This window comes from Parambassis ranga, chromosome 22 (genome assembly GCF_900634625.1).
Source record: "Parambassis ranga chromosome 22, fParRan2.1, whole genome shotgun sequence".
In the NCBI taxonomy this organism is placed as follows: domain Eukaryota; kingdom Metazoa; phylum Chordata; class Actinopteri; family Ambassidae; genus Parambassis; species Parambassis ranga.
Window position 1 is genome coordinate 11,669,412 of NC_041042.1, and position 144,179 is coordinate 11,813,590.

General features: G+C 40.9%; 5 protein-coding genes and 2 long non-coding RNA genes across 9 annotated transcripts; 6 read left to right on the forward strand and 1 right to left on the reverse strand.

Annotated features, from left to right (window-relative positions):
* Window positions 1-2,219: 2,219 nt before the first annotated feature.
* Window positions 2,220-55,048, forward strand: dph6 (diphthamine biosynthesis 6). Of its 2 annotated transcripts, XM_028396365.1 has the most exons (16): window positions 2,220-2,361; window positions 2,744-2,835; window positions 4,064-4,248; window positions 15,977-16,050; window positions 16,980-17,098; window positions 24,393-24,454; window positions 24,954-25,048; window positions 25,127-25,220; window positions 27,080-27,230; window positions 27,587-27,712; window positions 28,825-28,954; window positions 29,057-29,231; window positions 43,606-43,854; window positions 48,232-48,619; window positions 51,182-51,229; window positions 52,319-55,048. In XM_028396365.1, exons 1-16 carry the CDS (start codon window positions 2,339-2,341, stop codon window positions 52,435-52,437), a joined length of 2,130 nt encoding a protein of 709 aa, XP_028252166.1. In that variant the 5' UTR covers window positions 2,220-2,338; the 3' UTR covers window positions 52,438-55,048. The 2 variants fall into 2 exon arrangements, with proteins under 2 accessions (XP_028252166.1, XP_028252167.1); XM_028396366.1 differs by lacking the exon at window positions 51,182-51,229.
* A 178-nt stretch (window positions 55,049-55,226) lies between these two features.
* Window positions 55,227-58,746, forward strand: LOC114428154 (zinc finger protein 729-like). The gene is made up of 2 exons (XM_028396516.1): window positions 55,227-55,355; window positions 55,884-58,746. The coding sequence occupies exon 2, from the start codon at window positions 55,935-55,937 to the stop codon at window positions 58,617-58,619; it is 2,685 nt and encodes an 894-aa protein (XP_028252317.1). The 5' UTR covers window positions 55,227-55,355; window positions 55,884-55,934; the 3' UTR covers window positions 58,620-58,746.
* A 162-nt stretch (window positions 58,747-58,908) lies between these two features.
* On the forward strand, window positions 58,909-95,048 carry aqr (aquarius intron-binding spliceosomal factor). Of its 2 annotated transcripts, none has more exons than XM_028395660.1 (36): window positions 58,909-59,008; window positions 59,403-59,488; window positions 59,613-59,669; window positions 59,853-59,893; window positions 59,977-60,012; window positions 60,116-60,236; window positions 60,361-60,501; window positions 61,066-61,134; window positions 61,301-61,401; window positions 61,511-61,587; window positions 62,191-62,255; window positions 63,741-63,857; window positions 63,945-64,058; window positions 64,387-64,490; window positions 67,238-67,340; window positions 68,518-68,638; window positions 68,765-68,906; window positions 69,301-69,479; window positions 70,287-70,454; window positions 71,892-72,061; window positions 72,989-73,230; window positions 73,346-73,495; window positions 74,098-74,167; window positions 75,165-75,275; window positions 75,737-75,846; window positions 78,155-78,290; window positions 79,587-79,796; window positions 81,427-81,564; window positions 81,662-81,733; window positions 82,441-82,628; window positions 82,718-82,889; window positions 85,574-85,744; window positions 89,895-89,980; window positions 92,797-92,971; window positions 94,213-94,323; window positions 94,645-95,048. In XM_028395660.1, exons 2-36 carry the CDS (start codon window positions 59,405-59,407, stop codon window positions 94,888-94,890), a joined length of 4,398 nt encoding a protein of 1,465 aa, XP_028251461.1. In that variant the 5' UTR covers window positions 58,909-59,008; window positions 59,403-59,404; the 3' UTR covers window positions 94,891-95,048. The 2 variants fall into 2 exon arrangements, with proteins under 2 accessions (XP_028251461.1, XP_028251462.1); XM_028395661.1 differs by having other exon boundaries at window positions 58,915-59,008; window positions 59,387-59,488.
* On the reverse strand, window positions 85,568-96,062 carry LOC114427546 (uncharacterized). The gene is made up of 3 exons (XR_003669467.1): window positions 95,806-96,062; window positions 95,661-95,719; window positions 85,568-85,662 (listed from the first exon to the last, which is right to left on the reverse strand). It is a non-coding gene; the product is annotated as an uncharacterized LOC114427546 (long non-coding RNA).
* A 94-nt stretch (window positions 96,063-96,156) lies between these two features.
* LOC114427545 (uncharacterized) lies at window positions 96,157-98,331 on the forward strand. Its single transcript, XR_003669466.1, has 2 exons — window positions 96,157-96,397; window positions 97,681-98,331. It is a non-coding gene; the product is annotated as an uncharacterized LOC114427545 (long non-coding RNA).
* Window positions 98,332-105,012: 6,681 nt separating this feature from the next.
* LOC114427701 (actin, alpha cardiac muscle 2) lies at window positions 105,013-107,819 on the forward strand. Its single transcript, XM_028395893.1, has 7 exons — window positions 105,013-105,144; window positions 105,598-105,736; window positions 105,954-106,278; window positions 106,362-106,523; window positions 106,682-106,873; window positions 107,276-107,457; window positions 107,534-107,819. The coding sequence occupies exons 2-7, from the start codon at window positions 105,608-105,610 to the stop codon at window positions 107,675-107,677; spliced, it is 1,134 nt and encodes a 377-aa protein (XP_028251694.1). The 5' UTR covers window positions 105,013-105,144; window positions 105,598-105,607; the 3' UTR covers window positions 107,678-107,819.
* A 1,149-nt stretch (window positions 107,820-108,968) lies between these two features.
* Window positions 108,969-112,028, forward strand: LOC114427631 (gap junction delta-2 protein). The gene is made up of 2 exons (XM_028395799.1): window positions 108,969-109,412; window positions 110,229-112,028. The coding sequence occupies exons 1-2, from the start codon at window positions 109,342-109,344 to the stop codon at window positions 111,070-111,072; spliced, it is 915 nt and encodes a 304-aa protein (XP_028251600.1). The 5' UTR covers window positions 108,969-109,341; the 3' UTR covers window positions 111,073-112,028.
* Window positions 112,029-144,179: the final 32,151 nt, after the last annotated feature.

Here is a 144,179-nt window from a genome sequence, read left to right on the forward strand (position 1 = left end):
TCAGTAAATGGTGTCGCTCTGAACGTCTTTATTTGTATTATTATAAAGTTTAATATGTATTAAGAAGCAGGACACATGATGCACTATACAGCAATATCTATGTACTTGCTTTGTCATTTTGCTAAAGGGACTACAAGTGTGTACGTGTGTTTGTATTCTGGCCACTCTGCCTGCAACCTTGGCTGGCCTGCTCTGACACTCAATTTATTGTCTTGTGATTTGAGGCCTTAGTTTCTCATTACAGCCAAAGTTTTTGTGTCCTTGTGCGACAAAAATTAGTTTGTGTGTCTGTGTAAATCACCTGTCATATGCACATGCTCCTTTAAGAAAAGGCCAAGGGTGTCATTTGATTCCTGATGCCTTGCTTTCATATTTATGCGTCTCATATTCGCGTCCATTGGCTGTGTCTCAGTTGGGCTATCCATCACCACTTTTTATCCCCATCACAGCAACAATACGGACATAAAACGCTCTTTTACGTCAGCAAAATGCTGCCACAAATAAAACTTGAACAACACACTTCTTTATTTGTCTGAGGTAATAAACAACATAAATTAAAAGTGATAAGTGACAAAAAATTTGCATTAGTTATATTCTATGGGCTTGGGGCTTTAATGGAAATTACCAGAGGCAGAAAAAGTGTGATATAAAATGTATCCTACAAAATTGGAAAACATGGGTGATATATTAATGAGTTTACAAAACTGAAGGACAAGCAGACCCAGGGGGGATGTGTCCTGCTCACTCCCTGGACAAGGCCATTTTTCATACAAACATGTCAGAGGAGCATTTTGAAAACTATATCACTCATCCTGTCGAATGAAATTCCCAACATTGTGAAATCGCAAATTTATTTGTGGTTGTTTCTTGTCATAGCACATGTATTGCTTCACCCAGAGACTAAAGACGACTGCATACCTGACCAGTTATACTGTAGCTCCCTTACGGAACTTGCAATTTTTACTATAACTATATTAAATACCGTAGGAGAAACTTAATTAATAAATAAGAGAACAGTTAAACAAAGGTCAATAAATACCTATCTAATAAAAATGTAGCCTACTAAATCCAGTGCATATCACACTCTGAAATCTCTGTATTCATTCTGTGTGCATCACCACACAAATGATGCTCATCAACGCAGGTTGTGGATTTTGCCATTCTGTATATTCAGGATGAATGAAACAAAACAAAAAACAAAAAGGGAACCTAGTTAAAAGCAATGGGATGAAGAGACGTCTCACTCAATTTTGTACACTCAGACAGAATCAGTTGCCTTTGGCCTGCTTAGGGGTAGAAGGTGAGGGAAGCACACAAAAGCAGTGCAATTATTCTGCTCTGGCACAACAACAGAGAGCAAAGGGAGCATCAAAGGCTTTCCTCTGAGCAAAATAGGGCTCCCTCAGAGGAAAAGCACAGCCTGTGTGTGAATACCAGTGCATGGACTTTTGGTCCTCTCTTGAGACATAAGAGGCAAAGGATCTGTGTCAATAGAGTTGCAATGCCTATCCATTTAGATTACGTTACAGTACAACATACACCTGCGGTAGTGTTAATACATTTCCAGAGTTACCTAAAATCTGGTTAAATATGAAATTGTGGAAACATATTTTGTTTCATGTGTCAAATGTGGCATTTTATTTACAGTAACTAACACCTGAAATCTGTAAGCAAGACTAAATTGTTGCTCTCATAAAATGATTTAAACAAATTTTGCATGAGAAATATTATTTTTTTTCTCATACTAAATTAATGTATTTTTTAAACACATATACAGGGACAGACAACACTGGTCCTGCCTGAATTGTTATTGATATGTGTTGTGGTGTAAGCATTTTTGTGTTTATTTGTTTCATATTTAGATTTGCATTATCATTAGAACATGTTAATAGTTAACTCATCATTATTATTTAATGATGAATAAATTGTATTATTATTTATTAAAATATCAATTGCTGTCATAGTTTCTTTCTTTTTTAATAGAGCATTATAGAGCACCTATCATAAAGAGTCCATGTTCACTTTAGTTTTTCACTTTAGTTGTTGAAAAATACTGTTACTCTACTACTAATTCTATATTTATTTTTTTACATTGTTTGTACAGAGTAGTTTGAAGCAAACTAAGGTGTGAGTGCAGTAAAAGTGTTGCAGAAGTGATTTTCTGTCAGGCATCATACAGGACACCCTGAAATATAAACAAGGTCCTTCGACAACCCGGAAGCTTGGCTTCCACATGTTGTTGTGTACACTCGCCGGTCGCTAAACGCACTTATTACATTCTGCACCGTTATAGTTGCTTCTTAGGGTGTCGTTGGAGTCTTAAACAAAATATAAGAAGATGAAAGTGGTTGCGTTAATAAGGTAACCGCACCTCTTTACTTCAGCCATCCCACAGTTCTGTCACGGATATTTTGTGCTAGTAGATCTGTTGTTCTGCCTATGTTTAAAGCTAGAATATGCCATTTACAGAAGGACCAGTTATCGAGTATATGTATGTTGAAAACGGATACAAGAGTAGCATAATGAAGCTAACTTACTGTAGTTACTGAGGATAAAGACTCCTAGAATAGCCCTTCATCAGCCACTGCTACAGCTACAGACATGTTTTCCATCACTGAATAGTAATTCCACCGCACCACATCCCCAGATGACTAACTGTACACCGATCCTAATGTATATGTCTGCATCTTAATGACTCAAACACGGTTTTACCTCTGTGCCTATTGCTCATTTTATGTTCCAGTGGGGGCAAAGACAGCTGCTACAACATGATGCAGTGTGTCGCTGCTGGGCACCGGATTGTTGCTCTGGCCAACCTGCGCCCTGCTCACACAGGTGAGGGGAATGAGGGGTGATCTACAGGGGCTAGTTGTCCTATATGGGGCAGCCAGCTGCACTTCTGCAGACTAGCAATCTAAGAACTGTGCATAAACAAATTACAGCAAAACTTTACATGTAGACTGAATTAGTATGCAAACGCAGACAGGATACTTCTGCTGAGTTTAAACACTGATATGTGCAGCAAATAATGAACATAAAACGTTTTTATGACTCACATTTGTCTGGATGTTTAAAATGACAAATTATATTTTTTTCCCAGCTATGCCTTGGCTTGTTTCACACTTGAGATGCACCCATATGATTGTGTGTGTGTGTGTAACGCAATAATTGATAACTTAATTGTAACAATTTCACAAATGTAAACATGTGAGGAGGAAGGTTAGTATGTTGATTTTGGATTTATCTCTCCAATACATTCACTTTTAGTTTTATGTAGTGCAGTGTATAAAAATCATCGGAAATTTGAATCTGTGTATTTGCCTCATCTTGATTGACAAGCATTTAAATGCTCAGAAAAACTTTAGATACTGTCCTGGATGTCTTTTAAAATGATACCCCCTGAATGAAGAGCCACTCTGCTCTTTTAACACTTGGTCTGGTTGTTTTTTTATAACATTTTTTTTGGACAGGCAGAAACATAGACAACAGAATGGAGGAGATAGGAAAAACAGCCTTGCTCAGAATTCATTATTGAAATTACAATAATTACACTGAATTGTGTGTAGATCCCTAGTTCATGCTAATGCAGTAAAACACAGTCACACCTGGAAGCTGACTGTGCAGTACAACCATCAACCAGTGGCTCAGGATTATACTGGCCATGGAGGAGCTCCAGTGGAGCAGTTACAGTTTTAGGGCCTGTCAAGTGGTGTTAATGAGGAAGGAGCAAACGTTGTTCTTTCTGTCACAACGTTAGATTTTTTCAGCACTGCAGAAAATCTTCACATAAATCACATGAAACAATTGAACTGATTGTTAAACCACAAATGTAATTCCAAATATAACTCTTTACTTTTCAAGTTTAAGAACTGCCATTTCAGATATTTTCCTTCAATATAAAGTTTTTTTGTTCTATGTTTCGTGTCGGATATTATTATAATAATTTCACATGAAACGGAAGAACATACAATCCCTGTGCATTTCAGAGAACTCATTTTCTTTTATCAGACACCGAACTAATGGATTGTTGTAAGCCTCTAAAAAGTTGACCTTTTTGCCACAGATGAGTTGGACAGCTACATGTACCAGACTGTGGGCCACCAGGCTATAGAGCTGTACGCTGATGCCATGGAGTTGCCTCTATACAGACGCACCATCCAGGGTTCAAGCCTGGACACCAGCAGGAACTACAGTGAGACAGAGGGGGATGAGGTGGAGGACCTGTATCAGCTGCTGCACCTTGTCAAAGTAGGGCTCACATTAAAAGGATTGTGGTATTATTGTTGTTATTGTTTTTTTGTTTGTCAGAGATCAGAGATGCTGTCTGACATTTGGCTTTCAATCTATGTATTCTATGATATATGAAAATATTTTATTACGTGTATGTGGAGCTATACAACAAAAATATGTACTGACAAACATTCCCAAATGGCTTAGGTTCCTTAAATCATGCTCTATGTATACAGACCTACTTGTCAAGCTTAAGATGACCAGCTGTACACTAACACTTCTTAATGGCCTTTTGCACTGTGCAGGCATGCCGCTCGGGATATTTAAAAGTCATATTAGTGCTTTTAGCCTGTCTCATTTTGTATGTTTTAATTTTACTCACAAAGTGGAGTAACTTTTCTTTTTATCCTACTCTGGAAAAATGGTGTGCCTGTTGTATTATTTAATCAAAGTTTTATGTGCAAAGTTGGAGAGAGGTGCCCTTGAACAATGGCTTCACAGGAAAAATTCCATTCTTTTTTTATCTCACTTGACAGAAGATCAGATGCAAAAATTAATCACCGAATTAATATTTCATCAAATACCACTTTTGCCAGGACGCTGAGAAAATATTCATTTGATGCCAAATTATGTATGAGACCTCGGTGGTCCAGTGTGGTACAGGGTGCCTGACTGACAGGTCTGAGATAAATGCGTGTGTGTTCAATACACTGCTGGCACTGCCTGCCTACCTGACCGCCTGCAGCCATGAGGAAGCTACCTGGACACACACTTTAACAGCAGCAAAAGCTCTTCCTGCTGTCAGCACAAACAGGGTGTGGGAACCCCCCTCCCCCTTGCAGCCCCACATAAACTCTTAGCTGGCAGCATCAACATTTTAGCACTTCTTATGGGATGGTGAATAGGATTTTGTTGTTGAGTTGGGAGCTTGCTTGATGTGGTACAAATGAGAGAGGTGGGGTGGGCTGGGGTGGGGGTATTCATGGTTTTTACTGTTAGTCTGTGTGGAGACATGTTCATCTGAAGCATAGGACTGCTCCAGGGCCCCTGCATGTCCACACACCACTTCTGTGGCTAGGGCCAGTCAGCCTGCCTCAGGGCATTTCGCGCCCTCTGCCTGACTCTCTTTGCCATCTTCTGTTTAAGTCGCCGGCTTTACACATGCAGCAACATGAAAAAGCTCTTGATTTTGTGTTAACACACTTGCACAGTCCAGACACTGTTTTTTGGCCTCCTTGGAGTATTCATATTATAGTGGACATTGCTGTGTTATGTGATGCAATATACCATCTCTGCCTGTGGCCAGGGCTCTAATTGCAAAGGGCTGCTAATTTTCCCATTTCCAGGGCTTCTCTGGCCTGACCTCACCAGTCAGGCAGGCCATAGATCAGGGCAGTTGGGGTCCCATGGGGCACTCACAGCCCAACAGACTTCCAGTCATCTCCCCATTTACCCCTTTCCCCATCATCAACAGACCTGTACCATAAACAACAGGCTTCCCCTTTAGCTTAGTGAGTGATGGCAACCATAAGAATACAACATTTCCTCTCACATTTTAAGCAGCTCCTTTTTGAAGTATCTTTTTTGACATTTTCACTAACCAATAGATTGACTAACTTGTACCACTTGTTCCACATTATGTAAGGTCGGGGACTTGTGAATTTAGATACATTCTGTCACACCATCACATATTTACTTTCAAAAGCCTCAATCAAGTTCAAGGCTTATCACTTTATTTCCAAAGTAAACACTGTAAAGTTTATACTGCTGTTGATTAGTGAAGAAAATGATAGAGGTGGGAAAAGAGGGGAGAAAAAAACACGTCTTTTGATAATGAGCTGTTAAATTACCATTGCTGGGAAAGAACAGTTTTAGCATAAAAATGTGTTCTGTTTGGAAAGTGTGATATTTTGAAAGATTCTTTCTAGCAGTTTCAATTAATTAGAAGTTACAAGATTATATTTGGCAAATGACACTTGAGCATAGATGAAAGATTTTTTTTCTCAGATCCAAAGTTGATGAGTTTAAAGTGGAAATTCTTCCCTCCTCCTTTTCCTTGTGCAGTGTTTGCAGCTGTCTTGTAGCATGAGCCAACAGTGCCATCTATGGATCATTCCCATTAGTGGACAAACGAGACATACTCTCTACACTTTTGGCCTCCGAGAATGTTTGGAGCCATTCAAGGGACTCAAAGGGAGATCATATTATTCAGAACCATTGTTGATAGAAGGAAAAAAGCCTAATTATGACAGAAAAAAATGAGCTATCTATTCCCGGCAGTGCTGATAATGGCAGAATGACAATGTGGCCCTATCCTTGGCCCCTTTGCTCTCATCGCTGGCTGAGTATGGCAGTGTCTCTTTGAAGTGTGTAACCTGATAGAGCGCACCCTGTCCCATCCTGCTAGGTGCTGATCTTTGAACTTGCTCTTTGAAGGAGGGGAGAAATTATAGTTTTGTTTGGGCACTTTTAGGCTATATTCTCATAAAGAAGAGATGACATCCTATGCTAGGCTTCAGAGCAAAATAGAATATGATTATAACTGTAAAAGCTATTTATTTTTATCCTTATTTTTTATACTTTGTTTCTTCTTCCTCATTTCTTCATGAATATGTGCCCTTGTTTGTATAGATGTTAGGAATTTGGGATGTTGTGGGTTGTGTGTCCATACTTGACTGTGTGGTTGGTCTGCTCTCCTCTGTTGTGATCTGCTCTGATGTGTGATACAGATCAACAGTGTCAGTCGCCCCTGGCTGTAATGCCAGTCCCCCCGAAGGCCTGCAAAACCCTCATATTAGTCATATCACATCCCTCAAGTCCTTTATCCTTCTCTCTGTGCTCTGTGACCTGACACAGTGGCTTTTTATGCCCCGTGACCCTGCATGTGTGTGTGTGTGTGTGTATACGCGCACACTCATGTGTTCAAGGTCAGGTCAAATCGGGCCTCTGTTACATGATAACAGGTCTATCTCTGTTCTCCTTACACACCTCTGCCACTCTTCCCCCCCCTGAGTTTTCAACACTCTAGGGTAGACAGAGGTTCTCTCATTGCTCTCATCCTATGCACTCCTTTTTTCTCTACTATAAGTAATTCATGTTGCACATAAGTAAATCTTAGGAATTATTGGTAGTTAATTCCATCATTATGAAACACATTTTACAACACAAAGATGCCTGTTAAAGTAGCACAACCTATGTGGGAGTGACATTTGGAAAGATGCAGTCGTAGCTTTAATATTTCGATGTAGTAATAGATTTAAAAATAAAATGACTATTGCAGCAACGCTACAACCTTTGAGCTGATGAATAAAGACAAAGACATTTAAGCTCATTAGAGTGATGAGGAACAATAGATGATATCTATGCACATGTTCTATTCTGCCAGCTCTAATTAGCAGCGCTGTAACATCTCTGTCATATTGAGACCCAGCTTTGAGAACGATGGAAATGTTACTTTCAAATCTAATTTACCACCCCGTAATACCTTTGACTTTTCAAAAATGCTGGGATTTTGTTTTTGGGAAAGTTCTCTTATTTTTGAATAACTAAAATCACGGCTCACTTAACATGTAACTTCCCTGCTGTCTTTCTTTTCCCCTTATGTGGAAAGTCTTGGAGAGGCGCACTGAGACCTTTGACCTTGGTAGATTTACGCATTCCCTCCTATTGGTGTGTGTTAAAACATCTTGTGTTTAGTGAGATAATCCTTCTCTTAAACCTGCACACACTCTTCCCACATTCCCCATTTTTACTGACCTTTATTACATACACACTCCCCCTCATTCTCAGCCACTACCACCGCTCCATTATTGACATCAGCAGACAACAGTGGGGCCCTCTGAGATCACGGAGGCAGTCTGTCCACAAGTCCAAACATTCTTTTTCATTCTTCCCTCTCCCTCACTCCTCCTTTCTTTCTTCTACTGGCATCTTTGTTTCTATTGTATTGTCGTCGCACTTTCATCCGGACCCTTCAGAAGCCTGGCATTGCCTTGTTGCGAGTACCCTGATGGAAGTGTATCCTGCTGCGAGGAAAGAAGGGAGAAGGACCGAGGGAGAGGAGAAAGGTGCAGAGAGGAGAAGAAGGAGGAGGATGAGGGCTGGCTGGCTGGCTGACGGAGGAATCTCTAGTTGAACCAAGAGCTCTGTAGTATTGATTAGGCAGCTGAGGTGTTGCGAGACAAGATGCTGGGGAGGGGTGTGAACAATGAAAGGGGGGGTCAAAATCAAACACGCAGCCCTTCTCTGATTACCGGCATGGTGCCGCATTAGACGTACATCGGGGGCTCAGCAGGAAAATGGATTTCTTTAAAAAGCTGCTTAATACATAAATCATGACCTCTGGGGTCACAGCGAGGGTTTAGGAGATCAGATCAATAACAAAGCTAATGCAAGCTTGTTGTTGCTGGTTTGTGGTGCAGAGAGACCTCTAAATGGTGTTATTGGTAGTAGCTTACAAGCAGTCAAGGGTCCTCGGATAATCACTCTGTGGAAAGTTTGCGTTATTACATTTCAACAAAGTTTAGAGTGTCTTACTTAAGGATATATTACAGCGCGAGCAAGTATAGATTCTTCAAACAGCTGTCTCTGTGCTGCCTCTCTGTGATACCCATTGTTATCTTTTCCTTTGGTCTGAGATGCTTGTATTATGTTGGTTGACACAGTGGCAGTGGGGTTGAGATTGCAGGCTTGTTTTGCACATGAGGAAGGATAGCATTAGCGCTGAGATAATGGCACTGTGTATTGTTCGCTGGCCGTGTGGAAGTGGTGGGACAGGATCTATTAGATGCAGGCCCATTTCCCACCAACTGACGCTACCAGTCCCCACAAACATTAGATAAAAAGTCGAGCCTCAAGCCTTTGTAATTTGTTTGTATTTTTCTGCTTAATGTACTTTGCTCAATCTTGTTTAGTGATGATGGAAGCTGATAGCCTTATCTTGCCTTGCCAAGGGCATGAACCACTATACTGCTTGGTTGAACATTGTTCCAATGAAGAACGTGTGTGTAATGGTCTTTTTTTTCCAGGTTTTGTTTTGATGCTGGAAGAATTGTTGACGTTTCAAGAGGTTATTTGCATTTCAGCTATTGGCCAATATGTTCTCTTAGGGAAAGTATTTTGTTATAAATTTTCTCTTTTGCCTGATTGTTTATATTAAGGGAAATATGTGGTTATTTTCTATTTCTGGCTAAAGAAATTAAATGTTTTCTCCTTTTTGTCAGTTTGCATACTTTGTCATGTCGTCCTCAAAATGCCTTTGGATGTCTATTTCAAACCAGCTGCTACTCTTGATCCTCAGAGATCTATTACTACCTCTCATATGCTTTCTTCTTTCTTTTAAAAAGTCACTTTTCAGCTATGTCTGAAAATGTAAGGTTAGATTCGTATCACAGCTAATATGTTGCTCAAAAAAGTTATTTTTACTCTCCAGCCAACAAAAAATGGGAAAGATAATCCATCTGTGAAAGAAAAACACAAGTAATTGAGGAGATTGGACTTATAATAAAATATTTTAAGCTCACCAGTGTACAACAGCTAGCTAGTCAGGCCCAATACTGTCTGCCATGAAGAGACAGCAGAGGAATGGTGTTAAGTCTTTCAACTCCCTGCCATTCATCTGCTCAAAAATTAAGAGGGCTTTTATGTTTTGTTTTGTGAACCATTCCCCTCAAGAAATATTTGTGGCAGGCCCCATCACCTCCCGCAGCTAAAGTCATAACCAGCCGTAGAAAAACACTGTCTGGAGTCTGGAGAGTGGGTTAAACCAGCATCACGGCTATATTTTCCTCTAGTCTCTCTCTGGGGAATGAAGGGGGGGGGGGGGGGGGGGTGGAAGTCCATGATGTCTGTTGGAGCTTTAGAGGATGGAGGACAGGAGAGCCAAGATGCCAAGAGCCTGGAACCTGACCTCACCAGAAAAACATTTACATTTTGGAGTGTGTGTGTGTGTTTGTGTGTTCATAAGCCTCTGCATGACTGTGTGTATATATACATGGACATCAGTACATGTACGTTGTTCATACACCCTGTGGACTAGGTGCTTGTTCTGGACCATAAAAAGCAACTGACATAGTTTACCTCTCTGTGGCATGAGACTTGCTCTTTGATTCTGTCCCTCTCGCTTTCTGGAAGCAACTTCCTGTCTCTGACGCTCAAACACTCTTACTTCAGCCAAGTGGGAATGTTGCTATGACAGAGCTGGGATTATGACTTTGTTTTATGGCCCACAGAAAACTGTTGCTGATGCTTATTTGTTAGAACATCTTATCCTTTTAATGGTGAGCAGTGAGACCTTGAATGTTTGGAGGAAGTTAAAGAATTTCTTTTCATCTGAAAAATAACTAAATGTTTGATAAAGTGAAAGTAGAACCATACAGTGACAGTATGTTTAATGTAGAAAAAAAAACATTTTAAATTGCATTTTAAAACACAGTAATAAATAAAGTTGTTTGGTTGATTTGCAGGTATTCATGGACATTGATGAACAATCTTATGTCTGTCTGCCTCTTCCCTACATTTAGTTTTCCATGCATGTAGATATGGAAAGCCTCCTTGTCCTTGGCTTGCTGAAACCAGGGCTTTGTGCTTGCTTTGGCTAAGGCCCTCTCCCTCCCTGCCTGACGACTGGCTGGGCCTGTGTTTACGTAACCATATATATCTGAGAGGAAACTCGTGAAACGTTAATCTCTCTTCTTTTTAACCCTGATGAATTTCTACATTTTCCAGCTGCGCGGCATGGCATATTTATGCTCAGGCTCTATTGCTGAAAACAGCTCTGTCATTGTAAATGAATCACTACCCAAGACTAAAGTGTGTGTGTGTGTGTGTAAACTTCAGGCTAGGAAACTGTACACATACAGGTTTACCCATTAAAAAAAGCTGCAGCAGTGGATATTTGCAGCTTCGTTTTCATTCTTCTCTGGACCTTAATCAGTACACGCTGACCCGTCACTCGTCACATTTCTCTTGGCTGATAAGCGTCCTTCTGTCATCGTGTTGAAGAGACAATGCCTCGTGTCATATCCTCTGTTGGCTGGTCACACCTGCATCATGGCCTCGGTGGAGGATAAAACTATCCCCTTGTCTGTTTCCTTTCTCCCCTTCTTGTTGCAACTCTGACCTGTATCATCTGAAGAACTGGTGGGGTGTTTAGGTTTATGAACAGCTGGCTTTGTGAAAACTTTTTTTTTTTATTCCACTACTCTGTATGGTTGAGGACTGACACGTGGTGAGTCATCTCACCAGCCCATCCACAAGCACAAAGGAAGAGCCCGTCTTTCAACAGCTACTTCAAACACGCAGCCCCACCAATTTACCAAAGGGAACGTCTCTGAAAGCCTTTTAGAACAAGATTTTGGCTGATGTTTGTTTTACAAAGACGTTCTCTAAGCCTGTGTGTCCATGTGTTTCTTTGTTTTGATAGATCAGACACAGCTTGTGTTTTTTGGCCTCAGTATAAACAGAATCTTATTCTGTAACCAAAACATTAGAATTGTTCCAAACTATAACTTGGACGTAGTGCACACCTCTCCTTTCTTTATCAGCTCCACAAGTCACCTGGTTGTATAACCGTCTATACGGAATAATAATGAGGAATCTGATTTACAACAAATAAGCAGTGTCTCCTCCTACTAAGCTCACACTAAGCTTCCTGTCAGTTTGGCATGTCTGAGCTGTCAGGACAACCCAACACGCCCCAGGACTATGTCTGTATTACATTAAACACAATCGCTTGACCCTAGCAGGCCCTATTCCCTGTACCACATCTACTTAAAGTGCTACAACAAGGTCCAACCCCCCTCACTTTGTTCCCACCTTGTAGGCAAACAGGGGAGAACAATCCCATTACAACAGGCCCAGAGCTGATCTAATGCACAGAACATTAAAACCGTGTCTCATCCAGTCACTTACTTGATGGATCCAGGAAAAGAGGGATGAAGATGAGGAGAGGTGGAGGGAAGAAAGAATGTTGAAGAGAAAAGGGGAGGGGGGGGGATTGGAGGCCGAGGGGTCAGGCGCTGTGTAGATGTGACGAAGTGAATGCAGCAATGGAGAGTATGTGATGGTACCCCGGTGCCCTTGAGCAAACTGTCATTCAAACCACTTTAATTAATTTCCCCACCTTGTCCCCTTCCCTACCTCTTTTCTATCACAGACGAGCACGCTAGAAGAAGGCGGCACTGTGATAGAGTGTGCACGTCAACAACTCTGGACTTGATAAAAAAGAGGATTTTGTAATGGAAATTTCTGGCCTTGTAGTTAAGATCCGTGGAGTTGTCAGAACAGACTGAAGCAGGCATTTTAGAAACCTACCATTTTGCAAAATGGAGCTTTGTATTGTTAGGGTGTATAATTAAGACCTCATTGTGGCAGCCATTGAGAGAGAGTTAATGAGGGTTCTGATGTATTCCATATTAATATGAATATTGAATTTTTAATATTTTATGGCTTTCTAATTGCCTTGGTTGCTGTTAATGGCTTTGACTGTTGAATATTACCCTGACTGAATATGTGACATGGGTGAGTATCTTTAAAGCTGGGAGCTGATAAAACAGCTGCATTTTCAAGTTCATTTTTTTTTTTGCTTTATGATTTCTGCACATGTGTCTTTCAGGCAGTTACATATCTTGACTGAAGGCACGTCTGTGACTGTGAATACATTTGAAGCAGTGTTTTACTCCCTTACCAAGATGAATGTATATATAATTACAAAGTATATCACGCATACTACCTTGATATAGAGTTTAATGGCCGTATCGTTTCTTTGTGGAGCATGTCTGCTGGCCTTAATCTTCCACAGAGCTGACATCTTAATAACTCAGCCCTCTCCATCCATTTCCACAGGAGACATCCGGATGTGGGGGAAGGATTAGTTTAATGAATTTGACAATTAGTAACAGAAGTTAATGACTGCATGGGGCTAAGTACCCTGATGGACATGGCTGGGGGGACTAAGGACTTCCATTGCTCTGGGCCATAGATCCTCATTAATAGCTTTTCTGCCTGCCGGATAGGATAGGGGAAGCCAGGCTAGGCCTTTGTTTAGTCTGCCTCTGAAGGAGCTGCAAGGGGGTTGCACAATGCCAGAATTAGTCCTGCTCTGGGCATGAGTTAATGCAGGGCCTGAGGTCCTGGATCAGGTGAGGCTTCTGTTAATGAACTAGGATCATTAAATGTTGAAAAAGGAAAAGTGGCATAGAATAAGGGCAGGGAGGGTGCGATTTTTTCACATCTTGTGCCAACAGTCATGAAGAAAGAGAAGTGGTTTATGGGTCACAGGCCTCCTGATGACCTCTCCCTTGATTTATCATTATGCTATCCAGATACCACCTCTAATGCAGTCAAAACATCGTTTAGCCCAATAGCTCTCATAAAGATTTTATTATTATTTATTATTACACTGTGCTTCATGAGCTACCTAGTCGCTTTTTCAAATATTTCCACTATAAACCATTTTGATAAATTCTTCAGCTACTATAAAATCAAAGTTTGTATTTTTTACAGCATCATGAATACACATAGAACAATTCCCATAATATCCATCAATTTAGATTTATATGTACTTGTACCCCTTCATCACAATAATTTATCTTACCTTCTCCCACATAGGATGAGAAAGTATGGCCAGAATTTGTAAAATCACATCCAGAGCATTAGCTGCCCCCTCATTCCTGCCTGTCTCCTGGTGATAGCAATAATAGCGACAAAAACATAGCCACATCCAAAAATAATCATTTCCCAAAGCTGCTGCCAAATGGTCTAGTAGCTAGGGTCTCCACTGAAAACAAGCAGATGTGTGAGAAATTTGTGTTGTCATTAGTGCAAGTATGCCTGCGTATATGACTGTATGATGTGATGTAATGACGAGAGCCAGTAAAAACAGAAGCCATTTAATTAGTCGAGGCAGAGTTGAACTTCACAGGTCCAAGTACCTACAGGGATCTGCCTCCTGAAAGAAAGGAGATAGAGGGAGACAGAGAGACAGAAATGCAAGATGAAGCTGTTGTTTGTTGTTGCTCTGATGCTCTGATATTCTGTCAGGTCCTGCCAAGTTTAAAGCCACAGGACCAAATTGGTGTTGATGTAGCACACTCCTTCAACGCTCTCATTCATGTATCTTTCCCTCTTTCTCTCTGTCTGGCCTTATCCTGCTCTCTACCTGCTAATTTGCCTCTTTAGGGAGTGACAGTTGCATTTAGGGAAAAGGTTATCATTGTATTAGAATAGAGTGTTGGCCTTGAGGCTTACCTAGAATTACATGACACTGCCTCCAGCCCCCTTCGCTCTGTGCTGGGCTGAAATGTTATCAGTCTGACTTAATTACTGTCACTGGGCATTGGAATTAACCATAATGTACATTCCAGTGTTGGACACATTGGAGAGATATTAAAACTGGAGTATACTGAATCCCCTCTTAAGATCTCTTGGTGTTTAACTTTAGGTCAAAGAGTTAAATTCTAGCTGTGTATTTAAGTGTTTAGCTTCAGTTTTATACATCACATACTCTGCTCCACCTCCAACACCACACACACACAAGCCCTCAGCTGCACACACAGAACACATCTTTTATCTGATTAGCTGGCATGTCTATGCGAAGCTTCGTGTGTGTGCTTGCGTGTGTGAGGCACAGTGCATTGCAGCTCAGCATCAGGCCCCAGGCAGGGCATGGATTTCATTTAGGAAAGTATCAAAGGTTTACACGCTGTTCGCTTTAATCAGCATGTTTATCAGGCAGAGAAAAATTGCAGGAAGGGACCACAGGGAGAAGGAGGGGTGGGGGGATGAGGGGGGGGGGTTATCTTAAGGACCAGTAGCCAGGGAAATTGATAATGGCTACAAGGTAATTTACTGGAGACTTGTGCATCCCTCCACTGCCTCTACGCTTGCCTCTCATTCTAATTACAGCCCATGTAATGTTCTAATGAATCTGCAGGTGTGTGTCAGCAGGGGAGGGGTACAGAGGCTCTGCATTAATGTCTAAGCATGCACGTGCGTTGGCATGCGGCTCTTGCTTGCTTGCTTGCATGCACGCGTGTGTTTGTGTATGTCACTCTGGATCAAGCCTGTTTTCATGTAAGAAGATTGAATGCAACTCAAGGCTGTGTCAGTGTCTCTCGAGTGCATAGTCGTCTCGATGTTTCTGAAATATGAATATGATATGAAAAGCAATTAGATTAGCCCTCAGCAATATTAAAGATACATGCCACTCACAAACACAAAGTTCCGCTGATACTTCAAGTTGTCACTGCGGTTCCATCTTCCAGCTGGGTGTGTAGAGGATGGAAGCTACGGCCAGACACACTCATCTCGTGCCGATAAGGTCCAGCAACTGCCTTTTGGCATGGCTGGTGCCTGCAGTGACATGCACGCACGTACGCATAAACACACACGATCAGTCACAGTGCCATGTACTCAAATCTCCAGAGGATATGGGCTGGACTGTAGACGCCTTGATAGGACCGAGTGTAAACATCCCCACAGGATTGCGGTCCAATGAAAGGAATGAGCTGTCAGGAATCTGCTTTCTTTGTCTTCTTTATTCTCCTTGTGTGTATGTTTACATGTGTTTGTGTGGTTTTGTTCATATTACACTTTGGGATACCATTGTAGCTTGAGAAAGAAGTATTTGGCCCCGAGAGACTGTGACATCATATTGCAGTTACAATGCATGTTGTGCATGCTGTATAATGGAAAAAGGGCAAAAAATCTTTGTAGTTAAGTTTCCTCCTTGTTTTCCTCCCCACAGGAAAAGGAGGGTGTTGAGGCAGTATCTGTTGGGGCCATTCTCTCTGATTACCAGAGGGTCCGTGTGGAAAATGTGTAAGTCAAACACATACTGTCCAGAAAACACTTTGTATCTGAAGTACACACACACACACACACTGCATTCAGGCCTCTGAACTCAAATGACGCACACTCTGTGGTCCACTGAAGGAAAAAGAGTACATCCTCTGTAGTCTTTACCTCACTGCATGTTCCAAATTTGAGTGAGTTTTGTTTAAACAGATATATATATATATATATATATATATATATATACACACACACACACACACACACACACACACATCAGACCGTGTTTTGTTTATATTGTGTTATTTAGACTAGCTTTGATTTTATGTTGTGGTCCTGTTTTTATGGAGTAAGGATTACAAGAAGAGGGAAGACAGTTTGTTAATATAAAAAAATTCACTTCCCTGTTAGGGTTGAAAAACAAGCCTGATTCACAGAAAGATGAGATGGTTGCCGTGTGACACACATACCCATATGTCTTGTTCTTGTTTTTTTTTCTTGCTTTTCTCTCTTTGTTCTCTCGTCTTCTAGACTTTCACAGACTGGACACAGTGCAGCACAAAAGCTCTCCTATTATTAACAAATCCTGCTGTCAGTCAACTATCGTTTCCCCATTACTAGAGACACATATACACATAAACATCTCAGGCATTTTCTGAGCACCAGACATTTCAGTGCAGACAGTTTGGCTCCAGGTACCTGCTGTGGATATGTGTGTTTCACATAAATTTATGTGACAGACAAGCCACAGCTTAAGATTGAGTTTTTTGTGTTTATCTTCTCCTTGAATGAAGCCGCTGTCTGCGGTGGCAGGTGGGTGCATGTGCTGTGGGCTTTCAGGGTGGCGGCCTTCCCACAAACAGAGAAGGTGCCCAGCCAAGTTGGCTTTGAAGTTGTTCCGAAGTTGGCAAATATTCAATATTAACCGCTCTGCATCCCTTTCACCTGTTCCCCAGATGTTTGCGGCTTGGTTTGCAGCCCTTGGCCTACCTGTGGCGCCGAGACCAAGAGTCCCTGCTCACCGAGATGATATCATCTGACCTACATGCTATTCTCATCAAAGTTGCCGCCTTTGGTGAGTTTGCACCTCACTGTTTTGTGCCTTAGCCAGCTGGTAAGCCGCCTGATGTCCCCACACCTCTAGTGACTTTCTTTTTAGTTTCTCTTGTGTTGTTGTTTAAGTAGTCTTTAAGACAGAAATTGGATAAATGAGAGATAGGAGCGGGAAAAGGGAGGTGTAACCAGAGACAAAGACAGACAAGCAGAGTAATGCCCTAATCATTAATCTGTGGCTTAGCTGTGGTGTTGAGACTTGTGCCAGCGGCAAAGGTATTGAAGCAGCGAACAATATGAAAAGATAAGAAGCACAGGAGGAGGTGTGAGTGTAGTACGCAGTGGTATTGGGAGGGTGGGTGTTGAGAGGTTTGGCAGTTGAGAAATCAGAGCTGATTGCCCTGCACATTAATGCAACCTGTCAATAACCGACGCATGCTCTCATTGTGTGTGAGAAGCTCTGCATTCTCTGCTTATGCATAGCTCAGACTACATGGTCCGTGAAGCGAAGATTAAAATCTGGTATCTCTCATTTACGTTTTTAAACGTGCTTCTGCACTGAGAGAAGAGGTTAATGTGGTGTCACCTGCTCTCTAGCTGCCTGTTTTGGAGCCCGAGGACAGGAAGATCAGATTACTGAATAACAGGCGAGACTTGAAAAAGTTTTCTTTTTCTTTTCTCGGGTACATGATGTTAAGATCCCTACCTGTATCTACTTGACAGAGCAGCCGGATCCTCTTTGACGGTGTCTGTGATAAATGATAATTATGGCTACAAATGGTTCCTTTTACTCTCAAACTACTCATGGCGATAGATCATCATGTAGACACTGTTTACGTGCTGTTAAGTGCTTGTTGTCACCTTTGGTAGCAATCGGTCGAAAAGGGGTCCATGGCTGACTGATGACCCGCAGAGCTGAGCGGCGCGTTTAAGATATTCTGCATATCTTTCAACACGGCTCAAATAACCTCCGATGGAATGCACTAGTCATTTATCTTTGATGCTTTATTTGCTGGAAACAATTTTCAGTTTTAATAGCTTTGATAAAGGACTTTTGGGACATAAATAATACAGGGAGTCAGATGCCCGTCAGAAAAGAGATGATGTCAGAATCCATGTTTTTCCTATGATGTTATAATTATTGTTTACTATACTGTATTACATTTAAGGCCAGATAAGCCCATATTTAATATGAATGTATCAATTATTCTTAAAAACCCATCTGAAAACTCATAAAAGGGGTTTCACAAAATGACATATATGGCTGTTTGCCCGTAGCAGTCAAAAGATCAAACACTTATTTTTGATTATTTTCTGTGCCACCCCCACTTAATGAAGTTTAGGGTTATGATATGCCAAGCAGAAAGTTGGCCCCAGGTGGGTGTCTGGGCCCACAACATTTGTTCATGATTTGTACAGTCCTCAGTCTTTCTGTGATGAGACTGTTGCCGCCTGGTGCTATGGTGAGTTATTAACTTTCACACCGAATCAGAACTGACGTGCTACTTGGCTGATGGTTTTTGTCTTTTGCAAAGCGTTCAAGTGAAACTTTTTGACCCTGACACAGATAACGTTAGGAAACCACAACTGGTTTCTTGATGTTAGTTTGGTATGTCTGGATCTTTAGCCGACTGCTTGGTTGATTTGGTAGATTTAGAAAACGATCGTGATTTAGGCTAAAATCGACCATTGTATGGTGTTTTAAATAACATATTACAAGTCAAATTTCCCCACCTGCAACAAGCTCCTGTCATTCTTTTGGTCTCAATTCCCAATCATGATGCACTTATTCACACGTCAACTCAATGGCATAAAGCTATGTAAACACGTTTGTTTCAGTCACTTTACAAATTCGACCACCACTGTTTCTTTTCTGTCAACGATAGGCTGGAAATAATACACTTGCGAAGAAAAACCCTCCTCCTAAAGACCTCCGTCACCCCCTAACCCCATTAACGAGGAAGAGTTTTCTACTCTAAACTTTGTCTAAAAGCAAATTCTCAACATTTTTTGGAAGATTATAATTAGAAAGGAAAATCACCTCAGGTGCCTTTGAGTGTGTATCTTGGCCTCCCACTGTAGGTGTTTGTAGAAGTATGTGTGCATGTGTGTTTTGGCTACAGGTAAAAAAGAGAAAAGATCTTATCAGGCCTGACTTCTCACCTGTCCCAAGGCAGTGGTAATTAGAAAGGAGAGAACTGAATAGGGGTGCAAGCGCCCAAGGCATTTTAGGCAGCACTCATATAATTGCAGCTTTGGTGGGAGCAGGTCTGAGCAGTGAGGTGTGCTGTTTAGGGGGGATTGGGTGACAGATTGGCGTACCTGGTGGCCTTTGGTGTTTGTGTGTGTGTGTGTGTGTGTGAGGGAGAGAGCAAGAGAAAGAGATTTGGAGGGATTTACTTGTGCAGAGCCTGTGAGGAGGAGGAGAAAAAAAACAACTTTCACAGGGCAAAGGTTAAGTCTGCATCTGAAATGACAGGCAGAACAGCTTATGATATTCCGCAGTAGAATGAAATGGGTGTTGTTGCACTATTAATAATAGGAAGTCATTCAAGATTAATTCTCTGTCATTGCTTTCTCAAGAAGACAGGTAGAAATTAGTGGTGAATGGGGAAAGAAACATTTTTCTTTTTTCTTTGTTTCTTGCCGTCTTTCTTTTTTAAGGGTGGTTGTGTCCTTTAGTGACTAATCTCCATAATGAAAAGACAGCTGTCCAAATGCAGGATGATCCCCTAAATGAATTCTCTTCAAGTGTTCATTTATCTGCTGAGGGCAGCGCAAAACCACAAAAGACAGAAAAGAAGATTTTAGTCTTTGAAGATGCCAAATTGCATGTAGCATGTAGCTAAGTTCACTTACCTGAGTTTAAGCATGTGAGTGTCAGAAAATGCATTCCTCTCAAAGGAAAATGCTCATTTTTGTTGGGAAACTGTATCCTTAATATTGCAATATTTTTTGAGCTTACTGTGCTAATTGGCAATTTCCAGAGCTAGTATTAAATATTCATGTAATTAGTTAATTGATTGATTAGTGTAGGTGTGTATGAGGGCACAGGTTAGGCAGTTAATTGGTCCTCAGCTCCACAGATAATTGGCATGTGTGAAATCAGGCTCTGTCTGCTGGGAAGGCTTTTATCTCTGCGTGATCTTTTTTACCCTTCACATGAACATATAGCATTTGTGCTGTGAAGAAAGTAATTAGTCAGATATTGGCTTCTACTGATCATCACACATTTACATTTATTGTGATTTCATTTTAATTTTGTACTTGAGGGGGAGTTAATTGTCAAAGACATTAAAGAGAATTCTTGTCAGTGTGGAAGTCTGCGAAATATGAAGGAAATATATTGTACTTTTTTGTTAACAAAATTCTATAGAGCTTCATATATTGAGAAAGCAGAACATATTTTTATACAATCAGTCTTTGGACAAAATGTAATTTGTCTCTGGTATTAGGTGTGATGTCCTCTAACATTCTGCAAGTGTTCAATCAATTGATGTCAGCTATATTGGCATTCTCAGCCAGGCACTAATGCACTGCAGGGAATACACATGTGATTTCAAACTATTAAGGTATTATATAGGTACTATATAAGGTATTAGTTACTATTAACAAGGAAAGGCAGCCAGTCCTCAATTGAAGCTTTAAAAAAATACATATGATGTAATATTTGTCAATTATTTGTAAATAAATTCCAATAAACCTTTAATATATCAGCAGAACAACTTTTCTTTTCCTAGTTTTCACTCCACTTCAAACCTCTTTATTATTAATAAAAATGAACTATAACATTATTAAATGTCCCACAGCATGACAGTATACAAATGTCTATATAATATTTTAAAGGTGAAGTCATGTAGTTTCAGGTTTTATAAAAGGTGTAACTACATGGGGATTTACCTTTAGCAGCTATAAATATAGAAAAACGAAAAGCTATGGTTTTACTTTTGTACATTTTTGTAGTGTATTTGACCTTAGTTATGTGGAACAAGGATTGATGAATTTCTACAGGTTAATTTTACTTTAGAGTTTCCACAGTTTATGATTTGTTGGACTGAAAAGATTTCATCTTGATGTGATTGCTACACAATTCATGCTGCCTATTATTCTGCTCACACTGAATTTCAGATAAGGGCCTGACAAATTTCACATATAACCTTAATCTTATCATCCTTTGTACTGTGCCACTTCCCACCCATTCTTTCTTTCTTTTCTGTATCCCTCTGTCTGTCGTGCACAGATTAGGCGATAGCGAACACAGCTATTGTTTTGCCGAGGGTCTTTGAGAGCGTTGTTTAAAGGCTGATGCAGCTCACCTACTAGGGAGGAGATGCTTATTTCATCCATTTAAAGGCTAAAATGTTACACATCATGAATCCAATTTTCTCTGTCTTTTCTCTCTGAAGGTAAGGATTAAAGCCGAGCTGTCAGCTGGCACGCCAGATCTTAAGACAACCCGCGGATGCCTGCGATACTGCGCTCAGCTCAGACAGTATCTAGAATCTCCTGGTTTTTAATTTGGCATTAGGCTCAGTAACTAAAATCACAGGCAAATTCAATTAAAAAAGTAACTCAGTGCTTTGGGTTTACAAGTACCAAGGCCGATCACGATCGTTAAAAATAATTAGGACAAAATTATGTTGTGGGGACAATTGTCACTGACTTTCAGAAGGGTAAAAGTGCAGTTTTTCTTTATATTTCTATGTGAAAACTTGAAGTGAATTCTTAAGCACAATCAAAGGTTGCTGTGTTTTTTTATTCTTTGTGTCTTTTTCAAGATAAGTTTTTTACCATTGTTCTCACCTCAACATAAAACGAACTTGATTGTCTAAATATCTTGTAGTTTCCTGGTAAAATCTTTATTCCTCCTTAATTTCAGCCCCTTAAATGTCGACAGTGTGTTTAAAAAATGCTCTCCCTCATTACCGAACTCCCTGGTTTTAAAGTTCACTGAATTTAATTGGAGTTTTATAGGATAATACGAGGTAAAAAGCCCTTTTAAAGAAGAGCCATTTCTCTCAGTCTCTCTTAGGGAAGCTCCTCTATCTCCAAAGTGCAGTCTTGCTGTCTCTGGCGGCAGACTAATGGTGGCTTCTAGTGGGCTTATTTGGGTTTAATGTGGCATAATGAGGTTAGGTAATTGGGTTTAGGTCAAGTTGTAAAACAGGTTCAGAGGAGACAGAGATGTGAAGATCATGTAAATGAGTGGTGTTAGATCGCTGAAGGCTCACACCGATGGCTACTCAAAGACTTTCCAAAGCATGTATTATACAAGTGAATGCTCATTCCACCTCTTCTCATTTCCAAATGGTTTGAGTAACCTTAAGTCAGTCAGAAACATCAATTAGGAAAAACACTCCTACAAGTGCTAAATGGTCTTGGGAGGAATGCCTCTGCATTAAAGCCATCTTTGTGTCATTTTTTTCACTCTCTCCTGTCGTCTTAGGTTTCTGTCTTCATCTTCTCTCCTTGTAAATATCAGCTCATGTATCATATATTATTTAAAAGCAGGGAAGTTAATGAACATATTAAAAAAAGTGGCATCCCCTCAGCAATTTGAAGCCAATTATTAAAATTTGTTAAAAGGCATGACTAATTAAAGAGGATATTTAAATTGGATTGAATTTTAATGCTTTTTTCTCCCTCCTTATTACCTTTGTGGCAGGGTTAAGATGAGAGGATGTTGAGATTAGATATTCTCACACTAATTAAGACCACAGATCCCCTGGGAAGAGAATAAGAGCCCTTCTCATTCTCTCTCCACACTCTCTCTTCCCTCCCCTGTCTCCCTCCCTCCCACCAGTGTGGCCCTCTGTGTCTCCTCCCGTAGTGCTGGACCACCAGGGCCTGGAGGAGAGGCACAGCTGAGATTAAGATGAACCCGGGATGGGTTGTGACGTCCTTCCTTCACATCTCCACTCCCTTTTCTCTCGTCTTCCATCCATTGCACCCCATGGGGCCCACGGATGACACATTAACCTTTGAGGTTGTCAGGCCATGAGAGAAGAGAGATTCTCACATTACGATTAACTTTGTTCCTTTAATTAAACACATGAACGTGCCGATGAGCAGGACCACGTGATGTCTAGGAATAGAGGAGACAAATTGGATTTTCAGAGAAATTATTAGGACGATTCAGCAATTTTTTTTCTTATTGTGATGGCATTACTGTCACAACTGCACATCACTCCATATAGGTCATCAGTTACACGTTAATGATTATGTCAATCAATTAATAGGCAGCCCCAGAAAGAGCAAATGGAAGATGTTGAAGAATAAGGCTAGCCTTCACCAGCAGACCATCAGAAGTTTGGTTCCAGTCATTTTGCCTTCATATTTTAAACTCTCTTTCACATTAAACATGGTGACAACAGCATAAAACTACATGTTTTGGAATTTCCTAAAGTTAACCATTTTACACTCATGTCCTGTTATGTTTTTATTGTTCTATTCTTTGTGGAAAGCACCTGGTACTCAAGGCTTTGTTTTTTCATCAGAGCAGTAAAGAATGTGCAGTAGGAAAATGTTGGCAGTTGCTTCTTTGTGAAAGAATTTGTTTACAAAGCGAGAGGCAGTTCAATGTGTTGCCCTCAGTAACAGGCATCCATAAGACAAAGTTACTGACACAAAGGAGCAAAACCTCTCCTGCTCAACAAGCTGGATAAAGTGTTTATTTGCAAAATCCTGAAATTAGCCTGATCATTGTTTTTCAGTTTGGCTGGTGTCTAGATTTGGATATCTTATTAAAAGAGAAGGAGGATGTGATAAAAGATAAAAGTGGACTTGGCTGGTTGGCTTTACCTGTTTTTGTTTTCTTTAGTCTGAGCAGTGAGGACCAGTTAGAAGGAGCGTGGCACCACTATGCATACAAACCTCTCCACCATCCTTCTTTTCTCTCCCATGCCCGTGTGAGTCACTTCCATGCACTATTTCAGTGGAAAGGGAAGGAAAAGACAAATAAACAAGATCTCATTCCAGAGTTTATGTTCTCAAAGGGAACTAGATGTGGGGGGTGGATTGGCTGGCAAGAGGGTTTGTTGGTGGGGGGGACATGGGGTTCTGCGGCCAGCAATTGAAAACTGTTGCCCTTACCCGAAGAGATCTGTGTACACTACTTGCAAAGTCAAACAAATAGATCCAGGGTGCAGGTTTACGTGCGTGTTTGTGTGACTGCCCGTAAACCTCTCTGCTTGTCATCTTCAATCACTGTTCTCTGGTCCTGATCAGACCTCTCTCTCTTTCTCTCTCTATACATTTGTCTGTGTGCAATGGTGTTTGTGTGTGTGTCTGTATTTCTGTCTATGTGTGGTTGCCAGGTCTGGATCCAGAGAAGCACTTAGGAAAACCTCTGGCTGACATGGAACCCTATTTGAAACAGGTCAGACTGGTCACTATACTCAGATACAGTTACCTAGTACCAGGTATCAATATGGCAAATTATCCAAGGTTTGTCTAGCTTTGAGCTTTGAAAAGCTTTGTATATATTAGTTTGTATATAGTTATATTACTTCTACATTTTGTGTTATAGTGATTGAGACTCTCAATGCTCTGCTTTCCATAAATTATTGTGAAAAAAATAATCGCAGTCAGCCACTCTTGTACAGGCAACTTTGGCAACTCTTAAAAACACATTTACCCTTTCAGCATTGTGGCCTTGGTAATAATGGGTCCCTATCTGTTAATAGAATGCTAAATTCTAGCAATAATGCATATTTTTGTAACAAATTGGCCTTCACAGCTATGAAACAATTTTTAATTTTAGTATGTTTTATCTGTGTTAGTGGATGAAAACGAAATAAATGGAAATTATATTGTGTATAAGTTTGTGTATAAGTTTGTTTTTGTGTATAAGTTTGTTTTTTGTTTTTCCTGAGTAGCTCTCTCAGAAATATGGAGTCCATATTTGTGGAGAAGGAGGTGAATACGAAACCTTCACCCTTGATTGTCCTCTCTTCAAAAAGAAGATAGTTATGTGAGTAAAGCATTTGACTGCAGAAAGTTGGGCCAGATTTTTGTTATGCTATTGTTTGTTTTTTGTGCATTTGTGCAGTGATGCAGCAGAGACAGTGATCCACTCAGCAGATGCTTTTGCTCCAGTTGGCTACCTGCGCTTCACCAAAATGCACACAGAGAACAAAGACTGCGTGAGTCAAACTTCCATGAGTGTAACTTGTTTTACGAATAACTTCAATGCTGTTCGATGCTAAATGGATAATTTCACAATCAAAAGTTTGAGTTGCTTCAGGGTGATTACTTTAAAACTGCTCTCAGGGCAAAACAAATACAAGAACAAAACCCTCTGGTGTTTGATAACTTTGTCGAGAAGAAGAGGAACACAGCACTGCAGGGCAGGGTTCAGATCGAACTCCAGAGGGCCCCTCTCTCCCTCTCTCCCTCTCTCTTACACAGTCTTGCTCTCGGTCTTTCCCTTCATCCCTTGCTCTCTCTCCTCTAGCCCCACATGGCCTACTTTGACGTTTGCAATATTCACTGCAGCCTGAAACTAGGCCCAGCTTAATAAACATGTCTGCTCACATTAAGGCGCTTTGCATTCAGGTAGCTGGCTAAGCGGACACAAGCGAAGTTGTAGGGAGGGAGTAGGAATTGGCTTTTGGTAAATTAGAGGCTGAATGGGGCTTCACAGTGTGGCAAGCGTTTTACTTTCTGTGCAAGGACACACAACTTTGGAACCTAAGTTATTGTCAGAAAGCTGTAACAGACTTATGTTTACTTTTAATCACTCTGATTTTCTCTGACTCTCAAATTGGGGTGGTTTAATAAAAATCTACATGCAAATCAATTACTGCTGACAGCAAGTGCTACTTGTATACTGTCATATACGTTGCTGTGAGTTAGTGTGGGAGTGTTACATCGAGGGATTGACATGTCTCCAGGGTACAGAACAGATTTGCACGTTTCTTTACACATCACACAAAAATATGCACATGTGCTTTTGTCTACATGCATAAGAGTTTATGTGCCCATTTGTAGCCCTTTGCATGTATGTCTTCGTGTTAGATGGGGGATGGTACTGTTATGGACAGAAAACATACCCCCATCCCACAGCCTCCATGACCCTGCAGCCTCACTCCCTACAGCTATATGTTTTTTTTACTCCCCACTCTGCCGCTCCCGCCCCCTTCACACAAACATACACACACACACACTACCACAGCCCTTCTAGCCCTCCCTAGGTTGCTGGGGGAAGAGCAGGGAGAACCATGGCCTGCAAGAGGAGGGAGGCGGGGGAAGCAACCAGGGGAGAACCTGCCCTGGTTCAGCTTTCTGAAGCTCTTCTCATCAGGGTGACAGATCTGCGGTGACACCAGCACTAGAGGAAACGGCACTGAGCTCAGGGGGTGGGGATGGACCACCATCATTTGCCCTCCGTTAATGCTAGTCAAGCTATTTTTCATGCTGGCCAGGAGAGAGGGGCTGAAGTATAATTAATTTGATTATCATATGGCCTAATGTGGTTGACAGCAGATGAGGGGGTGAATGAGTGTTGGGCAGGGTGATGGGGGGGAGGGGGTGGGGGAGAGATATGAAATATGTATTTAAATGTGTGACATCCCAGTAGCATTTGGCAGGTAATATGTATGCCTGAGAGAATGGTAATGATTTGTTATTTAAAGAAATAGCAGCGGCAAAGTATAAGTAAACAGATGAATACAACTGGTGAAATCCAAAACATGTCTCACCCATCCAGTCATGACTTTTGACTGACAGCCAGTATGATTGAATCTACAATATCAGAAAACACCACTCCCTATTCCCCTGAACCACGAATATGTTAGCATGTTGTTTCATATTCATTCACCTTGAAGTTATGTGTGTCTGGGTCCTTGTCATGAAAAACTGACACACACACACACAGAGCCTGCGTGGTGGGGTATTTGAAAAGGTTGGCTAATTATACAGCGTTTTGTCTGTCTTTGCAAAAGGCTTTGTGCTCTTTGGTGGGCATTTGGCCTGATGTATTCCCTGTGGTGCTTTATTGCAGGATGTGGTGGCAAGAGCTTTGCCCCATGGTAGTTGTCCTTGCCAGAACGCCATTGACAAGATGACTGAGGAGGTGGAATATGCTGATCAAGCTGAAGACATCCAGCACAAATTTACATCAAATTGTGACCTTAGTTGTCACTGGGGCCACGGTGAGATTCATTTATTGTGAGACACGTGCATTCTGACATGCATGCATGAGTGTGTATTTATGTCTGTGTGTGTGTGTGTCTCAGATGATATCTTTGTGTGTTGTGTGCTCCTTGGATCTGTGTCATGCGGCCAGCATCATGATGCTAGCATTTTGAATGATTGTTTGACAAGAGCTGTCATTTTTGTAGCACATTTCTGACAGTCTCTGAATTAATTTCGCCTGTGACACAAACCATCCATGCATGGTCTACCTCTTAAACAGCACATGTCATGTAGATAAAATAAAATGTATACAAATTACTTATTATCTTGGGTGTTTGATCAAACACAATAAACATATAACTTCTTCCTGCAGACTGTCCTCCATCCTGGTCATCAAAGAGCTCCAGAGGCTACCAGTGGATCACTGGCATCTACGGCCTTCAGAGCCAAGACCCTGGGATCCAGGGCCAGGCACTGGCAGCATTCTCGCAGCTGCAAAGTAAGAGAAAGTGTTAGAAAAAGAAAGTGTTGAGAACACTTTTGAAGAACATGGTGTGCCAGAGCTGTGGACATGCTTTTAAGTATCTCTGCACTCAGGAAAAAATACAAGGGCCTACTAGAATATTCTTGTTTTCCCTCTCTGAAATCACAGAAGCAAACAGAACACAAAAACACACATAAAATAAACTATCCTTTAATAAGTCATGCTTTCTTCAATCAAATAAAAATTGCATCTTTGGTAGGATCAAGGGGAGACAATACATAATTCTAGTCCAGGGGTGATTTCAGCAGCTTAGTATAACAAGATTTGTGAGCTTATTGTACTTAAGAGATAAAAAAAAAAAACGACGACAATGGAGAGGATCACTTGGGGAAAACTTCTTTGTCCCTTGGGTGTCGTTCTTTCTCCTTGCTGTGTTAGCTAAACACACACGAGGAGGAGAAGCAGAGCTTGAGAAGTTGTTCCTTACTCAGAAGTGCTTGTCAACTTAGTAGGCAAACGCTGTGTGTCAAAGAATCTGTCACAAGGACAGGATTGCAAGCTGGCCACAAAACAAGGACAAGCACTTCAAATTAACCAAAACCAAGCTTTTTAAATACACGCCTTCTCACACACACAGTGCAGTCATGTTGGGTGGGTTATCGTTTTTTCTTTGCCCTGCAGAAGTTTAAAATGCATGCTTTTACAGTGTATCTCAGTCCTTTTTTCTCTTTCTCTTTTTTTGATGGAGATAGAGGAGCGAAAGATGAAAAGCATATTTAATGTTTATCGTAGTGCTTGGCTGAACAGCCTTCACAGTGCAGAGACAATATTAAACAAGTTAATATTTAATGAAGAACCTCTTTGTATGAGGGCGAAGTAGTCTGAGACGCTGGTGTTGGCAAAGGAAAAACAAACTTGAAGCTCTTTCAAATGATTGTAGGGAGAAAGGCTTTGCTTTGAGCCCTTGTGCCTGCGTTTGCATCCAAAGCCTTAAATGTGCACACATGCAGCGTTAGACTGCACTTTACAGAAGGGGACCACTATTACCACTTTAAAGCAATAGATTTCATTGTCAAACAAAAGTTTTAAATTTTTCTTGTAAAATGGTGATTCTGCCTTTTCTCCAGATGAGTTGGACCGCAGGGCCTGGACTATGAAGAACATTATCCTGGTTCACCTTTATTTGAGGAGCATGGAAGACTTTGTTCCACTCAATACAGTCTATAAGAAACACTTCAGCATAAACCCACCAGCCAGGTAAATGTGTAAACATGCATGCATGCCCCTTTTCCTCTTTAAAGAAACATTTTACTTTGTTTATTTTATAGCCTTTAATCACAATCTCTCATTTTAATACAGGGTGTGTGTCCAAGCACCTCTGCCTGCTGGTCAGCTGCTGCAGATAGACTGTCTGCTCCATGACTGGACTGAGCCGCTGGAGGAGGGCTGCTTCCACCAAAAGGAAGCTCTACATGTGCAGAGCATGTCCCACTGGGCTCCAGCTAACATTGGGCCCTACAGTCAGGCCCTCAGGGTAAGTACCAAGGGGGAAGTGCAGGGACCGGTTGCTGGTGGCGAACATTGCTGACAGGTTTAGTTAGTGGCAGCCCTAAAATTCTTTACTTCATATTTTCACCTATGTAATTATTACTATTTCTGTCTTGTCAAAGATTGCCCTTCATAGTGCAGCCTGTTATTTAAAGATTGCTCTGATTACTCATTATTTTCTATTTACATTTCATCCTTGTTTTCCACACGTAATTGGGTACTGATTGAAAACAACATTGCTAGTAATGTGATTATTTTCCAGTGGGAACAAAGAAAAAACATTGTGTCATTTCAAGGGAAGTACTGGATTAATGAAAGGTATTTATGGATTGAATGATGAGTCTTACAGTCAGTTGTCTCTAATGTTTTGTCACGCTTCAAGGGGGCTGAAAAGTTTCAGATTACCTGCAGCACTTGTTTGGCCATCTCTTTTGTCTCTGTTTACATGTAGATGCATCCGTGCAGATGCATGTGATTGTTGTTTTGTGCCTCACTTTCTTCTTATTACTACTTTTGTGTATACATGTAAATAAGTATCCCTTTTCATAGTGGGCATTGTGCCTCTACTTTTGCACTTGTTTGTAAAGCTACAAGTCAAACTTCTTTCATATTGTTTCAAACCCAGAAAGAATGTGGAATTCAAAGGCAGAGCAGAGGAAGTGTGGGCCGTGGTTGCACGCTTGGCTTGGTGTTGTGTTTACCCAGTGTGTATTATATAGGATTACACTTGTCAAGGTACTGTCAACAAGGATAGTGTCCATCTCCTCCACACTGTCCTTGATCCTGCAGCCAAATCCGTCTATGAGTGAGAACATGTGTGGATTAGCCATTCGTTCAGAGCTTGACGGCGTATCTCAGCACTGTGTCACTGAAGTTCAGTTTAGATTCCTGAGATGTAACCTACAGAGTCAGGTTTGCTTTTAACATGCCAGCAGTGTTTGATTTCCTCAATGGAGTCTCATTGAGACATGAAATTGAAGTCAGCTGTGTGCATGTGCTATTGCCTCTGGAAAGCAATCTAATCTCTCATTCCTCTAATGATCATTCGTATCTGAAGCAATTTGAAAAAACAATGAGAGGAGTTTGCTTGCTCAGAGCCGTGCGTGGAGCTTCATACGACCCCTGCGTGGTCTCTCAGTGTGTCTCCCCCTGCTCCTCCTCCACGCTACAATGACTTAATTTGATCAAAAATGTATTAACAACTCTTCAGTAGAGCTAGAGAGTTTTACATATTATTACAATTACCCCCTTGCTGTGAGGAAGCGTGGAGTCCCACCCCTCCTCTCACCAGTACCACGTTGACTTCATCCTAATGACAGTTTTCCTTGGTGACTGTTGCCGTGTGACACCATGGCGACAGGGTTCTGGCAACAATAGAGACAGAAAAGCTGTTGTCTGAGATGGAATAACCTGAAGCACTCCACATTCACTGTCTGCAAAAAGAAGTCAAAAGAGGGACCCAGCTAGACAAGAAAATTGGAACGGGGGGAGGGCTAAAACTGACATGATCCTAATTATGTCCAGAGAGTGCTTTCAGTTTTTGTGATATTTTTTGAAGAGGCAATTAAAAGAGCCTTAATAGAGGAGTAAAATTGAAATTCAGTAGCTTTTGTTGAACAATTCTACTTTATTGTTCACTTTATTGTTCAATATGCTGGAAAATGTCTGTTTAAATGTGGTATTGTGCAACTGTACAGTATTGGGCCAGGTTATTCTTTTGACAAGTGTCCACCAGTTTGAGAGACAGCACATGGCTACTGACAGTACATGACACTCTGGCCCTAAGTAGAGTAGGTTTCCATATTGAATGCTGGCTTTGGTGGAGTTGCAGAGGTACAGTGTAACAGATTGGCGTGTGATGGATGCTGGACCTTCAAACTCCATCCGTCTATTCATACATCTGCTTGGCTTGTCATGTCGCTCAGCCTCAGCTCTCGGAAATGGCAAGCTGACTGAATGTCGACTTGGCCTGGCAATCTGACAGATTCAGATCTGACTTGATTTAAAGAATTAGTTAACCTTTATAATGTCAAAGCTGGGGGCCTCTTGGTGTATTGTATGCTGATATATGTGGCATCAGTTTAGGATAAAGCTATAAAGACAAAAACAGTCATTTATATATTCTTTGTTTTTACACAGTTTTGTACCTGATTGACATGTGTTTAAAGGTTGCATACACAATAGTGTGTTGTAATTATATCAGTCAGAGAGTTGTAGTATCAAAGTTGTTGTCACTAATTGTTTTGTTTTGCTGTCTTTATCAGAGATCTAATGCAAATTTAGCTGTCATTTGTTTTAGGCGCAATTAGCATAATCTAATTAAGATATAAGAAATGTCACTTTTTTTTTATTCCAGCAGTCACTTTATTAAAACAAGGGCTGTTTTTGGACATCCATTTCGCGGCAGAATATCAAAACAAATTTTCTCGTTGCAACAAAAGCCAAGTAATGGCATGCTTTTAAAAGAAATAAAAGTTATTGCTGCCTTGTCTGTCAGTTGTTTCTATGGAAGAGCTTTTAAACAATTCTCCTGCATTAACATAAAAGCAATCTTCCGCATTTTTAAAAAGAAAGATTACTGTTATTAGTTGCTAGATGGATAAAATTGGTCTATCATCATCTATCATCACAAGTCAGAAAGGAGTCTTAGCTGCAGCATTTCTTCCACATATATATATTTGAATTAAAGCTGCCTATTCGGTCACATTCCCTTTGGAGCTGCATTTACAGAGACAAACACAATAGCCAAACCAGGTCTGAATAGAAGGACTATCAGTTGAATGGTTGTTAAACATCTCCTCTTTCCTGTTAAGGTAAGTGGCTCACCCCTGGGATATTTGCTGGGAAATTATACTCACTGATCAGATTCTGCAGGGCGTGTTTGGGGAGCCAACTGTGCTAGCCTCAGGTTGCTGGTGAGCACTAACCCCTTGCCTCATTCCTCTAATTGTGAGTGACAGTCAATATTGCGGAAGATTGTCTTGCATGAGCCCGCGATAGGATTTGCATTGGATTTTCAAAATTGTCAAAGTGGACTGTGAGGCATCAGGAGGAAAGTGGATCTGACGCTGCCAATTAGCGTCAAAGGGAGGAGTGTGCCGAGGGGGGCGGCAGAATTTGAATAATCTTCTTACAGGAATCTAAATGTCTAAAAACAATGAGCTGAACTTTGCATGGCCCTTTTGATGAGAAGTTAAGAGGTCAGACTGAGTCATAGTGAGGCTGGGCCACCCATGCTGAACCACAGAAAGAATGACTAAATGAAATGCAGGTAGTTCTTCCCTCTGCTGATGCTTCAGTTTCATTAGTCTGTATAGAATATACCAACAACAAATACCTAAAACTTTTTACATAACTGACTAGAGAGAGTGACAAAGATGAGAGAGATGAAAATACAATTTTCCCTGTGTGTTTTCAAGAAACATTGAGACAACAACAATTTCCATCAGAGGTTTAAGCAAGAAATAGTGATTAATAGCAGAAATTAAGGTACGTGCTCTAGTTGTATGTTTAGTTCTTAGAATCCTTCAGTACTGTAAAACAGCCAACATGCAAAATTCAAAGCACCCCCCCCTTCTCCTTTCTCCCCTCCCTCCCCCACAAACTTCCTCAGCCTACATCTAGAGACTACAGCTACCTCAATTACCACAGAAGAGTAATTAGCCAAAAAACAGTGCGTATGCATGCATCTGTGCTCAGGGAGGTATTCATGCAGCACGAACAGATTAATTAGGACATTTAACTTCATTTATAATACAACAAAATTAATCCCATAAAATATGAGGGATCTCGGAGGAGGTGCCTGTCAGCATCTGACGCCTCTCTCCTGTTTGCCATAATCTATTAAAACCTTGCTTTTATCTCACCTCTCTCCTGTCATACTTTATGGATTTTTTCATAAACATGGCCCATACTTCATAAATGTCTCAATTTTCTAGTCTATTAACATTACTTCAAAAGCGCTTGATAAAAGAGGAGGGCATGCGTGAAATAATGCACCAATAATATGAAACGCTGGAGGCTAGAACAGTAGGGGCGGCTCTCCAGCATGCACACTCAGACAATGCAGGGGATGTTATCAACTTAAATAAAAGAACAAATGATCACTTCCAACTAAGGAGGAGGGGAGATGAGGCAGGGAGGACGGGGAGGGGCCAAGAGGGGAACAGTTGTCGAGTAATTGAGTCGATGAAAAATGAGGTCTTGCGGGCTCAGTGGTTTGAGCAGCCATGAGATTGAAGGCTCCTCAAAGCAGCGGTGCTCTCCAGCACGTGTAGTTACTTGCTCCTAGTTGAAGCAGAGGATGTTAACACAGACTTGTTTTTCTTTTCATTTCACTGAAGGCACAAGCAGAATAGGCTGATTGTTTCCTTTCCTGAATGCCTGAATTGTGTGTAATGACTTGAACCTTTTGTCTGGAGAGAGTCAGGAAGGTTTTGACTGACAGTCAAGCTTCACCTCAGAGGCTCTCCCCATGCAAGCATTGATTCACTTCCTGTCTCTGTGCATCACCTGAGTCTGTCTCTGTAGGCTTTTACTCATCCTAGCCAAACAGCAGGGTCAACTGTCTTCACTTGAGTTGGACACACACGAAACACACTGATCAAACCCAGTAAGACCTTACCGCAGTGGCATGTCAGCTGTATGCCCCGAGGCCAAGTCTTACAAAGACACACACAGACACACACATACACCTGTGTGCTCTTTGTGATAGGCTCTGGCTGTGTGACAAGGAAAACTGGTTTGGTCATTAAAAAAGTCAGGTGACTGTACCCTGTAAAGCATTTATGACTGACAGTGTGGCATTCAAACCACTCTCTGTGACATGCAAATAGATAAAGATGTATGCAAAGACAAACAAACTAGGCAATTGAGCGCACACACATTATCTTAAACCATCAGTACACGCATATCTGAGTGTTTGTTGACTCATGTTGAATGTTTGCTTTTTATGGCTACTACATGTATTCATGCTCTGTTGTGTGCACCAATGAGAATAGGACTTTCTTCCCCCTCCTCTAATATAGCTCTGCATCCCAAGAAATATATCTGCCATGACACATGGTCATAGCTTCGTCTTGCGATGGTGCTTGGGCTACTGGACGGGGGGATGGGTACATGGGCCTCTAAATGTGTACACATATATGTGTGAGGTCAAATCACACCACCTTTTTTAATCTGATGAGGGGGCAGTTTTATGGGAAGTGGTAGACAGCAGCAAGGGTAATTACGTTCCTTCCACCCTGGTCCTCCTCCTCGCTTTAATCCCCCCTCCTTCTGTCCTGCCATGAGACTGACCTGCCTTGGCAGTAGTCATTTTCAAAAGGCAATGCGTTCTTCGCTACATTATCCTGTGCTGGCTGTTGTTACTGCTGCTGCTGCCGCACCACGTGGGCACAGGCTGGTATCAGCTTGTACCAGGCGAGGACAGGGGAAGGACTGGATCTGTCAGAATACATCGGCTCTCAGGCGGTCGCCTTCGCCGGCGCTGTGCCTCTGCCTCGGCCCCTGCCACACTCCCACTCATTAATGGGCCCGGCCCTGACAACTGATCCTAATTGCCTTTGAACAGCTCTTCATGTATTATTGGTGCCTGACTGCCTTGGTTCATGTCAACAAGCAATGGGAAGCAGGGACAGAATAGCCACGGCCTCTTTCTCTTTCACATACGTGCATGTAGTGTAAAGGCATGTGGACTCATGCATCTGAGTACATAAACAATATACACTAGATGGTATCAGAGAATCCCTCATTAAACCTAACTGAAAATAGTCAGATTTAGAAATGACTTAATGGACCTTGTCTAAAAAAAGCTTTGTGTTTTTATGTCTGTATATAGACATAGAATATCTAATGCTATGCAGAGGAATGTAATCTGTTATGGTGTATAAATATGATTTTATTTGATAAATGGTGGGCTGCTTTTTAATTTGAGGCTGCATGAGTTTGTATTTGGTTGTGTGTACATGTGCGCATCCTTGTTTGCTTCTCACTGTGTCACTGCTGATGAGCAGTGGAGGGGTGAATGGTTCAGAGACATCAAGAAGGCATCTGAAAAGCGTCATGTAAAGATCCCACCACCGCAGACATCTGCCAAGACACTTGCGCTATTACAATTGCAATCGCAAACACTCAGTCAAAACACATCAATTATTTGTAGTCCCATGTGTGAATTATTACCCCATATCCAACTATTTACTTCCCATTTCACCCCTCTATTTGAATACAGAAAGAGGAGAGGTGGGAAGGCTTGGCTTTTTATTTGTGGAATGAAATAACTGAATACCAAATGCATAGATAAAAAGCATAGCGGCGTGTCCTGTCCACTCCTATCACTGTCTGAGAGAGGAGAGACGTATGACCATCCCATTACTATGGTAACTAGCCACTATATTCAGAGCTGCCCGGGTGTGTTTCTTCCCCCTGCAGTGACGAGAGGGCATAGCTGACAGGGCCTACACACACACAACAGACACACAAATACGCAGATAGGGAGGGTCTGGAAGAGGTTTCTGAAATCTATACGTGTGGCAAATATAGACAGAACAATACCGAGACCAACACCCGCACAAGCTGGTGTGGTGACATACAGACACTAATAGGGAACAGTATTAGGAAATGTAACCCCCTACCCTGTCAACATTTTATTGTTACCCAAAATCTTTTATTCAGCAAAAGTAAGACACACAGAGAAATCTATACTGTAAATAAAATAAAATGCAGTTGTCCTAACTTTTTATAGAAGGTTTTGTTAATGTTGCATAAATGTACCAACAAAGTGAAACCATGATTTATAAGACAAAAGATTTATAACTAGCTGAGAGTGAGAGGCTGTTAGTAAAGGCTTGTTAGTGCAGCTCATTCACTTCTTGCACAGCATTTTGCTGCAGTTAGTGCATTTTATCAAACTGCTATCATTGATGATGTATATAATTATTGTGTTTCTGCAATTCCACAAGTTGCAGGCATTAAAGCAGCAGTCAGCAAAATGATTATTACAGCCACACGCGTGTGTAGGCATCGCCACCTTGTCTTCATTTATTAAGCTATTTTTTTAGTAGTGCTGCAGATGACTCAGAAAAGAGTTAGTGCATTCCATTTAGTTTTGGCCTCTTGCTTCATCATAAATTTCACATGGAACAATTCTTCTGAGTAGTAACTTTTAGCCTGGGTCATTCATTTTTCAAATGCCATTGTCATCAAAGCGGCTTTACTGAGGTAAAAACTGCTGCAGATGAATAATATACAGCCTCCTGATTTTTTCCTTTGGATATGTCTGCATGTTCACTATTAACATATATTTATTATTGATACTATAGATTTATTATGTAAGGGAATGTCAGGTCCTGTGAATATTGGTATGGATGTAATGAAGTTAAGATGTTCAGGATAAGAGTTCACTCAATATAATATAGACTACACAATATTTTCTCTTATGTCAAAATTGGCACAAATGTTAATATTTGTTTTATTTTTCACCAGGGACCCAGTACATTTGAAGAACTTCATATTTTATTAAGTTATTGGTGGTACTTATTTGTGTAGCAGGATATTTTTAGGAGGCTAGTATTTTGTCTGGGATTTGTTTTTTAATTTTGTTTTTAAAATCATTGTGCCCCTCATTTTTCTCCTAATCAGATCCACCAGTGGTTTTTAAGGCTTATCTATGTTGAATTGCATTTAGTAAAAAAAAAGAAAATCCAAGGAGTCTCCGATTCTGTCTAGCCAGGCTGTCCATGGTTTCAGCGGACTTCACATTTTCTGCTGCAGATGTTTCAGCGGCCTTTTTAATGCAGTCATACTGCCATCTGTTGAGACAAAGAGGAAGTGCAGTTGCTTTTCTCTCCTGCAATTTGCAGCCTGTCTGACATAGTTTTTTTGTTTGTCTGTTCTTTTTTGTGACTGCTGAACAACAAGTTGTGTCAATTACAAACAGAGTACAAAAGTGTATGAGCCAGTGTGTCTACCAGATGTGGACACAAAAGGAGTTGACCAGCTGCTTCATATTGCTGGGGCTGATTTGATACATATATTCTTATTGTCTGATGCAGAATAGATTTTTCTGATATTTGTGGTCCAATCCTGCACACATGTTCTTAAAAGTTAACCACTAATGTCAGTCACACTTTAATGCCCATGCCACAGGATTTTTATTTTGTGCCCAGGTTAAGTTGGTGTTTCTATCACCAGTCAGACTCAGAGATGAAGCTTCATAAAAAGGAAAAATATGAAAAGACAGAAGAGACGAGGTGGTCACAGCTGGAAATGGAGAAAAAACACAGGGATGAGGGTTGCAGTTTCAGCATCATTCAATCAGACATCATGCCCCTCAGCTGAAACCCTCCCCGATTCTCTCGAATTAGGGAGATTAGCAGGAAAGCACATAATGCAGGATGATGGAATTTGTCATAATTTGCATTGTCCTGGAAAGATTCAGCTTGATAGAGCGATGCATGGAGGGGCTTGTCATGTCCCACGGGCAGGTCATAGAGGAAGCTTGGCAGAAATGATTTTTGCGATATGTGCATCAGTCGTAAAAGCCTCACAACCAATTTGTCAAAAAATGGGAGGTTAGGACAGTTGAAGGCAGCAGGGCATTTTGCCTAACGCAATGAAAAACCATGCCCCTCCATCACTCTTCATTCACAGCCCAGCTCCGGAGTGGCACACTACTCCACAGCAGGAAACACTTTTATTGCTTTAGTTTGGGTATTTGTTATGTTTTATTTTTATCATATTTTCTTATTATTATAAAAACAGTCCATTTTCACAACAAAACACAAAAACATGCTATTAAAGTTTGAATTTAATTTTGTTTTGTAAGTAAACATTTATTTACTTATTTGTGCCTGTTGACGTGTGTGTGTCTCCCTAAGCATCCAGCAGTCAGGCTGCTCTGACCTTGGTTGCAATAGAGTGGCAGCTCTTGATCAGCATAATGTTGACCAGAGCTGACATGGCAGTGTTACTCTTCCACGTGGTTCTCTGTCTGTGGACTAGGCATTAGTAAGAAAGACATAAGAGGCAGAACTAAAATAAACTTAGAGAAGGTGGGTGTTGTGGAAAGGCTGGTGTCCCTGAGACTGACCACACATTGCCTCAACAATGGCTCATTATGATGTTGTAGTTTTGAATATTCCTCTAAATTTGTCATTGTAATAACATGACATGTGTTTTGACTATGCACTTATGGTTTGGTTCCTGAATAAATGTGAATTTTTAGACCTAGAGAATGCATTTAGAAATGCCTTAGACCTGTCTTTCTTTGTGCACTTCATACAGCTATTTATGTCGCCATTTAAGTAACACTGATGTTTTGTGACAGTTGAGCATACAAGGGTTAGGCTCAAACTGGAGCACAAACAGGAAGAAAAAAATAGAGATAGCAAGAAAACAGAGAAAGAAATTAAAAAAAAAAGGCAAATATCTTTTCTCCCTTCCCGTGATGCCTTAAATGAGAAGACTAACATGGTGAAAGATTCTGTAGAAGGCAGAAAGGTTGTGGTTCTCCTGAAAGGTTTGTATTTGTAGAAATGAGGTGTCAGAAGAGGCAGGATTTCCTCAGGGCGCGGCACAACATGAGCCCATTTCTTATCATTTCCCTCTCCCAGACGTGATCTGCTTTGAATTCTCTAATGCTGAAAGAACCCCACAGACTTGAAGCCAGTTCAAGATGAAATCACAGCACACAACCCTGACAAACTGCCATCCACCACACAAGGATTAAACGGTCGTTGCATATCAAATCCTCTGCAAAAAAGCAGAAATAATATATGCACTTAAATACATTTAACAAAACTTCAACCCCAGTTTTTTGATCCCCACATTTTGAACTATTTTGAGCTATTTGCAAACCCTAAAATATTCACGAAAAGAGGAAAAATGCTAGGAAAGGGAAAAGGGAGTCAGAAATCTAGAAATTCAAATGTCATATTTATTAAAAATGTTCCATAAGGGATTAAAAGTAAACGAAAGAATGTCCCATTCAGAGTAAATAATAGCTGATGTGTCAAATGGTTTTCAGATCTTTGAATCCTGGTTTGATTCCTGCTGTTCAAACTTTTTTTTAACATTTTATCATTTAATAAAGATGAACAACTTTCAGAAACCGTTGAAATTTGGCTGTGCAATGGAAAGCCTTACCCGGGAGCTCACTCTCAAAGTTTTAGATGTAATCAATACTCAGAAGTGTAGAAATATTTCAATGAATTGTGACATATCACAATATTAATTACACTTTGCATCTATTATCCACATTGTAGCAGACACTGTACTGTCATTACCCTTTAGCTTGGTTACATGTGTCCTTGCATAAAGGAAAAGTTACACCATATTAATCTAACCTATTTTACACATTTTGTATTATCATTTTCCTAGTTAAATTATGCATGAGGTCTCAATGGGGAGAAATGTGACCATTAGCATATCTGATAGGAGCTGTGGAGCAGTTTTCCACCTCTCTCTGTCCTTGGAACCAGGCAGAAAAACCTGACTGTTCGTCAATACCAGGTCATTTTATCCAGGCCACCCTAGTTCATCTATACCATTCCAAATTGCTGCTAATGACACTCAGAGACATCCTCAACACAACGGGGGCCCAGAGGGCTCCAACACCGATGTGAATATAGTCTAGCACTGTCTGGTCATCTCTGGAAGACCATGAACAAAAAAAAACCTGCAATTAGAAACACCTCAGACACACCAGGCTGAAACAAGACACTGTTAGGGGCTGGGAGCGGACACAGCCAGGCGCTTCCTGAGTGCATTTACATATATGTTACTGTCTGCACCTCAGAGAGATGGAAGGAGAGGATGTCTTTTAGGTTGGTGACCTTTGGACGTGTCATTGGGTTTATTAGAAAATCCTGGCATTTTATCCATATAGTAAAGGTCGATACGGTACAAGAATGCATGTTATCTCCTTAGTTGTTGAACTAATTGGAAACTTGTTTGGTGCAGACGCTGTCCAAGAAGGGTTTTAAAGTTTGTGGTGAGGAGGATTTTTTATTACAGCTCAGTAAGTGTTGTTTATTGTATCTCTGTTACGATGCCTCTGACAATTTGAGAGATGTCAGTTTTTATGTGGAAATTAATTGTATATTTTCTTTTGAAACACAAGGGAAAAAGAAAACAAAACAAACTGTCTTTGGGCTTTTCAATCTTTAAATCAACCATTTTTTATGGCAGCAAATATCAAATGTTAAAAAGAACAAGAAAATGAACTTGTAACATTGATTCACTGTGAAAGACAGCACGGTCTCTCTTTTCTCTGTGGGCCATTAGGCCGCTAAGGCTAGCATTTGAAAAATACTTACCTTGTTATAGAAAGTTTAATGTCATATGCAATTGTTTGACCCTTATGAATATTAAAAGATCCCATCTCTGGCACATTAAAAATGCATGTGGCATTGTGGTTGTTGATCACGTTTAGAACACCCATGCAAATTGGACTGTCTTCCCTGTCAAGGCCTAAGATGAATAATGTAGTTGTGTTGTATATTCAGGGACACACCATTGGCAGTCAATTAACAAGTTTGATTGGTGTGTGAACTCATTCTTTTGAACTGTTAATTTTATGTAAATAGTATTCTCTCTCCCTTCTCCACTGCCCCCCCCCCCTCTCAAATCCAGTTTCAACACAGAAAGATGTTCCCCCACCACCATAAACCCCCAGATCCCAATTCCACCTCCCACTAAGAGTAACCAGAGTGAGATCCTTAATAATTGATCATCACACACCTGCTTGGTTGAAGCTATGGGAGTCTGCCTTTAACAGTCAAGGGGGCCCCATGCTAACCCCTTTTGATATTCAAATTGACAAATGGTAGCTGGCCTTTATGAATTCAGAATGCAGCGAGCTCTTTTCATGGGGACAATCTTGTTAAAAGATTTTGGCCACCCGTCCAACCTGATGGAGCTCTTCTTTGGTGGAGTGGATACGATGGCATTTGATGGCTCATAAATGGAATGTCAATGACAATTTGTTGTTGATGTGTGGGAATCTGGCTTTTATGTAAGGCAGTCACAGTAATGCAGGCTTTTGGGCAGATCATGCTATAGTAGGTAAATGATCTGGTGATGGATCCAAATGGTTGAAAGCAGTGAGGGGCCTCATGCTCCTCTTATTCGTCTTCCCTCTGTCCCGGTAATTTGGAGCAGCAAAGATGGAAGCTGAAAATTCATCAGTGTTGACAAGTGAACCCAGGAGCAGGGAACACTGCAAAACCATTTGATTATGGAAATAGCCAAGACTCTGTCTTTGCCCTCTAGCTAAACGTTTGTGTGGTTAGCATCTTGTTCTGCCAGTATTCCATTAAAAATATGTGTACGCTAAGGAAATTTGAAATATTCTGGTTTCCACATTAGAGTTAAGGCTCAGACTCACCAAAACAACAGCACAATGCAGCACTGTCTGCAGGACAGGACAGAGCTCTCTAAACTAGCAGGTGGATGTAGGCTATATTTAAAAAAATAAGCAAAAGTATCTACAATATACAACCTACAGTTTGAGGTGTGTGGTTTTAGATGGCCATGCCAAAATATTCACATTAAATATTTGGACACGATAAAAAGATGAGATCTGTGCATATGTGCTTGGTTTAGTCATTTGCTTGCTTTTCTTGCTCCAATGACAAAAAATAGGACCCCAGACGCTTAGTGGTAGCTTAACATGGTCTCACTGACAGCATGGAGTGTCATAGCCCTTATGTGTGCCGTAAGCTGATCACAGTGAAACAAAAGATTTGTTTCAAACAAGTGGGAGAGCAAGAAGATTGTGGTAGTTTCACTTTAATATATGATACCTCTGGTTGGTGCCTTGTCGTGGGGCCGTGTATCCATTGATCGTCCCTGGAGATCTGTATGTGCTCCAGGGTCTCTGCAAATCTCAACATAGCACAGGCATCTATTTGCATTGACCAGCAGCTTGTGTCCAGCGCTAATGCCATCCAACTTCAAACAGCAGCGAGCCACAGGGTCCCTAAAGAGCTGACCTCCTTAATGCCAGCACTCATCCCTACTCGTCTGCCTGCATTAAACAGATAGATTTTTTTCAGGTTTCATTATTCACTGAGCTTATTTCTTACAGAGGCATTTAACAGAGATTTCAGCTTATTATCACATGGTTAATTATGCTTATAAATAACACTGGTGCCTCTGACATATATTGGCGGGCTTGTCACAGAATACCTGCTTGTTTTAGAACTGTGAAAAACTGCTGTTGGTGATAAGATGCTGTAAAATGGGAAAGGTGGTACTTGTTAATTAATGCGCTGCTAATCAAACATACACTTATAATTAATGTTAATTTGATTATAGCACCTCATTGAATAGTGTACTTCCAAAACAAATTGAGTTTGATGACTTGTTTGTTGAACGTCTGATTGAAGGAACCAAATAAATATAAATGTAAAAGTATCAATAATATCAGGCATAAAAAATGAAAATATGAACATATATTTTATTATCTCTGGCAGCATTTTGATGAACATTTTCTAAATATATTCATATTTGCAATTGTATAAAATTAATTATATAACTACATTTGACAAGTGCTAATGGAGCTGCTGCAAAGGTCCTGTGTCTTTTTTTTCAGCATCACTTCTGCTACTCTACAATACAAGAAATGTTCTTCACAAGTCTGTCATGAAGTGGCAAGAACATGGGAACTAAGTTTGTCTCCTGTTTGTGAAATAAATAGGTTTAAGTTTTGGACCTTGGCTCCCTGACAAGTAACTCTAACCATAGCACACTTGTTTTAGCCACGCTTCAGGTTTTAATCATATGATATCAGACAAACAATCTAGTGATATACTACCAGAAAATTTTGAACACATATACATGGTTTCCAGTTAATGTATCCTAATGATTTTACTTGGAGGGGTAAGAGGTGGTGCATCAGTGGTTAACACTGTTGCCTCACAACAAGATGGTTTCCCAGCTGTCTGTGTGGAGTTTGCCTAACCTCCCCATGCCTGTGTGTGTTTTCTCCGGGTACTCTTGCTTCCTCCCATATTCTAAGGGCATGCATTTTAAATTAAATAGGGGCTCTAAATTGGCCATAGATGTGAGCCCAAGCGTGAAGAGTGGTGGTGTGTGTGTGCGTGTGCGTGTGTGTGTGTGTGTGTGTGTGTGTGTGTGTGTGTGTGTGTGTGTGTGTGTGTGTGTGTGTGTGTGTGTGTTAGCCCTACACTGGTGGTTGCAGAAGGTTTTGGGAAGGTGTTGTGGTTAAGGCTTCTATAGAAAGACCTTTATTACTCACATATCACTTATTTGTTTCTCTTCATATATTCTGTTTTATTCAACAGTTATATCCTGATTCCCAGACCAACCCTAATGTGTTTCCTTATTCTCCTTCCCAGGTCAATGACTTGGTGTTCTGTGCAGGTCAAATTGCTCTGGTCCCTTGTACCATGCATTTGGTCAAAGCAGGCACTTACACACAGGCCTGCTTGTCCTTCAGCCATGTGAAGAAGGTTCTGGAAGCTGTGATCAACAGTTTGACTCTGGCTCACATCATCCAGGTCCACTGCTACACCACAAGACACAGAGACATCAAGATGATCAGGGCTGTCTGGGAGAGCATGCTGAGGGCCAGAGAAGAGGAGCAGGTCAGCCACTCCAGAATAACACTTCTGTTTATAGAGAACATCAGTGTCTGCCTCTTGATATTATAGATGCAGAAGAAAAAATTGATCATACTAATAGAATGGTACACTCACATAGGATGAACCTATATGTTAAATTGATTAAAAGACAGTTAGATCCACATATCAATGAATAAGTACAAGAAGAGGAACTTGATATGGCAAGATTTTCAGTGAGGCCTTTCAGAATTGTATTTTATAGTTGTGAAATAAGGGTAGGTTTCTCGCCCCTTTCTGCCCCTTGAGACCCAAGCCGCTGCTACTGATATTTACCAGTGAGTGCACTCATGAAAAGTTGATGATGTGGGAAACGCTGGTGTCTTTGATAATGTGGAGCTTGGCACAGAAGCAGATGTCTTCCTCAGAGCCTCCCTAATCCTTTGCCCCCACACACCATTTTGGTGCTCCTTCAACTCTCAGAGCAGCTTATCCCCCTCCCCACCCCTCTTTCCTGCCACCTCCCTCCATCCTTTCCTCCATTCCACCACCCCAGCTTACAACCCCTGCTCCATGCATCTAATAGGGGCTCCAGCCTCCCTTGGCAGCCCTTCTCCTCCCACAGTAATCTGTCTAGCCATGGGAATAGGGCCTCTGGGAGAGCGGCAGGAGCCCACCTCCAACATGTGGCTTGGTGTTGTGGTGAACAGTGTTAAGGACCGGAGAGAGAATGTCAACTTTATGTCAGCACACTTTAAAGTATGTATAATTCTAAACTCAGTAGCTCTCACATTTCCCTCATTGTAAATCACAGTGGAATAGAATCTCAAAATCCTTGACATTGTGCTCCCAATTTAGCATACAGACTGAGTCATTCAGATAACAGGGCTAAGCAAGGGCAAAGCTCTGGGATGTGACAAGGCTGGGTTCATGTCAGAAGTCACAGAAGATGGACAACATTGTCCATCTGCTGTGCTTCCATGCAGTGTGCCAGAGCAATCATAACCCTTCATTTGATTGACCCAGGGTTGATGTCAGGAGACCATGTTCTACTTTCATCTGACTTGCAGATTAAGCAGCAGTAATTGACAGCTTAGTGCATCTCACCTGTAAACAGGTGTGGTTAAGGTGACGCCTGGTTACTAACCTGACCGCACACTCTGTCTCTGCTTTCTCTCTGCCAGAACAATTCAACTGCAGCTTTGTGAGCACAGCAGAGAAAATACAGGGTGAGCAGCTGTGGGGGGGGGCTACTGTTTCATCCCAAACTTGGTGAAGTGCTCTCTCCCAGGATTGGGGATTATACAAAGCAGCAGTGCTCATTTGAATTGACTGTAATTACAATGTTTAACTCAGGTCAAGTGCTGTTAGTGGGACTCTCACAGGGAACAGAAATAATGAGTGTTGGAAGAAGCATTCCAATCCAAGTGACGTTCTACATGAAAAGTCCTATTTAAGTAAAAGTATTAGCAACAAAACTGCTGGTTTGCTCCATCTGAGATGAACACAACATGCAGTTTGTGTTTTAGTCATGGATAGAAATCTGCTCATTACATTCAAGTAAATTCACAAAAGGTACACTTTCAGAAACAAGACATGAAGAATATGTTTCTAAGAGAAACACCATCATGTCTGTGAAGCCATGGGGCCATGTTGTTGTTGTGCACTGATAATTTCTCTAATCAGGTGCATGAAGAAGCTTGCGGGGTTAATTGGGAGCATACTGGAGTCGCTACGAGTGTGAAATTGTATTCGCGGTGCATTAAACCACAAAGAGCCTGTTTGTCTGCGCACATGTAAGGTTTGATGAACAGGAAGATGTTGATGCGACAAGTCAATAAATGTTAAACAGACGTCCCTTTGTGGAGCAACAACAGATTCTGGAAAAAATATTATATATATCTATAATATTATAGATATTGTATGCACATTCATGATTTATAAATGTGAAGATGTATTAGGTAAAAGGGGAAAATTAAAGACATTTATGTTTAATAGTGAGCAAATCCTTTCTGTATCCAATAGTGAATTTGCTTACTTTAAGCTTTTTAAGTAGCTGTGGCTGCTGCAGTGATTTTGATCTGCCGTGTCCTTAAACTTATTTTCACCCCACTGACATGGCCCTGTGTGTTTCATTTACGCAAACAGTCTGACAAGCTTCACTGTGAAATCTGGAGAAAAGAGAGTGAATGAGGGAATGAATAGGAAGGGATATTATAGCAGACTGACAGCGCTACAGTAAGTGCTGAGACATAGAGCCACATGCTCAAGGCATCCTGCTGGGTAGGAAATGTAGGGGAACTGGCTAAGCAGTGCAGTCCCATCAGCTCCCTGCTGTTCCCCGCCTTTACACCACTTCCTTATTACCGTGTTTACCGTTCGGCTTTCACGCCTCTCGGCCCTCCAACCCACTACACGCTCCAGGCACATGGACGCAAGTTAGGGGAAGGAAAGTGGGGAGAAAGAAAACAAACATAAGGAAAGGCAGGTCACATCCCATCAGCGGAGAGAGCTGAGCGCAGCAGATTCAAACTATATGTGTGTTTACCTGCTGCCTACAGAGTGAGATATCACAGGGGGAATGGCTGCATGGCTTGGAGCTGAAGTGGCATGAAGTAATGAGATGGATTTTGTTAAGTGGCTGGTGTAGAGTGGAACATAGCCCTCTATATACACGCTCTGCCACCTGCCAGCCCTCCCAACTTGCCACTCTAGCACTCAGCTTGACCATATATCAAAGTTTATATTTTATCGGATTCATTTAATTAATGATCTCTGGTCAGGTGGGAATAAAAGTGTTCCCCCTCTCACTACTCTGCCAGGAAAGTACACAGTTATAGAGTTGTGACCAGAGATCAAGTGCGCATACAGAAATATATACAATATTGCACCTTTAGCACATTTAGTTCCAAAGAACTGCTGAACAAACTTCCCACCGCATGTAACACAGCGGTGGATACATTATTAAAAAACACATAGACACTGATGTAACCTCGTCCGACAGCTCAGACAAAAAGTCAGCAACTGTGCCGTGACAATAAAGTCCTGCCTGGAGCTGGAGCACAGTCCTGATCTCCTCGCAGACGGTTGGTCTGGTAAAATACCTCAGCACCCAAGGCCTGCAGGGTGGCCTTTAAGCCTGGCTGAGCAAGACCCCCTATTCTGTCACTCCTCTCCCCAGTTCCCAGTCTCTGTTCTATGTTCAATCAATATTGACAAGTGCAGAGGCTCTTCCCTCTAGGAGAATACCTAGCCTGTGCCAGAAGTGCTAATATAACATTTATCAAAGCATAGGACACGTATGTGTGCTGTCACTTTGTCTGACATGCTAAGAGGTCTATGCTGACATGGCTATTGTTCTGCTCCTGTGATTGTTATTGTTGATCACTACAAGCAAGGTCTCTTCAAAATCAAGCAAAGAGATCTTAACCTAACAGCTTCACACAGTCTCCTTGAGGACACCTGCTTTTTTCACTCTTAAAGGCAGTAGGTTAGCTGTTGATACACAATTAAGCATTTGCTAAAGTTTGATCTGAAGGTAAGTGCAGCTTCAGTAAATCTGGCGGAATGGGTCATGACAAGTCCGTCTGCTGCAGGGACAAAGAGGCTGCCATCTTCTCTTGTCAATGATTTCTTTTTCTTTTTTTGGTGAGTGAATATCAAAATAAAATGTAAGTAACCCGTTATTATTCTGCACTTACAAAGTGGGGTGTAAGTGGATGAAAATTGATCCAGCAAATTGAAAAGGGGGTTAAGTGTGTTTGCCCTATCGACTCTGACTGAAATGACGGTTGTATAAAACACTCATTTCTCTCCCATTAGCAGATGAAGCCACAGCCAAGTATTATTAGAGGGCCACATTGTAGCAATGCTCCAAGACATTTTGTTACTGCTAATGGCCCTCGGACCAGAGTAGAGAAAAAAAAATAGACATATTTTGGCTCTGTGGATAGAATTGAGGCAGTTTTCCACTAAATGTGTTTGTGAAACTGTCGTAACATGTTGTGATTGATCTTCTTAGAAAGGTGAGAAGTCATCTTAGATAGGACCTGTCATGTTAGCAAATTCAGCAAAAAGTGAATGCATTTGAGCATTTTATTTATGGCGACTGCAGGCGCTATAGATTCTTTTAGAATTGTTTGTACACTATCATTACCAAGGGTCACCTCACAATCTCACATTAATTGATAGTCTGTCAGTCTGTCAAGTAAAAAGCCTATCTTAGAGCTGTGTGGTAGCCTTTCTATCATGTGCTTTACTATAGTGTTGAGGGGTGGTGTTTGTGTTCAGAAATCACAGTGTGTTTCTCAGCAGGAGGGCCATACATTTGATTGCACTGTGTGGCACAACACCATATGTAATTTGCTACCGAATTCATTTGAATACCATCTGTCTTCATTACAGGGCTTGTTCTGGGAATCTGAGATCACGCTCCTGCCATTATTGGTCGTTGTGGTACCTGCCTTACCCAAGGATGCAGCTGTTGAGCTTCATGTAACTGCAGTTCAGGACAATCCGACCAAAAGGACTTCCTGTCGCATGACCACAAAGGTGTCGTGCGGATCCATAGAGTGCCACACTGTGTCAGCCTCAGACGGCCAGAGTGCCTCGCTTTCGCTTTCCCTGGCTGTGCCTGGTGAGAACGCAGAGGTCACCGATGAAAACAGTGTAACAGAAGAAGTTTGTGTGGCGTTCAAGAAAGCCGTCAAGGAACTGGATGCCGGGCTGGTGCCACTGTGCGCTAGGGTGTTCTACAAATGCAGCCACTCACTGGCACAGCAGATTGTTAAAGGTATGTATCACCACCCACAAGGTTTAAAATGATCAAATATATACCCCCCCTGTAAGACAATAATTGTAAATAACAATACAATTCAGCACTTAAATAATCTGAGAGACATAACAGTCACTTGTTTTTAAAAGCCAAGCAACCCTACCTATCTGACTATACCAGCAATGTGGCTTTTCTTTGTTGGGTGGGTTGTTTACTTTTTCTATTCAGTAATCCCTTTCAGCTCTGTCAAACCAGGTTTAACAGAAGGTGCATCACTACTGGTAAGTCAGCACGGGTTTGTTGTCACAGATGCATGTGTTATAACTACACAGAATACTATGCTATGATCTAAACCATCATTTTGTGAACTCTTGGCAAGGATTTGAATGTAACCAGTGGTTTTTCTGTGCGGAAGTCCCACAGCTGTGAGCTCATTGTATTAATGAAAACACAGTGACAGCCTGTATCTCTCTGCGCTCTGTTTTCAAAGAAAGTTTGAGTCGACGTTGGTTAAGTTGACATAAAGTATTCAAGGAAGTGGTCTCTCTTGAGGATCTCCACTTCTTCCTGTGTTTAATTATTGTGAGTCATTTGTTGTGTCTGCACTGTGTACAGTAACTCAAGCAGCTGGCAGAGTCTTTTGTCATCATTACACTTTTATACGCCACCATCTCCCCACTCCCAGGATTCTAGGTTCTCGTCAAGACAAATGCGGAGCGGTATTTGTTTTATCCTGAGAGATGTTCTCTCTGAGGGAAAAGGCCGATGTGCACATCGATCACACGGGCTCAGTTGTCAAGTCATCGCCGAAGCAGTCAATTAACATTTTTGAAGCTCTGCCAAACCAGCCGTCTTACCTGTCATTTTTAGCTTTGACATAACTCATCATTTTGAGGGTGTGAAGCTCTGGTTACCAATGATGAATGAGGAAAAAAAAGGTTGTTCTCTTTACAATATGTCGTAATATGCCTGGTGGAGAAACAGTGCAGTTTACTTTGTTAGCTACTTACTGAACAATGTTTTATGATATTTGATGCTTGTCATTTGTCGTTTCTTTTTCCATCCACAGCAGAAGTGAAAAATTATTAGAAACCCTAAACTGTGTTATTGGGTCATTGTTTAACTAGAGCAAAAATCCCCCTCAATCTTTACCCTTGACATGTTACTTTGATTATGGACACATAGCTTCCCTAAAACCATTTACTGACTCATCATTGGGTTGGACTATGTTACCTTCATGCGCAGCCAAACTCTGGAAGCCTACCCATAGGCGTTTTTATGGGTCACAGCTTATGCTCATTGGGTGATGAATCCAAAAAGTCAAAGGAGGAAAAGTAACACCTCTGGCGCTAGCAGTCACAGCCTCACAACTGACAGACAAGACAACACTGGAGCAAAATGTGACTGCACACCCCCCCTCCTTCGTTTTCTTGTGTTAGGATTCACAGTTGATAGACGTGACATATGGTTCAAATGAATCCTTTAAACATCTTGTCTGAACCTGTTACTTACGATAGAAAGGTTTTCTTGAAGATAGGCCGCCTCAGCTCACAGTGAATTCAACTTTTAGGGAGGTACAGTATCACAATGAAATTTCAACAGTTTTTTTCTCCAAATAAAAAAGTCATGTGATTTTTTTTTTGCAAATAATAAATTAGGAGCAGCAAATATTTCATTTTCCTTATCATAACGGCTCCATGCACATACCCAGTCCCTTTAGCCTCTCTGTTTATACTCCTTGGACTAAATTAACAATTTTCATGAGCCAACACTTAATTACCACCTCGTTTACCGGTTAATTTGACCAGTTTGGAAGTCAGTCTAGCACAACTAAAAACCACTGGCTCTGGGCTTTGACCACTGTTTAAAAGCCCCATAAACCCAGCAGGCATCATCCATTCCACACAGAAAACCCCCATTTCTTTCCTTTCTGCCACAGCTTTCACCATCACCCCTCCTTCTCTATATATTTATGTATTAATCAGTTCAAACAAAAATGGCTGGTAATATTTAGCATAAAAGGGGTGTTTGGGGCATTAGTAATGGTTTGGTTTTGAGTTTTAACGCAGTCTTTTATCTCCCTGTGTGTTTGCTGTGAAGCAGAATAATAGCTGGTCCTCTTGGGTAGATGGTTTAGTCCCATCTAATGTTAATGCGATTGCTTTTTTGAATCTTACAGCCTCTGTCCACTGGGCCTCTCAATAAGCCTCCCCATGTAGCCCAAAGGGGGGTTGAGAGACCAGGGAGACCAAGTGCTCATGGGATTTTGTGTGGATTTTGCAAAAGCATTAGAGGCTGGATAAAAGCAGTTTAGTTTTGCTCACTATTCTTTTGAAAAGACAAAAAAAACATGTCATTTTATCATTTTGTCACCTTCACACCCCCTCATTTCTCATTTATGCATAAACAGGCATATGTATGTGCACTTAAAGAGACTCTCCAACAGAGAGTGCAATTATTTTCTGTCTGTCGGTACAAAGATTAAAACATCCTGACATAAAACAGGCTTAGAACACAAGGTCTGATGAAGGGTGTGTTTCCTCTCTTAATAAAAACCATCCCCGTTTGTGATCTTTTTAGATCGTTCAGTTGTCGGCCAGTCATCGCCAGAGGATCCTGCTTCCCAGGGTGGGCCACATGCTCTGATAACACATATTTAGAAAGCCCTCAAAAAAGCCTCTGTTCATTGGGGGCATTTTAAGCTGTAGTGCATATTAGCTAATTAGTGTGTGGGGGCTCTTTGGCATGCTGCGTCTGTTCCGCATGAAAGAATGTGGCTTATTAAAGAGTACTGAACTACTCTTATAACCTCTATGTCCTGATTTCTCTTTCTACAAGTTCTTGGTGTTGTCAGGCAGTAGTATAGCTGTAAAAAGAGCATTAGTTTGTGTCCTCTGAGATTTAAAAAAAAAACTGGTGAGGAATTTTATTTGACATATTATATTAGACAGATATCATTGTGACTAGATTTACATTTGTAAGAGTGGTAGTTGCACTAACAGTACGCAGCTCACTTTCGCAGATGTGTAACCAGGTGTAAGTGACCACACCCATCCAACATGCTGTTAAATCTGGAGAAATAAGATGGGACAGTCAGCTATGAGACCACTTGTGAGCAATTAGTGCAAAGAGCAGAAGAGGGACAGAGAGGCATCCCAGCTGGCTGCTGCTAAATAGACAGGCTGTCATCAAGACCAAGCCCCGAGACGCTCAATGAATTCTCACATGTTCACTGTTTGGCCACACGCATTCACTAACAACATGTCTTGCTAGCTGAGTATCTATCCCAACACAGCTTCCTAATATCCCTACACTCAACAGGAGCAGTGGATCCATATCTCTAGATCCCTCCCAACAAGCTGCTCAGTTGTCCAAAAGGGCAAATTGAGAACCTCTCCACTTACTTATGTGTATGTGTGGTTGTACATGGTTCAACACAACACAAGCTTTCCTTGTTGACCATATGTCTGCGCTGCAGGGACATGAATAGGGTGGCAGTGGGGGGTTGCAATCTGCCAAGTATTTAAGAATGCCGATAATTTGTAAATGGCCCTGTGTTTCCGAGTCAAGGGGTTAAGTGCACCCTCTGTCCTGGGCATCCCCAGCAGGAGAGCTAAATGAGAACCTAGTGTACAACTCTAGCAAAAGTTGTCATGAAACTAACACCTCTCTCTCCTTGTGCCCTCCCTTATCTCACCCCCCACCACTATCTTTCAGAACTTGAAACACGTTTGAGAAGCTCTTTGACAGAGTCCAGCCCGTCCGTGGCACTGGTTCCAGTCCTGGACATGCCTGACTCCCAGATCCTTCACCTGTCCTGCTGGCTCAGTTTATAGAAACACAGCCAGAGTCAGCAACCAGACTCCAGCCATCCACAGCACTGGGATTTAGTGGGGCATTTCTGGAGGAACCACTTTGACAGCCCAAACCCTCATGACTTACATCAGTGAATGTAAAAAAAAATAACTGCATAACTACTCATTGATGTTTACTGTTTTTTACAGTTGATTGTTGAAAAGCAATGCTCAGTGTGTCTGCAAATGGCTTTTGATGGCGTGTGGTTCTGAGGATGTGTTTATTCCACTTGATACCCTAAAACAGGCTACTAATCCACTTCGTCCTCCACTGACGTTGTGGACTGCAGCAGCTGTTACTCTACCTCAGAGACAAGTATTGTGGAACTTCTACAATGTAAAGCTACATACCAGAAGACTGGAGACCATAGTCTACAAAAAGGAGACACCAGCAGTGTCTCATTTCACAAGGTGATAAACTGTATCCCCTGATATCCCACTGTTTCTGGTGGAATCTCTCTTAGCACGCTAGCTAACACCCCTCATAAAGGCCCTAGCACCACCACTGACACCATCTGTTCAGTTGTAAACCTATAGATTTACTGTGACTGGTTTGTGGCTGTGTGTAATGTGTTAGGATGAGGTGAGTGGGTTTCTGTCTCTTTCATGCTCCACGGGATTCAAGGTGTGTTATTATTGTGTAATAGGCAATCAGCAACAAGCACCTGAAAAGATTAAGCCTCTTTATGTTTTCTATTGATTCTAAGGCAGCCTGGTTAATAGGAGACGGACGCTACCACACAGCTGCAGGGCAAGTGTGTTCTCTGTGAACATGTGTGTGTGTGTGTGTGTTGGAAAGGCCGTCATTGGACACAGTGTGACGATGTGGGAAGAAAATAACACTATTAACCATTGCTCCTGGAACATTTCTTTTCTCAAAGATCATGAACCATATTGATGATCTCAGTTGGAATGCATCTTCACTCCGGCTATTCTCTTCATCGCACTTGTGATGGCAGTGGAGTGGAGTGCAGCTATTGATCTTCACCCACCACAATGCTGTTTTGATTGTTGTTATCAAAAATTGAACAATAGAGGCAGCCAATAGAGCCTGAAGATTTTTTTTATTGGGGGGTTGAAAAACACAAACAAGCAATTATTTATGAGAGCGAGCAAACTAATGCCCCAAAAATATATAGTGTGTGGTAATGTTCACCTGCTTTAAAGTGCACCAATAGTGGGGGAGATTTTGAGTGATCACACTGAAGATTGTTTTTGATGACATGTTTTTATGGTACACTCATAAAATTTACCCACAAATTGTTGATTATATGAACATGTTTTTGAAAAATATAATTATTTGAGGGTTAACATAAACCAATCTGGCGGTTATAGTCAATAAATAAGAGCATTCACAGACAGTCAAACATGATGTATTTCCTGTGTCAGGTTTCTTCATGCCAAGCAATGAAAAAGAAAAAAGATACATCAAACCTGTGTCTTTGTTGAGTCAGTGTGACTCCATCTGTCTGTTTTTGGTAGTGGAACAGCAGCAACAAGAGAACAAGAAATTTACATGGAACAAAACATTTAAAAAGAAGACTTAGCTTTTTGGTAAACACCGAGGAGCAACTCGATTTCATTGCACGGCAACCACTTGTCGATCACACGTGAAACATAACATCCTGTCTTTCAGCTGGTATGTTTTCATGCAGACACAGCCAAAGCCACAAGTATATCATCACAACCTCATCATAACCAATGTGACGGCCCATGGCAGACACATTTCTGTGTCCTTACCACTATGCCTCCTCACAAAATGAATAAAGACAGGGTGACATTTGTTTTTCTCATGTGTTTTGTCAAATGTACATTTTCTACCAAGCTGACCTGCAACCACTCCACAAACAAACTGGCTGTTGTGGTGAATATTGTCCTTTGTGCGCAGTGTACCAGCCTGCAGCCCTTGTCATTGTGGCCTTGCACATGGACTTTAACTGTGTTTTTTTCCTCCAGGCAAACCCTGCTGATGTGTGTGACTCTCTTTCCCCAAAGCAGTGGGCTACAGTAGGGGTGCCCAGCTCAGGAGCGGTCTCGCCACATGGATGCTGCCTGACATTGTGGTCTGCTTGCCTCACTGACTGTGGTTTTGTTTGTTTTCCTGTTTGAATCCTCTTTGTTTCATAATGTATTGTTTTCCTCCCCTGATGTATTGTGAAAGCATGTCTTTATGGTCACAGCAGCGACTTAATGAAACTTTCTGTATCTGCTCGACTGGAGATGCCACACATGCTATTGAGTGGTGTCTGCTGCCCTCTTGGGGTCAATACAAACAATGCAATTTAAATACATTTGAGCTTTCAGTTCACCCTACTTGTTTGTGTCCATGGGTGTTAAAAATGAGCCAGCTTGTACAAACATACATGGTTTCTGGCAGAAAATATAACATATGTTTGACCCCATGAGGACCACAGAAATCAGATGAAAAACAAGTAGGCTACAGTATATGTTTTACCCTATATTGACTACTCTGTAGTTTTTTTGTTTGTTTTTTGTGTTTGTTTTGTATAGCTAAGCTTTATTTGTTTGTATTTGTTGTTGATGTTTTTTGTAGATTTCTGACCAACTAATAAAAAAACTTGTTAAAAGCTGATTTTTATTAGACTTTTATAGAAACATGCATTTGGTGGGTGTATAATATAATTAGGGTGCATATGCTACTGAAATACACGGAAGTAGTAGTTATGCTGTGCGATGTTCTCAAATTTGAAGGTCTGCCGCCGAGCGGAACTAAACTAAAAATCTTTGTTTCTGACCGTTCACTTTGATAGGACGTACTGGCGCCTCGCTACCCTGACGTAAGAGGTTGTGGCTTTGTTAGCAAGAAAGCTAACACGCCTCTCATCCAGAGACAGTATATCATCGTAAAATTAGTGAATAACTGAATATAAAACGTATTAGTAAGTACTTTTATTTACGTATTCATCGGCAACGCGTATGTTCAATAGTTTGTTGCAATTTCGACTCTTAACGCGTTTAATCAATCTTCCATTGGTGTAAAGAAAAACAACCGAATTACGTGTGCTAAATAAAGGCATTTTTAGTCAGAGCTCCTCGGTGAAATAAAAAAATACACTGTGCACATCCAACCCGTGTCCATCACCGCAATGTTACAAATAATCTTACACCGACAAAAGTTGTCTTGGTTGTCTTGTCTTTGGCTAACTTTACATATTGCCACTGCTAAAGTATAGTTTGTTTGTCAACATGGCATGGGCCCCCATGCAGTTACCTGCTGGAATCCATTGCCTCTGTTTTTAGCGTACTAACAGCTTATGAACAATATGTTTGTATTGTGGTTTGATAACATTTTATCTATTTTTAAACATACAGTATACATTTGTTTCGATATTGTTTGCTAGTAGTCACGTTTTTAATAACTCGTTTACTGATAATTGATTTAATTTTTATGTCATGTTTTGCTCTAGGTGTTCTAAAGAATTCACAAGCTGGAAGACTAAGGAGGTGCTGATTATAAGATGCATCGGTGCCCTGTGTGTCCAAAATCTTGTTCATCTCCATCCAAAGAACAACACTGTGTCCCCCATGCTGGTCCGAAGCTCTTCAACTGTCAACACTGTGGAAATGCCTTCACGCGGAGTGCTACTTTAAGATTACACTTGCTGAAAGTCCACCGGTCAAGGCTCCAAAGAGGCTGTTTAAAGGATGGTGTTTCATCTAAACTCCAGGAAACAAACTGTGAGAAACCCACTGCAGGAGTTAGCTCCAGCTGCAACGTAATGCCATCTGGTGTGCTATCCTCTGTGTCCTCTCAGTGGGAAAGGGAACCTGCAACTGGCAAAATTGTTCAACCTTCATCTGAGTTGGGGAATCAAGTCATTCAAAACAGAATCTCAAAAGGGACACAAACTTCAGATTTGCAGCTTCAGTCATTTCTTCAGAAACAAACCATCCATCACATGTCTGTCAATAACTCAACGGAACTGGAGCTACAGTGCAAAATAAGGATCAGTGCAGGGCAGGATGTGATGAACTCGGATACAGTTGTTGAACATTCAAGTGTGTGTTTTAGGTTAAATGAAAAAGGGCTGCAAAACATGACAGACAAAGCTTTGAAATCATTCCAATGTGGAAAATGCAGCGGACTATTTCATTTGGAAATTAATTTCGTACAGCATCACAAAAATCACACTAACAAAAATGGAGGAAGTTCTAACCCTGTGCAAAACAATAGTGTGAGAATGTCCAACACTGAACATTTATCAGAACCCAGTAACGCTGAGTCTGTTGCCCAGAACATCATTGTTGAACCAGATAGGAGTGAATCTTGCAGTGATAACAATGGCTCTCATCCTCAAGATACATCAGCAGAACAACAGGGGAAAGCCGACCGTACCACCAGAATGCAGCGGAAAGCCAACGCTGTACGTCAGTGCCCTACATGTTCAAAATATTTCCCATCTCCATCAAAGCTTCAGAGGCACATGATGATTCATAGTGGACAAAAGCCCTTTCTTTGTGAGAAATGTGGAAAGTCATTTCGTCAGAAATCTCACTTGAGGATCCATTGTCACACACATGTTTGGTCTAAATATCATAAACAGCGATCACTGTATATCAACCGGCCACCTTCTAGAATGGATGGACTAAATACAAGGATAGCAGCAGGTGCTTCAATCCAGGGGACTGTAGTAAAAAAACAAGATGTAGTCTCAGAGAAACACATGGATCACACAAATACTATGAAAAGTCTACATACTATCGACAACAAACAAACAGAGAACCAGCTGTTGCCGAATACCTCACAGCCACATGACATTAACCTCAGAAAGGTCTCCAGAGTGACTGTGAAAAAAACATCAACTGCTAAATCTGTGCTAAATTCAAGGAGCTTAACACACAAGTGCTTGCGGTGTCTGAAGTGTTTTCCTAGTGTCTCTAAATTACAAAGACATGAAATGGTACACACAGGCATAAAACCATTTCATTGTCATCTGTGTGGAAAAGCGTTCAGACAAGCTTCACATCTGAAAACCCATGCAAGCAACCACTGTAACAGAAACTCATCTAAGCCACCCAACGAACAGAAGAGCCCCACAGAACTGAAAGAGGAGAGTCAGCAACAGCTTTACCCTAAAGTCACTGTTAAAATCCCACTACAGAAAAAGTCTGTGTCTCTTTCAAGTCTTCAAATGGTCAGCAGCAGCCATAAAATATCCCTCACTGAAGTAAAAAGTCTCTTAAACACTAACTCCACAAATATTGTAACCATTACAAAAAACAGTATACACTCGTGCCCAGTATGTTCTGAGAACTTTTCCTCTGCAGACCAACTCTCAAGGCACTGTGTCACCCACTCAGAGATCTGGCCGTACAAATGCACTTTGTGCAACAGCACCTTCCCACAGGAGAGCCATCTAAACGATCACAGGCAGAGATGCAGCCAGGGTAACAAGGTCTCAGACAATATTCGTACTGAAAAGATAAATACCAACAAATTCAAGGATAAGTGTGTTGAAAAACTAAATAATTGTACACATTTGAATGCAAATGCAAGGAAACCACAAGAGATACAGTATACTGGTGCTGCTGGATCAGGAGCTATAGACACTGAAAAGCTGGCAGAAGAAGCAGCAGAAGCCGTCTTTAAAGAGGAGAAAATCAATGAATCAGAGAAAAAAACGGAAGAAAGTCAGATAAATGATGATAGTTGCAGCGCTTCATTTTCATTGTCCTCAGAACTTGCCTTTGAGGAAAAAAAGCTTGTGAAGTATGAAAACATGGAGGCTTTGCCTTTGTCTCACCAGCGGGAAGATAAATCGCATGTAAACATGCCATGTCAACCTCAATATGTCACAACTATGTCAGATAGTGATGTGCTATGTTCTGTGGTTGATAATTCAGTGCATCCAGATAACTACTGGTGTGAACCAATAACTATGTTTGAATGTGACAAGTGCACAGTGTGCTTTGAAAGTGAATACCATCTTGAGCAACATATTTGCCCAGCTGAATTGACAGAACCATGCCCACGGAATTATTGTAACATTTGCTACAAATTTTTTGCGCATCCATCGAAACTTCAAAGGCATTATATCACTCACACAGGTGAGAGGCCATTTAAGTGTGACATATGTGGCAAAACTTTCACACAGTCTGTACATGCCAGAAAACATCAAGCAACTCATTCTAAATTAAAGTGACATAGTATGACATTGTATGTGTACACTTGTAACATTGTAAATGCATACAATAAAAGGTAGAAGTCCTTTCTGAAGCTGTAATCACCACCTGTTATATTTGATAAATAAAGGGGAAACTTCACTTATATCTCAGTGGTTGTCGGTGTTTTGTGATCATTTTTGATCATGTATAGATGTTAAATGTTCGTTATGTACGTGTAAAATGCACTGCTGTTGTTGTTGTCAAAAGTTTGGCCGGAACTAAAGACATGCTGTTGTAACAAGGGGACATTTTTTACGGCCGTACCCATTCAGGAAGTCAATCGCATTCAGCGCGTTTTGGTTGTATACATGCGTAACCAGCCCTTTCAATAGAAGACACATTCATGCTGAAATAAAGATAGAAGTTGGTGAGTTTACTTGGTATTATGTTTACGTAAAGCAATGCCATAGTATTGAAATAATATATATAAAATTAATTTTTACGTCGGTTATATCTTATTGCTAATAATTAGCCTAGCTTTTGCCTCTTCGATGAAGCGAAGGTTTAAAAATGTTACGAATCATACGCGATTCGACTTTGTAATGTATTCGTAATGGAGTCAATATAATCGCAGATATCTCCAGTGATCAATATGGTCCACACTGATCTTGCCAACTTTCTGTAAAGTGCTCGAAAATTAGTACAACTACCCCATATTTCTGAAGTCAGAAATTGTTGTTAGCATTGGTGAATAAGCGCTACAGCTTGTAATATAGTTGTATACGCTTCATTTTTATTTTCACAGTCATTGTGTTTTCTAGAGATGGCCACCACGGAGAAAGAAACGCCTGCTAAAAAGGCTGCAGCACCGTCTGTGTCTCAGATCAACGCAGAATATGTCACGCAGGTACTGACAGCATTTGTACAGACTCCACATGTGTTCAAGTACATTGAGAGTGTTTTTACTGAGTATAAATGGTTCCTTAGCTGTGCTATGCTGATTAAATTGTTTTTTTCTTCCATCTTTTTAGCTGGCTAACAAGTATTGGGCTCCTCATGTAAAAGATAAACTGCCCTTTGACCCAAAGGTGAGATACAGTACACCTCAATGGTTTTAGTACATTAAATCTTTGTATGGCAAACTCTTATATTGCATGAAAGTGTAGTTCCTGTACATTCCCCATGTATGTGTTAATTGCTTAGTTTTAAATGGCATCCCACATTTTGTAAGAAAGAGATCCTTAACGTGTGCCTTTATGTGTTCCATATAGGTGATGGAAGATATATATGACAAAGAGATACTCAAGACCAAGTAAGTGAATATGCAGCAGCCTTTACTTTAACTTCCCTTCTGAACTGATTTTACTTATATTTTGCTTTGTTGTGTTTGTTCAGATTTGCCATCAGAAAAATTATGCTGCTTGAATTCAGGTGAGATGCTTCCTTTTGTTTACTGTTTCAAACAGACACACAAATAACACAAATGGCAGTGCCACTTGGGGACAGATTGATTTGTTAATTTCTTATGTTTTAGCCAATACCTCGAAAACTACCTATGGGTGAACTACACTCCTGAAGTGTCCAGCAATGCCTTTCTCATGTCCATTTGTTGCATTGTGAATGAGAAGTTCAGAGAGAATGTCCCAGCTTGGGAGGTAAAAAAGAATCCCTTTTGCTAATTTACATTTAGTCTAATTGTCATTACAAGTTGTATCAAGACTGCATAGGCTGCTATACTGTACAGCAATTAATCAGATTTTATTGCATGATGTTTGCCAGGTGTTCAAGAAGGGGCCTAGACATTTCCCGTTCTTCTTCAAATGTGTGATGGAAGCTGCGTTGGCAGGCGAGGAGGCTGGCCTTACTCTGAGAGAACAAACTGTGCTCCTGGTGTTCCTGGACCACTGCTACAACAGTCTGGTGTGTACCACACATATTTACAGTTTTCCTTATGTATTCTGTTATGAGCAGGATAAAAGCATGTCTGTTTTAGGCTAATACTTTTATTATACTATTTTTAATTCAAAATTTAATTTTTATTTTTAATAACAATATTTATATGGCATCCTCCTCGCAAAGAGAGCTTTGCCATTTCAATAATAATAGTAGATTCTAAAGTTGGGTTTAGAACTAGTCTTTACGCAGCATGCTACCATATTTTGCCAGATAGAAATTAAATTCAGTGTAGTTATTTGTATTACCCACTAGGTGGCAGTAGTAGACAAGTCAGTGCAAGCAAGGCTAGCTCCCTCTGTATCTTCTGTAACTGTGTTAAACCACAGGGAAGCACTGCAGATGTCTCACTTCAAAATCTGCTGTGATAGCCTGCTGCCCTTTGATTGTATCCCATAAAGGCCTCTAAATATTTTAGTTGCATACTTTTATTAGGGGCTGAAGTGCAATAAAAATCTGTCATGCACAGTGCATTTTGACAACTCCCACTCACTCTCCCCCTCTCTCTCCTCCCTTGTGCTTCCCTCCCAGGAGGTTGATTTGATCAGAGAGCAGGTGCAGCAGCTCATTTCTCTGCCTATGTGGATGTGCCTCACACCAGTAAGATGTCAAACTATTACCCTAATTAAGTTTTTGTGTTGGATATTGGCACAACAAGTAGTGTCACTGTTTGATAATATTATAGGAAAGTATCAGCTTCTTGCTGTGCTACTGAGTCTTGTTAAACTGCCTTTTTACTGATTTTTTTTTTCTCTCATTTTTGTAGTCTAGACTACAGCACGAGCTAAAGAAAGTTCCCAAGCTGCAGAAGTTCTGGAATCTAATCAAGAAGAAATTTGATAAGATGGATGCTGATGCAGCTGAGCAGTAATAAAATGTTCTTTTCCTGCATGTTCATAACATCTATACAACAAATTGTGCTTTTTTGCTGAGTTTCAAGGCTCTATCTGATTTTCTTTTTTTGTGTTTTCCTCAGGGCAACCAAAGAGAGGACCTTCCTCTCATCTCTGATTAAAAAGTTTATTGGAGTTCTCATGTCAATTCCATCATCAGGTAAGTCAGAAAAGGTGTTCCTCTGCATTAAAAGGAGCAGTCTAGATATAATAGATATTTCATCATATGAAACACAGCATTTCCCTTTTCGTCACTGCTCCTTTCTGTCTGAGTCGTGCAGCTGCCGAAGGAGCATGCACTCCAGCTGCCATACAGCCACCGGCACTGACTACTATGTTGTAATGCAGGCCGACACACAGGCCCCCCACCTGAATGCTAAAAACAGAATGTGTGCATTTGTGTGTTTAGATAGAATTCAAACCTGACAGATTGGATTACAATCTAAAGCCCAGCAGGATCTGCATCACTCTAATGTTTGCTGTATGCCTCAACTTTAAGTGCATACACACTTACCAACATACACAAGCATGCTTAATGAGGACTGAGGTCCCAACACACTGCTGTGCTGGCCATGCAATTTCTCATAGTGAAGCTCACACACTCAGCATGACGCCTTGGTGTTGTCCACATGCGTTTGCTGTCCTCATACCTTTGGTTAAAATGATACATATTCTCTTGCAGCACTACATCTACCATTCTCTGTCATTTTCTTGTTAACACATTCTTGTTAATATTCATAATGCTCCCTCTCATGTTCTACAGGGCCTGCATGCATGGACAAAGTGCATTACTGCGAGAGATTCATTGAACTTATGATTGATTTGGAGGTAAGAGAGACCCTCATATTAAATGGCTGTATCGATTAAATATTATAATTGTTTCCCATTCAACTTTTTTTTTTTAATTTACCCTGACATGATGCACTCATTTCCACTGTAATCGAGCACACCATGAGTGTATGTCTACAGTATATTTGCCTTCATTGGGGTGATATTTGCTTAATCATCCCAATGAAGGCAGCAGTCTAGACATCAGTTTCTGCAGACCTCTTTATTCTTCTGTCCTTCACGTTTATAGCTAACTCAGGCCAACAGACAGTGGATAAATGTCCGGCCCCAGCTCCACTCAATTTTCATCTGTCACTGCTGTCTGCAGAGCTATGCACTATTTGAAACAGTAGTCTTTGGTCAGAGTCTGGCTTTTGACGTGCTAATTATAATGTGCAGTATTTTTTCTGTTCATGTGGTTATTTGATGAGACAACGTTTAGACATGAAGGGAAAAAGAAAGTAAAAAAGCAAGGACAATAGAACATTGTTTTACAGAGACAACCGTATCAATGAGGATGCCGTGAAGACACAATGTTACACAAGATAGTTGCTCCTGCTGCATGGGCAGATCTCCTGTTACTAGTGAGGAGGGTCAATAGATTTCATCTGGTTGTCTGCTGACAGGCTGGCCTTGCCTTTCCTGGCAGTGGCTAGTGGCCGGCCAGCTGACTGTCTCCAGAGACATCTCCTGTCCTTCAGCACTATCCTTTTACAAAGCCACAGTTGCCTGAAATCCATACTTCCTCTCTCTGATGATGGCCTGAAAATTAATGCAAGGGGGAAAAGATCCCTGGTATCATCCCTGCTTTATGCTGGTTGTCATGAATGTGTGGGGATCAAAGATGGTTGTTGGATATAAAGGTATCTGTTCTCCCGGTGTTTAGGTATCACTGGCTGCACCTGCTGCCTTTGAAGAGCAGTTTTCAATGAATGAAATAATAGATATTTCATTTTGTTTGTGTTTTGCATTTATATTGTCTCACAGACCTTTATTGGGCCTTTTATAGTAAGATTTACCAGTCACTATCTCACCGAGCTGTTCATCAACATGTTTAGAGTCTGCTTGTTATATTCCTATAAAAGCAGCTTTGCTATCTCATTTTGACAGCTTTGCTTTGCTCCTGCCTTCAAGTCATGTTCCTGTGCTACAAACGACAAGCAAATAAACGATGACTATAGAAGTAGCAGAAGTTTTTGCCCTGTTGTCATCATATCTTACCATCAGTTTGCCTTATTTTTGCTTCTTTGGCATATGTTTCAAAACAACCTCTCGAAAAGGAGAATTGATCAATAAGTTGTATGGATAATCATGATCCAGATTCTTGGAAATGTGGTTATTGTTGAGTCAATTGATTTCCTCGACCCCTGAGTGTCATTTCATACGATACCCAAGTCTTTTTTTAGATGAATAAGAGATACTTTCCTGCTATTTTGGTACTTGTTGAGATACTACTCAGTACAACACTGCATCCTGTGTGTCTAGGCACTGCTGCCTACCAGGCGATGGTTCAACACAGTGCTGGATGACTCTCATTTGGTGGTCCTCTGTAACCTGTCCAGTCTCTACAAAAGAGAGAAGGAGGGACACCTCTTCTGCCAGGTACAACACACAAGCAAATGTGCATTCTTACTCAAAGTGGTGATAAGTGTCCTTCAAGTGACCTGTATTACTGTCTTATCTTTGTAGTTGCTGGACATGTTGAAGTTCTACACTGGTTTTGAGATCAATGACCAGACAGGAAATGCCCTGACACAGAAAGAGATGACCACTTTGCACTATGACAAAATTACGTCACTGCAGGTACGGTAAATATTATACAAAAAGAGGGACAGGCACTTTGAGGCATATTTTAGCTACCTTCGTATTGTGATTACTGTGCCACTACCTCTGTAGTATAATTTTGCACGAACATAAACTACAGTATCACATGTAATTTTTATAGTTGTGATTTAAAAAATGTAGGGATTTTTCATCTTTATGTATTGCAAAATTCTAAACTTGTTCTTTTTTATATTCATATTTTTGTCAATCATCACAATCTGATATGATAATGAGTCATATTTATTTGCAGTGATGATGTGTTTTTGGACCGCAGTCAGTACTTTGTGTTTTGTTTTCTGTCTTGCAGAGGGCAGCCTTCTCTCATTTCCCAGAGTTGCATGACTTTGCTTTGTCCAACGTAGCAGGAGTGGACACTCGAGAATCACTGACAAAACACTTTGGAAATCTCAGGTAAGTAATGGAAAGATCCATGAAACAAACAAGCTGCACATAAGGGACATAAGGGAAGTTGCACTGGGAGAGTTCCTATGATTGATTAATTAAGTCATTACTGCTGAACTTGATAGGAGCAGTGTGTTGTCCAAAGTAAGAGGTCTGATGTGTAAATGTTCTTTATATTTACTTGGAAGTGTTTCGCTATCTCCAAAGCCCCCAGCTTGCTGCCAGCAGGTGCCAGATACTATGTTTGCGTGGTATCAGTTAAAGTACAGGCACATACTGCATGCATAGTTATCAGGATTCTGCTTTGTGATATAGCAGCAGCACGCTTTCTGTCTTCACTGCTAAATGGCAGCTAGTGAACCCTCGAACAAGCAGCTGGTACCAGCCAGAGAGAGAGAGAGGCACGCCTCATTAATTTAATCGATTTGCAGTGGCTTGAGAATAAACTCTTTGAACAGCTGTGTTTGTCAGATCATATTAGCTTGCAAAAGAGTCAAAAAGCACCCTCATTCTAACTGGTCTGTGCATGTGTGTTTAAACATGTACACGTTTAAATGGGAGGGGAAAGACATTGACTCATTGCTAATTTGTTATAACTTTATGGTCTAACCTTCCTTGGCATTTGATATCTTAATTACATTTTCATATTACTGACCTCTACTCCAAGGTCTTTACTATAAGTGTGATTTGGCTCTGCAACACACTCTTAAGCAAGTGACTGATTGCTTATTTGGTGCACAGTATGGATTGTATTTGTCATGATTGCTCTGGGCTGAACAACTCAAAAGTTTTCTAGCTGTCCATCTTTCCATATCCATATTTTTGGTGGATAATAAATGCTCAAACTCATTTCTAAGTTTCATTGAGTCAGGCAGATTGTTATGAGTCAAGCTGAGCTGAATCAGGTAAAGACTTAATTTCACATATTTCAGAAGCTCTGCTCCTTTTTCCCGGAATTAGGGTTTTGAATATAGCAGGAACGTCATTGTTCACAGCTCCACAACTGTCACCAAAGCAGCTCCTGGGTAACTCAAATATGCCGATCAGATTTAACAAGGCACTTTTCATCCAAACAACTCATGCTAATGCCAGTTTATTCCAGCTGTGCTACCCATAGGCTAAGCTCCCAGTCACCCGCCGCTCTGAATTTATCCGCTAAGTCTCCTGAACCCACAAACGCAGCATCATTGCATAGCCAGCCCACATCTACACACACAGCCATTCTCTCACAATACATGCAGACAGTTCTTTCAGTTATGTAAAACATTTTAAGTGTCATTTCAGGCCAGAAACAGAATTGAATACATGATCAGAGAGAATGCATCATTGTGAAATGCTAGCAAAATTGAACATCGTGATTCTCTACACTACATATCAGCTGAGCAACTTATCAGCTAAAAAAACAAATAAATACAATACATAGTTTTTCAGCATTCCAATTACAACAACCTGACATGTTTCTCCCCTGTGATGTTTGCTGCATGTTTGTTCCTCTCTCTCTGACTTTCATCCTCTGTGTCCTGTCTACCTCTTCTCTTCCTTTACCCAACCGGCTATCAGCAGGATGATTTCTCCTTCTGAGCCGGGTCTTGCTCAAGATTTCTTCCTGCTAAAAGGGAGATTTTCCCTTGCCACTGTCTGCTTGCTTAGGGGTTAAGGCTCTGGGTTTCTGTAAAGCACCTAGAGAAAAATTTGATTATACACATTTACTACATGAAATGTAAAAAAAAAAATCAGTGTTATTAGTTCTGTGCGTTATTTCCTCACCACGGTCCTATTTGAAAAAACGTCCATCTGAATCAAATGTCTGACGTGTGTACAAAAAGTGTTACCTGAAACTGACCAGGTGGCAAGTTTATTTACTAATACAAATTCTTAACAAGGATGTAGACACATTACAGGCAGTAGAGTGACCTTACTGTGGACCAGTTTCTGTCATGTCCCCATCCTTACAGTACCTTACCCTGCCAGTGGCTCAGCTGTCAGTCATGACCTGGTCCAGTCATCTCCATTAGTCAAGAGTGAGTTGTCTGCTGCTGTTGTTTTGTTGCTAAGGGAAGAAATGTCCACATGACCCATGCCAGGTCATCTGCTGGGCCACCAAACTGCAGCATTGGCAGAATTGCCACCCCACTGCCCAAGCGTGGCATCACAAGTAGCAGAGTGTATGCACACATGCGGTTACAGTTGGTCAGTGCCACGTGTGGCTGTCCAGGCCTGTCACAATGTGTCAAGACTCTGTCCTTTGCGGCGCTCCAGACCCTGCCTGTGTCACGGTGTGTCAGCCTGATTAAAACAGGTCTGTATGCAGAGAGCCACACCTCAGCTTTCTGAGGCAGAGATGAGCTTTGATTTTTTTATAATCCTGTCTCATTAGTGCAACCCAGCACACACACACAGTGTGACAAAGCAGGAGTGCTGTGTCAAAGCAAAGAAGAATTGTTTTATGCTGCACTGCTAATAAGCCCTGAGATTGAAGACTGTGCATCTTCACACATACACGCTGGTATTTGAGAAATCTCTCTAAAGGTGAGGTAGTGTCCCAAAAGAGAGCCTGGTCTTATATGTTTATTTTTTTCAGAAGCAAATCCAAATAATAACGAATAACGAAGTATTGTTATATGAGCAGATTGTCCTTCATTTCATTATCAACCCATTTTTTCCACAGTAATTATCTGTCTGTTGGATGAGAGTGCTGGCTTAACATGTAATTGGCAGTTTCTAGCTAACCACTTGGTTCTATTTTTTTTTAATAGTCCCAACATGCTCCACAAGGTGGCCTCATATCTGTGTTTGCTACCAGAGCTGCCTGAAGGACAAGACACCACCATAGAGAAACAGGTTCTCCTTGAGTTACTGGTAAGTGCAATGCAAGTTTTTGTTATACAGTATTGTCCGTGAGAGTATGTGAGTTCTATTTTACAGGAGTCCAGACATGTTGCAAGTAAAATATGTAATACTTACTTGTTACCTTAGAAAAAGCATATTTTCTGCTGTAACATCTGATGATAAGGTTCCATATTTTTTCTCTAAATCAGGCTTTTCTAAACAACTTTTAATGCTTCTGACCTTTAAATTGATGAAGCAATACATCAGGTATTGGTTGCTTGTCAACTGGCCATATAAAAGATGGTGTCTATAAACTGCTGTTTTCCTACAACATGGCTGCTCAGCGTTACGGCATAATAGGTTTTGTGCTTCATATTTTAAAGTAATTAATTTAAGCTCTCGACCTTGGAATTTGTATAGTATCCCCTCCTTACTGTCCCGTCCCTCTTGAATTTGCCTTCTAATCCAATTACTTCTTTATATGAGCATTTGTGTAACATAGGGTAAATTGAAGACAATGCTGATGAGCTATGGAGAGCCCTTTATTTCTACAATTTTTGTAGTATCTCTTGAAAAGCTTCAGCTAATTTGATTGTGTTCTCTGGTTGCCCTTCCCTTGCTCTCCTAATGTTCTTTTTTAAACCCTCTCAAGGAATCTGCTGGACCCTTGTCCCACTAGTCTTTCCAATACACACTCATGTGCTGTAGACCTTATCATCAAAGTGGGTGTTTCGATGGTGTCCCACGGTTACTCATAATTACCCCCAAGAAGGGATAGAGTAGAGCTGTTTTGTAATTATCTGATTAGATTGTTGCAGTAGACGATGTCAGGGGTTTCATTTGTGTGTGCCCGAGGTTGCCGCCAACAACCAAAATCTCTGACTGCATAGATTTAATAAGAAGAGGCTACAGGATTGGAATACTTCCATGTAGGGAGCAAAAACAATCATGCATGCTACTGAGAACACAATTATAAGTGGGGTGGAGGAAAAGTATGTCCTCTGGCAGAACAGATGAGCAGATTTGAATTTAGCAGTTCATATCACTCTACCTCACAATGTAAACAATTCAGGTGATTTATGTGCTTTTCTAGAACAGTAAGAAGTTTTTTCCATAATAACCATATATAAGAGAGACAACCGTTACTTAACATTTCTAAGTGTTGGACATCAGTCTGTGCATGTCACACTTCTGCTCTCTCTTACAGGTGTCCTGTCATCAGCGCAGAATCTCACAGATTGAGCAACTTAACCAGATGCCCCTTTATCCAACAGAGAAAATAATCTGGGATGAGAACATTGTCCCAACGGAGTACTACTCAGGCGAAGGTGCGCATCGGACCCTCACCTGGTGCTAAACTGGCACTACTTTCAACTCCTGCTCTATTGTGGTCTGCATGTTTTTCTTGAGTTTATATCGACTCAGTGCTTGTTCATTTGTTTGTATTTTTTCAGGGTGCCTTGCCCTACCAAAGCTGAATCTGCAGTTTCTGACCCTCCATGACTACTTGTTGAGGAACTTCAACCTCTTTCGTCTAGAGTCCACCTATGAGATCAGACAGGATATAGAAGATGTGGTTTGGCGAATGAAACCATGGTGATTAAGAATTGAGATTGAGGAAGGGATGACAATCAGTGTTTTTTTCCTGCAAGTAGAACAAATGTCTGCCATTAACTCAGCTACTTGCTCTTATTGCCTTAATGAATGAAGCTTCTTGTCCTCAGTCTACCCCTCACATGGTTGCATAGCACAGTGATAATATTTTATTAAAAGGCAATGACATTTGGAACACCACATTTTGAAACCCATTGCTTAACATAATAAGTGCTCCCATTATGTCAAGGGATGTAGCAACGTGCTTGTTGTTCCTGCAAAAGTAAATAAGTAAGCAGTAGTGCCAAATGCTGTCCTAAATCCAACAGATTTTCAAACCTGACAACACCCCACAGCACTTGTCTTAACTTCTTGTCGTGTCTGTCCCTCTACACAGGCAGTCTGAGTATGGCGGAGTGGTGTTTGGGGGATGGGCTAGGATGGCTCAGACAATCACCTCTTTCTCCATAGTAGAGGTTGCTAAACCCAACATCGGAGAGAGCTGGCCTGCACGTGTCAGAGCTGATGTCACCATTAACCTCAATGTACAAGATCATATCAAGCAAGAGTGGGAAGGTGAGTGATGGACCTTTTGGGGATTTCTCTCCTGTTTTTTTAATCAGAATATTTCATTTCCCAAACCACACATCCATGATGCCTATTCCGTGTTATTTCTGTGGGCAAACCACACTCTTGAACTTAAATGCATTATCACTGTCCATTACACAGTACTTTGCTACACCCTTACCCTACACGCTTATTTTTTTCTTTTTCATGACATCTTTTAAGGACTCCCCTACTTAGGAGTTTATAACCCCTATAAAGTCTTCACTGTCTATTCCATCCCATCAGACCTTGACATAAAACCTTTGCCTGCTTGTTTTTTATTTCTAGTTTCTTCCAGTGAGCGTCTTTGTTTTATTACCTGGTCATTTTTTTCTGTCTGTGTGCTTAATAAACTGTGCACTATAGATAATGCACTACAGGGGCTTCATAGCCTTGGATATCCAGGGAACATGGAGGACGCATGGAAGCCTCTGACTGGCTGTGTATAACTCTCCTGTGAAGGATACAGATTAAATAATTAATATGCCAATAATGACAGCATAATGGAGTCATTGATAAAGAAAATGAATGCTGAAATGAATCTGTTTTTATACTTTTCTTCCTCTAGCCTTTTTTGCAGCTTAGAGCTTCATGTATTAAAGAACATTTCAAATGCTGACTGGGCAGTTTCATCCATCACCCTATTACTCTGTCTCCTCTTTCTCTGTCTCTATATTCTCTCACATTTTCCTGCCTCCTTTTGCTCTCTGTATCTGTAAAAACTCATTCCTTTTTTTCTGTGATGGTAACCTCTCTATCCATCCTCTTTCTCTGCAGGTCTGCGGAAGCATGACGTTTGCTTTCTGATCACTGTGAGACCCATGCTGCTCTACGGCACGCGTTTTGACCGACGGCAGTCCTTCGTGGATCAGACTGGCCTGGCGTACGTGAGAGGCTGTGAGGTGCAGGGTATGCTGGATGACAAGGGGCGTGTCATTGAGGAAGGTACGTTCATATGTGCACCAGTGACACATGACATCCATCCTCCCATCAGACCTATACACCATCATTCCCACCAACTAATCCACAGGAGAGGGTCAGACTGATGTTGTCATTGTGACAGTCACAGTGAGATCTGCCCTGTTCACATTAACATTCCATTAACCTGAGGTTAACAGCAACACCTGGGCTCTACCTACACCCTACCCCCTGCTTTATTTATTGGATTTAACTAAAGACTTGTATTGCTTCTTCTGTTGTCGTGGGATTCTGTAAGTTAACCCTGGGTTGGCTTGTCTGGCAGGCACTATTATATCAGCTGCTCTGACCACTGAAACGAAGTATTATCAGTAATAATGTGTTCTACCATTAGAAATCAAATATTGAGTCTGTTTAATGTCCACACAGGGTGAATACACTCAAATCTGCTCTTTCCTGGAAAGTAAACTAGTAGTACAGTAGCACATTCTGCCTGCAGGCCACAGTAGTCCCTCAGATTGGTTGGTTTACTTAAGTTAGCCTGCAAGTGTTTGCTTTTTTTTTTTTTTTTTTGTCAGGACATGTGTCCATGTGGTAAAGCACTCTTTCCCTATCCCCTTTCATCTGTTTGGATTAAATATGCAAAGGCCAGGACTTTCTAAATAGACACTATACCAGGAAACAAGCTTTGCCAATCTCGGCTTAGTTAAACTTTTAGATCCTCTACGGGCTAACTGCAGGCTAACTGGGTGGCAGGGTGACAGATAAATCACTGGGTTGAAGACATATTATCTTGTAAAGACTGCACTTTTTAAATCCAGATCTCCTTGTAAATCACAAGTTGATTTAAGACAACCTTTTAGTAACTGACAGGTTAATACAATGATGCATACCTGTTACAACTGCTCACATGCCTTGGCCTAGTTGTCCACATTGTTATTGCATAGTGTTAAGGGTGCAGCTTCCACTACTAAGCTATCACCAGACTCATTTTAGTAAGGGGATTTGATGGTCCCCACATAGCTATACACACATGCACAGGGGCGCACACATCAGAAGCAGACGGGATTGGTTTCACTCTCCTCCTCTGTGCCCTACAGCTCCACACAGAATCTATTTAGAAATCTGTGAAAGCTGCACTTGCTCCACCACACGGGCTCCCCATGGGAATAAGACTAAAGGCGGTGGCCTGTCAGTCAAGCATCAACATGTAGCTGCTGTTCCTGAGGGGGCATGGCACTACTGTAGTGTAGCAAGCCTTACTTATCTCTTTTTAATGTAAGTATAGGGATGAAATTACTATTGAAATCATGGTTTTATATCTGAAAATTAACTGATTAAAATGAGTTTTAATATCCACATTGTTCTTCTGACACATAGCACTTTCTGTTTAGATTTTTCTTTGCTTCCATTTCATTGCATAGGATTACTGTAATAAGTATTCTTCCTGCCCCTCTGTTCTAGGCCCCGAGCCAAAGCCTAAGCTGTATGGAGACACCAGAACCTTCCGAGTATGGCTTGACCCTAACCAGTATCAGCAGGACATGACAAGCAGCATTCAGAGTGGCACTGAAGACCCATATGAGACTTTCAACATCATCATGAGACGCAAGCCCAAGGAGAACAACTTCAAGGTTTGGAAACGCAGACCAGCTGTATATTGTGTTTGAGTACTTTATCTTCAGACCTTGAGCTCTAGTCCTACCAACACCACCTCTGAGTGATGTATTGCACATATTATAGTCTGTTATGTATTGTAGCTATGAGATTGGGGCCAGAGCGCATTAGAGGTTGCCGCCCATTCAAGGCCCTCCCAATGACCCTTCGTCAGTCTCCTCTTTGAGAATCCACTTGTGGCAGCAGACTCATGCTGTATGTCACAGTGTTATTATGCTTTCTGTGGGAAAGTATGGTGAATTTTATATAGTTGATATGATATGCCGCTATCCTTAGAAGGTTAATAAAAAAACGAATCTATTTCCACTTTGTTTCACAGAAGTGTTTTTGCAGGTCACAGTGAAGTTCACTGAGTGAAAGTTTTGTTACAATCCCAGCCTTGTGTTGATTTCCTCCATTTTGTGTGCACATTTTTTAAATGTTAATCATGCACAAAACTTAGAGTTTTATCACATCTCTCAAATTAAAAGCTTCTCATTACCGCTTTGTCAAATCTGCTATTTCTAAGTCTGCACACCCATTTCTGTCTTTCACAGCCACAGCAATCACAGATGTTTCTGAAGTGTTTTCTTTTTTTTAACTCCTGAATTTGAAAAGCGGGAACTAATGGGTATTCAGGAAACATTCTTCTCTATCTTTGATCTATGACACACATACAAGCGATCACATTCCCCCCACAGTGTTTGATGCACAGAGTATTAGACAGTTTGCAGCTCATTAAAATATAATTGACAGACTTACAAATTACCTGCTGTCCCAGCAGCTCACCACAAACCTATTCATATCCACCTAAACTACCTCTTGTGAGATGGTTGTTGTTGTCTGATTTGCTTCATTCATTCAGCTGGATGTTTCTCTTTAACATTTTTGTTGCTGTGTTTCAGGCAGTGCTAGAAACCATCAGACACCTGATGAACACAGAATGTGTTGTCCCAGACTGGCTTCATGACATCATCCTTGGCTACGGTGACCCAGGCAGTGCCCACTATTCCAAAATGCCCAATCAGATCTCCACATTGGACTTCAATGACACCTTTCTGTCCCTGGATCACTTGCGGTCATGTTTCCCTGGTCACACAATAAAGGTCAATGAAGAGAACCCTGCACTGCAAGTCCCCCCTTTCAGGTAAAGTCAAAGATGAATGAATGTAATGATAAAAAGAATGTAATATTAATATATATAATCCACAATTTATTGTTATTTATTATTTTATTCATACACTCTTTTTTTGTTTTACCAGAATCAAGTTTCCCATCTCCAACACAGCAGACAAGGGGAAGAAGAGAAAGGCTGATGAAAAAGTGGAAGACAAAGAAGAAGACATGACCCTAATCGTTGAACCCTATGTTACCCCCAACCGTGGGCCATATCCCTACAACCAGCCCAAACGGTGAGAGGTCAAGACACAGGTCATCCCACTGACAACTTAACGAGGTCAAAGAGTTATACAGTGTTTGGTTAACCTTCTGTAGTGAACACACTCGCCTCTTCTTTTATGGCAACATCTTCCTGGGCACACTGTCCACATACATTTTCCATTAAAACGAAAAATCAAACCCCTGAAAATCCATTCAGAATATTCTTCTCAATATAAAACAGTATAGAGGTACAACACTCAAAGCTATGCTTATTGTAGGTACCCAACTCTAAGCATGACTTTTTTTATTTGTTTATGTGTGCCTGTCTGCAGTATCTGACTTCTTAACCATCTAATGTTGCGGTGCTATTTTAGTTTTCGTCATGCCTACATTTATAGGAATAAACTTTTATGCCGTTAAGAGTGAATAGAAAATAATAGTGAAAACTTGCACTTTGATATCTAATCTTAGTAGAGATTAGATACCCTCCCACATAACAATCTTTCAAGATGGTCTAAAAAGCATTAACACTTGCAGCAGTAAGCATCTCTTACGAAGACAAATGTGCCCATGTTACCAATGCCTTTTAGAAAAGTATTTACTTTAAAAAATATCTGCAATAAATGTCTTACAGGAATACAATCCAGTTCACTCCCACTCAGATTGAAGCCATTCGAGCTGGGATGCAGCCAGGACTGACCATGGTAAGGATATGGTAATTAATTGTGTGAGTCCAAAGCTAGCCAAGAATGTTGTAAATTTTAGAACCTGTGCACCAAAAGCAGCACGAAGGCCGTATTAAAATTTAAGGAATCAACTACTATTATTATTTTTGATTTTATTTTTGAAAGCACCGATGATTGACAATTCTCACTGAAACCTCTACTATACCATATGGTAGTGGCGATAAAATAGCTAATGTAAAATGTAGGCTTAGAGGTACAGATGCACCACGTCTTATGCACATCCTTCCAGCGTAATACACTGTTGTGACGAAAATACTATTCTGATGTGATGATTGGACACTGGAAGCAAGATCTGAGTTATTTACTATGCAGCTAGCAGAGGTAAATATGGCAAAGGGGCTGTCAGCACAGTTGTAAAACAACTCTGCATGCATGCCTTCCTCCTCACCCCTTCTAACCTTCCTTCTTGTCATATGTCATTAGCAGCCATAACAAACACATACTACCTCCTAGTCTGCCTGGCTTTCATGTATTAAAACCAAGGAGCTCATTTATACTGATTTATGCAGGAATCTGTAATTGTGCTTGCTATTTTTAGAAAAGATTACTCACCTGAGAGACCCACACTACGACCAACATGCTTCATGAATATTTATTTAGTAAATTAAATGTGCTCTTCCCCCCCAGTAAATATGAGTCTAATTATCACGAACTTGTATACAGTGATGAAATCCTTCAAATTTTCAAAGGGGAGCCTTATCGGATAACTCTACTTCTACAGCTGTGTATGTGCACACAAACTGACTGTCTTGGCATGCCAGGCAACACCACTTTGCATTGGGTCCATCTGAGCATGGCTAACAATGGGGAACTAGCCTAGCCTGTTGTGACATGCCCATGGCCTGGCTGTCACAACCACTAGCTTATCTAAAAGAGTGCCTTTGCAGCCTAACTTCTAAATGTGCTTATGTGTTTTTTTTATCTTCATCTCCTAAACTTTGTTCTGTGTCTCCAGGTTGTTGGACCACCAGGTACAGGAAAGACAGATGTTGCTGTTCAGATCATCTCAAACGTCTATCACAACTTTCCTGAGCAGAGGACTCTCATAGTCACACACTCCAACCAGGTCAATAGCCCCTTCTACATATACACACACACACATACAGAGCTCTGTAAATTAGTTAGGTCCTGTCTTTGAAAAGTTTCTTGAACACTCTGATCAACTAACAGTGAGGCTGTCTTGAGAATTTACAGCCTATGCCCAAACCTACCCATTAATCACGCGATAGTCATATTCAAACTATGGAGGAAAAATTAAAATCTGAGCTCTCCCGTGCCCCGGTCTTTCCCCCGTAGTATTTAATCATAAAGTAATCTGCTGTTGTTTTAGTGGAAGGTTGCCAGAAGAAACTTTATCCATAGGAAGCATAGCTCTGTAGTAATTATTCTCCTGCTTTTGTCTCCATCCCCACTGCCATCTACTTTATATTACTGAGCCAAGTTTACATTATAGAATGGAAAAAATAAATTTAGTACACATCAAAGATACAACTCAGTCAGTTACATATCTGGGCTTTTGATTCTCAGGCTCTGAACCAGCTGTTTGAAAAGATCATGGCCCTTGACATTGATGAGCGCCACCTTCTGCGTCTGGGCCATGGAGAGGAGGAGCTTGAGACTGAAAAGGACTTCAGCAGGTGAGGACAGCCAGCAACAGGTGTAAAGACAAACACCCACACTGGTATATGCACCTAAACAAACATATGAAAACTGAGACAACATGAATTCACACATAAATGTGTGAAAGTACATTCAACAAATGAGCGACTTGCTGTGCATCTGCATTGCAGAGGCTGCTGACAACACATACATAAAAACACTACATGGACGCAGCTGCCCACATACATAATGACTCTGGGCGAGCATGGTGACAGGGCTACTTGATACACTTGTATGCCAGGCTATGGACCTGGCTTATCTTCATTAGGCATCAAGAGATCTCAGACCCCTCCACTCGGGTAAGGGATCTGTCCCTGCAGGCCTGTATTCAGAGGCAATGCATGCCAGATTAACTCATTCTTTGCTATTTTGGACCACAAGAAGTGACCTACTAACACTAGCCATCTACTTCTAGGTTACACAGGCTTTAATTAATAATTTACTTATAACTGTGAAGGATATATAAACTAAAGAAATACTCAAAAGCATAAATATTATCATGTAAGTTTTCATTAAAATGTTTATGTAGTGGCGAATCAGATGTGGGCGACATTAACAGAGTAAAATCTAAATACACACATTACGCACTTTTGTAACACTAGTTGTTTAAGAACCTTCCTCATGGCAGGTGAAAATGCAGTACTAGTATTCTTCATATAGAACTTGAGCCCCTAAGTTCCCAACTCTCTGAACCACTGTGTGTATGTGTGTGTAAGAGAGAGAGAGTCAGTGAGTGAAATACCTTGAAGGATAGTGACTCAGTCCTTACTACTGAGATGGGAAATGAGAAGGTGGGGGGCAGAGCATTTTAAGCACTCATGACAGACTTCAGAAAGACAGATTATCTCAAGATACCCAAAACATTTACAGTTCTGCATGACTGGATGCTGCTATATTTAACACCACTATTGAATGAATCAGCCAGAACCCTTTTTTTCACTAGCAGAGCTTTTAGCCAGGACCTGAATATAAATAGCTCTGTGTCACTGAATATTAAAAATCTTTATGCTGTTCCTATTTTAAGTGTCCTTATAGCTTGCATTGTTAATTAGCACCTTATCCTCTCATGGCACCGAGAAAATTGCATCCTGTAGGTCTCAGCATCATGTCTGAGGAAGTAAGGGGTTATACACGTCTTTCATTTGCTCTACCCTCTGTTTGACTGCTATTCAGTGTGATTGTATGACTGTAGTATAAATAGTGTTGTATTCAAAACTGGGGTCAGCACATGAAAGCAGTGTCTTACATTCTTAAATTATGCAGCAACACAGACATAAAAGAAAAAAGCTTTAGCTAGCAGCATTTAATATGTTCCTGCCTGCCTGGCTGCTTCATAACAACATGCAGACTCCACACTTCTTCCACCCCACTGACACTAGTGAGAAGAGAGAGCAGAGAGTTTTAATTAACACTGTATACCAGATAAAAAATGGACGGCAGCGCTTCTCAGAATGCCTAACAAAGGAGAAGCTGCAGCATCAATTAAAAATGCCTTCTTGCTTTTTCATGATGTATTGTTTTGCTGTTTTAATGTGACTTGGAAGTAGATGGTGGCAGTATGTTGGAGGGTATATTTAGATGTAGATAGTGTATATGTGTCCTAGACTTAAAATATCTGTTGAGAATGTGTCATTTTGCTACAATTGGAGTTTGAATGTAGCTGAACGCATAACAGGTGTGCCATCCTGAGAAGCAAGGTCACTTTCCATTTTTATTTAATTTTATTTTGGCAAACAGCGAAGCACTGCCATCGTCTTTGAGTCATCTGCTGACTGAGAATCTTTGGAGAGGGGCTAAAAATAGCGCTCACCTCTGGTATTACCTTGTGACCCCTCCTGCATCCTGTGTGTGTCTGTGTGTGTGTTTAGTCTCATTGCCAACTAATAATGGCTTTTAAGCAACATTGTTTAACTGCAGAATAAGACGTATGATACCATGTAGACAATGTACACAGTCAAGGGCAGCTCTTGCCTTCTTTAACCTTTGTACACCAAAAGTCATATTAAAAATGTTTTACATAGTTTTACATATACTTATAATAACTATAAATAATGTAGAAAATACTGTTAAGTAGATACATGAGGTGAAGGTTATTCTGGCACTTTAGTTTTATGATATAATATAGGCACAAATTCAGATCCTAGATATCTAGTTTTTGTTTGTTTGGCTATGTACTGTTGTCTTAATATTGTTGCATGTATTTATGTAAAATCTTCAGTCCTCTGTGATATTTGTGATAGTTTAGGTGCAGGTCATGGTTGGCTAACTATTTTCTGCTGTCTACAGATATGGCAGGGTAAACTATGTCCTAGCTCGAAGACTGGAGCTCCTCAGAGAGGTGGGGAGGTTACAGGAGAGCTTGGGTGTCCCGGGAGATGTTTCTTACACGTGTGAGACTGCTGGACACTTTTACCTTTACCAGGTAAGACTACTGAAATACTAACGTAGGTTAGGTAAGGTTTAGCAGGACCTTTAAAAGGCCAGTTTATTCATTAATTTATTTATGTATTTTAATTCTACCTACCTACTAATTAACTTCCTTCCTTCCTTCCATGTGTGTTTGGTTTTTGATATTGACTTACACAGACAGGAATGAGCAGATGAAGAGGAGAATTATTTTGTGAGAGTTTCTGTCCTGTTCCTCAGACCATTTATGTCAGTCAAATACAGACTTTATTGAAGTTGATATACCACAGACTCACTCCTCGTTTTGCCTAGACTGCAAATATGTAGAAACATCTCTTTTAGAAACCAGTCACAGGCCTTGGTGTTTATTTCTGTCACCTCATTATTACTGTCCCCTCAGACTGCAGCAGAAATGTTGTTGCATTCTCCTGCAGTACAGTAAGGACTCTAAAACAGACACATGTAACTTAAAGAAGTGCAGAGTGTCTTCTTCAGAGGAAGCTCAAGTAATACCCAGCTGTTATCTCTGAAAATAAGTAGCTGTTACTTTCACAACAGAAATGTGAGACAGTTATAACGTGTGTGTGTGTGTGTGTGTGTGTGTGTGACTGTGTGTGACTGGATTTGCAGCTCATTATTAATATTAGCAGAGTTTCTGTGTTTATTTATATATTATAACAAGCAACTGATTTCATTCTGTAACATTGTTAAGATGTCAAGATGTTGTTCGCATAGAGAAACCATGGCCAAAGGGAGACTTCTTTGTCAGTGGCCTATGACAATTATGTATGTATATTTAATGTTTCTATGGTGGTCCTAATAGTCCATACAGACAGATACTTAACATGCAATTAAGCCAAGTCCTCTAGCCAACTCATTAATGCTATCCTTAAAGTTGTTTTTCACAGAGGTATTTATAGAACTAGGCTATCCTGCTGTTTGGTTGAAGCTGGCTTATTAGGCGCTCAGCAGGGGCACCTCTGTAAGAGTGAGGCTATCTGTTCTCATTTGTCCATTTTGTGTGTTTTTTTGCTGTAATCAAATTAGACAAAATACAGGATGCACCATTTATGCTGTGCAGATAGCAGACAGACAGCAACTAAGTGGAGGTCCATGTGCTGCACATGCCCTTATAACAAAGTGTTTTTGGTGATTATTTGGTTATTACCCAAATATAACAGCACTGTCCTCCCATTATCCTGCATTCTTCTGAGGAAACACAGATTTCAAATATATACATCTGAACCACAGATCATCACAACTTTGACTCATTCCAAAGACTCTTAAAAACCCATGTCTTTCTCGTCCACAGGTGATCTCTCGCTGGGAAGAGTACATGAGCAAAGTCAGGCCTAAACAGGGCATGACTGTGGATGTGGAGGCCGTTGCTGCACACTTTCCGTTCCACAAGTACTTTTCCAATGCTCCCCAGCCTGTGTTCAAGGGCCACTCTTATGAGGAGGACATGGACATTGCGGAGGGCTGCTTCCGTCACATCAAGAAAATATTTACCCAGCTGGAGGTAAGAAGGTCACATACACACACACTGTGTGAGTTTTCTTGATGATAAGCAATTCCCAGTAGGATGCGAATTTGAGGTGATTTGAGAGCAATAAGTAATTTTATTAATAGAACAGACAGTATTATGTACAGCATACCTAGGCACAATGTCAACAAATATTTTTACTCTTTTTGCTCAATAACACTGAGAATTTTATCTCTTAAACTATTTGACGCTCCGTCACGCATAAGTACGGTAACTGCCTTCACAGTCACCATTGTAAGATTTTTGTAAATTAATAGTGATGTGTCAGACACTAACTGTCTGTTTGTGGATGTGTTTGTTTTCAAGCAACACATCAATTTTTCTCTGTCATTCTTTCACACTCAAAAACACACAGTGGAAAATGGGTTATCTTTGCTGCTCAGCCCATCGACTCTCTCTGTAGGGATAACAAAAACATTTCAGATTTATGGGAACACCAAGAAGGTCTCAGAAAAGCAATAAAGAAGTTATTGGCTAGAGGTAATATCCCAACACATGTGGTGACCTTGATTTATCTGGCTGGCCTCTGTATCACTGCATCACAGCACAGCACCTCTCCCTCCTCCTTCAGCCTCACCCATGCTGCAGTGAAATCTGTACACCCATTAAGATGTACTGCTGTATGTGTTGCAGGGTAGCAAATGTAACATTCTGCTGAATTTGCTTAACTGTCTACCTTTTCAAATGTAAAAGCAGTTTTGAATAAGCTGTCATAGGTATATTCTAAGAATTTATTGCTTGACAGACAGAGACACAATGTGTCTCCTGGGTTCCTGTATAAACATCTCCTGTCTACTCCCCTGCAGTCCCACTATATTTATACTGCTTACTGCTTATTTTCATTTTTCTCTCTTCCTCCTCAGTGTCTGTGAACCCTTACCATTTCACACTTCAACCACTACGGAGCCATGGGGGTTAAAAATAGACTTCATCAATATTGCATTATTTGATTGGCTTAATATTAATGCTAAAATAGTAACACATCAAATATTTATACCCCTGTGCTGACCGAGTCTCCCTTCCTCCCTCCACCCCTCCCTCCTTTCTAGCCCTTACACAGCTAAAGTGGCAACCTGAAATATGTATGTCTGTTTACCCATATATTGTCTTTTTTTTGATAGTGCAAGGATATTGGCGCTTGAAATAAACTGGTATGCATTTTTAAGCAAAGGCAGAATTGCTTCTTAAGCTGCAGTTATTGAACAACAAAGTACACCCAGTACCCTCACCACAGAGGAGCCTCGCGGCTGGCTGGTCTCTTTATCACTGTATCATGGGGACAAGAAGACTAACTCCTAATGAGAGTAGAAAGCAAAGGGATTATGTTAATGACACGTTTCATTAAAAAAGCAGGGTACTGAGCATTGCGAGTCATTTAATTGTCTGTCATGACATTGTTAAAGTTGTGGTGCATCTCCCATCAATTTGAGTTGAGTCATTTGGGGTATTTGAGTGCTTAGACTAATGATGAGCCACATACTTTCTTGTGAATCAAAGACTGTGATTCTGAATATTGTAGTGTGGTGCTTTCTTATTTAAGGTTTTGTTATTTCAGCTCAGTGATTCATCTCCTGACACTCTGTTTCTCCCCCATTTAACCTTGAAGGAGTTTAGGGCTTTTGAGCTGTTGAGGAGTGGATTGGACCGCTCCAAGTATCTGCTGGTAAAGGAAGCCAAAATCATTGCCATGACCTGCACACATGCTGCACTCAAACGTCATGACCTGGTCGAGCTTGGATTTAAGGTAGGATTTTTATCCAGTAGAAGCAGGCTTCTAGTTAGACGTGTATATTTTGTAGTTTGTTTACCTTATCACATGAACTGCTGTGTCTCTCCATTAGTATGACAACATCCTGATGGAAGAGGCTGCACAGATCCTGGAGATCGAGACCTTTATCCCTCTATTGTTGCAGGTAACCCTTTTCTGACTTTGGTTGGTCACTTTTATAGAAGATTAAAATTACACTTGTGAGATCTGCCAGGATATAAACTCATGTTTTCTTACATCAAGCCAGGTTTAATCTTTGCTTCAGCCTCCTGTTACCTGACACTCATTGCTATGTTCTCCCTGATTGGTTCTATACATGGTAATGGTGTTTGTCTTTGGTAGCTACACCTAATAGTCTGAGTGCTAATTTCTGTGTGTATGAGGCCATTAAGTACATTAGCTTATCCAACAACCCTGCTAGAGCTCTTCCCATTATCTCACTTCACCACTGATCAACAGTCTGAGCCATCTGCCACTTTCCTCATGCTTCAATCCCTTATTCAGCCATCTGACCTTTACCAGTGATTTCAATGATTAAATTATCTCTAGACTTACAGTAGTTGGAATATTAAATTTGAGTCAAGTCAAGCCCCAAACAAACAGCACCAAATTAGTGACATTTTGCAGTATGAATAAAGACATGAGTAAAATCTGTAGTGACCCTTTATGCCTCTTTCCTTGATTTTATTATCCTATTTTCAAAATTCAGTGTCACATGCACAAATCAAAATTGAATCAGGTTGGAATTGACGAGAGATTAACTGCACTGTCCATCATACACAAGTGATACAACTCCATTGAAAGGTTTATTTGTTTGGATGGTACACATGTTCTGTATTTCCATACGTGTAGAACCCTGAGGATGGCTTCAGCAGGCTTAAGCGATGGATCATGATTGGGGACCACCATCAGTTGCCCCCAGTCATCAAGAACATGGCCTTTCAGAAATACTCCAACATGGAGCAGTCTCTCTTCACCCGTTTTGTGCGCCTTGGGGTACCCACTGTCGACCTGGATGCACAGGGCCGTGCACGGGCAAGGTGAGTGATGATGACACAAGTTTTGCTGCTTCCCCTCACATAAAGTGACAATAGTGTTATCTTATGTGTTTCCTCTGCCTTTCCCACAGCCTCTGTAACTTGTACAACTGGCGCTACAAACACCTGGGGAATCTGCCTCATGTCCAGCAGCTTCCTGAGTTCCAGGTGCCCAACCCTGGCCTGACCTTTGACTTCCAGCTAATAAATGTGGAAGACTTCAATGGGGTGGGGGAATCTGAACCCACCCCTTACTTCTACCAGGTCAGTTGTTCAATGCCATATTACAAAGCGTCCATAATACCAATATTCAGTGTTTCTCAATATTGGTGGTTAATTTTGTACAACAGCTATACCACTTCCTAGATTTATAAACTTCTTCACACACATAAATACTTACGCACACTTCTTCAGATTCCAGAGAGTTCCTTCCTTTCCTCTTCTTTCTTGTACCACAGTTCATGTTTACTAAATTTCAATTGTTTAACCTACCAGTCTATATGATATATACATCACTCTGCTTAGTCTGCAGCTAATACTGGCTGCCGAGCACAGACCATTGAGTTTGTCCTTCACAGCAGGAGCCAGATTGTGTTTCATCATGACATTGCTGAGACTGTGTGTGGGGAAAGGGAAGGGGTTGATAGGGGCATTAACTTTGGCACAACAGCTCAGGAGACTATATCTGACTGTCAAAAATAACAGGAAATATGTCTCATAATCATAAAAAAATTATAGAATATTTGGATATCAAAATGTATTTTCAAGAAAAAAAAAGAGTAGGTGATTTTAGGATTTCAGTCTTGTCTAGTGAATCATTCATGACTGTGTATGGTCCTGTCCCTGAAGCTCCTTATTGTTCTTAAATCCAGACCATGTGCATTTCTCGAGGCACCAGGTCACATGAACCTCAACTCCATTTGCCTGTTGCCATTTTCAGGCTGCTCAAGGGAATTGCCAGTATCACTCACTATGTCTGACACACACACACACACACACACTCCTAACAACTAGAGGAGATAAATTTGACACTATAGAAGCAATTGTATCAACTGCACACTGAACTCATGTCACAGCTGAATAAACACTGCCACAACTGCTGCTGTGCACTTTCTGAGGAACAGTGCACAAATCTTACACAAAATGTCTGTGTGTGTGTGTGTGACAGACGATTCATAGTGCAAAGGTCTGTTCTTAGATCTTTGCCTCATTTGCTAAAGCACTTTCCATATTGAGTCTCAGCCCATTGATAGTGCTTCAGTGTTGTCAGATAGCTCATGAAGAGTAAGATGCTTATCTAAATCCACTTCCTCCAGTGTGTGAAAATTGCCTTTCTCAGCCACTATGGCTTGTTAGTCTGCACTTTTTTAGCTTCACAAGCTACATTTTAAATTGTGTAAGAGCTACTGGCATGGTGGACTTGACTTACAAGTAGTATAGGTTTATGCCTCTTAACTATAATTCCTTTGTCTTCACTCCAATGTGTAACTCTCTCTTCTGTCCCTGGCCTGATTTCATCCTTCTATCCTCCCTCGTCCTTATCAGGCCTCAGGCATCTGGCTCAGAATCTTGTGGGTTGGGTCTAACCTTGTTGTTATGGTTACCACCAACTTCTCTGGAGTGTTAGGGCATTATTCATGTTAAACATCCATGAGAGGTAGGCCGAGCTAGAAATGTCAACAACATGGCTACTCAGATGTTCTACTTTATGTAAATGAGAGCTGCATGTCTGTGGTTCTAACTGCACAAAAATACAATAGCTTTTAATTATATACAAATATTACTTCCTTAAGGGCCGTCAAGCTGAATACAGCAAGGCCACCTAATTAACCTCCTTTGAGCAGAAAAAAATCATTGCAATTTTGCATAATATTTAAATGCAGGAGCTAATATTAACTATGCAATGAAATGATAATGTGATTAAATGTTAAATATATAATATAATTATAATGCATATATTAAATGAATAAATTTGTGCCATTTGGAGTCAGGTAACTGTGGAAGAAGAACAAAGGCTGTCATTGTTTTTGATGTTGTTGACTCCAGTGCATCTGGAACAGGAACTGTTGATGAAGCTGCATAAATTATTATCAAAGATGTGAGGCTGCAGTCCACATTTAATTGAAACTAGATGAATAATGCATACTGTTGGCTTTTTTTTCTTCTTTTGGACACATTTGAAGGTCAGGTTGTAGCCTTGGAGGAAGCATTCAAAGGCTGAGGAATTTGTTGATTGTAAGTTTTGGTGGAAAACGCAGTGTTGGCCTTTTACATTTGCTTACATTGAGAGGAACACTGATGAAGTCCTTGATATAAAATGGAAATGAGAGAGAAATAATGATTATGTTGGGATAGTGCTACCGTTTGCTGTGAATATCTATAGTCAACTGCAGCCTTCTGCAACATAACTATCTACATTCATTTGGAGAATCACATCATTTCAGGGTAATGGTAGTATTTTCAAAGATTTTGCCATGGTATTCAGCATATTAAAACTTTTGATGGTAAAGCTATTTTTATGACACTTCTAAAAAGACAATTATCTTTCCCTATTTAATGAATATCAAAGTTACAGCAGAGCCCTGCTCGCTTTTATTTCGGGGATGCCAGATTGGAGCATTTTGTCCCATCTGGCTTGTTTGTTGATGTTTTAGTGTTGAGCTCTGTTGAAGGTAATTAATTCCAGCCCAAATCAGAAAACTGCTCATGCATGAATGACTGGGCATTTATCTGGCTGAAAAGTTAAACACTTGACAGGTGAGAAAGGAGCATAGCAAATAAGAGTACAAGGCAATGAGAACTGCAAGGTTTCAAACACACTGCTGTTAGTCATAATGTCATTATGACAGTAATTTTACTGGGCATAAAATACAAAATGTAAACACACAATTTCCCAAACATCATACATGATAACATATCATGTAATCTGTCCCATTGTCTGTGTGCAGAACCTGGGGGAGGCAGAGTATTCTGTGGCTCTCTTCATGTACATGCGTCTCTTGGGCTACCCTGCTGACCGCATCAGCATCCTCACCACCTACAATGGACAAAAACACCTGATCAGAGATGTCATCAACCAACGTTGTGCTGGAAATCCATTCTTCAGCCAGCCTAACAAGGTATGCACCAGTTTGAAAACACCACACACACACATCCATTAGGAATAAATGTTATCAGAAAAGCAAGCGTAGGTGTGAGTCTGCAAGCTGAAATGTGCTAATATACATCATCTTGTTGCATAACATTTCTTTTATGGTAATTGATTACATAGTGTTCAGTTAGGTAGCTAAAGATCTTTATCAAATCACTGCTAAATATCACAATATCAAACAGTATTGCTGGTTATTATAAATTGCATTTGGAATGCCTGGCAGTCTTGCAAGTATTTAATTTAATTCATCAACACCTAAATCACACAACACAACGAAATCTTTCAGTATCACCTGAAAACCATACTGATCCACCATTTCACAGGTATCACTCTGTGTGTGTGTGTAGGGCTCAGATTAGTTTAGAGGGAACATACATGACACATGCTACATGAACAGTTTCCTCACACCTCCAGATGTCAGCTGCCAGCGTTAAGGTTTTATACTCCATTGCACTGAGAAGGAAATTCACAGCACTCAATTCTCACAAGGCTTTAGGTGTTTTTGCCTTACACCGTGAAACACACTTCTCTCTATTGCAGCATAAAATGCTAATATATGAATCTTAGTGACTCTTGGTGTCCTAGTAAAAAAAAAAAAAAATCACTGGGGCTTCATTGTCCACCCTCGCCAAATCATGAGACTGTTAAGAATGCTACAGGTCATAAGACCACAGCAGGGCACTTTTTACATACCAGCCAACTGCATACCTCTGTAAATCAAACTCACTGAGGTATGTTTGTTTCCTAAATCACTGTGGAAGCAGTGAAAGTGTAACGTCTATGTTTTGTTCATCCTTGAAGCGTGCTGTTGGGTTGTCTTCATCTAGCTCGTATTATTCCCCTGAACTTTTCTCATCTCCTCTTTTCCTTCAGTTTTTTTCTCACACCGTGTAAAGTCAGCAACTCACTGGCACAGTTCCCACATCTCTTTTCTGTTTGTACTCCTAAATGCTTTTACTCACTAGCCTCAGGTTATGCTTTCCTCTTTTCATTCTTGTTCCCTACCCACAGTCTCTCACCTTTCTTCAGTCTCCATTCTTTAGGCTTTTTACACACTTAAAAATGTCAAAGACTATTTAGGCATTCCAGGGAAAGTTGCGAGATTGAAGTGAAAATGGCCTGTAACCAGTTATTTGTATTTCACCATAGTAACAAAGGCCCAGCATGTTTCTAATCATATTGGGGCTATTTCACTTGTATTTCTGTCATGTCTGGTCCAACAGGAGTGATAAAGAAAGGTGGCTCTTCAAACTGGCCAGAGTTCTGTATTTCAGCATGAAGGTAGAGCTCTGCAGGGTGTCTTTAATCATGCCAACCACATTAATTCTAAGTACTTTTCCTTCATCCTGCAGGCTTACGTGTGTGCTACTAAAGTACACAGTTAAAAATGGGTCACAAATACACGGAGGCCATTTTGTCCAAAAAATAAGCAGCAGGAAGCAAAATCCCTCTGAGTCATTTATGATAGTAGTTTTGAGACTAAATTAATGATGTGTTCCACCACCTGCAGTGTCGGAGCGACTCCCTTGTGTCTGTATTTTTGCTGTGCAACTCCACCTTGTTGCTTTGTCTTGACATATATTCCCCATTGTGACAGCTAGCCAGAATTTGTGCTTAGCCATGTAAAATGTCCTGCAATGTTAAAATATAAAGCATCATTCACTGTGCTCATGGCCTTAGTCAGTATGCATGCCTGGTAATAAAGTGACAGGAGTGACAGGCTGTTAGATTTGCTGAGATGAAAGATAGCCAGAGAGGGTTAGATATGGAAAGAAAGAGGCTCTTGTGGGAAAATGCTGAGCAGCTGAAAGGTCATGGTGCTGAGCATTGGGTCTACAGTGTGTCTGACAATGTGTCACAATGGCTAAAACCAAGTAAATGTCAACAGCCAGCTTACTTTACTGTGATGACTTTAATTACATAGAAGAGGAGAGGAAGGCCAGTTAGCACCAGTCACAGTCTCCAAATCCAACACACCAGCTTAAGCTCTTTACTGAATTTCAGTTTGTAAACATACAGTATGTGGGTAGATGCATATGTCTTTTTAATGGCTTTTGTGTCATACCTCATACATTTTATGCACAGTGAGCCATTTTATTTGATGCCTTACTTTAAATACTAGTGAACTATTTAATTAACTAGGTCTCAAACCAGCACACAAACCTAAAACCTCACCCTTATGATTGATGTCCCATGTCTATCTCCAGTTATTTGGATGCACATTAACTGGGTCAAGGAGAAATGGGTGAAAATTGTGAACACATTTTGCATATTTTGCTGTGCATGATTGAAAACACAAAATTTACTGTAAACAGGAGCCCCTTAAACTACACGGAACCTCATTACCAGAACAAAATTGGTCCAATAAGCTGATACTATGACATTGTTGGGAAACATGCCTTAACATTTCCTGGTATACCCTTTTTTTTTTTTAGACATATGACTTTCTGAGGCACGTGCAGACTGGAGACACAAGCGATAAAACATTACCATGCCAACTGTCATCCCTGGGTGTCTCTTGTGAAAAATTGAAAAATTGAATAATACTACAGACTTCTGCACATTCCAGCTAGTGATTGCCATAAATAAGACATAGCAGGATGGGTAGAGTAACAAAAGACAGAAAGAGATTAGAGACCCATGGCTATCGGCAGAGACAACATGCCATTATCTTCATAACAGCCAGAAGAAAAAAGCAGGATTCTTCATAAAATCATTATTAGCAAACCCATGTGTGTGTTTGTGTGCTGCATCCAGATATACATGTGCCACAATGACATGACCTCTGTAATTCTCTCCCTGGAAGATTCCTCATAAATAACTAAACACCATGCAAAATGCTACGCCTTTGGGAGATTGTCGATCTGGGCTTAGTTGTCACTGTCTGTGGGCTAAGAATAACTCCAACTCCCTTTTCGCATAACAGCATTCATTGTGCTATGTTTGTGGACATGTGCAGGCATGTATACCATGAATGTCTGACTTGAACATTAAACACTTGACTAGAACATGTACCACATGAAGCCTTGTGCAACTGTAAAAACCAACATATTGTTGCCTCTGGTGCTGCACCTGTTCTACATAGCAACAGGGAGACATGAATAAATACCTCATTAGCCCCATTGCTCTGTCTTTTACACTTTCTCACGCTCCCACATTCCTCCCCAAAACACGGTTTTAAAGAGGTTGTAAAAAGGCAAGATCCAGGTTCACCAAGACTTGCATTTTCCAGTTAGAATTTACCACAACCACAGTATGATTTATTTGCATGGCTGGTTCATACATTGGCTGCTGTGTGGCTTCTCGATAGTAGCTGATGTCCTATTGATCCACTCTAAAGTGTGGATCTATAGAGGACAGACCAACCTCTTTCTGCTGGGCTATGAATTTTTCAGCATGTGGCCAATATTACTGCATAGTAGTTTGAAAATAAGAGGACTGTGCCTGCAAACCAGTTATACATATAGTACAGCTATTATGGTGTGTAGATGTGTACAGGGCTGTGTCTCATTATTTCAATGTCTCAGTATTAAAGTTGCAAGTACATGCTTTCTTTTGTTTTTATTATGTAAGGTAGTTTTACTGACAAAGTCAAAACACTACTCTCTTGCACTTCACAGCGAGACAGGATTACCAGGGTATAAAAGCAAATTGGCTGACATGATTTTCCTGCCGCCTAGAAAAAAAATCTCACAGAGAGCCATTCTCTGTCTCCTTTAAATAATCTCTGGTTCACTCAAGCCAATGTGGCCCTCAGTACCTTGGCCCTGACTCTCAGGGGCCCAGGTAAGAGGGTACTGGTGGCAAATGCCCTCTAAGCCGTATTAACCCTGCTGGTTGTCCATGTGCCCTGCAGCGATAACACTAACAACAAGAACTGGCGCTGTCGCTTCTTGTTCGCCTCTCAAAAAAATACAGGAAAAGGAATTTAAGACGGAAAGCAGTCTCGCTCATGCCTCTAAACATTTCAGCTAAATCCCTCCACTGACCTAAAATGCAAACACTGCTTTACTTTGCAGCGTGTATCAGCAGTCATAGCTTAGTTAGCATGTCTTTGATATGTTTATGTATTTGTGTGTGAATTAATATATCTATAAAATATCTTTGTGTCTGTGCAGATCACAACAGTGGACAGGTTCCAGGGTCAGCAGAATGACTACATCATTCTCTCGCTGGTGCGCACCAAAGCTGTGGGACACCTAAGGTAATTACTTCAGTGCATGCCAAGCAGAAAACTATACCTGATCCAAAACAGCCTTCAGCTCCCAGCAGCTATTCTACTATAAAAATACCTGTGTAATAAGAGCTACCACTTAGATAAACATCCTTCAGGGAAACAACACAGCAGAAATGTCAGCACTGAACTCTCCCGAGACAGCTGCTCTCAGGAGACTTTCTGTTTTTAAAATGTGTAACAACTGTATGAAGTTAGCTAAAGGAAATAAGTGATGCTGTGTGTAAGTATGTATAAGTTTAATTTTGATGCAGTGAAGATGAAGGTGGTTTGGGACAAGACTTTGTCTGTAGAGCTGACTGCAGTTTTTGTTCTCATTAAGAGAAGCCATTGTGCTCTGATGATTAGACAAACAAAGAGCAAAGTGCTCTTCATTCTTCTGACTCCCTCCTTCCTCATTTCACTGCATTGATTTGTAGTCAAATGGCCTTTCACTCCTCAGCTACCATGAGATTCCAATGAGCTCTTTACATTTAATATGCCACATGTTTTAATACCAGACAGCTGAGCCTCTGCAGTACTTCTGCTCGCTATGCTGGCTGCTGCCTGTGATATACAATAGCGGCTCTTAGAATTGCTTTGTTCATAGCTTTATCACAGCATCGGACAGTCTGCAAATTGGAGCTCCAGTGCAAATAATACACAATTCCTTTTGTAGCTAAATGCAGCCCCCCCCCCCCCAAACAAACACACACACACCATTTAGAGTGGTCATTTCAGCTGGCAGAGAAAACACTTAAAAACTCTATTTTCCTCTTTCCTCATCTCACAGATAAAGCAATGAATTGATGTAGCTCAGAGTGAAAAAGAGCAGCAGGCCAGAGAGAGTGGTACTTTATCTTGCTGGCAGTGCCTGCTCTCCTCTCTGTATCATTCACTTGATCTTGTCTTACACTGGATATTACACTCGGCCTTGGACACATTCTCGGTGTTGCACTTATTCAGGGCAGTATTAGAATGCTAGAGGTTCCTATCTAGGATTATTAACCATGCTAAATTTCAAAGACCAAAAAAAATCATATTTTCAATCAGTGATGGACACCTACATAAATATATAAAACCCACTGTATACATTTCTAAAAAAACTGAACAGTTTTACCAGGAAAATATCTTGTTAATCCCATTTTATAGTTTTGCTTAGTATTCATTCATATTTTGACAAGCCAGAAATGTCTGAATGGTCTTATTATTAGCTTATTGGTTGAAAGAGCAATGGTTCATGGGAATTTCTTGCCATGTCCATTGTGTTTTCTCCATGCTGGGATCATTGTGGAAAACCACTGAGTTTCACCTTGCAGTCCTCCTCCACTCTTCTGCTCCTGCATCACTCCTGATGGCTGCCGTGACTACCACTGGGGACTCAGCTGACCATATGATAATCTGAGGCTTGCTTTGGCAGGAGGAGCATTCCTGCTGATACATACAGGCACACTCACATGCAGGAGCACACACTTTGACAGGGAAGCACAGATCCAGAGGCACTCTGACATACACACACACAGAAATGGTACTCGTCCACTTTGCCCTGTCATGTCACTGCACAGCCCAGGTGGGCGTCCCTCAGTTGTGCCATGTCCACAGGCTAACATGCTTCATGATTGGTTCGTCTCCTCCACAGCTCCACTGCTCATTGGTGTAGGCGGTTGTAGTTGGTCTCTGTGGAGATATTACCCTTTCAAGTTTCATTTCGTAACCTGCCCCTTCTTTGTCTGAAATGTGCCGTAATTTTCCTTTTAATCTATACGCCGCTGTCTTTAGCATGCTTGTACCGTGCACAATGGTTCCCTTAAGCCCCCTTTTCCTTTCTACATATTCATAGAACTCATCGTGCATATTGCAAGAATTAATCCTCTTAAATCACACCAAGTGCTCAGGTGGATCCCACATTTTCTGGCTGCTTCTCAGCTTGTGTAGTGTACTTGTTAGTGTGTATTTGTAAATACTTCATAACTGTGAATGTGTGCCATATTTAAATACACGAAATCTGTTTTCTGTTTTCATTATTGTCAGAGCTGCTTGAGTGAGCCAAAGACATCTTCCATCTAAGCATTCTGCACAGTTCCATTATGTTATTAAGACATGTGATTCATTACATCTTAACACTGGCTAAAGGGAACACTTGTTTATTGTTTTGACTGAATATTTTTGTGGCTTATAAAAGCTGCCCAACCACGTCCACCCTTCTTAGTTTACATTCACAGCATTAATGCAGGACACCATACAGCACAGTAGTTGTCTACTATAGACTGTGGAAGTAGATTGTAGGCAAACTTTGAGCCTACAGTGTTTGCAGGTTTAGGGCTTTCTATGTGTTTTTCCAACCTTTTTGACCTACATAGCCCCTCAGTGGCGACCCTTCACAAAAACAACAACTTTAACTTGTACAGCAGGCCGAGCAGAGCTCCCCCACTCCCAGAGGAATTACTCCTCTGTGTCTCTCAATTCTACTGTATGGCAAGAAAGAGCAACCTATCTGCCCACTACTATACTCTGCCACCTCTGCCTCACTTTGTCTGCTGTGCTTATCCATGTCCTTTGCCTTCCATTCCTTTATTTCTCTCTTCGCTTCTATATTTGTCCCACTCACCTAGTGCTACTTATCTTTCATTGAACCTCTCTCCACCTACACTACACTGCCTTTTTGTTTTCCTCATCAATCTTTACTTGATCTTTTTGTTAAATCCCCTACAGGCAGATTTCACACTTGCCCACTCCTTCACATATGATTTGTTTTCTTCCCTTGTGTCCAGCCAATTTTCAGCTTTTTCCCCCCTATCACTCTACAGGGATGTGAGGCGTCTGGTGGTAGCCATGTCAAGAGCCAGACTGGGGCTGTACATCTTTGCCCGAGTGTCATTGTTCCAGAACTGCTTCGAGCTGACTCCTGCCTTCAACCAGCTCACTGCCAGACCACTGCAGCTGCACATCAGACCACATGAGTACTACAACCAGGAACAGCCGGTAAGCAGACTCACTCATGTTGGATTTTTGAAGCACATTAGTGTCCTGCTCCATTAAATCTGGCTGATTATTAGGTACTCAAGCACCCAATCTGCTGATAAGAACCCAGCTTACTTTCCCACGTTCCACATCAGTGCCCATTTCCATAAAACAGTTGCCATCTCCAACAACCACGTCATTGCTGCCACAACCCCTTGACTCTGTCTAATCCTGCCACTATATTCTGAATGGAAATTTCATTCCCTTTGGTCCTCCTCAGTGGTCACAAATCTTACTGCAGCTTTAGCCATAGGCCCTGGTCTGTTAACAGCATTCTACAGGGGCCATCTGCAAGCATGGGAAACACAGACCTAGCTATAATTAACCTCCAAAGGTCAGAAGGCAAAAGCACTCTCCCTGATCCTGCCTGGCCTGCATGAGACGACTGTTGTCTGGTCACTGTGTCTCCCTGACTGGCGTGTGTGGCAACAGGGGTGTCTAAAATACCCCATAGCCTGTGACACTTCCTCTGACTCTAGAGTGTTTATCCCCATGGGGGACAGCTCTTTTGGGCACACACATGCGGCCCCTGCATTGCCCGTCTATCCAGAGTCAGTAAGCCCCCTGCTGCTAACACGCAGATGCAGATTAAAAGTCAGATTTTGTCTGGCAACACTTGACCAGAACTGTCATGGCCTATTAAATGGGGCTGATTCAGAAGCTGTTATGGAAACACTAATGCATGATGCATCATGTGAATATATACACATTCACATGATGGTTTTACACCAACAGTAACATGATGTATAAACATTGGGAAAAGTGAAGTTTTGACTCATCAGTTTAGTGCAGTCAAAGCTCCTAGTTTCATTTCACTTTGACACTCTGTGAGCATCACTCCTGTATTTAGGAGGCATCAGCCCAGGAGATTAAATATTCCACACGCCTCACTTTTCAGTTTAGGCTGTAAGACTCTGTCTGCATACTAATGCTGTTAAATTACAAACTCTGCATCCTTGGCTTCTTTTGATAGTAATATTGAGTAGTGATAGCTGGAGGGAGAATTTTCTTTTCAAACAAGCAAGTAGCAGCAGGCAGGTGAATTGTAATTTCCCTGCACATTTTGCCTCAGATCAATATTTCACCAGGTGATGCCTGAAAAAAATGATTGCTAACAAGACAGATCTATTATCATTTCCTCCACATCACATCCTGCATTCAAACTATCTTTCTCTTTCTGTTATTTTGATTCTGCCCCTCAGAGAGAGGCTTCTGAGCAGCCAGACCAAAATGTGAAGAACATGCCAGAGATGGCCAACCTGGTGTATAATATGTACATGCACATGATCCAGACCTCCCAGAAGTACAGACAGGTAAGAACTTTTGATAACCACAGTACTAAAACAATCTGCAGATGTCGTTTATGAGGCTGTACTATCATAAATTGTCACCTTCTTTCCCTGGGTGCAGTTTTGGTATTTTTAACCTTTAAACTCGCTGTAGAGCAACTAGGTCAGATGTAAAAATTGTTTCAGATGTGCATGTAAGAATTAACAGGCCACTAGCCAAGCATGTTAAGTGAAGCACAAGTAGGTTTTCAGTGTACTGTGTTGCTTGTGCTCACTTAGAAGCAGTAACAGTAAAAGAGTGTCACATTTATATACTATTTTGAATTTTTTCTGGATTCTCAACAGAAACAGCAAGAACTGGCAAAGCCTCCACAGCAGGCCAAGACAGATGCCACACCAGCTAGCACTGAGGAACCGCAGGAGGAAACCCCCATGGAGCAGGACATCCCAGAAGGAGAGGCAAGCACAAAGCCAAGCTCAGAGGAAACCAGTGAGAAGGAAGGAATCCAGGATACTGAGGAACATGCTAAGATGCCAGAGCATCCTGGCAGAGATAGTGACAGCGACGAGGAGGAGAATGCGGAGCAGTAGAACATCCTACTAATAAGTAGGGACCAAGTGGTTTCCCTTTGAAAAACAATGTACTATGGAGTCAGTTCTAAATTGATGATGTTTTGTTTTATTTTCTAATACATCTGCTTTTGTATTCGTTACCATCTGTACTTTATTAAAAAAAAAATACAATTCCATTTAGTGTCTGTTGCAAATTTACTTGTATACAGCCACCCAAGCTGATTCAATCTACATGTCTGTTGTGCAAACAAACACACATCAATATAATTAAGCCTTATTAGAATTACTCTGTCATGATACTACCATCCATTCATCTGCTTCCCACTTTTGTGTTCACACAACCCAGATCTGATTGGCTCAGCCTATACCAGCTGCACAAGCTGCAACTAAGCTGCATTTATAGGTCAGTCACTTCACCCAGGGGCCAGTGTGCATGCTGGAGGATTTCAAATTGCCCTCTGGATGTACACAATCACTCAACCAGAAAGCCTCTGCCATTCATAATTTTTGCATAGAGCACAAACTGCAAAGAGTGCCACAGAGCCGTTTCAGCTGGAGAGTTGATGACCAAGAAACAGTATTAGCTGCATTGAAATAATATTAAAGATGATTATTCCAAAAAAAAGTTACGCAAAAGCTTGGTCCCAGTCAAAACTTAGTAATTTAAACCTAAATTAATGAACTAAATTAAAATGAAGAGGTTAACGCAGTTCATCGCCCTACAGGCAAAAACACAGACTGGAAATTTATTCATTATCATGCACCAGAGGTTATTTGTTACATCATACCTCAGGCTGATGGAACAGGTCAGCTGCACAGCTGCTTGTGTCCGGGCCAGTCGAAAGACCTGATGGAGAACCATGTGTTGATGGACGTGGAGAGACATATTTTCTGCATTCAGTCATGTGTGGAGCCATGATTTTTTTTTCTTACCTTCTGAATGCAAGATGCTCCATGTTGAGGTTCACATGAGTGTTTTGGAGTAGCAGTCTGTGCCTTCTGTTGGCCAAAGAAAAGGATTCAAATGAGAAGTTAAATAAGAAAGATAATTACTCTCTTGGCTGAAGCTGCACCTATGAATTATTGGCAAAGGGTTTGACACAGAGCCAAAAAGACTACTGTATTACATTATGATCGTAACGTGTGATCAAACATTCCAACAATAGCCTTAAATATAGTTGCAGCAAATGTTCTACCGCAACACTAATGAGCCCTGTAGAAACCCATGACACAGAGCATACTTTTCCTTGAGTCACATGAATGTCTGCATTGTGTAACATCCTCCCCACTGCTATGCCTTCCAGTTAACTCTCTGTTTTTCTCACAGCTGGCCTCTTGAGAATTCAATTGCCTGTGGTACCTTGTTGTAGAAAATTAGAGCTAACTGGTGGGAAGTGGCTACTGGCTCGAACACACATCATCATCATCTCTGCAAAGCTCAAGCAGGATCTGGGAGAATTGCTGCACGCAAGAAGGAAACCAGGCGGTTACTTGCACTCCCTCCAGAACCTTTTCTCTGCTGAAGGTGAACATGTCTTTTATACTCACGCGGCAGGTATTCATTAGGTTAATAGCTACTTTGCAAAGCTCTCACTTTTAACCTGTGCTATGGGCTGATGTGTCACAGAGACTAACAGCATGCAGATAAACTCTTGTCCTGCTCTTTGTACAGTGTAAAAATATCTTTATAATGTTAAACAATACATGCTGGCTTACAGCCTTTTAAAGGTATGTACAGTAGATTTAACATTACAAATAATATAATACAAATTGAAGCAGAAAAATGTTGGAAGAAATCTGAACCCACTGGTCATAATTGTGCAATGTTATGTCCTTATTACAGCTGCACTTTAGTCAAAGTGTTTTCTTTCTTTATAATTTAAGGGCGTTTACCAAAAACACGAGATCCACCATGGGACTCACTCGTGTTGAATGTGTAGTTTATTGCCCAACCCTACGTGACAGTAGTGTCACAACAGGAAATTACACATTACAAATACTCAAGACAGCTGTGCCTGCAGGGAAGGAAGATCTGACCACTGTATCTTTAAGCTAAAATGGGCTAAAGGAATCAGTCTGACAGTGCACAACACTTTCACACTCATAAAACCATCAGTTTTACCATTGCTCCAACTTCTAGGTCCTCAGGGCAGATTTCCCTGGTGGATTTTATCACATAAAAACATTTACAGTCTTTTCTTTACTGGAAAAATAAAGTTTCACTGGAGCAAATATCTATGTGTGTTTGCTACTGCAGACCAATTAGCAGTTTGTCATCACGCATAATACAACTTTTACTGCTTAGAATAGCAGCACATTATAGCCCTGGCTGCTGTTTGTTATCAGTGTTGACAGTAATGCTTATTACCAAAGTTATGCATGATCTGCACTGATGTGCTATTAGTGGGTGACTAATGTGCCAGTGCCAATATTCAGCACTATGTAAGTGGGTTGCCTATTGACCTCAGCAGGCACACAGGCCTGGTTGTTATTGCTTGAGGTTGCCAGTTTATCATGCTTTGTCAAGGCTACTGCCTGATCCTGACAAGTACCTCTCATCAACAGGGCATATTTCAATCTGATAATCTGCCATCATCACAGGAAACATTCTGATACTATTGTAGTGACTGGCACATTATCATGCACATCATCTAGAGTGCTCTTGAACCAGGCGTCCTCCTAAATGCCAACAGCATCTATGTCTTTATCAGCATAACTGAGTGAAAGCATTTTGCTTTGCAAGCCATGCCAATCTCTATTCTGAGCAAATGTTAAGTCATTCTAAACATATCTTTCTGATCCATCCAGTCTAGGATGGCCAGCTGTGGGTCATGTTTCTGGTGCATCGTATGGCTGGTGGTTCTGCTGTGCTTTGGTTGGCCACTCGGCATCACCTTAGGGGGACTCTATGGCCTAATCAGCCCCCTCACCACCTGCCTCGGCCTGGACCGACTCTCTGATTTACTCCTGGAGGGGGCTAACCTGGGCCGAACCTGTGCCAATAACATGAGGCATGGCAAACCTTTGTGTTGAGTGATCGGGGCAAAACAACACAAGGGTGTGGATCCGTCTGAAGGTGTGCTTGTTTCTTTTCTACAGAGAAAAGACTTCACTCCAAAGAGAACTGTTCATGTATGTTTTGTGTGGAGAAGTCCTAAGGTGACCAGCACCCACTATACTGAGAAATTTATGAGCAACTTATATAACAAAAACATCCAGAAGGTCAGGAAAGTGGAATCCACTCCTACTGTTAACATGTAATTAACCATGGATTTTGAATTTGTATGGGTTTGTCAGGAAGAAATAGGCTTTGTGTTCATGGGCTGTGCTTGCTGTTTAATTCACGATGACACTGCATGGAGAAGATAAGAATGAAAATAGCAATGTAACAATGGAATGTTTAGACTTGTAAATGACTGTATGGAAACTTCTAATGCGATTAAAATGCTTTGAACTTGCCCTCTGTGTTTATTGGTGGAAAATCCATGCTGAAATCTTCAGGTGAGGGCAAATGGAAAGATAGAGAGCGCAGCAGACGTAGTTGCAGTTTAAGATTAATTCACTAATTTTGTATAGTGTCTTTGTCATTTAAAGTTGCCGAAGACTGAGGGGTATTGCAAAAAAAGTAAAGTGATGTAGTAGGAGGTCACAGTGGTCACAATAGTTTGCTAACTTTAAAGTTTTAGTTGATATTTGACTTTACTTATTGTTCCCTTAGAACAGCATTAACTGATTTCTTGGCAGTAAAACAAACAAATGATAGTGTGAGATATCTGCTAACCCTGGCAAACAGACTTCCAACTCCTCTAACGTGATCTGTAAATAAAAGTTGTGACCCACAATCTTCAAAGCTATTTGTTATCACTTCTAATAAAGAGGGTTGTACAACTTTCTTTAAGCTAAACAAGTAGGAGAGTTTTGAGACTCTTGTGTGGTGCTGTGTTTAGGCCTGATTTTCTACCCAAAAACCTTTGAAAGTAGCTATCTTAAGTTTAAAAAAAAAAAATGCTCTGAAGGAGCATGATCAAGAGGCTCAAAATACTGGATGGCTGCACTGAAGTTTTGACACTGTGGGCTCATGCTTGAGTGAGTTATTGAAGGGTGAGGAAAGGGTGAAAAGTTCTCAGAGCTCAGAGCTTTGAATGTTGGGGGGACTGAGCTTGTGCATAACGTACCATTCAGCTGAGATATGTCAGAATAATGTGGCTTTTGTAGTCTTTCTGATTTTCTTTGTAGTTGCAGTTGTAGTTTGTTGTTAGTTGGTAAAATCCTTTTTAAAAGACACAGTGTATGCATTATTTAAACAGGCCTTATATCAGCCTTATATCAGGCGGGCAGTTATTGTATAAGAGCAGACCAAATTCAGTAAGCAGCTAACATTACCATTGAACAATCTGGCAACAGCATCTTCTGTAGTACTTTTCAGATTGTGAATTTCTTTGACAAGTTCCTTCATTAACAGGTTGTCCGAATACACTTTTATACTGGGATGAAGCATCAACATAACCCTAACCCTAACCCTAACCCTAGTTATGACCCTAACCCTAATGCAGAGCTAGGGTTAGCATCTCGGCCGTCGTGGGACATAGAGCCTCAAGTGAGACATTTCCGTAATGGTCTCAGTGAGCCGAATGCATTAAACTTTGAACCACAACTCTGTGACCTTCCTAACAGTGCAACTCTAACCCTAGTTTTGACCCTAATTATAGAATAACTTATCACCTGATATAAAGTTGACAAGCATGTGCTCACAGTGGTGGAAAGTAACTAAGTTGTTTGTACTGTGTTACTTTACTTACATAAAAATAATAGTGCATACTTTTTACTTTTACTCCATTACATTTTGCAGCTGTTATCTGTACTTTCGCCACTACATTTGTACAATGTTTGTAGTTTGTTGTTACACTTTATGAATACAGTGCTGGACTGATGTGAGGTCAGACTCTGCATGGAGCTGGTGTCACGCTGCCAGCTGTGTTTCTATACTGAGCCTCAGTTATGATACCGGTGCTCTGGCTCAGTTACCTAGTTAGCTACTGTCTGCTAACACAAGTCCATCCATTAATGTCTGATTAACATTAATCATAACATTAAGCTAAAGCAGGAATACTGACACAGTAAAAATGGTGAATGCCTATTTTATTACCAGCCTCTGTTCACTTGATGCCCACAGCCTGCCTCATGACACACAGACCTGTCCACAGCTGGTTCTGGGAACATTTCAAAGATTTCTGTACTGAAAATGTAAATTAACTACACATTGTCCATTTTAATTTTAAGATGATTTCTTTGATTATTTTAACCTGATCAGATATCCTTTGCAATGGAAATCAAATGTATTCGGTGTGTGAGTACTTACTTTTAATACTTTAAGTACATTTTAAAGTAAGTACTTAAGACTTTTACTTAAGTAGATTGTTGATGTAGCACTTCTACTTTTACTTGAGTATATATTTTGCTGGGTACTTGTACTTTTACTTAAATACTAAGCTTCAGTACTTCTCCACTACTGTTTATTCAGAATGAGATAGTATGGGTAAATTATGCAGGACAGAAATGGCAGGACAATGTGTGTGATCACGTAATCAAGCTAACATATAAAGGGTTGTTAAATTCCTCAAAATGATTTAATGCTTGATAGTTTTGAGCATGGTGAGTATGTTGTCACATTTTCAGGGATTAGTTTCAGGACTTTCAGATTATTTCTGATTCTTTTCAAAGCACTTTAAAACTTTGCCTTAGATTAAAAAAAACTTTCTCTCCTCAGCTGAAATGTCCAACTGAAGCACCTTCACTCTTTTTATCTTGGGAATATACTTTTTGAAATCACTGGTGAGATGAGGACTAACACTTGCAAGTTCAAAAGAAATCCAGAGGAGCAGACTGGGTCAGGCAATAGAGCAGCAACCGAACTGAACTATTTATACACTGCAATACTTTAAGCAATACTTTATTGATCCCTGAGGGGAGAGTTCTCTTCTGAAGTTGGAGTAGATTTACTTTAATAACAGGTAGCGGCATGTTGCAAAGCAAGGAACATGTTAGAATGACTAATACGTTCCTCCTGTAGAGGCTCAATTAAAGAAAATATGCAACACTATCAGGAAGCCGGTTCTTCTGAGCGTTCCTATCTGTTGTGACTGCCATCGTGCTTTCTCAGCTACAGTAAAACCAAAATAGCTCAGGATTCAATACTTAGGAACCCATAAATACTCTTGCTGAGCAGCCTAACTCCAAATCTGTGTAGCTATGTTGTGGCTTATTCAAATTTGATTCATGAATATTTCATTTTCAGTCCAAACTGCTTTTTCATTCTCATTTTCTACCCCTGATACACACAGTGACAAAACCTCATTCTTATTAATGCAGGACAAAAAAAAAAACGAGGTGACCGACACAAATGCATATTGCAATATTTATGTGCAATTGAGTGCAATATAAGACCTAGTTAGATTGCTTTTTTGTCTGCCTAGTTCTGTGCCCAAACATCCTGAACACACAGCCAAAAATGCCTGATTTTAATTCAACTTTGTGTGTTTCTACTCCCAGAAGTCTTGGCAGAGGATACAGGAGGCAAAAGGCCCTGATGCCAAGTTGACAGTGCCATACTGAGAGAGAGAGAGTCAGAGAGAGAGAGAGAGAGAGAGAGAGAGAGAGAGAGAGAGAGAGGGAGAGGCAAACTGGTGAAATTTTCATTGCGGTCTGGGACTGGCTGTGGAAAAAGCCTGCTCCTACTGGCTGCAAGGAGAGCTGGGAGGCAGAGAGAGAAGATAAGTATAGGCCTCCCCATTCAATTAACCACATACTGCTCTGTAATTTCACCCTCAAATACGTGCACATGCATGCACGCACACACAAACACACAAGGTGAAGCAGATACACTGACAAATGCCTAAGCGAGGAAATGTCAGTTTGCCAGCTTCAAAGTGGACCACTTCAGTACACAAGAGGAAGAACTTCTCCTGGTCTCCAGTTTCCTAATGAGGAATTCATGGAGTTTCTGTTGTTGTTTTTACTGAGGTCAAAAGAAGGACAGTTTTACTTATAGTAGTTCTGGTTACATTTAAATAACATAGGCACAATGCTATAGCGACTACAGAAAAAGTATTGACCTCCTAAGTGTTATGTTTGGACCTATTCCCTGTTTCATAAATATATTAAACTCATCTGACTAAAATAAGTCAATTATAATTTTAAAGGTTTCTTCATTTGAATCAGGAAATTTGTGATCAATGAATAAATAAACAAGCCTAAATATTTCAACAAGCAGTCTCTTTACAGACCATCACAGTGTAGGCTACGTCTGTCAGACAGTAACAAGATACCGGATGAGGTTTGATGCTATAAGCCTAATACAAGGCAGATTATAGAGGTATTTCAATAAATATGAATGCTGATTTTTTTTTAAAAAAATGTGCTAAGCTATTTAATAAATAAGCTGATTCAATAATCATTATCATTTTGGTTGCTGATTAATTGTGAATAAATAATGAAAAATGTAGCCTCTTGGCATTTCTCACCATTTTCTGATGTATTTATTTATTATTTTTAGACTAATCAAGTAAAATGAATATGAAATGTTTTGGTTGATATTCATGTAGTAATAAATTGAAATAATATCTGATCTATGACAATACTATGCTGTTTATTCTGTTATATTTTGCTTTCATTAATCAATTTGAATAGGAAACCTATTTTTGACCTGTGACAGCTCATAAATCTGTAACTCTCCTTTCCAAAATCACAACTTCATTTTCCAAGTTTCTTTCAGTGCAGTCCTGGCACAAGTTTTCTGCCAGTTCAATATGTAACAGATGTTCATATATATATATATATTGATAGAGAGAGAGAGAGAGAGAGAATAAGCTGTGCATTTTAGCAAAGTGCGACTTACTGTCCAAAAGTATGGGTATTAATGAATGAGCAGTGTAAATTCAGCCATGCTGACAGTGATCCGCGCCCTGTGCCCCTTTGAGGTACCCAGAAGAGTTTAACGTAAGCCAACAGCTTGTCACTCAGTATTCACTGCTCGGGCCAGAAAGAGGACACCCAATTTTCACTGAGCAGTATGTTTCATGTCTTCTTTCTGCTGTGACCTTTAAGCAGCCCCCGAGGTTGACATAGATGAATGTTGCAAAGTACAAAGTGCTTTTAGACTATTTGTATTGAGTGAACCTTTTTTTTCTTTTTGATGAACAGCTCAAATGCTACAATCCTGCATCGAAGGTTTCCAATATATCTGCACATTATTGACTTAGGTACAAAACCCTTGCCTGCATCAAGCAAATGACTTCCCCTCAGGGTTCTTTAAAAGGGTTTGTACTCTGTTTATGATGTGGAATTCCCATAGAAAATCAATATGTTTTTTGTTCTGGCCAGTTTTGTCCTTATTATCTCATCTCTAGTGCTGAGTAATGAGGCTCATCTCCAGAGGGGCTGTGAGTAGGAGGAGACTGATCGTGCCACAATGACTTAATCTCAATAGCTACTGCTAAAGTGAAAGTCACACTACAGGACTATTTGAGCAGCCTCCAAGTGTCTATGTGTCTCATCCAGGCATTGGCACAAGTCTTTTTCAGCCTGAGAACACATATTTTAGTCACTGTTACAGATCCCGAACCTTGGCTGTAATAATATCTGCATATTAAATAAATATAGATTCTAGCAAACACTCAAATGTCATTTTCAAACTATTCTGGCACAAGGGCACACTAATGCTAAAGTCCACCTGTCCCTCTTGATCTGCTCTCCATAGACAGACTTAACTAAGCTGCGGTCATGAAACATTAAAAAAATATTTGAATACTGGGGCAAAAGGATGCTTAAAGCAGACCACTGCCTACCATTTATTACATAAGACCAAAACAAAGAGTCACACAGTGAAGGGTTATGGCTCGGGGTCGGGTGACAGCAGCATATGATTCATGGCTCAGTGTGCCCTTTTGTCTTGTCCTCCTTGTGGTGGGACCATCCACTGCTCTTAGCCAATGTTATTTTACAGCCTTAGAGATTGCTCTCTGTCTGTTTCAAGTAAACTGGCAATGTCATTTCTTACGTCTTGTTCTTTCCTCAGTGCAGGAATAAAGAAAGAATATGGCATATGTCACAACAATAGATGTTCCCTTTTTCTTGTTTTTGATGTTGGAAACAGCACATAGCATCAGATTTACTTTTGATTTATCAGTGAACATTTTTTATAAATAAAAAAATGCTTATACTTTACATAAAAAAGGCAATTATTACATCAGGGGCTGGTGTTTGAAGGTGTTCAGACTGAGAAATATGCCAAGAAGAATAAATCAAATGCCCTAAAATTACCTTTAATATTATACCTAAGCCAAGTCTTTATTTGTGATCAATAAAAAAATAGTGGTATAATCTGATTTATAGAAAGTTGATCAAAGTAAAAAATGCAAAACCAATAATGTCCAAATTTCTCCATATATAGACATACATCATGTTGCATGGTCACATCAATAACTTCCACAAGGACTCATTATAATTATGAAAACTTATTGATTTTATGCAAATAAAATCTACAAATGCATCTGTAAAAAACATCTATTCATCTGGCTGTGGTGGAGCAGGGTGCTTCGACTGAGGGGGGCTGTAGACTGCACTAGAAAGAGAATGTTTGGTCTAAAGGAGACAAATTTGAAATGTGTGGTCTGAAGCTTCTACTGAGTCAAACACCTGCTGACACAAGCTGTGTGGCACAAGTGCTCTGTCTCCATTTGTGCCTGTCAGTCTAAGACATTGTAGAAGAGCTCTGAAAAATAAAATAACAAACAAAGATGTCACGTTTAGATATGGTGGGACTAAATGTGGACAGATTTTCTATAACAAATCTCTTCTTGTGTAGATTTTCTTTAATAAGATACATTTGATTACATTATTTGTTGCCAAGTCTAGGTATTATTAGATTGAAATGTGAAATGCTTGGCTGGATTAGAGCTACCACGGGCCATGAGATGTGTAATAATACACGGTGAGTAAAACATCAAAGGAAGCCTGTCATTGTCCCTCTCTCCTCGCTGCTGTCCTCCCTACATGGGCGGCAGTCACAGACAGTTCGTGCTGGAGTTCCCTCTCCTTATCACGCCATTCATGGAGCGACTGTTGTCAATGGAGCAATGGGCTACCAAATATGGAGAAGGGGTCCCGCCGTTTGGCCCTGTCTCACGGACACTTGTCAGAGTATAAATTGCCCCGTCGTGACATTTCAGCACCCCTGCTTTACACACTCAAGATCCGGCCTCATTGGCTGATCTGGTGAGTAGCCTATACACACGGCAGGCTGAGGAAAGACTCATTTGTTGCGATGGATGGATACAGGATTTTAACACACATGGCAGCGACTTCCACCTCTGACTAACCATATCATAATCTAACTGTGAGCATCTCACCTCATCATCTTTCATCTTATTTTCTGGATTACAGCGTGTGTGAAATAACTACTAACAAAAGCTTCACAGTGTGAAGTAACGTTAGTTACATAACCAAAGGAAATCTGAAAACTTTATACCCTGTAATAAGAGCATAACTCACTAAAAGCCACAACTAACCACCAAAGCCAGGCTTGTTTGTCCACAAACACGACGACTTTATAACGTGTGGTGTTTGCTGTCTGTCTGCAAAGAGAAGACAATCTCTTAAAGCGCCCAGTCCAAACAAACACGGGCTTTCATTACTTCATCTAACCGTGCACCCTCGTGTTTGTTGCAGAGCTGACACCATGTGCGACGACGAAGAAACTACCGCCCTGGTGTGTGACAACGGCTCCGGCCTGGTGAAAGCTGGGTTCGCCGGTGATGACGCACCCCGCGCTGTGTTCCCTTCGATTGTTGGTCGCCCACGTCACCAGGTAAACAAGTCTAAACATGAACATAACCAGCGAAGCTATCACTGTGGGATATTTACATACCTTTGAAAAGTTTCTGTTTGACATGACCCCAGTTAATCCGTGCGTAATAGCCTGAAGGCATACCAAAATTATGAATCTAAATTTTACTGTAATCTGCTGAAGTCCTGCTGTGTTACTGACCAGTCACCAACTTCCTATTACAATATGATGTTTTCAGGGGGTCATGGTCGGTATGGGCCAGAAGGACTCATATGTCGGCGACGAGGCCCAGAGCAAAAGAGGCATCCTGACCCTGAAATACCCTGTCGAACACGGCATCATCACCAACTGGGATGACATGGAGAAGATTTGGCACCACGCCTTTTATAATGAGCTGCGCGTTGCCCCAGAGGAGCATCCCACCTTGTTGACAGAGGCCCCACTCAATCCAAAGGCCAACAGAGAGAAGATGACCCAGATCATGTTCGAGACCTTCAATGTCCCAGCCATGTACGTGGCCATCCAGGCCGTGCTGTCCCTCTACGCTTCTGGTCGTACCACAGGTATGACCACACAGAGTCCACACAGATGTGTGCTAAATATTCTTCCAGTGAAAAAATACACAATGTTCACATGCTGCCTGTAGGTATTGTTCTGGACTCTGGCGACGGTGTGACCCACAACGTACCCATCTATGAAGGTTACGCTCTTCCTCATGCCATTATGCGTCTGGACTTGGCTGGTCGTGACCTTACAGATTACCTCATGAAGATCCTGACTGAGCGTGGATATTCATTCGTCACAACTGGTGAGTGGAAAAGCAAAAAACTCTGACCTATGTATTAAACTACTTGTCAGCTAATTTTCTCCAATCCAACACAAACCCACACAGAAGAAGAAAGACATGGTGACATGTTTGTGCTGCCACAGAGCTGATTTACAACATCCATGTGTGATTTCCTTTAGCTGAGCGTGAGATCGTGCGTGACATCAAGGAGAAGCTGTGCTACGTCGCTCTGGACTTTGAGAATGAGATGGCCACAGCCGCATCCTCCTCCTCACTGGAGAAGAGCTATGAGTTGCCCGACGGCCAGGTCATCACCATCGGCAACGAACGCTTCCGCTGCCCAGAGACACTCTTCCAACCTTCATTCATTGGTGCGTATTAAGCTTTCAGTTTAGTTACAATGACACTACAGCAATACGTTGTAAGTCTCAAAAATAATTTTTTAAGTATTGAAACTGACCCAAAACATCAGCAGCTTTAAATCTGGGGCCAAATTATTGACTAATATAAGAACAAACTTCTGAATAGTTTTCTGTTTATGGTCCATCTCATTGTCTAATTATGACCACCAATTAAAGGTGACAGTTTATCCACCTCAGATCATGAGGGATAAATAAACATGCGTAATTTAAAGCAGGGGGCTTATGGAGTGCAGCTGTTGGCGGAGCTGTCCACTTCAGGACCTGTTATGACAGCTGACCGTGGTATCTGATGTGCTCTTTGGCTGTGGTGATATTAAAACTGGTTAAACTCACTCTGCTCTGTGTGCATAGGCATGGAATCTGCTGGCATCCATGAAACAACATACAACAGCATCATGAAGTGCGACATTGACATCCGTAAGGACCTGTACGCCAACAATGTCCTGTCAGGCGGCACCACAATGTACCCCGGTATCGCTGACCGCATGCAGAAAGAGATTACCGCTCTGGCCCCCAGCACCATGAAGATTAAGGTGACTCGGCTCACTGTTGAATATATTAGTGGCATCTCTATAGATTCCCGCATTAACCACATCTGTTTGTGTTTAGATTATCGCCCCTCCTGAGAGGAAGTACTCTGTATGGATTGGCGGGTCCATTCTCGCCTCTCTGTCCACCTTCCAGCAGATGTGGATCACTAAGCAGGAGTACGATGAGGCTGGACCCTCCATCGTCCACAGGAAGTGCTTCTAGGCAACATACTTTCCCTTTCTTCACTCTATGTTCAGTCCGTGCCAACCCTAAAAACGTTATTTGTTTATAGTGAAATTAATTTAAGTGAAATTTATATATGGATTTGTATAGGTTTATAATAAACAATTGCCCAGCCTGAGAATATTTCTTTCTTTCTTTTTTACTCTCTCTGTCCCTCAAAAGCTGCAAAGCTCTATTCTTTCACCACGTGATGGGTGGTTAAAGGTTATTAAAGATTTGAATTAGAAAAGATTAAAGTGAGCGGAGAGGATAAGCCCTTGTGAGACCATCACAAAGTTTCATAGTGAAAACACCAATGTCACGTGACAAGTAAGCCCGGTTTTCCTGACTGAACAAAGCTAATAAGACGAGCATTCAATACATCAGCCTGCTTGTAGACACACAATCGCATTAAGTATAATTTATTAAAGTGTGAAAGGACAATCACATTTATATGACTTAGCGTATTGTGAACCCTGATCTAATATTAGTAGACACACACAATGCAGAGTCATAAATTTAAATCTATGAGCTATATACTGGGCGGGGTCACATATTTTGCTTCTATTTTTAAACTTACACACAGACAGAGAGAGGCAGGCATACAGGCAGACAGACAGAAAGGCAGACAGGCAGGCAAGCAGGCTGCCTTGTAAAGCGATTAGCAACTCGGATGGTACTTTCACTCTGTCACTGTATCCAGAGCGTCATCTTTGCCTGAGGTGGAATCAACAGCTCTGCCAGCCGGGCCAGCAGTCTGCAACATGCAAGGGGATGCCTGCGGGGCTGTCCGCTCCAAGAAAAGAGCCGGTTTATAAAATCCTATTGGCCACAGTTTTTAGGACAGAGCAATACATAAAACAGCAGGATCTGTTAAGATGATGCAGTGTGAAACCCTATACATGTTTGTGTATCCTCTGTTTATCACTGATACCTTAAAACACAAGGATGTCACCTTGACCTTTGTACACTATAGATACTGCATATTCAGTTCTGTAGCTCCATTTGATAAACATGCAACAATGATGTTAGTGGTTAAAGAAAGCATAGATGCAGAAAAAAATACACTGAACACTGAAGAACTGTGGACACAATAGTTCACAGCAGTCTCCACCGAATAGGACACGTTGTATTCAAAACTAAAATATTGGAAATTAGAAGCCCCGGTACTCCTGGCTGCGCTCCACCAACCTGTCTGCGCGTACGTGACGCATGGGCGGGGGGAGACTACTTAAAGGCGGATTAACGCTGGCAAGACATTAAATCCAACCTCCCTCCATCCAGACGCAGCGCGCAGCCCATCAAACTGATCTGAAGATCGAAAATAGGAGGGCTTATAGTAATCAGCCCTTCAGACTCTCATGACAAGGAAAAGTGTGGCAACGTTGTGGGAGCGCTCGGCACACACAGCAGGACGCTTACTGGCGCTGCGCGCTCAGCGCATAACCAACCAGATAGCGCGCAGAGGCACAGAGAGACAGAGAGAAGCGGGGACGGACGGTAGCAGCATCCCGTGACGGATGCATTTTTTAGCTAAAATCGGATGCGCTGGAGATTGACCAGAACCAAAGGAAGAGAGAAGCCAGACGGGAAATAAAGATCTTTTTTTTGGAGGAATTTGAACAGAGTGCAGTTGTGCCCTCGTCTTCTCCGGATGCTCAGAAATGGGGGAATGGACTATACTAGAGAGGCTCCTGGAGGCTGCTGTCCAGCAGCACTCTACTATGATAGGAAGGTAAGATGATCAACAAAAAACCAAGAACAGAAGAATCGCAGCAGCCTCCAGGATCGTCTTTAGCATGGCCCCCAATCCCCCGTTTCTGTGTTGTGCTTCGAGGATCTTCTTGTAGCATGGTGCCCAGTCCTTCGTGTCTGTGTTGTGGATTTTTCTGTCTTGTTCACAGATTTCATTTTTTGTCTTCCTCCTCCTCTTCCTAAGACGAGACAGCAGCGAGTAATTCAGTTGGCAGCTGTCTTCTCAGAACCTGGGATGGTGCTGCAAACTTACACACCTTAAACTAAACGAAAATTCATGTTTCCTGTGTCCTTTCACCCATTTATCCATCTGGTGTCTGTTGGTGAGTTTGAGTGGTGGTTGTGCACTCACGGGTGGCAGAAAGAGAGAGATTGAGCGAGAGTCGGCACCTCATTCCATTAACAAGCTCACAATCAAAGCGACGCCGATTGCTTACATATCGGTGCCACTAAATTCACAAAACACGTGTTATACACACAAACTGACAAACACAGAAAGAAACGCACATCTCTGAGAGCGTCTGGTTTCAGCACTGGACAGCTCCTTAAATCCACATCCACATGTTAATATTCACACTTTGTTTCACATTGTCCTATTCTACACACACACAGACTGACAAACACAAGATCTCAAAGCATCCCGTTTCAGCACTGGACAGCTCCTTACGCACCAGGATTGGGCTCGGAGCGCTTCGGCCACCGAGGCAGCGCACAGCAGGACCACGTTTACAGTGAACACATAGCTAATATATTTACACTTATTTTCACGTTGTTTGTTTGTTTGCTTGCTTTTTAGGATCCTACTAACAGTGGTGGTCATCTTCCGGATTCTAATCGTAGCAATAGTTGGAGAGACTGTCTATGATGACGAGCAGACCATGTTTGTTTGTAACACCTTACAACCGGGCTGCAACCAGGCATGCTACGACAAGGCATTTCCCATTTCACATATTAGATATTGGGTTTTTCAAATCATCATGGTGTGCACTCCGAGTCTTTGTTTCATTACATACTCGGTGCATCAGTCGGCTAAGCAGAAGGAACGGCGGTACTCAACAGTCTATCTGACACTAGATAAGGATCAAGATTCACTGAAGCGAGACGAGAGCAAAAAGATAAAGAACACCATTGTTAATGGAGTACTTCAGAACACTGAGAACTCCACCAAAGAAGCCGAGCCGGACTGTTTAGAAGTCAAAGAGATCCCTAATTCGGCCATGAGAACTACAAAGTCCAAAATGAGGCGGCAAGAGGGCATCTCCAGATTTTACATCATCCAGGTGGTTTTCAGAAACGCGCTGGAAATAGGCTTTTTGGTGGGTCAGTATTTCTTGTATGGATTCAACGTCCCGTCGGTGTATGAATGTGATCGCTACCCCTGCATAAAAGATGTCGAGTGCTACGTCTCCAGACCCACGGAGAAGACAGTGTTCCTGGTCTTCATGTTCGCGGTCAGTGGGTTTTGTGTGGTGTTGAACCTGGCAGAACTAAATCACTTGGGTTGGAGGAAAATCAAAACCGCCGTCCGAGGTGTGCAGGCTCGACGGAAGTCCATCTATGAAATCAGAAATAAGGATTTGCCAAGGATGAGTGTGCCTAATTTTGGGCGCACTCAGTCCAGTGACTCTGCGTATGTGTAACACATGGAGAAGAAGGAGAGGAGAAAACATGTAAAATCAAAACCATGATGGACATGATGGACAGATCCGCACGCCTGATTCGTGTCATGACTTTAAAAGAGTGGGCAGATTTTTTTGATTTGTTGGTCTTTTACGGACTTCATGGCAAGCGTGGATTACACGTTTGTTTACTTATCTATTATTGCACTGATGCAAATTTTTAGTAACGTTTATACTCTGTAAGATGCTAAATGGAGACCATGATAAAGTGTTCACATATTTACTCTTGGTGTGGGCTGTTCTGCTGTACTTGAAGAGAGTAAATGCAAAAATTGCACTAAGAGGTGAACACTTGAGAGCCTGACCTTATCCAAATGTGCTACTCTCCTGACGGTGTTTTAAGACATTTTTTTCTTTCCACCTATTTTATTTTTTGGCACCAACCTAATTAAATGGCACCATACAAAGGACAAATCTACCATCCAGATTTATATATACATAGATATATAAATCCTAACAGATTATGGTTCAAAGTAGTTAAAATACATCAGCTTTCTTCATGTTTTTTGTTGCCTGTGTTGCACCACTGACCTTAACATATGTAACCATTCCATTGCTTATAGCTAACTTGCAAAACAGTATCTGGTGAATTTGCTGCAAAACGCTAACGTCTGTGAATTCCTTAATTTATGACACACCAAAGCGCCCACTGCTTTTATTTGTGAAGTGTTTTTTTTTCTTGCTTTTGTGTAATCAAGTGCCATACTTGTATATAAACATAATATATATATATATATATGTATACATATGAATATATAAATATATAATAATCATCATGAAAGCTGATTCCCTGCTTGGATTATGCTAAATACCGCCCAATTTTTTTATTTGCTTTAAATGTATTTGTTGTGACTCAAATGAAGAAAATAAGATATACAGTAATCTCTGTTTTATTTTGCAAATGACTGAAAAAAAAGATGAAGTGCTAGTTTTTTTTATATTCAAGAAAGAAATGTCTCTCCCCAATCAAGGCTGATCAAAACTGATAAATAGCACAAATTGACATTTTTATCAAAGAATGGGCAATAGAAATCTGCTCTGGTGCTACAGTTTTTCATAGAATGGTTTTAAATGTAACCCGAAACAGAAACAGAAAAAAAAAACAAACATCATTTTTTTTCTGTGGAAAATAAAAGTGGGATTCATGTACACCAGAAATGTGTGAGGTGCAGTGTTTGTGTCTGCTACAGAAGCTTTTTTTGACTGAGCTAAGTTTTGCCTTGGTGCAGTGTAGATATTAGCCACACCCACTCTGTATGAAAAAAAACTATACTGCAGGACACACCTTGTACAGAATCTCATCACTCTGCAATGTGTTGCATTGCTGCGTCCATAAGACACATCAATACTTTTTCTTCCATATCGGGGGAGCCTAAAGGGATGTTTTAATCTATATGGCATGCGTCAAATCAGACACTGCCCTCGGCACCCCCTCTGAGCTGTACATACATTTAATATGGGACTTTCCTCTGCAGGGATGACCAAAAAAGCTGATCATGATTCTGAACACTAAAAGAGCTGCCCTTTCAGGCTCATCCCTTCTGGTCCTATTTAAGAAAGAAAGCAGCCTGAACTGAGGGGAGGGCTGTGCGCTCCTTGTGAAGGTCATAGTGAAAACAAAAGATGGGGAGAGGGGGGAAAACAAGGGAGAAGAGAGAGTGTGAAAGGATATAAAGACACGTACTGGTAGATATAAAATGAAATATTTGTAGCTGATCGTTGTAGGTGATCCAGGAAAAAGCTGGTGTCTTCACGATCATCCTGCCAGAATGACTCTGCAAAGCCAGGAGAAATTGAAGAGAATCTGCGCATCCATCCCCAACTCAGCAGGGACTCTGAGTTTTCTTCCTAAGCCATGAACCTAAAAAAAAATAAGAAGAAAGAAGAAGAGAAGCCTTTTATCACCTTCACCCTTCTCTGTTTCAATTCCTGTACACTAATCCAACATATCAGTGTTTAATGTCCACAAAATGAGTTTAAATTACAAAGCAGCAACTTATAAACAAGAAAATATAAAACAAAGATGCTATAGTTTCTCCTCTACATTCACTGCTATAGGTTGTTTTAGTAGTTTTTTCTTTCCTGCAACATCCAACTGGCAAAATCCAGAAAAAATTCCTGGGGTGTGTTTGACTGTAATCCTGCATGCTGTCATACTTTTACATCATGTGAGTAGTGCAGGGCTCAGCAGATATCACACTGTACCTGTACATGTGTCTGCAGTTTTTGTGGTTGTGGCAGCCAGGTTGCCGACCACACACAGGGAGCTTCTTTTTCCGACAGTGTAACAGATGCACACGACAATTAACTTGTGGCAGATTTACACATCTAGTATAATGTTGACCATAAATACAGAGTAATCCCAATGACACGTGTGCTCAGCTGAAGGCTGCAGGCCTTAGCCACCTTGACAGCTGCTCTAGAACGTAATAAAGGCTGCTATTTGAAGACTGTGAGGTAAAACACTGCAGGAACACCTCCATGTGAAAGCACTTTCACAGGATTTCACATTCTGCCATTTAATGTGAGTCACAAAGAAACACCCTTCTATTATGGGAGGGGTGTTCTTCTTGACTGTATGGAGGGAGAGGAAGAGCTCACAACAAACAGCTTTTTATAAGCAGTTTAGGTCTCTTCACTTTAATAGTTCAAAAAATAGAAAAGAAAAGAAACCTGCACTGCTGCAGTATTAGGCTATCAATTATAAAACTGAAAGCAGAATTTGAATGAACAGTTCAACAAGTAGATACAGTATTGGTGCAAATGCAGCACTGAAGATGAGCAGACAAAATAACATGTAATAGAATGATGTGGGATTTCATGTGTGTCCGTGTTTGTTATTCTGAAATGTTTTCTATTTTTCACCATTAATTTTTTATTATAGTGGCACGAATAGCCTTTTCTTTTTTTAGCTACAGGGTTGAGTCTGTTCAAAAGAGCTAAGATGACTGAGTGAGAAGTAGTTTGGGGTTTAGTGAGCTAATCTACTCAGTGTCTCTTGGCTGTTTCCTCCTGAGAAGAACAAAAATGTATTTTTCATGGTCTGAAATTGGAGATGTGATATATCTGGACCAGAATACTACAGAGGACTGGTGTAACTAGGACCATTGAAAATATGGACCAGGCTCAAATGGTGGTTCACAGTGAGACTGGCAGCTGATTTGCTGCCTCCAGGCACAGACAGCTTCCCATCCTCAAGGGCCAAAATGAATGAATGAGATAAATTATGAGGATTATTTCACATATTGTCCACCAGCTAAAGTCTTTCAATGAAGTCCAGACCTCCTTCTGTTGTAATTTGTTTTGTTCACACCTTAAGAATATGGCTGAACAGAAAAATTTGTAAGTCTCCATAATGAGAGCTGTCTGAGCATTCTGTGTTCAGAATCAGATTATATGACCAATATCATACTGCCCACTGCCTTGGATAAAAACTTAGAGAAGGGAATACACATCCATGTCAACCAGAGTTCCAAGTTCTGGAAGTTTTGGATCATAAAATGTGAATAGGAATAACCCACATGAACCTGTGTACATTTTACAGATTGACCTGCTCTGTGTGGCCTTTCAAAAAAATGTGACAGATTAATCCAGAACTTCCACCTGAGAGTGAATTCTGCAGTCCCTCTGCGCCTCAAACAGGCACGACCTCCCAATTCCTCGTCTTTCACCAATCTGAAAGGAGGAGGCTGGCTCAGGGTGATCGCTGCTTTAATTCTGCCCTTTGTGCAGATTACTGCATGAAAAGAGGAAAGCAAACAGAAGGAAAACAGTGAATGCTGGTCTTTTTGATCCACTCAGCCAGAAGCAATGAAATTAGCCTGCTTCCAGCAGCACATATGCATGGCATAGCATGGCATAGACAGATATGGCAAACATTGAAACAAAACACAGTGGATGTTTGCATCCATGTGGGGGAGGAAGCAGAAATGCATTTGCACAGTGTGAACAAGTTTGCAACTTTCTGTGTGCCAGGGAGGCAGAAGCATCCTCTCTGTTCTGGCTTTCTGTCCTTCCTCACCACTGTGCTTTATAGTAGTTCAAAGAAGCAGAACAGCAAACTTTTTTCTCTCTGATGTGTGTTTTTGGTGGATTGTCTTCACCACTGTAATGAAATCTTCCCGGAACAAGGACAAAAGGACAGAACATAGACAGAGAGGGATTTGGCTGGCTGGTTTGGTTGGTGGTTAGGTCGCATCGGCCCATGCAGGAGGATTTGGTTGAGAATAAGCACTGGCAGTGACAAAATATACCTGACAGACCTGACAGCAGATTAATTTCTCATCCATTTTTTAATGTGACCCCAGGATTAAGAACATTAGCGGATTATACTCAGATTTGTCAACCACAGGTTCACAGTGGGACAGTCAGCACCTGGGTGAGGACACAATGCAGCCAAACCCCAAAACTGATGAATACTTCCTTTTTGTAGACCTGGTTAAAATTCAAAACTGGACAAGGAAACTCTCCTCATTTACAATATACTAATTCTTTGTTTTATTCAGCATTTAAAAACTGCAACCTATAGAATATTACAACTTTTTTTTTTGCTATGCTGCACCAACTTCCTCTTTGGTAAAGTAGTTTGTCATTAATGTAAATCAGAAAGACTGCAGCAAAAAAACAACCTACACAATTTCTTTCTTGTGACTTTTGTAATTCCTCCGCAGAGGTGACAGTTCATTCTGACATCTACTGCTTGTTGGAACTTTCTCCGCCCACTTGACTCCTCTGCATTCCCTAATAGCTTGTACTACACACAGCCCATCGACCCTGATAAATGTTTAGGTTCTGCACCATTACGCAGCCAATAAAAATCAGTGCTTGGCAAGTCTTAATCGGACACAGGGCCGTTCGTGGGCCAATTGGACTTATAGGAGGTACAGCGTGGCAGGAGTGCAAGATGGAAGAGGCAGAGGCAGAGGTGTAGAGATATTAATTCACAACTACCCACACTGAAATGCAGTCACACGTAGACAAGACTATGAATCACTGCTGTGTATTACTGAGGCACAGAGGGCCAGAAGATAATACCCATCTGCTGAGATTTGTGGTTGCAGAATAAAAGAACCACCTTTTAATGGGTCTGCTTAGCAGCCAGGTGAGTGTGAAAGCTGCTTTAAAAAAAAGGAGAAACAAAGTAATGAAAAAAATATACCCGCTTTACTAGTGATTCACTTGTTTCCAAATCCCAAGGGAAGTGTAAGATTACACAATATGGGTCGAACTCACTGACTCCTTGCTTCATACATCATCTGCCCAACCTCACTGTGGTTTACCTTTGGACTCTGTATGAACTAGACACATACACAGTCTGCTTTCTGCTTTCCCGTGAATTCCCCCTCTTGTCTTCAAATGGCTTCCTTCTTCAACCCTCACCGTTTCCCTACCTCTAATCTCTTCCTCATCCTCTCCCTGTGTTCTTTTCACTCCTTCCCACTTGCTCACCACCCCCACTCTGAGTCTGATGTGATGCCACTTTGCTGTGAATCACGTGGCCGTCGTTTTACTGAGCCCCAAAGAAAAGGTATGAGATCACACTTTGCAGTGTAGCTATCAGAGTCTTTTTTCACAGAGCTTTGTAGCTGAGATAAAAACGGTATGAGATTCACAGTGTGTCTGACTACATGATGACATGTTTGAAAAATAATGTAAAAGTAGAAATGATAATGTATTATAACAGTGACAGTTCTTTAAAAAAGTATTACAATGAAAAATTGCAGATCAGATTATGCTGCTGTATTGTATGTACATATTGCTCCGGATATTTCGATATTTTGAAATGATATCACCTCTAAACTTACACTGCATGAGTGATCAAAACTGAAAGCTGTGGTATTGCCCTCGTTTCACAACAAGAAACAACACACAAATGCAACAACAACACAAACAATCTCTTCTAGGATTCCCAGGGATTTAAATGTTCAGTATTGTCACTCCTAAACCGTAGCCTAACCTGAAAACAAACAGTCAGCCTTTGTTTCACAAAAGTATTTTTGACAGGATTGTTGTACTGGATTGCCATGCAGCTTGTTTTTTTTTTCTTGTTTTATCTTGTATTTCCTGTGAATGTAAGCTCCTGAGGCTCCTGAAATATCACACAAACACTTAAACCTGTCACATATTCATCATCAAAACAGAAATAGTAGCACCCTACATATCTGTCTAAAGTTAAATTTGTAGATAGCACAAAGAATTTACATTATCAGCAAAATATGAAGCAATGTCATCTCTGCTGTGATGCAGATACAGTATGTATCTTTGTGCAACATCAGACAGTGATGGTTGAGTCCCTGTAGTTTTCTTATATCACGATGAGATGTGTCCCAGAGTGCTTTTTTATTTTATTCAGCCTAACGTCTTGTCAATCATGTTGACAGACAAGTAAGCAATAAATGAAGCAGTGACTGCAGCTTGTTGAAGCTTTTTTTGAAGAACTATTAGAGAGCATGATCAATGAGAGGTGCTATGATTTTTGTGCATTTTGTCGATATGATGCACATGGTGGCATTAAGCACACGTTGCCAATCACTTATGAACCTCACACACTCTTTATAGTGTGCCAGAGAATGCAGCGTTTACCCAAAATGACCTGAAGAAATGACACACGTATACTCTACTCTCATTTCCCACAAGCCACCGAGTGCACATGCCGGGCTGTTCCCTTGTCAGTTTTCCAAATGAAAACAACACTGTTGGGAAATTTGTGCAGAAACGTATGGTGCTGTTGTTGTTGAGGCGTTAATTAAGCTGAGAAATCTTGTCTTCGAGCCTCCCTTTCAAGCCGTCCAGTTTCACACAAACACCCCCTCCATACACACATATACCAGAAATCCATCTCTGTGTGCAAGATGATGTCTTAGCTGTAAGCCACTTGATTTGTTCACATGAAATTCCACTTGATCATGAGAGATCAACTGTAATCTGAGTCATTTCTCTGATGAAGCTAGTGTAAATTTGTGAGCAGGATCATAGCAGCCAGCCTTTGACATGCACCAAGTGTTGATTGTGTTAATGATTTTCTGCTTTCTTCTGCCAACTTGTCATTACAGCTAAAGGTAGCACACTGCCATGATTTCATATTATAAATAACAACTGTAAAACAGTGTTGATAAGATTCATATAAGAAAAATAATGACAAACCCACTGCACACAGAGATCAGTGAATGACTCTTTTTGTAGCATGTGAGAATGAAAGCAGAAGTAAAGAGAGTTGCAAGCCAAAAATCATTATCATAGAACCAATGATGACCGATGAGGACAGTGAGGACAGAGTTCAGTACTGTAGCTTCAGGTTGCTGATGCAGTGGAATACTTAAAGAAATGGCTTAATGGTATTCTGGAATCAATACAAAAGCAGCAAACAGATAGGCTTTACCTGATGAAGGTCTGTTTCACCTGACTTCAGCTGATTTAGTATACTATCACACAGCAAAAAAATGTTTGTCTACATGTCTTAAAACCTTTTCCTCGGCCAGCGTGATGAGAGAATTCTTTTTTCTGTCTGTTGCAGTTTTTAATAGAGAACGTCATTATCTTAAAATATCAGCAGAGGAATCTTAAAGATAGTTTAACTGTGCTGACTTGCAGGACAAGTACAAGATCTCCCTCCTTCCTAAATGGAAAAAAAACAAAAACAAATCTGTTGCATCAGCTCAAAGAGAAGTCAACAAGCTACTCCCACTGCTATATAAGTGCTGGCAAGTGTCCAGCTGCGATAGTTGTCTTGATAATAACAACACTGTTCCATCTTTTTTGCAGCAATTACACATTATTGATCACAGCCTGGAATCACCTAGTATGTGTGTAGTGTGCCAAATCATGCGGACAGTTACAGTATTACTATTCAGTTTGTGATTTTTGTTACACTATTTTACAGTGCAGTATCTATGCAGGTCAGCATACTCCTGTTCGTATCTCTGACCATAAGGCATTTCATTTAACACCTTAAAAACGCAGAGGCATGAAGAGCACAATATGCAGAGAATTATGTGCTAGTAACAACGTTTACTGTAAACTGTGATGATCATAGTCCTGTTACAAAAGAAAACACAGTGTTAAATGCTCTGTACTGTACTTATATAGCACTGTACACTATTTCACATTCACACAAACACATTGAAATGTCAATTGTTTAACCAGTTGGAACCCAAGGCAATGTGTCCTTGGGTTCCAACTGGTTAAACAATGTAGCCAGAACCACCAACCTCCACCACCCAGGCATTCAGGTCTAGAATTTAGGAGTTTACCTTCAACAACAATAATAATGTTTTTTTTTTTGCCACAGTTCCACATACGGATTTGAGATATAATCTCCTGCATATGTAGTTGCTATGCTAACATTTAAATAAGTAGAATGTGCCTGCACAATGTAGCTAAGTGTATGTTCAACGCATTTGCAGCCTTGACACTCGAATGTCAGTACTGAATGTCTGTAAATACTGTGTGATGCAAAGCAGTGTGCATCATGTTTATGTTGGATGACTGTTGAGAATCTTTTGGCTGCTGGTTTATTTAATTTGATCAACTGTGATCCAATCATAACACTATGATCTATTAAGCATTGAAAAAATAACAAACTAATGTTGACTTCATTTATCAGTACTGATGTTCATAATATATTAGCTGTTCATATAATATATTCATGCATTTGCACAATTAGTTTCAACTAACAGCTAGGTCTCTGCATAACATAATTTACTAATGAATGTATTTACATGAAGGTTTGCAATATATACACCCACCCACTAAAATCATTTTATATCATGACAGACAAAACGAAGATACAGATCTAAAAACAAAAATGTGAGGCCAAGTTCTACTTAAGGATTTTGTCTCTGACTATAATTTCCCATTTTCTCTACACTGGCACAGAAAACAAGTTTGGTACAGTGCCTCTCCAGTCGAGAGCTACTCTGGCTCTGGTCTGGGAGCTCTCCCATGGCCTTAGGAGTCACAACTGGAGACAAGCTGGTCTCCCTCCAAACAGAGATTTGGGTTCACATGACCTGAACGAGCAGCTGTCCCCCACAGACCTCCCCTGCAGCAGCACCACACACCACAGAATGGGAATGTCCTCTGTGCACAAGCTCTGCTCATTCAATTCTTATTTATATGGCACCAAATCATAACAGAAGTCATCTCTGGGCATTTTACATACTCATGCCTGCATACATGCTCATGTGCAGGCTGTGGTATGGACGCAGCAGTGGGTGCAGGCAGACAATAAAACCAACATGAATGGTATGCTGTAGTCTCAATGTTGACATACAGGACTATAGAATATCCTCATGAATATGGAGGACGTGCTGGTTTGCCAAGTCATTTGTGAGATTGCAGTGGAAGCATTTTAAACACCCAGAAGGCATACAGAATGTCTGTATTTTGTAATATTTTACACATCTCACAAACTATGAATTAAGCTGAATTTTTTCTCCTGTCAATGTTCTGAAAATGAACAATGAATGCTCCATCTGCTGATATTGAACAAGCATGTCTCAGACCAGTGTCCTTCAGTACCATCTATACTAGAATCATTTCCCTGCTGCTGACTTCTGCTGCATTGCTGATTCATGTGGCAATCAACCATCCAGCCACCACCGCGCCTCATGGCCGCTTTAATGCCAAACAGGAGAAAAAAAAATGACGCTGTGTGCGTTTGAGAGACAGGAGCCATCAATTGTGTAATCTTATGTACAGTATGTCTTCTCAGATAAAGGCATGTTGTGTGTATGCGTGTGGTGTGGGTGCAAAAAGGAGTGGCTGGAAATGGTTATCCATCAAATCTGTCTCTCCAGCCTCTGTCTCCTTTCTCTATCTGTTTGATTGCTTAGGCATCAGGGAAGGTTTTAATTATGTTTTCTTTTATCCAAACGATTAATCCTGAAGCACAATGCACCAGGGTTCCCCCCCGGGGGGACATTACACATCTGGCAATGGCTGTGCTGTTATCATCACTCTCTCTCTAGGTTAGTGGAGCTCCCTGTTTTGTGTCTCTTTCTCTATTCAAAGGTCTATAAACACAAAGGCAATTCCACAACAGTTTCTGTCTAATGACAACATTTTACCTTAGTCTGCATGCTCTTCGTTACGATCAGTAACTCTTTTCTGCTAATTTATGATACCGATAAATAATTCATCATAATGGACATTATTGAATGTGCAAAATGTCAGAAAAAGTATGACATTTATATAATTAATTCCAACATTAGAGAACAAACAATATTTCAAATACTGAAAGAATCACTGAATAATCATCGCAAGCACAATGTATGTAGTCAATGTATGTAAACGTATGTAAATCGATGTACTGCCAAGAACATGCATGTTAAAAACAAACCGCAGATTTATAGCTACTTCCCTATGTTTATTGCCTTCTAAGTGCAGTAATTATAAAGGAATTACAGTCTATGCAAAACACTTTATGTGAGCTGAATGTTTATATCTGATAATCAACTTACAAAGATTTTTTTTCTTCACTGGAGTGGAAGCACACACCACATACACACACACTTGCATTTTGAAAATGCTCAGTCAATCCCCGTTTCACACTGGCTCCTCACATGACTGAAATAGAGTGTAAAATTTCTGCTCAAACATTCATGAGCGCAGACCTGCATTACATCACCTCTGTACCCCATCATGGGTGGCATGAATCAGAACAAAGCCAGAACAAAGGAGATGCAAGGAAAGTGGGGGCAAATATTATACCTAAGGATCAAGAGCAAGAGCTGCAGATGGAGATGAGGGGAACAAGAAAATAGGGAAACAAGGGTGAGCATGAGGCCACATGCATGTTTTACTTAGACTGCTGTCTCTTCCAGCTAGCCAGACATGACTTCACCACAGCCTCCTTGTTTGCAGATATGATCTCACTCATGCAGACAGAGACCGTGCCATCTAGCATTAGCAAGAGGCAGCCAAGTACTTTTATGTAAGTTGCTGTCGTCCTCTGTGGGAACCTGCAGCAGTCATACAAGCTGTTTTCTAGCCTTTGATAAATCATGCAGTGTTTACTACTATACAGGGTACAGAGAAACCCAAATCCCCTAAAAACGTTTGGGATGATCCTTGACTGCATAATTCATCAGAGCTGAGGTGGAACTGTGCTCTGCCATAAAGATGTTTGGCTGAAGATCTCTATCTTTACACATTTTTGGATCAGAGTGATGTGTTTGTTTATGGTGTTCTCATACATGTCTATATAAATTCTGTAGAAGGTAAACATTTTACTCTGTGATTCCCAATCTTCTGAGATGCTAATCTCACATCAAATCTATGTAACTCAGATTGCAGCACACATAATTCTCATCCTACTGCATTGGCTAACAAGGGGATGATAGTAATAAACAGCATGTGTTTCTGTAATTTGGCAAAGTTATATGTTAAATTAAGAGTAAAACTGCCTCAAAGCAAATGCATATCACATAAAAAAATGTGTGATTCCATTGGAAAAAAACTAAAAGCTCTTATTTTGAGTTCAGGTTAGCCAAGGTCATGAATCCTATCCAAACAATCGGGCCAAAAAAAACAGCAGCATCTCACATTTCCTGACCTTTAATTGTGAAACTACCACATTCCATGCTGTGGACACAGGTATTACACTTTTTTTCTGAGAGACTAGGCTGCATAAACGAGTGGCATACTCAGTGTTCCATATTTTTCACTATCAAGCAGGTACTCCTTACTTCCTTACCTAAAGCCTTTCTGTTCATAAATACTTTATGCTACCATCACCTCAAAAGCCCTTTTGCCCCTTCATAGTTTGACGGTGACACAGTTTGCATGACCTTGTTTGTTGTCCCCATTCTGGCACATCTTTTGCCATTCTGGCCCTCTCTCTACTTACCCACCTCTGGGTGCCCATGTCTGCCAGCCAAGCAAACACTCACTGTCAGTCATTTTTTCTGTCAAAAGGCCCAAGAGTGCTCCCTCAGGACTTACATCTCCAATCAGCCAACCAGTTTCCCTTCTTTCCTTCCTGATGTCCCAGTGTTCATGTCCCACTTTGGCCTCTCCGCTGACAGGAGACAACAGAAGGGAAGTTTATGTAAAAGTAAAGCTGATTGCTGATGCTGACGGACAACTGGTGACGCAGGATGTCCTTAGGTTCATCTCCGGAGAGACAGTTTCAGGTGGGACTAAATGATTGGAATTATATAATACAAAAACAAACACAAACTTTCATTTCACTCCATAAGTGATGATTCATGGATGTCTCCAATCTAGGACTCATGAGAGCCACTCCTGAGTCATTCCACTGCTCACCTGAGAGTCTGCACCAGCACACTCAGCTAGTGACATACTTTCGATTCATTTCTCTTCTATTGTACATTGAAGCCTCAGGGAAAGTAATTTAGAAAATAGAGAGCTGCAGCACAGGGGGATCTTTTTTAGAAATTTAATTTGAATATTCGGCACCAGAGGGGTCAGCCTTAATGCGGAACCTCTGGATCAGGGCGATTTCATGGGTCTGGCTCAAAGGCTAGAGGCTATTAGGGATTAAACCTGTGACTTTCCAGTTACAGAAAGCCATCTCTCTGTGCCATAGGTGTTCAATATTTAACGGGATATATTACTTGAGCTACATTTCTTCCATGCATTTCCTCCAGACATCATCACTTGTATTACACTGTGGAGCCACTGTATAGGACTAGCACCTGTCATGGTCTATTTTTAGGCCTGTTAATATAACATATGGTATAAAACATGGCCACACCTCTGCTAGACCATAAATGTATGAGCCATTTCTTAGCTCATTCCAAATGCTTTTAACACCTACTACATCATTCAGGGCTCAACACATCTGAGCAAGAGCGAGCAACACATGTCACACCTCTATGATAGGCTCCTAACTGAATTGGTTCAGCTTGTGTGAGGTGGTTAAGGCGCCATGCAGTGACCAGACTGCCAATTATATTGCCAGGCGGCTTTCCCACACTCCATTACCTGACGCAAGATGAAGAATCTGTGCTCTATTTTGCAAACCATGAATGTAGGAATGCAAACACACAGTCACATCAAGCCTGACAGTTGTCTAGTAACACATCCTGCCTGACACCAACCCACAGTTGGCATCAAAAGCAGGATAGACCCATAAACAACAATGCAGTGAAAACGCCACAGATTAAATAACCTCCTTCCTGCATCCTTCGTTAGTTCTTTCCTATCACATATCTGCAGCATCTCCTCTTCTTCATGTCTCTTTGATTACGTGTTTGCTCATCAGTGCCAGAGCTCAGCTGTGGCTAGTGTGCCTTCCTCCTCTCTCATCCCGTGCTTTCTGTTTCTGAGAGCTGCCAGAGGCTATTCAGACTGCAAACATACTACACTACACAAACAAACAAGCATTCAGCATGCATGCACAGGCATAACAATATTGTCATGGTCACTTACAGGTGACATACAAAGGGAAATCCATATCCAGTCCTGTAGTATGCAGGAATATCACATTTAAACCAGTCAATTAACACTGTAATCTCCATTCTGACTTTTACTACAGTGTAACAAATAATCATTAAAATCTTTAGTAAACTAATTACACATCCAGCAGCATCACAAACGAGTCATTTGGGGTCCAACATTCACTTGGTTTGTCTCCACCGGCCTCTAGGGGAAATATCTGGCTCTGTTTAATATAAAGCAGGCACAATTTAGAATAATCATCAAATTGATACCGACACCTTTGCCTCCAGACAAATTGTTAGTTTGCCTGCATGTGTGAAGTGTGTCATACTTGTAAGAAATAATGGAAAGCCAGAATGACAGAGTAATTACAAACAGCTTTGGTGAATCACATTGATAAAGCTAAAATGATGCTTGTTAATGAAGCTGTGTCCGACTGAGTGGCTGCCAATTTAGTTGTATTATGTAATAGGCAGTCACTTTATACCTGCTGTAAGTTGCTATGGTTTCCATTTTGCGAAGCGTTCTTTCCACTTAACCTTTGTTTCCCCTGTTTCCTCATGTCTGTTCAGTGCAGGCCTGTGTTTGTGCACCTGCTGAAGATTAAAGCCTGGTCGATGGTGCGGGGCTCTCTTCAAAGTGGCAGGGCCGAGAAGCGCAGCCTGTTTCCATTAGCAAACCTGGATATGTGTGCTCAGGACTCTGTGTTCTCTGCCTCTTTCAGTTTTTCTTCCCCTTTTAGCCCCCCGACCTCTCTGCTCTGCTGCATGGCCAACACTGACCAACATATGTGCACTAAAACTTTGTATGCACAAAGCATTTTCAATGTCGTCTGTCTCTTGATGCATTTTTTCCCCTCACCAACAGTTAAATGAGAAATATCTCATATTCATCTGACACATTCTTAAGCGTCCTGCTTTGTCCTTTTCTCTCCTCTCATCCTAATACTGTAGTTGGTATTCCTCACAGCACTGCTTATATTCGCCGTAATACAGAAATGTCATTCAGCTTCATGCTTCTTTCTCAAACATTACCATACAAATAAAGGCAGGAGAACAAAGGGATCAGAATTTATGTTCAGCTCCAGAGAGCGTCATGCATCACAACCGCCAATGATAATATAATAATAAAAGTCATAAAAAGCTGTCCATTACCAGCATGCAAGATATAGATTAGACTAAATTGATCTAATAAATAATTCTCTTTCAAAGGTAAACACATTCAGAGAGGGAATTAAATATACATTATAGCATTGCTGTGCTGTTTGTTTTTATACACTGGTAGTTTACATTTCAGGTTCAAGAGTTCAGCTAAGGTGCTTATAGCTGGATGAAACTTTACAAACAATCCTAATAGTCTGTATATTCTTAATTATGTAAATGTATATACACAAGGGTCTGTGAGATAAAACTGTATAATACTAACAAACACATTACCTCATCAGGTATTGGCGCACATATAAATACAATCTGAATGTTTCTGCTGTTTTTCTGTCAATCTTGCCAGCTCAATATATTGTTGTATATTGTATAAATCACAGATTTGCCACTTCACAGTAGGACAACCTGTATCTGCAGATCATCAATGATAACATCTAAAGAAGTAGCTACTTCAAGAAGAGAACATGAGCACTGGATGTGTTAGCCTGATAAGAATGATGAATACTTCCTTCCTAACATGGAGGAAAGTGGGAGGCTGCATCCTGCAATTTTGGCATCTTTCCAAGACAGCAATCACATGTGCTTTAAATAGCAAATTAGAGAGGTTTGAGCTATTATAGTCTACTATAGCAGAGGAGAGCAGTGGGTGAGAATACGCAGTCCTTTATTCATTTTAATGAGGCCACTCATTTGGTGCAGTGGGGATGCCATCACAGGCTTGAGCAGAAAAAAAGATACACAATGTGATATCTTCTGGCAAGGTGCTGCAGTGGCCAATTATTGAGCATTTGCACACACATGGTGGAATACCGTCACTGCTCACCTCTCCATGTTGCTAAGATAAATTGGTTACTGGTAACTTTTTCCTGTCTCATAATTTTAAGAAATAAGCAGACAGTGTGACGAGCCCATCTGACCCATTTGATTATTGTGGGTACAACCAAGTGCTACACTATGAAAGCCTTAAAGCAGAGAACATCCGTCTGCTTACCCTCATGTACTATTTAACACATCTCTTCCCTCTCTGATATACAGTGTGACCTTATTTTTAGTTGCTTAATTTTAATCATATTTATGATATATTTCCTTCAGACTTTAAGGAAAAGAGGACCTTAATTCATGTATATACCAATATAAGCCTACTAAAAATGCTAATATTTATAAAGATATGTAGTTATGGCTAAGACTACACACAGGCTGAGACATAATAATCGTGGAATTACCTTTTTTTCTTTGGTATTTTCCTATCAGAGTGTACCCATGTCCAGATTAACCTAAAATACTGTCCAGGAGTCCCTCCCCCCCATTGAGATCTGTACTTTATGAGGATTTAGCCTTCCTGTCCAAAATACTAAATTCTATCATCTCTAAAAGAAGTCTGCACAATAGACTGAGGATCTGCAGCTGTTCAGACTTTAAAAAGCTGTAAAAAAAAAATTTAGGGATTCAACACAAAAACATTTGATCCACACTATCTCTCTCTCTCCTCATTTGCAGCGTGGCTTAACTGAGCCGAATGAAAAGCAACACTATCTCATTGTTTCAAAAGCAGATTATCTGTGACTTCAAAACCCCCACTTTAGGCAATGCAACACATTGCCGCGCTGTAACCGAGCCACTACTCTGTTTCACACCATGAAAGATTCTGAAAGAAGAGGAGTGTTAATCTCTTTCCCGATGTAAACCCACTGGAGGAAGGTGGAATCGTGTGTGTTTTGTTTTGAAGAATGATCTGCAATAATACAGTCTCTTTATCTACCTCCATCCTTTCACAGATTGAATAGTTATCTGTAGGTGAAAAAAGTGCATACAAGCTTGAATCTACTTTTCTGACTGCTTCCTCTTTAAGAAGTTTTGCCATAAGAATTTTAATGTATGGTGTATGTACCCTTAAACATGACACTCTGTGGTACCTAGTCTGTGTTTAGTAAGTCCATCTTTCTTGTTCTCATCTAAAGTCTCTCTCTCCTCTTATGTGTATGTCTGTTTTCCATTTCTCCTCTCTCCTCTTACATGAATTCAGGGATTTATTTTGCTCATTGGCGAAGCTGTTCTTCCCCCGTATACCTCCATCATTTGGCTGAAAATGGAACAGAACCTAGTGACAAGTTAAAGAAAATAGCAAGTTTATAATGTTGGTCTTTCACTGATTAGACTCTTTCTGTCAGGAAGTACAATGTAACTAATTATTTGACAGTTTTTCAATATTTTTAACACTAACCTTGATTCATTTATTCCACTTCATTGCTGATTGATCAGTAATTACTGTCCGTTGTAATTAAAGACTGTTTTTAGAGTTATTTCAAGCACCACAACCATCTCTGCACAGATGATGGCTGTAGAAGCTCCTTTTTCCTCTTAGAGAAGAGGCAGCATTATGAGGTGCCAAATCAGGTGAACAAGGCGGGTGTTAGATGAGATCAAATCCATGTTCCTGGATGGCAGCCATCAACAGCCATCACTTGTGAGCTGGAGCATTGTCCTGGTGTAAGAGCTTCCCTCTTGTCAGCTTCCCACGCTGACTCTTCTTGATTTTCTCCTGTAGCTGTCTTTGTATTTAGGAAATCAGTGTAGCAGGCTCCTGAATGAGTGTGCGCTTTTCCATCAGAGGCTCTCCTCTTGCATTCCAGAAAAAGGAGGCAATCAACTTGGCTGTTGATCTCACTGATGAGGCCAGGATGTTTCCACTGTTTCCTTGTCTCTGGTTGGAAATGATCTATGATGTTCAATTTTTGAAGAATCTTTTGGGATCCACCTTAAAAGTCTTTTCCATGAAATGTTTTGCCAAATCCATCACTCCTCTGACTCTTTGTTCCTTTCAAATAACATAGGCGATGCCCAGCTGTAAGATTATTTAACTATCAGCGTGTCATGTTATCTTGTCAATGGTCAGATAAAAGTCCAAAAGTTTTTGATTTGTGTATTGTGTAAAATGAAATAAACCTTGTGCTATCTGCAGATTTGGTCTTTAATCTGCTCCTTTTCCTTGTGTGTATGGTATTTAAACTATCAGCATCTATATCACTGCAATCATATTTCATGATTCTGCAGTATATCATCTGATAAAACACTGCAGCATTCTGCTGTGTCACTCTCTCACCTCCTCAGGGCCACAGCCTCCTCCCTGCCTTAGTAACAGATATATCTTTATTCAGAACTGGCCCTGTCCAGGGGCAGGACATCAATCCGCTTTGTGTTTGCAGCCTCTGCCTCACTGTGCCTCCCCACTCTGCTTCTTGCCTCTCTGGGTGGGGCCTGGTTATTGAACTGTCTGTGGCTTTGTTTGGCTGGCAATCTCTCCCCATTTTTCCCTCTCTGCTCCAAAATCATGGCCCATTTATTCTAACCCAATTATTATTGAAGGCTAGCTGCGCAGAATGATAGATGGTACTTTCTTAGAGCCGTTGCTGACACGCACACACATACGGCTCCTACTGGTGAAGCGCCGAGGCACTGATTAGGCACAAACACGCACACAGAGAGTCCAGAAATTATCCTAATTTATGAGGGGTGACATTTTCATTAATTAACATGACTGTGTGAGGCAGTAAAAAAGATGTGAACATGAACAGTGTGACTAATTGGGAGCGAGTGTGAGGGAGGGCTTCGGTTTTATTGAGGGTGCTTTGTTCCGACATGGCTCATAAGCCACAGCACAAAGACAAGGTGTAACTGACGTGAATTTATGAGGAGAAAACAGCAAACTTCTGTTGACAACCTGACGTGTTCATAAGGAAAAACCTCCTACATGTTCAGTCCAAACTCTGAAAGGCATCTTTAATCAGCAGATTTCTCTGAACTGCTCATGATCACGCTGCACATGTTTAGGAGATTGCCTGCACTAATCCCACTGGATGATCCTGTCTGCCTGTTAGACTCAAACAGACTGGAATCACACCACAATGACCTTCTCTTTACCTGCTGTGCTAACTAGCTCACAGTTACGCTGTCTCTCCTAATGAGGACGTCGGATGCTGGCATGTTTTAAACTGATGCTCTGTGGTGTTTTTGAGGTTCTGTGCTGTCAGTCCTACACCGAATCAAAGTTGTTCTGTTCACTTGATGTGGTTATGTAAATGACAGGTCTATATTTTCATTATTTACAATGAAATCAGTGGAAAAACCAACTGCCTGTTTTGCTAACCCCAATACTGTGTATTGTGTAGCTAACATCGGTAACCACAACACAAATATATCACATTTTGTAAGTAATTTCTTCATTGTAACAAATACAAACAGTTAAATTAATTTTAAAACAGGTCTGGAGCAAGGACGTTTTGACAAAGGCAAGGTTTCAAGTTTGTATGTTTCTATTCTTTGTAATTAACTTCTTAGACATAGATAGATAGATAGATAGATAGATAGATAGATAGATAGATAGATAGATAGATAGATAGATAGATAGATAGATAGATAGATAGATAGATAGATAATGACATGACATATAGTTGTCATTTGAAAAAGCAAATTAATAAGGAAACCCATTATGCGGCTGTCTAGCTCTCTTTCTTCATCGTTGTCCAGCATCTTTGCACAACTGTTACTGTACATCAGATTATGCTGTGTTAACTGTAAGCCTAATATTATCCTCTCCAAGGGCAGAGAGGGGCGATAGGGAGTCAGGGTGTAATGAACATATGGCCATCATAGCTTGTGAGCTAACTGCCTCCCAGCTCGCTCCAGAGTGAAGCTTACTCTCCTGGACTGGAGGAGAAGTGCTGCCTGCATGTCAATGAGCCTGATTCCCTGTTAACCAACTGAGCGCACAGGGTCTCTTGTCTCACACACACTGGCTGCCATCTGCACCCTGAATGGGCTGCTCTGAGGGTGTGTGTGTGTGTGTATGTGGGGGAAGTGGGGGGTGGTGAGAAAGAGAGCTCTTCAGAGCATGGACTGTAGTTAACCCCATGCACATGCCTGTCTTGCAGCCTCCTGCTTTGAGAAGTAGAGAGATCATTGAGAAAAAGGTCTATTTTTAGACATGAAAAAGGGAGGGGATAAGCAATGTGCATGTGGATGCATGCGTGCGTGCGAGTGTGCGAGTCTGTGGGTGAGAATGATGCATAGTGATAGTCTTTTCCAAGACAACGTCGCAAAGGAGGCACAAGCTATCTTGCACTTCACACACAATCTTATAAGCCACACATGAGTCCTAGAGAAAAACACACACACAAATCTGGATATCGTCCTATTGTGCCTGCAGCTAGGCCTGACAGTAGTGTTGGACGTAAATCACACACACACACACATCCTCCCTAGCAACGGGACACGTGATGCTAGTATTGTATGCCCAACCTTTTCACATTCTCTCTCTCTGTCTCTAATCCATGTCTTTCATCCTGACAGGTGCCAGCGGCTGGTGAACCAGGCTGCAGATTGATGATTAGAGTGGGCAGAATGGACACATGGACTGGTACCAATGTGAGGACATCTGCAAGTCTGCTTGTCTGCAAGAGAGTGTAATAAATGAGTTAAGAGTTTCTACTTGAGTCATTTACTCAGGTAAATGCATCAAAGGTCTAAGGACGACTAAGAATCATGTTTAATCAGCTGGAAATATAAGCTCACAAAATGAAATTTACTAGCCAGAAAAGATAATCTTCTTTTGGGATTTTAAAAAATAATATTAATAGAAATAAGGGGTTTAGAATAAAAATATGTGAATTATAAATCCATTCTGATAAAGGGTGAGCAACACGTCTTCTTGCAAATGTTGTTACTGTACAGAGCCTGAAAGCACCAAGCCGATACAGACTTCAATCTCTGACTACTCGCTGGTTGCTGCTTAGTAGCCACTTTCAGCATTGGAAACACAGGCAATTATGAGCATGCATGCACAGACTGTCACCCGCATTACCATATATTTTCATTTGCATGCATGCACAACATGCTCACCCACACAAATCTGATCTTTAGAGTTTCTTTTATGTAAACAGGCATGTAAACATTAATGTATTCAAATGGAAAAACGACTCACTGAGTCTGTAAATAGGAAGTCTGACACACAGTATATCAGACAGACTAAGTCTTATTGGACATCCTCACAGGCATGATTGATTTTTACCTTCAAACTAAGATATCTATCCCTTTTTTGTAAAGACCCATCCGCTCACTCTAAATCCATTTCATCTCATTCTGAAGCCTGGCCCAGTATCCCATACTCCACACCCTCCCCCTATCTCTGTCACCCAATCTCAACACCACACCTCTCTTTCATCTGTGTGCCATGGCACAAGCTTGTTTCTCATTCCCTGCCCCCTTCAAAACAATGTCCATGGCTTCGACCTTTCCTACTGATTGTGCGCTGACCCTGCAAGAAACCAAAGGCATTATTTCGGTTTTAATTATTCATGTGTGATGAGAAGCCCGGGCTGCTCTCCACTGCAAGCCAAGTAAACAGCGTTTCAACGGAAAATGTATGTGTACATGTACCTACTGTACAGTTTTATGCCTGTGTGTCTGTTAAACAAGCTGCAACAAAATAGAGAAGAAAGAAGTGGAAAATAAAGTGTTTGACAGATTTTAGCTCCTTTAAAACCCCTGATTTTTACAAGTGGTAATATGGGAAAAAAAACTCTGTAAAATTGCCAATTGTATACATGCATACTTTGACGACTTGCTAAAAGCCATACCTCTGTGAAGACACTGTAATTTGTGCAAGTTTAAAGTGACTACTTTTCACACCAAGCAGCAAACTCGCTTCTTTCCCCACTGACACCACTGACAACTGCACATGACACCTCCAGGAGAAGCATGAATTTAAACTCCTTACAAATTTCACCATTAGGCTGACAAATGAAATGCAGGATTTAAGTCGGCAGAGCGAGCCTCAAAAGCTGGTACGGAGTGGATGGAAGAAGATTATAGGAAGGCCTCATCTCACTGATACAAGGCAGAAATTGCTGACAGTCTAGGCGATGCAGAGCGTCACGCTTCTGATGCATAAAGTCTGGAAGTTCATTACCCCGCATATCATCACTGAGCACACTGAGGACCCCGGAGCTCTCTGCATTCCTCTCGCTTCTTTTCCCCACTCTTGCTTTTTCACCACTTCATCCTCACAGTCTCTCCCTCATTTTTTCTCTGTTGCCAAAGATGATGAAAGACAGGAGAGCTCATAGTCATTATTATACACCTCAAAACCCTAAATGTGTCATGGTCAGGTTACAGTAATATGAGCAGAAACCTGGTCAGACTGGAATGATCTAATGTAATCATAAATGTAAGTACAAACACAGACTTCACACTAATCGCTCAATATGTTCATATTATGTCAGTATGGGGGTTTGCTTATATGCAAGAAATGTAAAGCCAAATGAGGCTTTTTAATTCTCCTCCAAAAACACCTGCATGACACCATGACTCAGACCCTTTGCCTCCGCATCTCCATGGCGACACCACTCCTCTCGACAGGCGCCAGGGTCACCCACTCAGGCGAGCTCATTAGGGCTGTTGTCACGTCGGCCATGCCGCCCCTGGGTGCCTTTGAAGATGACACTCTGTGTGTGTGTGTGCATATTGCATGTATGTTAGCATGTCCTTGCATTTTAAGAAAGTGTGTGCCTGATTCAGAAGGCGTGTGTGAGAATATTTGGATATGAAGTGACAGTACTGTGTTTTTAGTCTCATTTATGTCTTCATAAACAACCAGACTTATGGGAGTTATGGGGAGATTCACTTATCTAAATTACCACCCTCCTCTTTCAAACACACACATGCACATATGCACGCATACATACATGCAACACCCAACTCCTCCCCAGAGGGCGCACAAAGAGAAGCTTCTGAGGAAACTTAAGTGAGATTGATTGCTTCACATGATTTCAGAGCAGCTCGCAGCAAAGGGCAGCAGTGATTGTTCTACTAAGCTGCAAACAAATGAATCAAATGAGATAAATTACAGCTGGAACTCACTGAAGGAAAAGTTAGTTTAGTTTGTAAGATTTAATTCTGTTTGTAATGGATTTTTTTCTTTGTCATTTGCTTACAGCTCGTCTCAACCTCTGGGGTCTTGTCTTTACTTATTAATCAGCTGCGACTTTGTCAGAGTGTGGCAGAACGTTCAATAATAGATTGGAAGAGAAGTCATGTGACTCTCTCTCTCTCTCTCTCTCACACACACACAAATGTACATGCCATTATGGCAGCTGTTCAGAATAGAAAAGATTAAAGGGAATGCAAACAACAACTCAGTTTGTACTCTCACTACTCCTGGGAGCAACTTTTATTCTAACCTGTCCCTTGGCTCAGTCAACTGAGGTAATCTAGCAATCTCTATATAATAGAGTAAATAGTACACCTGTAACCCCCCTTATTTTATTTCTCTAAAAATATGACAAAGGTGACCTAGATCAACAGATAAACTTAACATTCCTATTCAGGGAATCTATGTAGCAACATTTAAAAGCGCCATGTGCCAGATGAAACTGGGCGATTGTAGATAGCTAGTACTATTAGCTGATGTAAACACACACTGCCTGACCTACTGCAAATTATGAAGTGATGTTGTAAAGACATTCTGGGTAACCACTGACGATCACCTCAGTGCCACATCCAATATTTTGGGGCTCCCATGCAGCCAGAAAACACCAGTCAGTCAGGTTATGAAAGTGTGTTCTGCTTCATCGGATCTCCACGTGGGCTGTTTTCCTAAATGCATCCAAAGCCAACACGTTCTCACCAGGAATACCTAAAGACCTTGAAAACAGACCATATTTGCATATTTCTCTGGCTGCATCTTTATGTGCTCATGCTCAGACCCATTCTCATGGAGACTACAAAACTTAAAATGTGACTGGTCAATAAAACTTGGACTACAAAGCAAAACCCTTCTACAGTAGAAACATTTTACTGTTCCTTCAGATTTCTGCATATTCAGATATATTCAGATATGATAGAGATTTGTTAAAGATTTGTTTGTCAGGGCAGATGAATTTGATAGCAGCAACTCTCGTGTCCTGTCATACTACAGCTGTACTTTTTTTACACACATTACAGATGCACAAACTAGAACTCCTATGGTTTGTTTCCTGTGTGCTCTCTGAACAAGCCTGGCCTGCCTCCAGAGTGGATTTGCTGTGACACTGTCTCTTCGAGGGCCTCATGAAGGGAGGCTCAGCTCCCCTCAGAATGGCCTGGGAGCTTGTCAGTGGGCTGCCTGTCAGCACAGAGCCAGGCTGGGGACGTTTGATGTACCGCATGAGGATGAAGGGACAGATGGGAGGAAGGAAGAGATGGATGAAAGGGGATAGAAAAGGAGGAAAGAGCAGGTGAAAATAACACATGTACCAAGGGAGGGTAAGTACGGGTCCAAATTGTACATGGTGTATTTTTGTCTATGCACCAAAAGTTTTTGTATTTGGCAGGAGGTGAACTACAGCTGCAGCAAGATTTGATACATATCATCACCAGTACTGTGCATTGTCTTTATAGTATATAGAAAGACAAGCAGGCAGGTGTGAGCCTGCTTATTAGAAAACTATTGACTTAAAGCATCATTTACTGCCTAGCCTTGGAAGAATGAGAAAGAATTTCCCATTTTTGGCTGACACAGGAAATAGGTAAAGAGACAATCATGCAAACTTTAATAAGGTCTTCTTCCAAGCCCGGTTTTGTGATCACAAAAGGCTGCAGTAGCCAGATCCCACTGGGTGCCACAAAATTGCAAAGTACCACTATTACAACTATAGCATTACTACTTCTATTCATCCTGAGAGTGACAAAGACAATTGTGCAGTAAAATTGTTCCACTCATACATACTAATCATGACCTACCTATACCAAAAGTTTTTTTTTTTTTTTACATCTAGGGAAGTAGTTTCTCTTTGCTGGTCTCATCCTGATCCTATTGAAAGAGGGTGCTGCTTGTATTACATGAAAGTAAGAGGAAAACACATTGCGGGCACTTAAATATGCCTGCATTCTTTGTGTCCTCATTAAATGTACATAAATAGTTAGGCTCACAGCTGTAATTCCTATTATCACTTAAAGCACATAGAATATCACATCGACACCCTGCTGACAGCGTCTTTATAATGAGTCTTCCTTTCTTCTCTCGTTTATTCAGCAAGGGCACCTTCCATTGTGAAACAATGCTAAGCTAATCATTCCACACACATAAGGCTTTTCTCTGTTTTAACTCCCTCCAGACACCTCAATACATGCATATGATGTGTGTAGTATGTGCGACACAATATCACATAAAAGGGATGCTTACAAGTGCCGCAGTCCAGCACACAATCAGCTAAAGCAGAGAGTGTACTGTAGGTGACTGGTCTCCAATCTCTGTTGCTGTGGGAGAGCTCCAGCCACATTGGAAGCACCGCAACATTTGTTGCCCTAATTAAGAATTCATTGGCCACTAATGATGAGTTCTGACCTCCATTTCCTGCACCTTTGTGTCCCCCCACAGCATAGTAAATCAGCCTGGAGTGATACGCTTGACACACACATGGAGACAGGATGATTGGTACACCACAGTATGCAGCAGAAAGAGGAGGAGCAAGTGGAAAAAAAGACAGGAGGAGGGAGGAGAAGATGCAGACAGCACAAGAAGAGGAGGAAGAAAAGGTGGATGTGGGAAGGAAGGAGGAGATCAAGCAGAGTGCAGAGAGAACAAATGAACTGGCCATTCTCCAAAACCTGTAATATAAACATGCAGTGTAAGGCAGCCATTAATATGGAGCCTTGGGGAACACCTCTGGGGCTGATAAACACATTCAGCTGTCTGTCTGAGCTCTGTTATCTGTTGTACTGCACTGTATACGCCACTGTTATCCCTGTGGGAGACAGGAACACCACTAATCTGCCCCTGAGGTGACTCTTGCACCTCAGCATTCTCCAGATGTTGGAATGCTGATCCCTGCAATTACTATTTTTGTCATGCATTGGTAACATTACTGGAGATGCCTCTTTCATGTGGAAGCTATGGAAATATTATACATGTTTTTGTTTTATGCCACTGCAGCTTGTACACGGGTACTGCAGCTCTAAATTTTTTTAGGACATTACCAGAGGAACATAAATGTCCAAAACAGTCATTATGCATTATAACAGCTAGAATTAATGACAGCTATTTTCCTATGTTTAGACGTGTTTTTGTGATCTGTGTTCCTCTGCTCTGCAACTTTAAGTCTAAACCTTGACTGGCGTTTGTCGTGAATTCTGCTTTCTTTATTGTTGCAGATGGCAGAAAACAAACAGATATATCTTCTTCTTAAGTACTTCGCACTGACAGAACAATGCCAACTGATTTAAACAGCCACAGCTTTCCTGTCACCACAGGCAGGGCTGGGGCCAGAGCTGGATATGCTTGGCTGCATATGAGCAGGACAGATTGCTCATTCACACAACACGACGACAAAGACAAATCCTTCAAAGTCCCTCACTTGCACACCCAAATGCACTAACTGGCAAGCCAACAAGCACCCATCAACAGACACACACATACACACACACTCTGCTCAGCATGATAGATGGGAAAAGACACAAAGGTCAGCAGTCAGCAGGGCTTCACTTAGACAGGACTCGGATTCTTTCACATCACCTTGACTTAAGAGATGGACCTGACCCAAACAGATCTTTTCCACCATAGTTGCACTGTAATATACAGCACAGGTCAGCAACTGTTTTAAAGGGCTCGAGTCTAAACAACTTGCAGTATCTCCAGCACTATTTGACCTGCACCACCATCTCAGCCCAACCTGTTTGTAATTTCGCATCCTGCGGCATGTGAAAAAGGGATCCCATGTGGTTGCGAATGACACAGGTATTTATCTTGTCCCTCGTTTGCAGATCAGCACTCCTGTCAAAGTGATGGTATATCTCCGTGAAAAGCTACCCTCCAGGAGATGTAATATACAGAACATATCATTCACACATACAGGCAACTTGTCACAGAGATGGTGAGATGACTGGTTGTCACATCAACAACTCTGCCTTAAATAGCGACCAATAATGCCTTTTTTTATTCAAACTTGTCCACTTTCATAAAGCCTCTGAATCTAATTAAAACACTGCAAGCTCCTCATAAATAACTTTGTTTCCTCAGACACAATTGCAAACACACTACAGTGCCATGATCTAATTAAAGCTCCTTTAATTGGCCTGACCTTAGTCAGTGGTCAGTGGTTGGGAAAAAGGTAGCAAGTCAACATGACAACCAGAAAAACACTGGTGACCTTAGTGTTAGCTTAATAGGCTTAGCAGGCAGAAAGGGGAATCAACATGTTGTCATGTTGTCTCTGACAGTTTGCCTGAACTGACAGAAAGTTTCTATCCTAATATGCACAAAAAGTGATGGATTCAACACATTTCACTGTGTTTTTCATAAATGCTGCACTAGCAGAAAAAAGCTCTGATAAACCCAGTGGACACTACATACCCAGCACCAAACAGAGAGCATTCTGAAGATAAAGAGCCAGAAAGATCTGCTTTGAGTCAGTGGATAACAAACCAGAGCAAAGAAATAATTTATCCATTGTAATTAACTAATTGTACTTAGCAAAAACATCACAAAATAACACAAGTTATTTAATCTGAAAATTATGTTTTTCAAATAATGTGGCATTGTTTTAGTAAACCACACATGGGCTCTCTCCATATCAGCCCTGCTTAGACACATGGTGAGTCTAAGTGTCAAAACAGGCTTGGTAACCTGCAGCCAAAGGTAGGCTTCAAGTAACATCATTGGGAGAGTTTGCCATCTGCAGAGGGGAAGGAAAAGTGGATTACAGTGTAAATGATTTGAGAGCATATCACCAGCAGTGGTGTCTCTTCAGACATCTGATGCTCATGTGTCAGTGTTATGCAGCCTGGAAAACAAAGCATGTGAATTGATTGCACGGCCTCTGACTTATTTACTGGATTTCAGCATTACATGCTTCACATTATACATACCACACAAGACAGTACATCACATCAGATCATCTACAGTATCTACAGTACATGCAGATGACAACAGGCAGAATTCCACTGAGTGCATATCATTCTGAGGAATTATGTCAACAGATGCAATGGATGCTTTGCTGTGGTCTAAGAATTCCCATCAGCTGTTGTATGCTGCTCAATGTCAACTTAAACTCATCAATCGACAGCTAGTATTCACTGAAGTGTTGTTTCCACAGCTGCTGAGTATAGCAAACAACAGAGCAAAAATCTTTTTGGCCATGTCTGTCACTGTGGTGAGATAGACGGTGTAATTAGCGCTTAGTGGCAGCATCCAGGCCAGATCCACTGACTGGTGGGTACCCAGTGAGAGAGAAGGCAGGCTGCCTGCTGAAGGGCCAGAGGCTGACTGACAGAGGAAAGGATGGGAGAGGCAGGGAAAGCAGAGGGAGAAAGAAGGAGAGGCCGACAATAATGAGTTGCAGCTCTGGGCTTCTGGGTTTTTCCTCCCTTTTTCTTTTTTTTCTCACTGGCTTTGCATTGAGAATCACAAACTTCCAATGCTGTGATGTCCCTTTTACTGCAAGTAAATGTCTGTTTTGACTGCATGTAGAGGCAGAGGGGACCGAGAAACATCCATTGCAATAGCACCCATGTATTATTTCTCATGTATTATGCATATCTAGTCAGCATAATCATTCCAGATAATGGTAATGCGGCAAAGGCTTGTTCACATGGAAGGCCTGTTCTGTATGTGCAGTCAATGCACTTGAAGAGATTATGTTCAGTCATTCATCTTTTTCTGACAGTATTTTAACAACTCCTGGTTCAATTAGACACATGCACTCTGCAGCAGAATCAGAGATAGAGCACACAATGAAATATGTAAGATAGCAACCTCACAGACCCTTACAGGTACACTGGACATAACACCATGGGTGATCCTCAATTTTATGTGTAGTTTCCCCAGGAGAGCAGACACTGACTGACATGCTAATTCAGCATAATGAAAGGTCAGTGTGACAGAACCCTGCCCTACTCGTGGGAACACCATGACAAGCAGTGTAGGCTGCTGCATGTTGGTGACATGATGTACTGTTGCACCATTAGTCTCTCTCTCTCTCTCTTTCTCTCTCTCTCTCTCTCTCACAGACACACACAAAGTGAAGAGCACCTGTGCCTGTGCTTGTAATGATGTGGTGTATGTGTGACAGCAGTGGGTGGCTGTTTTTAGGTGTTGGTGCTAGACTGCTTAAACAGCACATTGTGATTAACCTGCAGGTCAGTCTGTGGTATTAAGGCCATCACTTCAATCCCCACATATCCATCAAAGGCTTTGGGCCTGGATTTACAATGCTAGCCCCAGCCTGACAAGTTAAGGCTGGGCTTCTATTGGGCAAGAAGCCCCTGTTTTTAGCTATAACTTATAGCTTGTGGTGCTATTTGGCATAAGATTCATGGCCCTCCTCTCAGCAATACTTCAATATTTAAGACTGATGAAAATCTGCGATCAATAAGCAAACAGGAACTGAAAGGGCAGTCAGGATCTTAATTCATTAGATTGTGAAACTGAGATGAGCCCTGGTGTCATGGGACTTTGGTGTTTCATCAATCCTGCAGCCGGACACAAGATGATGTGCTCTCATTTGAACCAAACAGTAGGAGGGTCTTCAATACCTAATCACCGTTTATTACATCTCACTTAGAACCTGGAGTAGTTGGCATGGAGATATTAAAGCGTGGGCAAACCAGCAAAACAGAGAGCTCAGGTGCAAATGAAAACATTAAAAAAACTTCAACTCATTGTATCAGCTTTTTAATTATATCAGGTTAGCACAATGTTTTTACATCAGAACAAATACCGTCAGCTGTAAAAAAATCATCCTGATAAATGGTTAACCACATAAATGAGGGGGGGAAATCATATATAACAAAATTACATATTTTGCATGATTGGAATAAATAAAACTAATGAGAAGTGACCCTGCCCACACAGGGAGGCTGCATATCAAACAGTTCAAATATTCCTGTTTGTCTACGAGGAGAAGATTGATTAAATCAACAAATCACGGCTGTCAGAGGACTGCAGGAGTCACGGTTAGTAAATCAGCACTGCTGAAGATTCATAACCAGGCTTCTAATCCCTCACACTGGAAATCATGCACTCCTTTGGCACAGAAGCGTGTCAGAGACTGCGATTTCTGCAGTAACACAGCAGTGAAAACATGCAAAAATACAAATTCAGGAAACATTCAATCATGTTTTAAATTCAGGTTTTAAGATAAAAGCCTTCTCTTTCAAAAACAGCAAACTCCCCTTTATGACCTGCATGACAGTATAGTGACATTCTCAACACTGAATTAATTTGCAGAATGTAGCAACTGTAGCAAAACATCTGAGCCGCTAATTAGAAGTAATTTGCACCATTTGACATTGAGATCAGTTTTACTAGGTATCTCCTTTATATGTCATCAAACATTTAACGTGGAGTCTAAATGAAAAATGGAGCTCTAAAAGAGTTTAAGTAACTGAAGCTGGGCTGAGTTGGATGGATTAGGAAGGGTTTGATCTTTCAGATTTATGCCTACAAATTTCATGTGTACAGTGGCTATTGCTACAACACAATCAGTGTGGATATGTACTAATTTTCTTCAAAGCAGAGAAGAGTGAAATATCACCCACCCTCACTTGCACTATTCTGATGTGACATGTTTCATCCTCGTTATATGTTTGATGTCCATAATCTCCGTCCTGGCTCAAAGCCCAAGTGAGTGAAGAGTAAAAGGCTTCTTTTGTCTTTACTCAGTCACACAGCCACAATTCTTTAATCCACACTTGCAAAATTATAAACTGGCAAAGGATAAGAAAGGAAAGGGGATTTAAATTTTGGACCACTTAAAGCCTGTTATAAGTGCACAAAACCATATTAGATGATGGCCAACATTCTAAATACTGCTAAGGTTTAAAAATCTATTCAATAACATACTAAAAAAGGCCCGAAGGTGTGTTCTAAATGTGAACTCCCGGCAACCTGAAGTTCAAGTTATTTGCATGTGGTTGCATGTGAAATTAATTACAGCTCAAACAATCAGTGACAAGATCAAATCCCCCAACATGTGACCGATGGCTACAGGGAGTATTTGTGCTCTCCGTCTCCCTGTGCTAGTTATGGCTATAATTAATTAGCTGTTTCTGCAGATCGTCACAACTACAGTTGGTGAAATGAATCTTTCTTTCTTCATCTCTTTTCTCAAGGATAAAAGAAGCACATCTCTCTCAGGTAATTCCCTCACTTGACCTTTTGTTACAACAGAAAAAAAAAGTTAATAGGAGTGCACTTAGTAACCGTAAGACAATTTCTGCATCAGCTCTCAGTAACAATTCCACTACGATCACAGCAATCTGAAAGCTCAGGAATCTCTGGTTTAATGTGAAAAAAAGAAAAGGCCAGAATGACATTAAGCTCTTAACATCAAAGAAAAAGAGTAAATGGTTTTCTGGAAACTTTTCTCTGTGAAAAGAGAGGGAAAGAGGCTGATAAAGCATGACAGAACTGAATCACAGGCACTGAGATTGAGATATCGACCTAATAAATTACAAAGGGCCCCCTCATGTACACTCTCAATCTGCCTTTAATGTTTTTTTGTCTCTCCACTCCTTACTCTCTTGATTTCTGTTCTACTCTGTCCGTCTTCTTTAAGGGCCGATTTTGCACCTCCTAGGACGCTGTCGAAACTTCTAAAAGTACACTAATTTATCACAATGAGTGGCTTTCAAACTCTGCTCATCCTTCAATTTCTGACACTCTTCCGGATTCCAAGGAGGAAAAGGAAAGATAGAGATGGATGGAGGAGGATGGTATATAACAAGACATAAAGAGACTGATAGGTTAGGCATGAGAAGGAGTGAGCAAAGGCAATCTGAAAGCTATGAGAGCAGTGTGTGACTCACCTAGCTCAGTAGGAGCACAGAGGAAGGACGAGCAGGTGATAAATACAGCAGGATGTCATTGCAGTGCCCTGGAAAACCTTTTTTTTTTACACACTTCCCCTCATTTCTGCAGAGCTACACACACCATGGAAACAATAGAGTGGCCCAGTAGAGCCACAGCAGATGCAAACTGACATCAAAATCTATTGTGCACCATTGTGCAGACTAGTAAATTAAGAGAGATGAAAGAATTTTGCTGTATAGCCTGGCATATTTACCTTATTGCTTTTTCCCCCTTAGTCTATGTGGCACAGGTATGATTTGTCTCTACCATCTCCAAACAGTGTTATTGCAAAGCATCTTTGAAGAACCTGAAAAAGCTACACCTGACATCATCAGTGACATATGTGTGTCAACATTCTGTTGATATAGACTGTGTTGACATAACATCCTCTCCCACCAAGAGATTAACATTATAAATTACACTTTAGCCTAAATGAAGTCACAGGCTACCCAGCAGACCAGCTAACGAGAGCTGTACATTTCAGTGTATCATTAAACTCCCTATGTTTTATATATAACAAATATATTACATACATTGCCAAGCCAACATTACATTGAATTCATATATGACTTAAAGGTAGACTCAGTGAGAGTCAGCCAGATTTTGAAAGTCTCTTGGAGCTCACCCCGAATCCACGCCTCCCAATCACATGGACGCGCATTACGTGAAGAGGAGCTGCGGTCTGTGACTTCGGCCATCATGCACGTACCTCTCTGGTGCGCACAGAGCAGGAAGAGAGCAGCCAACCAGCCAATACTCCGCGCAGGGTCCTCCGTGAGGATTGGCTGATGTTTTTAGCGTTTTATAGCTTCCACAGATGATTAATATTCTTCGTTTTAGTAGGACACTACCAAACTAATTGTTTGCTATCGGATTGTAAAGAGAAGTTAAACTAATTTAACAAAAAGTGCATCAGAATGAAATCTCCTACCCTACCCTTAATTAGTGATTGGTTGGCCCTGCTGTCTGCTACAGACGAGTGAAAAGGCCCAGCTAATGAGCTTCCCACCCTCACACCAGGAAGCATCCTGGAGAAAGATCACAGCTTTTAAACACACACACATAGTGTACTGGGATTCACACAGGATGGATGTGCATAGTAGACAAGAAGATGAGTAAGAGGAAGGGCAGCAATTAAAGTGCTGCAGACCACCTTGAAGTATAGGTGTGAATCAATGCTCAGCTTAATATCTTGCTCACGTCATATTGATTAAAAAAAATGATTTAACTTCTATCTCTGAATTCAAATTCTCAATCAGGAATATGTGCAACTGGCTGTCAATTTGCCAGTAGTTCAAATAACGTCAAGCAGAAAACAAAGCTAATATAACACGTTCAGCAAATAAAGGACACAACAAATACGATACTATTCCAAATAGAAATAATTCCATTCCAAAATTCCAAAAACTACACTCTCTTACAGAATACTGGCATATTTAAACACAGCTATGAGACCAGTTTAAATACATTATTCAATGCCTTCTGTATGATTAATTTTAATCAACAACCACTGCCATCATTCCTTGTCTCCTTGCTCTTGTCCTTAACACACTTAAAACTGAAAATGACACCAGTGACCCTGAATCCATACTTTATACACGTGGTACTGCAGATAGACGACCTAA

Coding starts and splice junctions, on each gene's coding strand:
- dph6 (XM_028396365.1), top strand. CDS start 2,339: ATGAAAGTGGTTGCGTTAATAAG. Junction 2,836..4,063: donor CCTGCGCCCTGCTCACACAG/GTGAGGGGAATG, acceptor TTTTTGCCACAG/ATGAGTTGGACAGCTACATG. Junction 29,232..43,605: donor CCTACAGTCAGGCCCTCAGG/GTAAGTACCAAG, acceptor TCTCCTTCCCAG/GTCAATGACTTGGTGTTCTG.
- LOC114427631 (XM_028395799.1), top strand. CDS start 109,342: ATGGGGGAATGGACTATACTAGAGAGGCTCCTGGAGGCTGCTGTCCAG. Junction 109,413..110,228: donor CACTCTACTATGATAGGAAG/GTAAGATGATCA, acceptor CTTGCTTTTTAG/GATCCTACTAACAGTGGTGG.
- aqr (XM_028395660.1), top strand. CDS start 59,405: ATGGCCACCACGGAGAAAGAAACGCCTGCTAAAAAGGCTGCAGCACCG. Junction 64,491..67,237: donor AAACACTTTGGAAATCTCAG/GTAAGTAATGGA, acceptor TTTTTTTAATAG/TCCCAACATGCTCCACAAGG. Junction 82,629..82,717: donor CAGGGCCGTGCACGGGCAAG/GTGAGTGATGAT, acceptor CCTTTCCCACAG/CCTCTGTAACTTGTACAACT.
- LOC114428154 (XM_028396516.1), top strand. CDS start 55,935: ATGCATCGGTGCCCTGTGTGTCCAAAATCTTGTTCATCTCCATCCAAA.
- LOC114427701 (XM_028395893.1), top strand. CDS start 105,608: ATGTGCGACGACGAAGAAACTACCGCCCTGGTGTGTGACAACGGCTCC. Junction 106,279..106,361: donor CGCTTCTGGTCGTACCACAG/GTATGACCACAC, acceptor TGCTGCCTGTAG/GTATTGTTCTGGACTCTGGC. Junction 107,458..107,533: donor CCAGCACCATGAAGATTAAG/GTGACTCGGCTC, acceptor GTTTGTGTTTAG/ATTATCGCCCCTCCTGAGAG.